Source organism: Haliotis asinina, chromosome 7, assembly GCF_037392515.1.
Source record: "Haliotis asinina isolate JCU_RB_2024 chromosome 7, JCU_Hal_asi_v2, whole genome shotgun sequence".
In the NCBI taxonomy this organism is placed as follows: Eukaryota; Metazoa; Mollusca; class Gastropoda; order Lepetellida; family Haliotidae; genus Haliotis; species Haliotis asinina.
This window is the reverse complement of record NC_090286.1, coordinates 35620946-35765124: the sequence shown is the minus strand read 5'-3', so window position 1 is coordinate 35765124 and position 144179 is coordinate 35620946. Positions and strand designations below refer to the sequence as shown.

General features: G+C 40.0%; 4 protein-coding genes and 1 long non-coding RNA gene across 9 annotated transcripts; 3 read left to right on the top strand and 2 right to left on the bottom strand.

Annotated features, from left to right (window-relative positions):
- Positions 1 to 30483: 30483 nt before the first annotated feature.
- On the top strand, positions 30484 to 37250 carry LOC137291788 (cytochrome c oxidase subunit 6C-like). The gene is made up of 4 exons (XM_067823316.1): positions 30484 to 30567; positions 34580 to 34728; positions 35266 to 35389; positions 37144 to 37250. Exons 2-3 carry the CDS (start codon positions 34580 to 34582, stop codon positions 35363 to 35365), a joined length of 249 nt encoding a protein of 82 aa, XP_067679417.1. The 5' UTR covers positions 30484 to 30567; the 3' UTR covers positions 35366 to 35389; positions 37144 to 37250.
- A 1866-nt stretch (positions 37251 to 39116) lies between these two features.
- LOC137291785 (uncharacterized) lies at positions 39117 to 57064 on the bottom strand. 2 transcript variants are annotated; one of them, XM_067823311.1, is made up of 5 exons: positions 55208 to 57064; positions 48491 to 48675; positions 47507 to 47599; positions 47217 to 47275; positions 39117 to 44371 (listed from the first exon to the last, which is right to left on the bottom strand). In XM_067823311.1, the coding sequence occupies exons 1-4, from the start codon at positions 57040 to 57042 to the stop codon at positions 47253 to 47255; spliced, it is 2136 nt and encodes a 711-aa protein (XP_067679412.1). In that variant the 5' UTR covers positions 57043 to 57064; the 3' UTR covers positions 39117 to 44371; positions 47217 to 47252. The 2 variants fall into 2 exon arrangements, with proteins under 2 accessions (XP_067679412.1, XP_067679411.1); XM_067823310.1 differs by lacking the exon at positions 47217 to 47275.
- LOC137291789 (uncharacterized) lies at positions 56705 to 62602 on the top strand. The gene is made up of 4 exons (XR_010957282.1): positions 56705 to 57353; positions 58012 to 58062; positions 58877 to 59127; positions 62035 to 62602. It is a non-coding gene; the product is annotated as an uncharacterized lncRNA (long non-coding RNA).
- A 4606-nt stretch (positions 62603 to 67208) lies between these two features.
- LOC137291787 (uncharacterized) lies at positions 67209 to 87920 on the bottom strand. Of its 2 annotated transcripts, none has more exons than XM_067823314.1 (3): positions 87264 to 87920; positions 68893 to 68993; positions 67209 to 68110 (listed from the first exon to the last, which is right to left on the bottom strand). In XM_067823314.1, exons 1-3 carry the CDS (start codon positions 87518 to 87520, stop codon positions 67836 to 67838), a joined length of 633 nt encoding a protein of 210 aa, XP_067679415.1. In that variant the 5' UTR covers positions 87521 to 87920; the 3' UTR covers positions 67209 to 67835. The 2 variants fall into 2 exon arrangements, with proteins under 2 accessions (XP_067679415.1, XP_067679416.1); XM_067823315.1 differs by lacking the exon at positions 87264 to 87920 and adding an exon at positions 73649 to 74214.
- A 21140-nt stretch (positions 87921 to 109060) lies between these two features.
- LOC137291156 (cytochrome P450 2B19-like) lies at positions 109061 to 139986 on the top strand. Of its 3 annotated transcripts, none has more exons than XM_067822446.1 (7): positions 109061 to 109285; positions 112106 to 112692; positions 113328 to 113540; positions 113720 to 113834; positions 113999 to 114264; positions 138802 to 138929; positions 139245 to 139986. In XM_067822446.1, exons 2-7 carry the CDS (start codon positions 112147 to 112149, stop codon positions 139453 to 139455), a joined length of 1479 nt encoding a protein of 492 aa, XP_067678547.1. In that variant the 5' UTR covers positions 109061 to 109285; positions 112106 to 112146; the 3' UTR covers positions 139456 to 139986. The 3 variants fall into 3 exon arrangements, with proteins under 3 accessions (XP_067678547.1, XP_067678545.1, XP_067678546.1); XM_067822444.1 differs by lacking the exon at positions 109061 to 109285 and adding an exon at positions 111173 to 111356; XM_067822445.1 differs by lacking the exon at positions 109061 to 109285 and adding an exon at positions 111173 to 111366.
- Positions 139987 to 144179: the final 4193 nt, after the last annotated feature.

Here is a 144179-nt window from a genome sequence, read left to right as displayed (position 1 = left end):
TACAGTGCTATTGCTTATGATTTCAATCTGGGTTTTTTTATTTTGCTCTCGAAGACTTGAGCATCTACAGTGGTGGAAACCGTAGCAAACACGCCACATTCAAGTCATTCAAGTGCATGAGTGAGTTTGCTCCCAGCAGTATTCTGGCAATATTGCGGCGGTCTGTAAATTGTCCGCGTAAGACAATCCAGTGATCAACAGTGATCAACAATGAACATTGGTCCTCGCAGTATTAAGATTCGATGACATGTGTAATCCATTTCAGTGAGCCTGACCACTCGAATCCGTTTGTTGCCTCGTAGATATGTTGCTGAAAATGATTTCACAGTTTCATTTTTGACGAGCCCCCGCTCCTGAATATACTTCTGTAATGTACATACTTTCATTGGGGAAATATCAAACGCGAAACACTGTTTCGATTTGCATACTAATCCCTTGTTTGCAGTGGTTATACGGCTCCAGTTGCTGTCATCGAAGCCCTACAGAGAGCTAACAATACAGTCACTTTGATGTATGAACACACATTGTCATCCACCGTAATGTCACTGTTGTAGTAGAATATCTATATAACTATGCACAACAGTATGTGGAGAGAACTGAAATGTTTGCATTAGATGGGTCTCTTCTGAGTTCAGAAGGGCGGTGGTGTAACCTAGTCGCGAGTGTTTCATGGGCTCAATGTTTGAAGCCCATTCCTGGTGTCCCCCGCAGTGATATTGCAGGGATATCTGCATAGCATTTACACGCTTTGTATAACGCTCAATATAAACAGTCATTCAACTTCAGACAGAAACTCAAAATGTCTCATAATTTCTTTACAGCTCCACTAGTGTCAGGTCCAATTAATATGGAACACATCGTTATGTTCCATTGAGTGTGACAAATTTAAATTTGGGTAATTAAGGATGTACAAATAACCTGATTTCGTCATTATAGGGCTGAAACAATGCCAGGGAAGCATTAATACACTCGCTTGCACACTGTATGAAATAGATATATTCGACAAGACCCGTCAAATAATCAGTTAGGTGATTTTTAAGACATCCGTGTACAGTCCGACGATTTAGGATCAGATAGTGAAGCCGCTGTGATATATATCACTGGATGTTGCGTTCACTGGTTGTGTCGGTGTCAAAGCAAGCCCCGATCCACAAAAGACACACTACTGACACCCCTGATGGACCCGCACCCCATCCCCAACTCCCACTCCTCATAACGTGGTATCTTCAACCATGAAATTCTTCAATGCCCGCCGAGGAACTGCACACACACACCGCTGTGGGTCCCATTCCATTGTGTGCGGACGCTTGGTTAAAATCGTTGAGCAGGACATGGTGACCCTTGTCTCGAACCCAATGTGTCGTCAATGAATTCCAGTGAACTGTTCGTATAATATTAGTTTCCTTTTACGCCTAATGGATTCTGTTTCGACGAATAATCGAGACAGGTTGTTCTCTGACTCTGACATTTTTATATCAGTTGAAATGATGTTAAAAGACATTGGTTAGAGAGATATATGACAATGATCTCTGACATCTTCCCTCTGTTTTCATATTCTGGACTTTAAGGGTATGGTTCAAAAGTATTTCAAACATATTTTTAAAACATATATATTTAATAGCTGTTGGTTTTTTTTTTCTTTTTTCGCACACAGGCAAAGGAAACGATATTTTCAAATAATACGAAGCTTCTATTGTCATCCGATAGTTGCTGGGCATGGCTGACATGAACCTTGAAAAAAAGCGGTACTGCATTTTAACGGATGTGTCACAAATTATTTTCCTCTCCTGTTTGGGAACATTCCTCCAGGACTAATCTGGACGTGTTTTTATTTCAGCGTGTACCAAAAACTGCTCGCAAACATCCTCGCTCAACTTGACGAATTAACGGGTAATAGGTTGCGACCGAATGGCTGGGCGGTGTTTCAGATGTGTTGTATGGTGAGCCATGTGCCTGGACACGTTCTCCAGAATCTTCGACCACAAATTTCTTTCTCTTCTTTTTTCTTTTGTTCATTAATTCCGTGGAGACATACATTTTTCAACATTCTCTTTATTTTGGAGGTAAGTTGGCACTAAACGAAGAGGCTCGTCCTGCAAGATTTGCCCTCTCTTAATTGAACATTTGAATGGTGTGTTAGTTTCTGGTAGACGCTAGTTAGGCCTTTTATCGGAACTAAAAAGCGCGACTTCCACATTGTATTCTTATTTTGGCTGATTTATGTTGTTTTTATCGCCATTTGGTGGATTTGTGGCATCGATCAATATGCGTATTGTTTTGCGGAGTTTTGCCGGTCTCCTGTTTACAATAAGCGGATCCTGCAGATATTGCATAATCCCGCCCAAAACTGGCGGGCGGATACGTTGTTGATTCCACCTTCTGTCATTATGGGGGTGGAGGGGCAGCCATGAAGGTAACCATGTCAGTACGTTAGACCCACGAGTGGTGCTATAAACCCCACACCACCACCCTCTCCTCCAAAACCCTGGATCCGCCTCTGTGGTCACCCTGTGTGGTATTTCTTGATCCCTGTCACATGTCATCACTAAAAACAACTGGGCTAATGTATGATCTGTTGTATAGTTCTACGTCCATATCAGCACTGCACCAAGGCTGAGGGGTGGATGAGCCCAACTGTGTAGTAGTGATTCGTCTGTCCGCCCATCACGATGAAGGCCCGGGTTTGATCCCCGGTGGAGGCTCCTAGGTGTGGGGCATGAGGTGGACACATTTGAGTAGTATCCTTGGACAAGATGCTTAGCTCCACTTTGTCTCAGTTCACCCAACTGTAAAATGGGTATCCGTGAGGATGTGTTGCAATGTGAATGTCAAGTTCATTGCGCCTAACAGACAGCAGAACTGTAGCTGAAAAAGTATCGGACAGTACGATAGTATCCTATGCGCCGTGAGCAGTACCTCAATACGAACGTCATATAAATGAACTATTACTATTACTCCGGCCTCTTCTCCCACATTAAGCTGATAGAAATGAAAACCTGTTCAAAGCGACTCACTCACTCGCTTGATAAAGCCACAATGATGCACGTTTTCAATATATCTATTGCAAACCTATCAGCTATGGATCACGATCACCCTGGAAGATCCAGGGCAGGTCTTCAGCAACCCATGTCATAAAAGGCGACTACGGTTGTCGGAACAGGCGACTAACAAAATCGGGTGGTTTCCAGCTGCGCAGATCGATGATCATACGGTTGATCACGGGATTGCCTGCTCTAGACTCGATTATGTACAGACCGCTGGAATACTGCTGAGTGCGGCGTGAGACTAAACTCACTCACTGGATCACTACCAGTACTTGCCACAGGATCTACCGACATAATTACAGCATTTGAATGACAGCTTGATCAGACATTCAGACACGTAACACCGACGTGGGATATTACCACATGTTGTATTTATCCGGTTGAGCACTATCTACCACGAGAAAATCATGTAAGTGCGGTGTGGACCGAATAATTATAAACTGGTGGTTGATGATACAAGCAAAAGTCAGCGTAATCTGTCAGGAGCTTACTAAGTCATTTTTTCGTGTAAGTTCGGTAGATTCCAAAGCTTTACGTTCACAAAATATTGAGGGCTTGTCCAATCATGTGTAAGCCCGGCGTTGTTTAATACAATGGTAACTACGGCCCTGTGGCGGTGTCTGCTGATAAAGAAAATAGCCTGAACCCCGTTTCGCAAGGCTATCGGTATGTTGACTTTTTCCGGTTTGGGGATACTGGTGACGTATTCCTACCAGGCATGCCCAAAATAAGCGAATGAATTTAGTTTTGCGCCGTACTCAGCAATATCTGTAAATAATGGAGTCTGGACTAGCCAATCCGGTGATTAACAGTGTGATTATCGGTTTACCCAGCTGGGAACCGATGATATGAGTCAAGTAAGTCAACGAAACTGATCACCGACCAACGAACCCGTACGTCGCTTCTTACGACAAGAATAGGTTACTGAAGATCAATTCTAACCCTGATCTTCATGGGCCCATCCTCAAAGGGTCACTCGTTGACAAGCACTAAGCACACACACCGTGTGTACACTAACGACTAATGTATAATCACCTGGCATATGTGGGATCCTAGTCTTATACATCAATTAACCGATGAAAAATACACAAGTGATATGGCAAAAGCGGATCACTGTCGACGGTCACAAACACTTCCAAAACCAGGTCAATTATTTATTCACTTGAAAATAGGCCGGATAAAAAGCACAAAAACAGGAATGTCATCTGGCATTAGCTTGGTCAAGATGCCGGAAACATCTAAATGCCCTTCACTTGACCATCATAAAAGTGTTTGAAAGCTGACCTCGAATGCTGTAACACTCATCAACTAACTTTCGAACATGGGTCACTCTAAGCTTTGTGTGTGACTGCATGTGCACGTGGGTGCGCGCGTGTGTGCGTGCGTGCCTGTATGTACTTGTGTGTGTGACCACCGGCGAGAAATAGCATTCGTTTAGTATAACATCGACCATGGTATGCTCGAGTGTTGGACAATTACTCTTTGTGGACCATGTCAGAGCAGTACGCTGTAATTCAAAGGCGACCTCTTGGATGTCATGTAAATGCGTTTTCCAAACTCTTTAATTCCGTGTATGGTATTACGATAACCTCCTAGCGCTACGCTTCTGGAATGTCTTGAATGTTAACGCGGACTTAATACTTCTTAGCGCTAAGATAGCTTCATACAACGAGGCTCTTGGCGGCCATTGCTTGGAACAAGCCCTTCTCGCTATTTTCGTTTCGAATTTTCCAAGGAGCTGTAGGTGGTAGATAACAAACGGCACTACAATTCACAGTGTTGAGGTATGGGCATGACGTTTATATCTTGTCCGTACCAGGATTCGCTCATTATTTGAATTATGACCCCTGAACTCCATTCCCGTCTCGTAGTTTCAGCCTGATGAAAACATCCAAGCCCACTTTAGAATTTACTCCAGTACTAATATTACATACCATACATACCAAACATATCATACACACCAACACACGTTTCTACTTCATATAATGAGCAGACGCTCATCTTGGAAGATTTTCTGATAAGCCAGAAAAGATCCACTCAGGGAATGATTTCAGAAGAAATTTCAACATTTGTAACAGGTATTCTTGTTTTGGAGACAGTACATTGAGACATATAAACAGGCAAGAAAATAACACCCAAAAGTGGAAGTTTATTACAAGAAAGTCTGACATACAGTGGTCAGACACTCAGACGTTGTTGACACGTGTCATCGTATCCCAGTTGCGTAAGTCGAAGCTCATACTGATGGTCACTGGATTTTCTGGTCCAGGGCTTAAATTTTCGAAGCTCCCTTAGTACTAAGATAGTCGTAAGTTAATATTCATGTATGGCACTTACGACTCTTATCTTAGCTCTAAGAGAGCTTCGAATATCTAGGCCCAGACTCGATTATATACATACATATTTCGCCATATAGCTGAAATATTCCTGCTTGCGACATAAAAGGTACTCGCTCACTAACTCAGGTTAACACCTGCCAGAATTCGGCAATCATAGGGCGTAACTCTCACTAGAAAATGGCAGCGTCTTATGCGAATCGGTCGATGGTATCACTTCACTGTGACAACAGAATCCGACATGATGTTGTTCATGATGTCACCCATTAATTTTCTAGACTCGATCACGTGTGTACAGACCGCAAGTTTATAGCTTTAATACATCGCTTACTGTGCCCTAAAGCACATCCATAGCGACCACCACAATGAACAATATAAGTCTCATGTTAAGCTCTCATTTGTTTGTGCAACTTGAAGTACGTATCGTATGTTCAGAACCGAACAAATCCCATGTGTGCAACACAAGATCGATATAACAAGTAAATCCATGCGGCACATTGGAGGATGCTGTCCTACACAGGAACCTCTGTCACTATACACTACTGTTGCTGCTCTCAAGCAGCATGGCAGAACTTTTCAAGCTGCGGCAGGAACATGTCCTTAAGTCAAGAAACTTCGTGTTCAAAGGAGAGTGGTAAGAATGGAATAGTGCCATGAATGGACATTTCACGCCGCCTTAAGCAAGATTCCAGTGGTAGCAAGACGAGAAATGAATGAGTGAGTTTAGTTTTACGCCGCACTCAGTAATAATCCAGCTATATGGCGGCAGTCTGTAAATAATCGAGCCTGGATCAGAATATCCAGTGGTCAACGTCATGAGCATCGACCTGCGCAATTAGGAAGCGATGACATGTGTCAAATAATGTTAGCGAAGCCTGACCACCCGATCCCGTTAGTCGCCTCTCACGAGAAGCATAGGTTACTGGAGGTCAATTCTAACCCGGATCGAAGAATGACAATAATGAGCTGCACATAGTGCCTATGAACAATAGCCGGGTAGCCGCCGTGACAAACCAACACTTTAACCACTGACTTAACCCAAAGACCCTGGTGCCACGTATATATGTCTTCACTTGGTCAAAAGAAACAAGGTGCGATGGTTAAAGCGTCCGCTCATCAAGCTGAAGATCTGAGTTCAGTTCCCTGCATGGGTACAATGTCTGAAGTCCATTTCGTTGTCCCCCGTAGTGATATAAATATAGATGTGTATGGTAGTCTACTGGATACTTCATACTCATGATTAATCGCCTGCCTCACATTGTGCATTTTTGGGGGATGAAAAGTTGAACTTGTAGGTGTTTTGTGGATAGCATGTAAAAGTTTGTGATGAAACGATCGGAGAAGCACAGCACCACTATAAAAAAAAACAACTTAAAGCGCACAAAAACAGAGACGTAGATGACATAAATATTTTGTTATGGTCTTCGAAGTGACGTCACAGTTAGGGGATTCCCCAAATGTGACAAGTGACAGCAAAAATCACCTCTGTTGTGATCCGAAAATTTTCCCCGGCCTTTACAGGGTAACAAAGTACGAGCTGCTGGCAGTTGAGATTTGGCTGGCACAACCACGACCTGGGTTCGAACCTTTACTTGGGTCTGTGTAATTAATAGTATATTTGCTGATTGCTGGTGACGTATTGTTATTCAAGGCAGTAAGTTTGGAGATTTCGCTTAAATGTTTTGGCAAATGGGAGACAACGAACAACGTCTAATGAAAGGAATCGACTGTTATGAATATTTCTTTGAAGAGCCGGTCTTGCAAAAAAGTATAATTATATATTGGTTTCTTTAATTAGCTGAGCTGAAATTATGGTATGTTTTTTGGGGGAGGGGGATCCGAAGTCAGGTAACAAAAACCTCTATACTCATACCACTCAACAGTCCGTCACACGTTGATTTTAATGAGTTAGTGAGTTTTAGTTGTACGCCGCTTTTAGAAATCTCCCAGCAGTATCACGGAGGGAGACACCACAAATGAGTTTGACACACTGTGCTCACATGAAAATTCGAACCCTTGTCTTCGGCGAAATGAGCGCACACATTAACTACAATCCCACCCCACGGCGTTTTTATTGTACTGGGGTAACGGAGTGTTACCTCTTTTACCCGTTGCCCAGTACAAAAACTGTATGGTATAGTGTAAAACATTTTTCGAGTATTTTGCAAAGTGAAAATCTTCATCGTAGATCTCATGACACCTGCCCATTTGACGTCTGAAGTCACGTGATGAAGTGTCCGGTAACCAGGAGACAATACCCTGTATTTTTGGTTCTGTTGCTTACTCAAATGCCCTGTCCGGAAAAGCAGGTTTCGCTGTTTTTAAAGTATATATAAAATATAAAATGCATTTACACCTAAAATAATCCCCTGTGTCATCTTGAGTTATAAACGCGCTTAAATACCATTATTACAACAATGACATAGGACGTAAAATATCAACGACACGCAACAGAAATATCTATTTATTTGTCCCGTAAAGAAAACAATATTTAATGTAAGGATGGTAATATTTCATAAGTGGCATTTTTAATCTAATACTAATATCTTTATTCTGAACACCATCATAACGCCTTACAGCACGATAATAGCATGGTTTCTGCTTGAGTTCCCTAATTACTTGGTTGCCATTAACCTCCCAATCTCGCCACTAGCCTCCATGCGCGTGACATTGCGCATGATCATAGCGGAAGTTCATCCGTTAATACTTTTGAACGTGGCGCGCATTTCCGGTCGCCACACGTAAAGATAGATCTGAAAAGAAGATAATTAGCTGGCTTGGAATGCATTACTGAAAACGTCGAATTAATCAAAGAAAACACCAGGCGTCATATTTAGCGTGTGTGCTAAATATTGTTTCCGACAGAACCATATTGTACATTAATCTAAACGAGAGCTCTAGTGGCATTGATCATAACGTTCGCTTTTCTACAAAACCTTACACATTCGCGCAAAGTGTTACTGCTAACACCAACCATACCGAGACTGAGTTTAGTTTTACGCCGCTATTACCAACGACAGTTATGATTCATTTGAACTTAAAGCATCGATCTTCAGGGGAATGTGTGACAATAAAGATGGCCAAACCTTGTACAGGGATCACGGTGTCCTCATTCTAGCATCTTTGTCCTCATCTTACATTGGGTTGCACAAAGTCATCTTAGAACTGTCATTGCCCCCGTGCCTTAACGCTGACATTTGACAATCTTGGAGAGAGGAGTGAGTGAGTGAATATGGTTTTACTCCACTCCTAGTAATATTCCAGCATGATCACAGCGGGTTACACCAGAAATGCACTTCATCAGATACCTCTGTGACACACGCTGGGCAAACACGACTAGCAATAATAAATAGGACATGTTGGACGCGTTTAAGCCATTCAACGCCATGAGGAATAGAGCGTTCTAGATCTGACGTTGTAGTGAGCGAGTAAGGTTTCACGTCGCTTCTGAAACACAACAAATGGGATACACAAATTGTACCCATGTGAAGAAACGATGTGATATTGCTTGAATATTGCTGAAAGCTGCGTACTGCCTCACTCATTCACACTCTTGCGTGGTTTCGCTTGGGCTGCAGAAATTGTGTAGCTGACAATGTTTAGTTACCATTTGAAGCGTACTAAAGACATATATCAGCGTTACACAACTGGGTTGGGGGTCTACCGAGCACTGCATACAAGACACGCATAATTAAACTGTAGAATTTATAGAAAATATGAATGATATTTATTATGCTAGACACCAAAATCAACACTAGGGGGTCCCAGAAAGAGAATGTTTATGACAAGCTTGTCATGGAGGTGAAAGAATCTAGATGTCAGGCTCGGTGATACCTGTTAAACCTACAACACGCGAATTCCTGTAACTGGTTCACATAGGAGTTTACAGAGTTGTTACGGACATGAGGAGGATGGTGAACATCGCTCTGGTTGAACGTCGTTTCCGGTGGTCGTGGGCGATACCTTGTACAGTCAGGTGTTATTAGAAACTGGACGAGTGAAGGGTTTTGTTTCCCGTTGAACTCACATTTAGCACTATATCCATGGCTAAAACAGGTGAATGACATCCGCGCAGTTTCGGTATATAGGAGACATATCCAGTAATATCGTTTGCAGAGGTCCGATTATAAATTGGCAAAGGGCGTGAACTGAGTAAATTACAGATTGACAACCCAGCTGATTGTATATGGAACCCGTAAGTAGCTCACGCTGATTTGGGTTGGTTACTATACAAACATGGTTTCATACCTTTTCGAATGGATTTATGGTTGTCAGTTGACAGTAAGAAACTGTTAATCTTTGCAAGAATAACAAAGTTCCTATCTTACATCCACAAATTAGCCAACTATCGCCGACTGTCAACAGCTTTGACAGCCAGGCATGGTCGTACACTTGTTTCGATGAAAAGTCATATTTGGCGGTCGCAAGATTTGAAACCGGAACTGGTTCTTGGCGCGCGCAAAGGGTGTCGGGAATCAGCTTAGTACGAGGAGTAGCGCCTCGCAGGACTTTCAGGCTCTATTTTCTCGGCTTGGCGAACCAGTGACTGAAAGCATGAGCAACTAAATACGAGCTCTTTTGCCAGCTGCCTCTTTCACGATCCTTACGTTAAGTATGGAATGTGGGTTTAGTTTTCAGTTTTTAGCAATATTCCAACAATATTGGTGGGATCAAATGTTATTTGACTTCATGTTCTGCAAAGTCGAGGATCTAGTGTATTAGGTAAACTTAGATAGTTTAGATATTTTTTTTAAATTACAACGTAAACGATAATCACCATTTGATGTGTGCCTTTAGCGGTTACACCCTTACAACTGAACCGGCTGAGTTATATTCTGTAGGCGCAGAGCATGCATATTATGTTCACACTCAGCATAGGGAAGATATCAAAATATATGTGTTGATTTATTATTGGAACTTTAATCCCCAAACACCAGGTGTGTACTTTCTTTTGTACGCCAGTTTTAATCTCCATTTTATTACAGTACATATCGTTGAGGTTTCGTCAGTGGTTTCCTACTGTTGCCCCTATCGCTGACTCTAATATTGAGATATTTGATGGAATGGCGATATAGTTATGACGATGTGTCATTCAAATCGGGTTCAAGAACGCGCTATTATAGTGTGTGGACCAAGGGTAATTACCTTCACTTGATGAAGATAATTCACCGGGAAAAAAAGAGGATGGATTTTTTTAGGCTCGGTAACTTGCTTGACACATGTCAGTGCATCCCATTTGCGTAAATCAATGCTCACTGGATTGTCTGGCCCATATTGGTGACTGGAATATTGGTGAGTGCGTCGTAAAAGTAAACTCACTCACTCACTCTGGGAATATGTTTACTACCTCGGGTCAATGGCAATCATTGCACAGAAGTTTCACGCATACTCTTAATGAGCATTTAGATGATGGCTGACTGAATGTTACTGATTGCTTCTTGTTATTAGAGGGGCGGTGGGGTAGCCTAGTGGTTAAACCGTTGGCTCGTCACGTTGAAGACCAGGGTTCGATTCCCCACATGGGATGAATAAGTGAAACCAGGCCTGGTGTCTTGTCACGCAGTGATATTGCTGGAATACTGCTGAAGGGGGCGTAAAACTGAACTCACTTACTTACTCACTCACTTGCATAAAATGTCATTTACAAAGGAAAGTAAATACAACAACATAACTCAAGTCATTCGATGTTATATCGGCTCACTTTCAGTAACAAATATTGCAATGTTTTTAAACTCAAGGTGCTATATAATGAGAGAATGTACATCACAAAAACTGTAATCATCTTTATAAAATCCAAAATAGTTTTAACATAACATCGCTAAATTACTAAAACTGATAACCGTAAACTATCAACATCAAAGTCGTTGGTCCTCATAAAATCATATACACTTAGTTTACACATAAAGCAAAATCTAATTTTATAGAAATGTTAAACTATAATTTATAAGAGAGTGTCAGTTGCCTTGGCAATGCGGTCCGGTGCTTTCTATCATTCTCCTAATGACTTGAATCAACAGTTTTTCACTAACGTTATTGTGACATCACAGACGTCGTCCACATGTACACTGCTGCAACAAGAGATTCCTGCTTCTGGTCGCATCTCACATTAACCGTAGCCCAATCAATTGTTCAGTATTTCAGATATCTGATATCAAAATTATTACAATCCATTAATGTTATACAGTAGAGTCGTATTGCCTGCCATTGTATGTCTCTTTGTTTTTAAGAAAAACTGAACAGCGTCTGTCGCAACAGCAATAAAACTCTCTGAAAACTTTTCATTTGACCTTTAAAAGTGTGGAGGTGTTTTGGCAAGCACGAGAACTTTCCTCAGTCGCCAGAGAACAGTTTCAGTCTTTATTCTCAACCCCCTGAAGAGTATACAACCCAATCGGCCAATGAGCCGTTACTGCCGTTACGTAACAAAATGCCAACATTTTAATCATACATGTTCTTCCTTATGTACATCATAAATACAGTGAAACCTACCGACAGCGACACCGGTCTAATCCAACACACTGTCAAATCCGGCATGAAATCTTGGTCCCGCTGTTTTACATATGATAATGATTTAAACATTGTCTAATCCGGCAACTGTTGATTCCGTTTTCCGGCCCAAAAAACAATTGGAACCTGTTATTAACACTGTTAAACCGGCATGGATATGAGGAGTCCAAGCAAGAATTTATAATCGAATACATAAATTAATCCTCAAGATAATCAGGAAGTAGTGATTGCGTGGTCACACAAGGCTTAGGACGTTATTTGTTAATTATGGGGGAAAAAGAAAAGAACATATACAGTGTATGTTGTGAATACCGGCATCTGTCTAATCTAACAAGCTGTCAACATCGGCTTAAAATTCAAGTTCGTTCCTTGGCTTGAACATTTATCATCAGCTCTACAATCCGGCACATTGCCTAAAGCGTATTATTTCCTCAGTACCAATAAGTGCTAGATTAGACAGCTGCCAATGTATCTCCTCAAACCGGCACAACTAGGTTGTATAATAGGTAGAATGGAATTTATGCCTGTCTTTAATAGTTCAGTAGCGTACACAGAACGCCGCCTGTCAAGACAGATCGGGAAAGTCCGGTCCTAGTTGAACGCTTGGGGGTAAAACGAAAGACACACTGCATGTCCCTTTCCTTTGCTGCTGCTCTTTCTGATATTCAAGATATTTCAATTTGTACTTTCACAACGAAATAGCCAGGAAAAATACTTTAAATATGTACTATATTTTTGCGTATGGCAGAATAAATATTTTAATCTGAGAAATACGGGAGAACATAACCTGCCACTTTAAATCATCTGTATATATCAACGTAGAAATTAACTACATATGCTCTCAAAGTATTATGCCATCTAGATTCAGAACTTGTACGTGGTACATGTCCTTAAAGACATACATGGTGGCTTCTGGTATTTTGTCCATAACAAAATATATTTTAAAAAACACTCTTCTTGTGAGTATTATGTGAGGGGGCAGTTTACAAAGTAAGCCTGACTAAAGTATTATCACCACACGCTAGGGCTATAGTTATCCTTCCCTCAGTGAGTATCAAATACATCTTCTGAAGACCACGACCCGAATCCCCCAAACTAAATAAGCATTCCAGGTCTCTTTACACAAAATACCTAAAACTGTCGCACGTGGGTTATTTTTGCTTTTAACGACCGTTCGATAAAAATAGAAGCTTGCCAACTCGCTTTCAAGCCATAATGGTGGCTCTGTTTTGTCCAAATGTAATTGTTGGTCGTTCTGTTCTGAGGCAACGGGCCAGTGTTTCTCCACGGCCACTGAGATCCGCAGGCTGTTCCTTCAACTGTGTAACTCTACTCTAATAAGCCACGTCTACAAGATTCGGATTTGCCGATTTGCTGCAAATGAAAGACCTTACTCCGAATTACTAAATGACGTGTGTTGAAGAGGTGGGAATTAAACCTCTTGGACGAACCTCCACTAGCTTTTTGCCTTCCGTCCTTTTGATTAGAACCAAAGCTGGGTACTTTGCCGTGGTCCGATGGTCTGAGTAGCTCGCCCCACTTCGGTAATGACCATGCGGGCAAGTGAAACCCTCCACAGCCATTGTTTAGAAAGGCGACACATAAGTTTACTATTATTGGTCCAGAGAGAGGGCGAGGAGTCACGTGGCCGGAGGCCAGTCTTGGATTGCCTTCATTAGTACAACCCCTCACAACGGCGAACCTCTCCTGCGCTACTCGATGGACCAAACCACGTTTATCGTTGCATCATTTACACGTTGTATGAAGTATGATCGAACTTTGTTATCCCCAAACATTGGTTGAAATCAGTTAAAAATATTAATTTCAGATGTCGTCACTTCCTGTCAAAATGGGGCTATCACATTTTCTCGCGAGAAACGGAAAAAGCATTTATCTCGTTCACTAACTGAAGCGAAAAATGTCCAGCGCCTTTACTGTTCAGGTTTTGATGGGTTCTCGGAATACAGCCAAGACGACTTTTTTTCTGAAACACGATGACAGCTGAGAAACCTAACTCGGTGTCGTGATCAAGAAAGGTTTTCTCTGCCATGAAAAATAAGGTAACCATAGTAACGACTAAGATCGGCTACTACTAATATGCTCCAAGAAGGTATCAAAGATGTGGTCCAGGGCGGCCGTAGAACGAATCGATTAGAACCGGATAAAGCCGTGGGCTACCTTTAACAGTCAGAGCATGTTCGAGAAAGTCAATATCCCGCTCGCCAACGGTCCCATCCTAGGTCTTCAACGCTCCCCGCCGCACTTCGTGGGTTTCCTGCACGGCCCGTCAACGTTGATGGACGAGTCGGCAGGTGGAAGTCCGTCTACAAACTTCGGTGTTGTTGGGGGAAAATAGGGGTTTATTTATTCATCAACTTGCCTCGTTTTTCATTGTATTACTTGACTAGCACAAGTCACTGGGTGTCAGGACTTGGGAATCCAATTACCGCCATGTTCCTCATGAGCTGAGTTTGATAAAGATGTCCAAAATTATTTGGCAATAGTTTTGTGGTCGTGTCGTCGTTTTAGTCTTGATGGCGTTCAGGTCGACCTGGCTTTTGTTGTACAAGAACCTATGAAGAGGCATGGTGATGGCACAGGTTGTTGCAGATTATTCTGCAAAGCCTTATGTTTGTATTTTATACAAATAGTTTACACAGTCCCATTACATTATTCCTTCGGAGTATATATTAACATTCGTTAACTCCTGTATTTTAAAGTCGATATCTGGCACCAAAGATAAATGGAAAAGAAACTGTGTAAGGCGGACATATTTAGGAGAAAATAACATATGTCACTCAAAAGAAGTTAAACAACCCTGATGCTGTAGTGTTACATCAGTTATCTGCTGTGACAGCTTAACTATTGTATATATTGAGACGCAGTGTGATATCGCTGCACACTGTATAACGATTGTTATATTGACTTCTGTCTTTACAGAGCAACGGAGTGACACACAGTTGCTTCGTGAAAGATTCCCGAAATAAATCTGCACCGCATTCTGTATGGTCAGAGCAAGGGCGAGATCTAACGACAGATGCAATACGATTACCTTCTTAGACACCTTCCTCAAAAGTGTTTATAGTTACAATCGTTCAACAATTTACTATCAAGTTGAAAAGCAGTCTTTAGAGAATAGTGTATGTCTGCCATGGGCACCCAAAATCCTCACCCACTCGATGAGTCCTTCTCGAAAAGTACATACAAATTTGCATGATCGCAAATATAGATAAGACAAAGATTAGATCACGAGGCGTGCACTTTGCTTCAGCATATAAAGTGAGATGCAGATTTGCATCGGGAATCTATTCGGAACACACTGCGGGACAGTCCGAAGCTCTGTGAAGCGACACGTCAATGTCAAAATCGTTTACAGGCAGCATCACAGAGACACGGTTACCGCAGCTATCTTCAAACTCAACAGCCGATTGTCATCAACCGATACACGGCATACTCTTTTTTCAGATTTGCATGAATAAGACAGTGACCTGAAATGGAGGCTTGACCCGAAGGAAGTTTTCCGATTTAGATGGGGAACTTAGTCTGGCCTAAAATCCTCTCGGGACGACAAGCACAGTCAAAATTGAAACCTTTTCTGCCATACAATCCCTTCATAAGACAAGAACGGGTAAATAGGAACATATTCCGTCCTGGAATTACCCCCATAAAACAAGCACGGTACAGTTAGCACCAACTCTTAAATGGTCGCCTTAGGTCATTTGAGGTAAAATGGGAAGTTATTTCGCTCTAGAATCCTCGTAAGACAAGTAAGGTAAAATGGGAACTTATTCCGCTCTAGAATCCTCATAAGACAAGTAAGGTAAAATGGGAACTTATTCCGCTCTAGAATCCTCATAAGACAAGTAAGGTAAAATGGGAACTTATTCCGCTCTAGAATACTTTCGATAAGACGAGTGAGATTAAATGATTTAAGACAGAAATGAGTTCCACTGGCGTGCAAGTAGTTTAGCATGTTTAGTTTTAGTCATAATCAACAATATTAAGCTCTATCGAAAACTACTTATATTTTCTTTACTTTGTTGTCGACAGAACTTAGATATTGTTGATCATGCTAAGCTGCTTGTTTAAATATTTTTTACTACGGCTGAAATGTGTGTGTGTGTGTGTGTCTGGTGTCTGTGAATGTCTCTGTTTCTCGTTCTGTCTCTGTGTGTCTATGTTGTGTATCTGTGTCTGTGTGTGCGCCTCTCTCTCTCTCTCTCTCTGTGTGTGTGTGTGTGTGTGTGTGTGTGAGTGTGTGTGTGTGTGTGTTTACGTGAATGTCTGTTCATATATTTTAGCATTTGTGATATGTTTGACATAGGCGTTGTCATGAACAGAAGAACACAGCCGGTGTTTGATGGTGATTAACGATTTATGTCTTCAAACCAAATTATAACGATCTCCCGTATACGTCGATCCCTGACCTTTTAAGATGACGAAATTCCATATTTTCAACCATATTCGAAAATTCACGCTTACCCACTATCCTGGGGCTACTAAATTTTACTGAGGACAAGTAAAACTGAATTGATGGTAATCTTCATTGTGTTGTATCATTAACCGTTCACAACTCGTTCAATAAATATATTGTAACGACATGACGGTTTTAGTTCTCTCACTTAAGAAAAAGTAGCGCCACGATCTCTCTGTGGAAATGTGCCCAGTGCCATTGCTGAACATATTGAATATGTTTCTTGCCGTCAATAAGGACTACGTGGTCGGTGTCGATAATTCACTAACAACAGTGATGATTTTTTCAACAATTCTGTATTTTTGTCTTCTTTCTTATATTGCTGTTGCTTTGTTTCCAAATGTTTAGTCAATAAGAAGGTTTTCCGTTATCTTTAAAGAAGAAAAAAACACTATTCACACAAAACTCTCTGAAAAAGTTCAAAACTAACCACAATCTCATTAACATCAGATCTTACGAGTCAGCGAGCACCTAGATCCGACTTTAGTGAGGATTAAGTCAGTGGAGTTAAAAACGAAATATTCTTTGCCGAAAGAAAAGGAGAAGAGTATATTAAGCAATGAAACAATATGGTGTCTTTACCGTATTGTTGATAAAAATACCATGATATACTAAAAATATCTTCTGTTGAAATGGAACACGGTGATATCTGAACACACAACATCTGTCTTTACAGCGTGTTGAAACACCAGTTCCACTAACCGCCATCAAGCTGTGAGTAATGCACCCTTTTATCCATCTGTAATAACTACTTACTTTGCAATATCATGGTTCAAAATATGTTTTTATCATCTTATTGATGGCATGTAAAATACTCCCAGAAATATGAGAAACTCTTGAGATTTAGAGGAAGTTTCTGTTTTGAGTTAGAAACATGATATCCTACAGCTTCATGGTTTGGATTTCCAGTTTATTGTTTTGTTTATGTGTGAAGATTATGACATTACTCTTACTTGAATCATACTGACTGTTCCTTTTCATTGTTTCGTGTGTTGAATTTAACTGTTCCTTTCCGTTCGGTAGTTTCAGCCTTTGAAACTGACGCAGTTTTGTGTAGCATTTTATGAATTTGGATTGTCTATCATTATCATTGTTGCATGAATAAAATTAAACTGATATTTAGTTAAGATTATTTAAATCTGAATTTCATTGATTATCACATACACAGATCCTCAAAGGGTGATCAATCCAATATTTTGTTTGAAATTTCAGGACGAAAATCATTTGAATACCTGGCGTTAAAGGAGAGAATGTTTTATTTTGAAGATGCATCTAAGAATTGCATTATTGATATTGAATATCTCGTCCGACAAATACTAGGAAACAGTCAAATAACAAGGGGAAACGAGGTGCTTTGGTGTAAATCTGATTGAGACAAAACCAAACATTGACAACAGTGGTCATACTATAGGTCATTGTTTTAGGTTCTACAGGGGTGGTGAGGTAGCCTAGTCGTTAAAGCGTTCGCCTGTCACGCCGATGGCCTGGGTTTCATTCCCCACATAGGTACAATGTATGAAGCCCCCGTTTCTGGAGCCCCTGTCATGATATTGCTAGAATATTGCAAAATCGGTGTAAAACTAAACTCACTGCAGGTTCTATGTGTGTGTCAGGAAGTGAATGGCTCATGAGTGATAACAGTGCTTCCCTCTGGTTACTATGGAGAATAATCAATCAGCTTCATCGTTTGCATCATACATGTTTGAACCTTTTACGGTTGTTTCAACCACTGTCAGTGATGTGACGGAAAAGTATTCCACACCTCATACAGCGAGTTAGTGGGTTTAGTTTTAAGCCGCAATATTCAAGCTATATGTCGGCAGTCTGTAAATAATCGAGTCAGGACCAGACAATCAAGTGATCAACAGCATGGGCATCAATCTGCGCAAATGGGAACCGATGACATGGTTGAACCAAGTCAGCCAACCTTACCACCCGATCCTAGTAGTCACCTCTTACGACAAGCATGGGTCACTGAAGGCCAATATTCTAAGCCGGACCTTCACCTCTTAAAGAGTTGCGTCAAGAACCAAAGAATGTCACACACTTAAATAGGAAGTGTGGAAATAAATAATGCGTCTCTTGTGAGCACTAGCAACATCACAGCTGCGACGGTGATGTGTAAATTATCTCGTCTGGACAAGCAAACCAGTGACTGATATAATAAATAATGCCCAACAAAATTGGGGTACTGTGGAACGGAGTCAGTCAAATTAGCGAACCTGACCGTGTGAGTGCGTTTAGTTTTGTTCCAGCAACATAGTGGCAGGTGACACTAGAAATGGGTTCACACATTGTACTCATGAGGGGAATCGAACCCGGGTCTTCGGAGTGACGAGCGGACGCCCGAACCACTATGCTAACCACACCACTGTACCCCCACCGCTCTTATGAACGGAATCACCTCACACAATAAACGAAGGCATCTGGAGTCTTTCTTAATCCGGAAGGTATGTGATGAAATTGAGAAATGAAAAAGAATATCAACAGATATTCAAACAGAGAACAATATTCAAGGATAATCTTGGATTCGAATCCAGGATCGTGGCATAGAATATACTAGCATGATGTGGTGTGTCAAAGTATCATTTTGGACAGCGAAACTCCAGGGCCATATGCTACAGACGAAGGTGTCATCATGAACACAGAATTTGCTTTCATTGTTCTGTACCATTACTACAGTCTCAGATTAACGCCTCAATAGATGATTCCTTACTGCGCAAGGGGCGGTGGGATATAGCCGTTAAAACGTTTACTCGTCACGCTGAAGACCCTGGTTCGATTCCCCACATGTGAACATGTGTGATGTCCATTTCTGGGGTTACCAGTTGTGATATTACTTGAATGTTGCTAAAAGCGACGTAAAACCATACTCACTCACTCACTTAGTGCATAAGACCAACAGAACACCTTGACATCTTAAGTACAGGCTAGCTATTCTACGTTTTCTATTCGTAGCCCTACGACACTGGCTACGGTCATAGTTAAGAATTCTTAGGGCTACGAACGTTTCGAGAATAAGGGCCCAGGAGTAGCGTTAAAACACAACAAATCTGTTCCTTAGAAACCTTTACAGTAGATGCCAGGTTAGGCACATATGTTTTACGAATCTTATACTTGTTCGATCAATGTCCTAATCTCTTTCTAGTTCAGGTTCAGTTTGAAATGGATGGCGTCTAGACAGACCATTGCACCCACCTTGTTGACGAAGCATATATGACGCTCGAATTGTTATATATCACAGTCTAACGACAATACTTAAATATACTTCGTTTGAAAAGTGTGTGGGAGGGTTTAAAGTTTTTCAGTTGTGTAGGAGGGCTCAACTACGCACCAGGTGTACAATACGATACCTGTAAGTAATGGGAGTCTTGATCGAATGTGACAGTGTACAGTGAGCATCATCTTACCTCATACACATATGTCGTTTTCTGACTGGCTGAGCGCTTTTCTGTTATTTTCATTGTACCCGCGGCCGGCTTACAAGCGAGTAACATGTCTTTGTACCTCGCTGGGAATGCCGAACTCATTTGGTACTTCGTGGTAGTAATTCTTTACCTCGAATAACATTGAATCATGTATGATGTACGGAAGTAAACGATATTTTGTGAATGCAAATGATAGGAAGGGAGGTAACTCTAAACTGTTTTTCTTGTCTGCATTATCTAGCGATCTCTACAAAAGGTTTTGTACCCGTGTTTCCAACTAGTAGAATTAACACTGAGGTGTTCAGTGAGATAGATACGTTGTTCACTGGTCCCTCGGGGCCCATGCTTGTTTATGGCAAGTGAGCTGCAACTTTTCCCAGTGACCTATATTTTAGGAACTGAATCGTGAAACAAAGTGATTGCGCCAGCCCCGCTACCCAATCCCCATTCAGGCTAAAGGGACTTCTCGTAGTCATGATCCTAGGGTCTGAAATTGATAAGAGGGAATTAGTGTAGATCCAGGTTAGAACTGGTCTTCAACAACCTACGTCTAACGGGATCGGACAGTCAGACTCGATGACTTCCGTTGGATGCGTAGATCGATACAGGATCATGATGCTAATCACTGGATTGTCGGGTTCAGACTTGAATATTTACAAGCCGTCGTCATATTGCTGGAGTATTACGGAATGCAAACAAACAAAACAAAATGGTAAGTGGGCGTTGGGTAGCCGAGTGGTAAACACTCGCTTATGTGCATGCGTTTGAGTCCAATCTCAGACATTGAAGAGGACAAGTTCTAACCTTGATCTTCATGGGTACCAAATGCAAAAGGGCATGATTACGTTACAGTGCTACACTGGTTTGTACCGATATTTCCTGTGCTAAATGCATCTGTACTGTATATTCATATTTGGTTGAAGTCGGGTAACGCAGTGTTTAAAGCCATCCCCGAATGAATACTATGTATGAAGTCCATTTGTGGTATCCATTCTGTGATATTGCTAGATATTGCTTAAAGGGGCGTAAAAACATACTCAGTCAGTATTGGCAACTTTAGTCTGTGATGATGCTGGCTTCTCAGTCAATCTCCTCGTTATATCCTGTACTTGGTATGTACGAGTTTATGTCAGTGGTAGGGAACAATGTCGCCATTAATCAGCTGCATCCAATAACCTTTGAAAATATCGCACTCAGTCGATTCCTGTTTGACACATCTTGTAACGTAAATATGTCTACGTGTTAAACTGTATACCATGTACAACTTCATTTACATCATCTTGTAGTCTGATACACGGGCTGTTTGTGCTGGACAGACGTTGACCAGGAGGTCTATTTTAGGGGAGGAGCTGTCGGTTGACCTGACGCTCTGCTGGTTTCAGGAATCTCTGACTTAAAATGTCCTTATGTTTGTCATCGGCGGCAGGTATTGTGTTTGTGCGTTTGTTCATGCATCAGCTATATGTTTGTTAAAAGTTCCAGCCATTTCTTTCAATCCCCTGAGATTTAATTCGCAGCGTGGTATCTGTATGCCCATAATCTGCTCCAGAGCTGTACCGAGCACAAGGATCTTATTGTAACAAGGATAAGATTGCATAAATGAGAAGGACTTGATGGGCATAAGAACATAGAGTTAAGAAAGTTATAAACAGCAAGTGAGTTAAATAAGTCATGGTCGTGCAGCATTACCAACACTGTATGTAGTGTCACCAACACTGCATGTAGTTTCACCAACACTGTATGTATACGTAGTGTCAACACCACTGTATGCGTTGTCACCAACACTGTATGCAGTGTCACCAATATCAACTCTGTATGTGTCACGTATGACAAATCTCCCTCTGGTTGAGAAACCATTAATCCTGTGTATCCAGAACTGCGCCACAAGCCGCCTGCACGCCGCTCTCCCTACAAGCCAAAGTATAATCTATTGCAAGAGTCGTGGCGACTGGTGTCTAGCGGGGGATGTCATAGATTACAGAAAGCCGTCGCAAGCTGAGTCAACAGTGGACGCTCTGTCACAGTGATCTATAGATACGTGGTCACAAGGCAGGTAGACACGCATTACTCTCTATGCGTCTTCTTCACAGCCGTGCTGCCCCCAGCGCTTAAGGGCCAACGCAGTGGTTTCAATTAAGGGAACTGTGTGACTGATAGTATGTTTAGTCTACGTTCGTGTATGTTCGTGTTGGCTGAAAGATATGCCAGTGATTACACTTTGTTGTACTTTATCCTTGCGTGGAAGTGACGACTGTTTGTTCTGCGTAAAGATGAGACATATTACTAGTCGTTTGTTGTTAAACGCTGCATTAAGCAATGAGCCAGCTGTATGGTCAGTGGATGATCAAGTCTGGACCAGACAATCCAGAGATTGACGTCATAAATATCGATCCACGCCAATGGGACACTGTGAAACCAGGTCATCGAGTCTGACCACCCGATCCCGTTAGTCACATCTTAGGAAAAGCATGGGTTGCTAAAGACCAGTTCTAACTCGGGTTTTCATGGACTGGAATACAGGTGAACACCTTCGTTACATTTAAGAAAGCATTTAAGATTAATGAAATGACTAAAGAACTTAAAACCAAACCGTCGCTCCTCACTGCCATTATAAAGCTGGCCATGCATTATCTTTCTTCGTACCCAAACACCTAAATGCCTTTCAGCGAAGATCGTTTGGTGGTAGGCATGATGTATACATCATATGTACATTATGAAGTAAATGTATGTTTTTTTGTTTCCCAACCAGCAGTCATATTCCAGAACTGTGAAGGCAGAACGTGAATGGATAACGAGTTGGTAATATCATTATGATCTGAGCAAGCTGTTAGAATACATTGAAATACATATCGAGATTGCGACCATTCCATCATCTCCCGACATGCATAGGTTTCTATGAACCTGTTCTGAATCCACACGAGGCCAACACACTGAACAAGACTATGAAGTCGTTTATATAGCTCCTGGTATGTTCTTTTGCTTATGTGTCATAATATATCTGAAGAGTTTTTCTGCTCCAAGGCAGTACTTCTATTTACAGCCCAGGTCTAGACTTTGTAATTATTGCCCTGTATGAAACTGAGACGATGTCCCTGCGTAATTAGGCTGGTCATTAACGTTTAGACCGATACACAATAAATATTGAGGTGGAAGACAAATAAAGTGGCATTTGAATCAAACTAGGACTCCGGTGATGCTCGAACCAGATCGAAGTTTAAAGGGCAGGTCGACAGTCTTGGCAAGTGTGACATGGTCATTCAAACAAAAATTTCTTTGTACACTTTCTCAAATTGCACGATGTATACCAGACAATTAACTGTTGCTTTCATTACACGGGGACAGTGTCTTTGTTGCACAAGGCAATCATTGTCTGTGCTAGACCCTTACTGAAAATTGGCACCAGACAGGTTTAAGAGTCATCCTGTAATTGTTTATGGTGGGGGCCTTCCTGCGTCTCCCATACAGGTCGTTTTGGGTGGGTCGTCACATAAGGGCTATATAATGTGTGACAGGACTGCAATCGTGCCTGCTCTCTCTTGCTTGCACCGTCTGTTATATACATTGATTGAATGCTACCACCGCTAATATTTCTCTTTTCCAAGATCACATCAGTCAAAATAACTCTGAAAACGGCTAGAACCTCTGAACTGTTTTCAAATATTTCCAAAAACAATTTCATCGGTTCCAGCCCAGGCGATCAGCCGCTTGGTTGTAAAATTTGGATCCATCTTAAAACGATTTCTTTTCTTCTCAGTTCCCTTCACTGTTAAATCAGAATCAATAGGAAACGCCAAGGAAACATCGGGAGGAAACGGTTGTTTAATGGGACATGGCAGAAGTAAGCTCGTTTTATCAAATGGAGATTAACTCAATATCTTTGAGCCACTCGCCAGAGCCCGATATCGGACCAAGGCAAGACGTCTCAGACGACCATCCCATGCCGGCTTCAAAGCCGCCGCCATCAGTCACGTGACCTTGTCAGACTCAGGGGTCGGGGAGACGCTACCTTCAAACGTGAGACGGCAAGACGTTGAAGACGCGCGTTCGCTTAGCACGCCTGGAACCCGTTAGCAACCAGTCGAATTAGATTCCGGGCAAATTAATTCGAGGATTGAGAAATTAATTGATTCTTTTCGCTCCCAAATCCAAAGTGTTGGAACCACGGTTAAGAAATCTACATTTGGGACGCAGGCAGCAAAGCGGCCCAATGCGATTACCTCTACATCATTTGCATAGTTATTGCGGTGGTAACAGACAGGTCTGAAATAAGAGGTCGCCGTACTTGGACCGAAATCTCCGCTGCATTACAGCCCATATCTTCTGGACGTTGGACTTTGTCTAATTTGTCCCCAACTCACTTATCCCCATGTCATAACCAGGACGGAGACGAACAGTTGCAATTATTATTTTATAAAGCTGCTCCCTCAAGACTATTTAGGTATTGCTTTACCGAACGTTGGCACTACGCCTGCTTTACTAGACAGTGTCCCAGTTTCAATTGTATTAATAAACTGGTTCAATTACCATAACCGACTTTGAATTTATCCTTTGTTATTTCCAAGGACACGTGTAGTATAAAGTGTGTTGTTTGTCATCTTTATGAAATTGGTTAGAACATTACCATTAGAGTGTATTGCTTTGACTAACTTCATTATGGCGCTTGAGAAACATGTTTTGCTATTCATTTGTAGGATATATGATATGATGGCTTAATGCCAGGGATGGCTAAAGTAACTTTGTATCTTCAATAAAAGTATCACTGTTTAATCATATGTTAGACATTTTCATTGACATGCTATGATAGTGACACATGAAGAAACATGTGCAGATATACATGACACATGGAGTGATCTATAGATAGGCCCATGGTGCATGATATAGACATGCATGACACCGGGGTTGATTGATTCTTATATTTAATACCGGTAGCGGTGGGATATACAGATATTACAACGCATTGAGTGGCATGTATAGGCATATACATGACAGGTGTAGGGATATATAGATGTATATATGACATGAAGTAACAAGTACAGGTGCATGGGCCACATGGGGAGATATATAGATAAATATATATGACCCCCGGACTGACATATACGGGTGAACGTTACAAATGTAGAGATACATAGATATAAGTGACACATGGGTTGACATACACAGGTGCGTGTGACACATGTAGTAATATATAGATATATGTGGCACATGGGTTGACATGCAGGTGTACGTGATGCGTGTAGAGATACATAGATATAATTATATGACACATGGGTTGACATACACAGGTGCGTGTGACACATGTAATGATATATAGATATATGTGGCACATGGGTTGACATACAGGTTTATACAGGCGTGTAGAGATATATATATGACACATGGAGTGAAACATGGTGTCCCATAGATATGCTGACACATGGAGTGGCATGTAGACATATAAAACAGGGAGTGATATCTCTTGAAATGTATGACACATGGGTTGATTGCATGACATATGACACATGTAGTGATACACAGAAAACTCGGAAGCTCCGTAAATATCAAAATATTTTCAGCAATCTGACACATGATTCGTGCAGTTATTCTGCATAAGATTTGTAGTTGTTTCCACCAAGTTAGTGGAGAAATTCATCTTCGATGTAACCATAAATACATACATAACATAACATATAATGGGTGCTTTAAGTGAGTTTAAACTTTTGATGGGTTGTGTGCGAAGATATAGATGCCCCTTAAAGTGAGATATAATACAACCTTAGTAGGTGACATGCACATGGAAAAATATACAGATAAACCATACAGACCAACAAACAATGTATTCAAGTTGTTCGGAGACTGGAATTATGTATTTGTAGCCATATATTTCAGTGGTACGTTAGTATATAAAATGAGAATTACCCACGTAGATATAAATAATACTGCCACAGTATCTTATATCTATTTCTCATTTAGTTTCACAAGATTAAGCTAACTGTTTCTTATTTCGCCGAGGAAGTGCACTGCATAGTAAAACCATTAATATGAAGGAAAAACACAAACACTGTATAAAACACACATGAAGATATTAAGGAAAATGTCATGACATTATTGTTTTAAGTGCAGAATTATCGACTGAAACTTTAGAGACAAGAGACATAGTATGTTGCGATGTATATGGAAACATATATACCGTATTCGGGTTTTTTAACACTCGATTCTGGAACAAATTGGGCATACATACTACTCACCAAAAGTTAAAGAGCACAGCAATGTCCTATTACTGTGATATATATTTTCAGTACTACGACGGTCCAATTATAGCACCAGTAGAATTAATAGCAATGTTCCCATAGATTTGGGGCGTTCGTTTGGAAAGAATTTTACCTTCCTTAACCGGGTGGCATATACCCTGAAAACCTGAACATAACAGTAAGCAGAATGGGTGAGTGAGTTGTGTGAGTTAACCTTTGTGGTGTGTTAAGGCAATTACAACATATAAATGAATTTATACAAACGACTTGCTGACTACATTGGTATCTTTAGCATTGATGTGTCTGTTAGGAGAGATTTTGTTTTCATATCGCTTTTTGTTACTGTTGACACCTTAAGTGAGCTACTGCACATGTACAATGACCGACTGTTAAAGGTTGTAGCGGTCATTGTCTTCGCAGCCCTGAACTCCCTCTTCGTGGTGATATTGTCCAGAAGTGGCCTCGGATCCCTTAGGAGTGTTCCAGGTTCTTCCCGTGAAGCTGAAATTGACGTCGCGATCGTCTCATTTGCACATGGGTCCGGTCCGGAGGAATGGACGGCTGATCGGAATCGTAGATGAAAGGTTGTAAGAGCTGCCTTCCATCATCAAAATGTGCCCCACGAACGCTTGGTCGTTTTTCAAAGACAGACCGTGTGAAGGCGGGACCCACACTTCTTACATTTCCCGCCTAACGTAATTAAGGCGTCGCTGCGGTCGGGATAGCTGGTGACAAGCGGTTTGTACGAAACGTTAGTCACTCAAAGAAATCAACCCACATGTTCATCGTCAGGTTCCCACTTGTCAATTAAATAAATTTTTCGGCGGATATCAAAATAAAAAACCCTTGCCTTGGGACAAATCGACTTTCTGTTATTTTCCTTTTGATTAAGAAAAAAACTTTGGGAGATAGGTCATAAAATTAGAGTTATTGAAGCCTCATCGGGCGATATCTCACAACCAGTCCATATTACGTCTCCTGGTTTCTGAAACTTGCATGAATACCTCGATAATAGGGGAAAGTGACAACGCAAAGATCGATTTCAGCTCTGAGTGACGTGATTTAGTGGCTAGCTTTACACATCATTGCTATTCTCCGTCTCATGTGCTCTCGTGAAGTACAGAAACTTGCCATTTTGTTGGGAACATTACATGCGGGTTTGGAATACTTTTTTGAAAATTTCACCCTCAGTTAATTGCCTCATGATACTTTTATACCGACATGAAACCCATATACAGACATCACACCGAGACGAAGAGACTAGTGTCTTTTCCATAATGCTCTAAACTGATGATGTAACTGAAAGATATAAGGACGGTTTTGGTCGAGTTACAGTCTCATCTGCCCTTGTACAGCTCGATTGTAACTCCTATTACTCCTATTTCATCATGTCGTTTAAACAAAAGAGTACCATCTTATTTTGTAATTACGCAATTGCCCTTTACAAGTTTCCGCCACATGACACAAAGCAAGTCGTAGATAACAATACTGGGTGGGATGGTTTGAGGTAAACTGACTCGACTTGCCATTGTCCTCCTGCAAGAACCACCAATGATGGTATTGCTGAACGTTTGCATCATAAGACCAGGAGTCTTTTTATCTCGTTTTATATGCTTTGTGTTTACTTGACATTTTAAAGCATCGTCAGTATAAAAAGGGTCCAGTGTTTCATAATGATAGTTACTCTCGGACTACAATTAAAAAAACTAATCGTAAATGATATTTGATGGACGTTCCATGTGACACGATGGGGGTTCTTTTCGCCGCCACTGGGCGCTTTGTCTGTGAGCTGTGGGCTTGGGGTTATTATTTTGAATATTTGTGACACTTTTGTTTTTACTTTTTGGTCTACAAGGTTGAAAACGCGTCAGTATTTTGGCCCTAATGAGGTTGAACTTTGATAATGGCGTCTCACAGATTCCTCGACTGAAATGGGATAGGGCAGTCCTGTAATCTCGCCAACACAGTTGGGATATACGCTTACACTGTATGATACCGTTGAAGTTATGTTCTGACAGGGGAGATTCTTGGATGAGGATGAATTGATCAGATGAAGAGTGTCCGGATGTTGTTTTACGCCGCAGAATAACATCCCAGATGCATCTGTCACGACGGTCCGACTATGATGGAGTTCGGACCAGACGGTGATGGATATCATGAGCAAAATTCATAACACATTATAACCATCCAGCCCCAATGACCCTTAATGTCTGTGGTGTTCCAGGTACTGGTAGTGGCAAAATGTAGGGCGACGTCGAGGGACGAGCGGTGGATGCACTGGTAGGTAAATACACGTGTGTTGAGGCAGTGCATGAGCTGGTTGAGGCGATGAATGATCTAATAGGTATACACACGAGTGTTTTGGGGCGGTGAATGATCTAATAGGTAAATACACGTGTGGTGAGGCGGGGACAGGGGCTGGTAGGTAAATACTCGTGTGTATTAAGGCGGTGAATGGTTTAATAGGTAAATACACGTGTGTTAAGGCAATGGATGGTTTAATAGGTAAATACACGTGTGTTAAGGCAATGGATGGTTTAATAGGTGAATACACGTGTGTTAAGGCAGTGGATGGTTTAATAGGTAAATACACGTGTGTGTTCAGGTGGTGGAGGAGCTGATAGGTAAGCATACGCGTCTGTTCAGGCCGTGGAGGGGCTGGTGCGTAATTACACGTGCGTGTTGAGGGTAACGTGAGGTGGTTGTCTGGCTAGTAGGTACACGTGTGTGTTGAGGGTGGCGTGAGGCGGGTGGTACTCTGGTTACTAGATACGCGTGTGTGTTGAGGGTGGGGTGGTAGTCTGGTTAGTAGATGCACGTGTGTGTTGAAGGTAACGTGAGGTGGTAGTCTGGCTATTAGGTACACGTTTGCGTTAACGTTGGGAAGAGGCCAGTATATGCTTGAACTGTGAGATGTACATAGATAACATTCTCAAATAGTCATTAATCAGTCTGTAATCGCAGTTCCAGCCGTTATGTTTCACATTTCTCCAAAATGATATGAGGTATCTTTTTGTAATTGACAGAGATTCATTCTATTCGCTGCTATTTTACAACGTATTTTCTTTTTCTGTTTGATTCGATAATTTAAATCACACATTATGCATCAGTCCCCTGTATATAATGAATACACATGCATCTACTTTTACCTGAAATGATCTAGAATATGCCGTCCGGGAGTTATCGTCAAGAATCAAACAATGGAAATAATTAATTGTGAACGAGGCAGGGCTGGGAAACTACCTTCATGTCAAGTTGTCATTCGATTGTTTTCCCAGTTGAGTCCTGCTGATTAAAGTCGAAATCATACAAGTGTTTCAACGTGAAACGAACAGGAAACTTGTTTTCGCCTTGATTTATTGATAAGGGTCGTATTGTGAACCTGAGTTATCTCTATCTGGACGACTGTTTCCACTACTTGTAATCTATTTGTCAAATCAAAATTTCAAGCCTATTTTCTCCTGAAACGTAGTTTTCTATTAACTCAAACAAACAACAGTAACAAGCACGTCGTTGATATAGTTTGGAGATTGGTCAATGCACAAACTGAATGAATTTAATGTGCTATTTATCGAATGTTTGATTATAATATCGATCGCCTTCAATACTTTCAAATATGCTATGTTCCCAATGAAGGACCACAACTGAGGGGAGCGGTGGGTTGTTTGTTTGAACATATTTTATTTAATGTTGAATAAGACTGGGCATACGTTATGTAACTTATTACCATCCGCTCCCATCAGAAATATGGACAATAATGAATGGACGTAATGAATGGACATAATAATACTAAGACATATTATTCATTAATCGAAGCGCTTACTTCGCACAATGTGTTTATGCACATGACTAAAGATATTTTTATTAATATTGTTTGGCAGAGCAAAGTTGCCGTAAAGAATAGTATCAATGTCTACATTTGATAGTTCAAAGTCTTGCTTCAGATCAAAATGGCAGCTGACATATTTTGGACATTTTAAAAAGAAATACTTTGCAACTTCCATCGGAGCACCGCAATTGCAAGCTTTACTCTGATAAATTAACACGAAAGGATCTGCATGCAATGAACTACACGAATGTCTTAACTTTGAGTGTAGTATATTTGTGTTTCTTTCACCATATAGAAAATATCTTGGATATCCCCTTTTTTCCAAATACCTTGTACCTAATCCGGTTACAATTCTTGCTGCTTCGAGTCGCAAGATTTCAGGTTTAACACAAATAATACTGGGACAATTTTCCCAGGCCTCAGCTACATATTCTAAAATAGCCCGAATGTACATTTCATTGGGTTCGAAGTCGCATAGCAGTTAAAGTTGTTTAAATTCTGTATAAACTGGAATTATTGCATGAGAAATACATCCAGGAGAACAATGTTCAGATTCTGTTAAAGAAGCGGAGTAAAATGCTTCACTGGGTGCCACGGTTGTTTCTTGTGGTTTCCACGACGATTGTAACAGAAGTTACGTCCCCTCGAACTGTCACGTGATCAATCGCCATTGCCTCTAACATTTTGTTTGCGAAGGTCAATCACGTTTCTTCGTATAGAGGGTATGAGTTTCATTCACTGCCATACATCCAAGTGTTAGATTGTAATGAATTCATCGTTGGTCGTTGATTTTCTTATATTTTTATCATTATTGTTTCAACAACGTGTTACAATGTGTGAATGAATCTTATTTGACCCCTGAATGCGGTGTGTCGTTTGAAGTGCATGCTTTTGCGGCTGTGCGTAAACGGTAACCATTGACGTTTATACAGTTTGCACGTACCCATTAATGAGACTACTTTCAAACTGCCAAATTTATAAAGATAAACAGTTTGTATCATCAGAACCCATTTGGTAACAGTAGTAAGGCCGAGTGTTTGTATGTGTGGTTTAACGAAATATATACTTCAATAACTAAGCAAGGAGGGGCGAACCATCGCATTTTTAATACAAAAAGAAATAACAGATGCATAACATTCAAACCTAAATACACAATGATCTGATTGGTGTGAAAGCTATTTAGTGCACTGTTTGACCAGATTTGTTGAGATGTTATGAAGACTTGGCTCACCTTGTGAGCTATCAGTGAAGGACATACAAGGGAATCGGCCATTGTGGCTCTCTTGTTTCAAATCTGACTGTAAGAATTACATGGAAGCGAAAATGTCACGTGTATTGTTTAGTTCCTTATTTCAATATTACAGTCATTGTGATTTTTACTGTAAATGAAAGGTGTGCTTTTCAGTGCACACTTGCAGCCTTTCAGCAGTGGGATTATGTAATCAAAGGGTTGGCTACTGACTGACATGATCCATAGAGAACTAGGTGATTAGCAATCAATAAATATCAGAGAAGTAAGAAATGAATCTGTTTAACAACACTTGTGAGAGGTGACATGCTTATGCATGGGTTATTAAGTAAACAAAACAGTATCGTGAACATAATTTAGAAGCAGCTCATGATTAAAAACCTAATCCTATGTTTTTATGTTCACAATTATTTAGGCTCATGATGCCTCAATACTGATTGAAAGGGAGAGTGACATATTGTAAACTGAAAATGCTGGATGTTCATTTGTTAACACTGGTTTCAAAACCATTATGGTGCTTGTAAACAGGCAATGTCACTCAGAGTTTACAGACTAGACAGTAGGAATTGTCAATTTTTTAGGCTTTCTGTCTCTGATGGACTGTTACTAAATTCTGTTCTTATGCACATCACCTAAAATATCTGAAAAGATATGAAAGGATACTGCTCACAATCTCATTAAGACCTGATCCTTATCATTTTTTAAATACTTGTGTTCCTCAAGATTTGATGATGCTTCTACATAAGTTTGCCTCAACTGATCATGCACTAGATTAAGAATGCCATGACAGGGGACATAACACTCTAAAGAATTGTAACATGATTTCCTTTTCCAAACTATCAAGGCATTTATGTCCTGAAAAAACATGCCACATTTGGTTTCCCTGTCCAAAAAGATTTTGAAAAAATCTGTCATCATTGAGGCTACTGTGCACCGAGTCAAGAAACTCTTGACAAGGGCCATAACTCTGTAACAGTTTGTTTCTCTTTTCAAACTCCATCAAGGTATGACCTGAAAATACATTCCAAATAGATTTTCCTATCTATAATATTTTCCTTGAAAAGCTGTCCCAGTCATCTGAGACGGAAGGATCGATGGGGCTCAAACTTTTGGCAAGGGATACCTGAAATAGTAGAAATGTGTTCCTGTGGAAGTGTCATTCTGTAGGGTTTGCTTGTGGGTATCACCAAATAAGAATATGTTGGACAGAAAAATGTTAGATTTTGTCAAATATCTTCTGGAAAAACAAAGGTTTGGTAGTATTTAGCAATGTAATGACGTCAGTAGTTTTCCATATGATAATATGATATAAACTATTTGCATGGTGTTCTGTAACTGATCATTGTGATGGAGGAAGGTGCATGGGACTTAGTTGGTGATCAGTAGATGCTGAATAGTAAATACTACTGCCAACTAGGAATAGTAGGATTATTTGTTCTCCCAGTTTCTGGAGGCATGGGTGAATTAGGTGTTTAGTGAATGAGAATGGTTTTACGTCACTTTTAGCAATATTCCAGCAATATCACAACAGAGGATACCAGAAATGGGCGTCACAAATTAAACCCATGTGTGCAACTGAACACATTAACCACATTGTGAAGCTCATTTCTAGTGTTGCCATCCTTGACATTGCTGGAATATGGTTGATAGCAGCATAGATATCATTTATCATTTGAATCATGGTTGCCTCAACATTACTGGGTTTGTCAACTCTATACCTCACTCCGTCCTGCATTCTGCGGCAATTTTTTAAGAATTCCGCAGCAAATTTAAGCAAAGTTAAGTCGACAGTACACATCACATCTTGAGTGACAAAGTACCCACACCTTTTTCTGTGTTTGAGATTTAAACACTCGCTGACAGTTATTTCTCTCCTCTCAATTGTAAATTTGGTACAGACAAACAACTTTCGGTTTCATGCAGACAATTTTATACCTAAAAGAAATCTGAAATAATTTGAATTTTCAAAATGATAGATTGTGAGAATGTAATTGCAGTGTCAAATTCATCTAATATTTGAAAAATGCTTAAAACTTGCTTTATTAATAAAGTATCTTTATTCATGATTATTTTTAAAATGTTGTCACAATAAATATGTCAGTCTTTTTTTGTGTAACCAACCCTACCTTTAACATTAGCTCTACTGTTTTTTTCGGCTGACAGTCAGTTTTCACTCAGTGTTTAAAGTGAGCAAATTCCGTGGCAGAAACGTGGCAAATTCTGCACAGATTCTGCATACAAATGTGTTTTTCATGGACCACGCTACAGTTTTCTGCATGGCAAGGTAAATTCTGAGATTTTTTCTGCAACCACGGAATCCAGGAGGGACTGATACCTGTGCCTATGGATTTCACCATGGTGGTAAACATCTGCAGATCTGTATCACATCTGACCTTCCTCTTATGTCAAGTTTGCACACATAGATATGATTGCAAAACTGTATAAACAGTCATTAGTTCCTGCTCACTCACCGTTTCCATTCCGGACATGTTAAATGATTGTTATCTGTGTGAGTAGTACAGTTACTTTTCATTTTGAGGTGATTTGAAAACCTTGCATGTTAAAGTCAAACAATCACCATCTGTGCTTTTTATGCCCCTTGTAAGCCTGGTAAGCATGATGAGTTGTTGTCGTGAGACATTTGCTACAGACTCATGATTGGAATTATGTTATCGTTAATATATCTCTCGATGACGTTTGATTTGTCAGAAACCCTTCAGATATGTTTTCTTTATTCTTCACTCTCAACAATATTCCAGCTATATGAAAGCTGCTTGTACATAATCAAGCCTGATCAGGGACCGACAGTAAATCATGCCCATAAGCCCAATGCTGGTAAAATAGTACCTCAGACTTACAAACATGTCATTCTGCATTGGTGAGGCATGTGTGTTGTAGACAATTGCTTTACTTAAACCTGTGAAACTGCTGTGCTTGGAATTAAAAACCTTCAAATGTTTAATGGTAAAAATTTTGAAATTTCATTTTAGGATGACTAGAAGCCTTTTGCAGGACAAACAGAAAATATTTGCTTTGGCTCATTCAGGTTTCATCTGGTTGATTGATAAATTTAATTTCCATCCCAGCTCATGATACGCTATTCACCAAATCAGGGAGACTGACCAACCAATCCTCCTGGTCACCTCTCACACCCATATGCCCGTCCAATCCAGTATTGGTTGATGGCGGCCAATTCTAAGCCAAGATTGCCATTGAGAAAATACAAGAAGATCAGCGTTAGAACTGGTAGCTAACGGGATCAGCTGTTCAGACTCACTGACTTGGTTGACATGTGTTATCATATCCCTATTGTGTAGATTGATATTTATGATGTTAATCACTGGATTATCTGGTCCAGGCTTGTTTATTAACAGACAGCTGTCAGATAAGCTGGAATATTGCATATTGCTCTGTTAATTAATAAACCAACCAGCCACTAAGAAATGTTTTTATAACATGTAAAACCATGACATTGTGTGTTGCAGATGGCTGCAGTGCCTCAACTTCGAAACCTTCTGAGGTCAAAGGTGAAGAGGGACCTGGGCATCGGCATTGCTCTTGCTGTTGTTGCATCTGTCACCTACAAAATTACAGTAAACGATGTCAGAATAAAGACATATGAAGATTTCCACAGGTGAGTTTGGTATTTCATTGCAACAAAGCATCATTTTGTAGTCTTATTTCCTTGAGGCAATAATTTTTTTCTTGTGTGTATACAGATCTGGCATTGTTGTTAAGTGCACATTTAACTAGTTTGTGTAGGAGTGTGTGTGAAATGTGAAACACATGAAGACGTATTTGCCATAAAGGTTGGGGCAGTGTGGACCATTGTGACTTGTGGCTCTTTGATATGACATGCACTGTTAAATGGGCATGGCATTTGGACAAGTAATATAAACAGTATGTGTTTTATGTGTTTTTTGAGTTGAGTCAAACCACATAAATTCAGGAAATTTTCAAGTTAATCGGTGACTTTTAATTTCTATTTCATGTTGAAGTTCATTGCCATTACTGTTCTCTTTAATACCTCTGAGAATTATAATGCATGAATAAACAAAATACTTTTAATTCTGTCATTGTAAGCCCTCTATCAATCCTTTGCAAAACACGAAATGTTTAATGTGATGAACATTTGCAGAAATTTAATGTTTGATGTGATTGAAATTTTCAGGAACTATGATGCCAAGGCCCACTATGGCCGAATGATCAAGGCTGGAGTATTTCAGTCGATACGATCCGATGGAAGCGTGACAGCAGAAGACTGGAAATAGAATCATTATTCAGGATAACTGGACGTACGTTTTCATTTAGGTTGTCAGCATCTCTTCTGTCTCTTAAATGAAAATTTGTTGGAAAGGAAATAGAATACAGATATCGGATGCCATGAAACTGTTATACCAGTCGGGCAATAAAGAACTCGAAGCTTAACACTTCTATCAGATGTCAGAAATAGTAGTCTTGTTGTGGATCATGAATTTGGAAAGAAAGATGGATCACAGCTTTCACTTTTAGTATAAAAAGGTAACATCTCGAGAGTTGTCTCACCCTTGTAGAGGCGGGGTGGTAGCAGTTCGTCACACTGTAGCGCAAATAGGGTTGATAGATAATATGACAAGTCTTCTTATATGCAAGCGAAGTCAAGCAGAGCTTGGCAACATACTTCTCTCACTTCGGATCGAAAAATATTTTTCATGTCAGAATAAAATATTGCCACCATCAAAGGTACACTCCTATTTCCACACTTGGCCATGCTCTCAGATTTTCTACCGCGTGTTTCATAATTACTCACGAGAAGTATGTTTTTTCACCAGTTCAAAGGATTGATGGAACAAGAATAAGCAGACATTAAAAGGAAATACCATATTGCCTAATTTTATCATGAACCTGTTGGAGTTTATTTATCTTACCTGTCGTCACTAATTTTCGTAGCATTTATTCTACATACAAACACTTCTGGCATAGTGGGCAATGAAGCAGGGAGGTAACTGTAAGTATTCCATATGGAATAATACCTGTTGAACTGGAAGGGGGAATGGAGGCAAAGAACAGTCTGATATACCATGAGTTGCTCTTAAAATGTTGAATAAAAAATATTTCATGTGAGTAATTGTTCAACATGGGGCTGGAAATAAGAGAGCACAGCACACTGAAGAAATGGGTGTATACCTTTGATGGTGGCAATATTTTATTTTGACATGAAAAATATTTGTCAATCCGAAGTGAGGGAAGTATGTTGCCAATCTTTGCTCGCTTTGCTCACACATAAGAAGACTTTGTCATATACTCTATGCTGCGGAACCCCATTTGCGCTACAGTTTGCCTGTGGTACAGTGTGTGAAGACCATTTCTGGTGTTCCCTGTTGTGATATTGCTGCAGTATTGCTACAAGCAATGTAAAACAATACCGGTTTATAATTAGTATTATGCAACTAACAGGTTCTGGTAGTGAGACTCGTTGAACAAATTTAACGCTTTGAGGTAGCAAAGTTGCTATTCAAAACCCTATTTTGCTACCTGAAAAACACAGTAGCAACAACTTGCTATCTGGTATTTTTTAGTAAAACCTCTTGTGTTCTTCAATTAGCCCTCATTTTCAGTGGAAAGATCTCCACTTGTGCACTTTCAATGGTAAACCTACCAACACTGGTAGTTTCATTTCTTAGTCACTTACGCATCGTAATACTCAGAGAACCAGTTCAGTCAGTTCAGTGTTCATGTGCAGACGTGCAGCATTACTGCATCATATGTTTGATAATGGACGTCATTTCCTGAAGCGGAAGGGTGATAAACTGTCATCTACTTATGCAACTAAAGGTATTATTTATGCATAACTTGATAAATACCCATATGCAGAGGTACATAACACGCTATGAACTGATTATAGGATGTATTTTATGCAATACGAAAAAATGCTGCTACCAGGTGAGGGACTTTGCTACTATCTTTAAACCAGGTAGAAAGTACTTGATACTTCATAGAGAAGTTTCTCTCAAATGCTGCAGTCTTCTTGTTAAACCAGAAGTAATATGGTTTTTGGTATCTGTTTCAGATATGTAGTGTGAACTATTGGTACAAGTGTGTAAGTCACTCCAAGAAACCAGAGAGCTTGCTGTTGTGTTGTTCAAAAGATAAATTAAACCATATCGACTAGAAAAACGGTGTGTGTGTATTTTGTGTTTCTCACCAAGTGGGGAAAACAAGGATCAAATATATCTGTAGTTTAAATGGTGCCCGAGCTGATCCAGCAATTGATACACTGTCACATTGCACAAGCATATTGTTGGCTAGTTATTAGTAACTATCCATACCAACAGTCTGTTGTGTTTGTCAGGGTGATTGATTTATGAAATGGTAGTGTTTGTTATCTCACATGTTCTATTGAATATTGTGAAATACATGTATCAGAGTGGCAAAGTTGATGTTAATACAGCTGGCTGAAATATTTGATTTCAGTAAGATGTGCCAAGTGGCAGTGCTTCAATATAGGGGAGGTAACTCTAGCACAATCGCTGATAATTTACTGTACTCACTTCCTGAAAGGTGCATGATTCTTACATATTTAAACATCTTGTATGGCACAAACCAACAAACACTAAATATATCGTATTTATTCTTCATTGCTGCAACAAAATGTCAAGAAGATGACATGACTTCAATGTGATGTTTGTTTTCTCTCCAACAACTCAAAAAAAGTACTAGAATTTGTACTTTAAGAAATGTAATCCCATATATACCATGTTACATTGGACCACTTTCTAAATGGCACTGTGTAATCATAGTCTTTGACTGTGGGAGTCACTTATCAGAGGGGTACACAAAGCCTGCAGTCTAGACTACCACTTATTCGACTTTCATTTTTGTGGAAGTCACGGTGGCTGAGCGGGCTAGGTGTCTGACTTTGTGTGCTGGCAAATAGGTGCCCGACTCTAAGGGTGTGGGTTCGAATCCCTGATTTGACTCAACAAAGTTCTAGAATTTGTACTTTAGTAAGAAAGTCTAATCCCAAATATAACATATCTTACATTGGACCACTTTCTAAATGGCATTGTGTAATCACAATGGATTGAATTAACAAAATAAACAAACAAGAACCAACAAAATAACAGGAATTTGAAGCAAGTGCCAAAGTACTAAATTAATATAATAGTTTTAATTTGGAAATTGTTGTGTAGACTTTTCATAATCCGAACAGAATCGTGGCACAAGTGCTTCACTGACTGCAAATGATCTTTTGAAATGTGCTTAACAGGAGATACCTGTAGTAGACACTTATGATGTTATCTGCCTTTCACAAATAGAAGTGTCAGTTTTTTTTATGTGATTACACTAAACATGCTATTACTAGTATTTGAGAGTTTCAGTTCTACCATTACGATGTGGTTGATAAGCCCAAGTGAATCATAATCTCAGGAACAATCTTCAAGCTTTGTGCCAGCAGTGATAATAGATTGTCTTGACCTCTCACTCCTTGAGGCTCTATGTACCTGCCCAGTATTCAGAGGTACAGTGAGCGAACATAGCTTATGTTCAGTCATTGCTTTTTGTCATGTATGCTGGGTGTTCGTGTTTCATAATAAGGGTTTACTTGTCCCAGTGGCGGTGGGGTAGCCTAGTAGGTAAGACGTTTGCTCGAAAACCGGCCTTGATTCCCCACAGGAGTACAGTGTGTATTCAGCCCAACCACAACCAAATCCAAACATCTGCACAGGTCTGCTAAATGTCCATGGTCACATTCTTCTGAAGATCAATGACAAGTCACTGTGTCAACATTACACTTTAGAATCATGGGTGTGGGTATGTTCCCAATAGATTACTTATCTTCATGTGTGCGATGGTAGGATAGCATAGTGGTCAAAGCGTTTGCTCGTCACAGGTTCGATTCCCCTCGTTGTTGCAACATGAGAACCCCATTTTTTGTGCCACCTGCCCTGATATTGCTCAGAATATTGTTAAAAGCACCTTAAAGCCATGGTCACTGTTTCTCACAAGTCAGGATTAAACAGATCACAGAGAAATGTAATGTTTCATCGATCATCAAGTTTAATTTGCTGTAGGTTGTACATGATCATCAAAACAATTTCTCAGTAAAATAGTGATACATATCATCAGTATGAAATGATACGCACGAAAATATATCAAGAAATCAAATATGCTAATCACGTTTGTGTTGACTATACAAAAGAGGCACTTAGTTTTACATGAATATGACGTCAGAATTTGTAATGACACCACTTTGTTACTGTTCTGAAGGATTCTATTTCGTCATGCCTTAATCCCAGATCTTCGCAAGAAACGCCAACAGATAATAAAACACTCAGCACAACTATTGTTGAATTACAGCCTGATATGAATCTTTACAGTAACGAATAAGTTGCAGCTTACAAGTCTAGCGGATCAGAAACCACACTCACATTGCCTCATCAGCTGTATTGGCAACGCCGAAGACCATGTGCCCCACACCGACACATAATGTTGCGTGTGGCCATGCGCCAACGCTGACGTCATCAGCCGGGTAATTGGGTCAAGATGTAACTATTTAGAGGCATTTGTTATAGAGCAGGATCCGGGTTAGAGAAGCTACAGACACTTGGTATGATATTCGGCAATAAAACTGCATTAAGGCAAGTATACGGCATCAGACATTTTGATTCCGAAGATCTTCAGGTCTTTTTATCTGTTTACAATCATATTTCACGTTTAAAACTACAGACGCCTGTTAAGGTCAGCATTTTGAAATTTCGTCTTCATTTCTTGTAATTTCATGAATAAAGTAGAGGACCTATGGCCCTAAATGGTTTTCGTATCCAACAGAATACGCCCTTTTTAAGCCCACAGTCTTGGACAGGATTAGAGAATCTTCGGTATGAAAATGAATGTGTGAATACTTTATGATGGGCACGATTGGCTTTCATATATGAAACAATTTAATACAACGTTGTACAACATTCATTCAAATCAGCTGAACATATCACAGGTAGTAAAATCGTCAGTAAAGTGTTATGATACATTCATAATACATATGATTCATACATTGGTACATGAGCAAATGCAGAACATGATCTTATCCCTTGTCTCTCATTGCAGACCTAGCTACTCTGAGTATTTAGACATATTTTGCGACTTCGGTCACTTTCTATTTCGAAGTTGACGGAATCCGAACTGACGCCCTGCATTATTGTTGGCACTTTTCTGTTAAATAAGAACTCTACTGTTTATGTTAGGTAATCAGAAGAAAATATGAAAAGAAAAACAATCGACCTATCCCCACTTCATTTGTATTATGTCATGAGAGACAAGCCGTTATATTGTGTGTCAATATTATGACTGTAGCTTTGTGAAGTCCACATTAGCGTGATCACCGGGTGTATTATTACATATTTTATTGTTCTTGACCATCGATAAGTGGATTGGCCAAATCAAGCACCCACGTACATGTGTTCTCGATATAAGTTAAAGACAAACATACAAAACTCAGTGACATATTTCTTGGATGCAGCAATGTTTCAGAACACAACAGTACCATTGTATCTCAGTTTACCCATAAGGACGATTGCACATCTTACATAACAAACATGCAACATTATCCAGGCATGTAACATTCAGAACACAAGACCATGAAAACACAAATATGTAGATAATAACATTGTGACTATGGAGGTTTAACACATCTCGCTGTTACCAAATATAACTACTTGTCATGTTCTGTGGGAAAGTATAGAAACAGAAATAGTAGCAGTAGCAACACTTGTAGTAGTAGTAGTAGTAGTAGTAGTAGTAGTAGTAGTAGTAACCATGGAAATAAATCGTTTTGTGCAGAGATCGTCACCGAGTAGAATGTACGTTAACCTTACTGATATAACTGTGGTGTCTGGCCTAAGAAAGTAAGATTCTTTATGGATAACAACTTGTGTAGTACACATGATGCGACGTTACGGTGTGGATCTTTATATCGTTGGTAAGCAAGAGTGAAGTAATGCAGCACAGAACAGACTTGTATACATGAACAGGGATAGGGCAACAGCAGCATGCAGGTTGGTTCAAAGGGATTAACAACAACAGCAATGGATGGTGGTAATGATGTGACAGTAAGAGGAAGCCAGTGGTAACTGAGGCCGTAACAAAGTGTACATAGCTGATGAGATCAATTAGCAATGATGGCTGGAGTGCTCTAATTTGTTATTTTTATCAGTTCATTGCATGTAGTTGGGATCAGATATTCCTGATTTCTGTTGATTGACTGCCAGTGTCTCCGGATTTAAACTGCTTCTGCAATTTTTCTTTGGTGAAGTCCTGGTGGTTTTTGGATAATATCTCTATATTGTCCCAAATTTTGTTGTGATTTGGGATATTTGATAATGTGGTCTGATATTGCTGATTTTCGATCTGATTTTCTTGTAGATGATAAGTGTTCTTTGATTCTGATATTTATGGGCCGGGAGGTTTCACCTACACAGGCCTCGCCACAATCGCAGTTGATTTTGTAGACGACACCTTTGGACAGCTGATATTGTTTCGATGTGTTCCTGCCATTGGCAGGGTTTTCAGTGATGTAGAGCTGGTAAAGTAGGTTTCGTTGCCTGCTTGTCGCTTTAGGCTGATGTGGTGGGAGGTTTTTCCAGTGAAGGGCAAAGAGACACGAATAGGTGCTGGTTCAGGTTTGTTGGTGGCCGCTTATCTTGTTGGGTGGAGTGTGGAGCTGATAATTCTATCAACTAGATTTCACGGGTAGTAGTTGAACATGATGAGACATGGCGGAGGTGCTGTATTCCTGCAGTAGGACTGTTGGAGGAGAGGTTTATAGCCTGTCTGAGATGCGTCGCCGGAGGATTTGGAGAGTTTCGTCTGTGAGGACACTTGTGAAGAGGTCCACAACGTCATAATCTGCTTCCGTTTTATTTTCAGGAGTTTGGTACAGAGGTCAGTGGAGTCAGGCCTTTCTGTCGAAAATTAAACCGTCTCTGTCGAGTTGTACGTAATACTGAACATGTCTTCACAAACTTATCACTCTAGTTTTATTCAACACGAACAACTAACTGTAAGTGAAATTGTCCCTGTGTTGAATAGTGCCGTCACACAAATACCAGAAACTTTCGCCGTCGCGTTGTGTAGCAACACTACCATTAAGCCTTCGCTTGTCGATTCGTGCAGTTACATAAGAAATGAGTTCATTTCAGTTCTGAAAGGTTCCACTGAACGGCTATTGCATCTCAATGAATGTAATTAAACATGATGTCAGACATTCCAATGGCAAGGACTAAAGCTATACACACACGATTACATTAAATATGCATGAATATAGATTTAGAAACAATAAATCATTGACGAGAATTCGAAATACATTTATTATTACTATTAATCAGGGTTAGCTAGCGCGTTTGATCGAGTTTTCAGTGAACATTGTACACACAAAATGGTACATCCAACGCAATGTTATACATCATAGTTTCACAGCAATTGTTTTATTTATGTTCCTGAATAGAAGTTGTTGGATAATATGAACGTGATCTATGTTGTGACAAGTATCTTGAAAATAAGCTGAACTTAATATCTTGTGTACTAAATGCATTGTTGTACTATATTAGTCGTGCTCAAACAGATAATTTGAGGATCATCAACATACTGGATAAGCACATTGCGAAGTAATGGGACGTGCATACGTTTTAAGTGTAAATACTTTGTCAAGTCATGTCATACGAGTAGTTCATGTTTAGAGACCGCACTTTCACTGTTTCATTTAAATACCGGTCAAATTGGTACACAGAATCAATACAGCATTGTTGATAACGTTGACATTCACATCTGGCATGCTGAATCTATAAATAGCATTAGACCTTTACACGTGACCACGGTATACACGATCTGCACATCATCATACGACCTTGACATTTCTAGAGTGAGCTGTTACACGTGTTGTGCTTCCTGTAGTGTTATATATGAACGTTGCTAGGACGTCTTTACTTTTGAGGACGAAATACAACTGCTTTAAAAAGTCCTTGTTTTTCTCGTTACCTTTTAAAAGATTTGTAACATCAAATTCTTGATAGACGTGAAGACGCTCAACAATGTCTTCTACAGGAAAACCTTGTCATCTTGCTTACTGAAGTTAAGATAGCATTTATTAAATGAACCCTTACAATATGTACGTTTTTATGAAAATAAACCTTTCAAGGATACTCCACCTCATGTAATACCACGTTCACTGGTAATCTGTTTCGAGTGGGTAAGCACGGTCTAATGTCGCCTTTATGCAATATCACAGCATGAAGGCGAGAATTTATCGATGTCAACTTCTTTATTTTGATGGACACGACGTTTCGGAGCGTATTCTCTCGTCAGCAGAGTGAAAGAATAGGGAAAAGACAGCTATATGTGTGCATGTGAAACAGCAACAGCGATAACATGAACAGGGAAGCCAGCAAATAATTTGGACTTGGTTGGTAAGTGGGAGACAGAGATGATTAATCCAGACATGAATGATGTGATAACAATGTTGACATCTAACAAGGGGAAAGGAGTAAGAAGGTACTCCGAAACCCTCTCAGTCCCTCAAGAGAAAGATACCTCAATTACATTTAATTACATGCCGTGGTTGTTGTTTCGTGAATAATTGACCTTCCTTTGCATGCATTTGTTACCGTGTCACCGGTGGGAAAAGATACGTTCGCCTCATAACGAACACCTGCTTTCAGACACAGGCACTGCTTTCAGTAGAGATTTGTTATGACTAATGATGAATGGGGTTCGCTTATATTTTAAGCTTTAAGCCTTAGATCCTGTCAGTCATGCTTCATTATGAACATAAAGTTGAACCATTGACACTATCTCTGATTACCATGGTAACGGGTTCCTTACTCCTCAACAATACAAGGAAGGTGGAGACTGAAAATATGTGAGATACATCATGTGACCCTTTCTAATATGTTGTTCAATAAATAGTCTAATCATACCAAAATGGTACAGTAACAAAAACTCTGGGCAAAAGTCGGATACAACAAATATGCCGTTGAAACCGAAAATATTCCACATGTCAGAATGTATTGGTATGACAACTACGAAGACGAACTGATTGCATCAGTAAGGGTCCGATACACTGGACCTGACCGCTGATTGGACAAACACACTGTGCCAGCACGGTGTATTGCATGGTTGACCCATGGTTGACTGTTTGGGCAGCAGATGTTGTAACGGTACTATTTATATACACTTCGTCATTAGGCCACAGAGAGCAAGTCATCATATGGCGGTTGTTCTTGGGATTCCCCCTCTGTGGGCTATAACTGAAATAAAACAAAATCCCTCACCAAAGAGACACAAAAAATGCTAATTGAACTGATCAGTAGGAAAATAGCTACTTCTTCTAAGTTCTTTTTTTTAATAAAAAACATACCTTGGAATTTTCATGAATGTTACTTTTCAAGTGTACATATATGCCATTCCTTTCGACAGTTCCGACATGAAGTATCGCCATATTCATTTTCTAAATGCATATTAACACAAACAGTTATTCAAACATACATAATGAAATAATGATGAACTCAAGGTTCAGTTTTGAGCGAGTGAGTGAATTTGGGTTTACCCTGCACTCACAAATATTCCAGCTATGAGGCGGCGGTCTGTACATAATCGAGCCTGGACCAGACATTCCAGTAATCAACAACATGAGCACCGATCTACTGAACTGAGCTACCATGACATGTGTCAACCAAGTCAGGAAGCCTGACCACCCTGACGTCAGTGGCCTCTTACGACAGGCATGCTTTACTGAAGACATACTGTAACGCGGATCTTCAGGCATGGGTTACTGAAGACTAACTGTAACGCGGATCTTCAGGCATGGTTTACTGAAGACTAACTGTAACGCGGATCTTCAGGCATGGTTTACTGAAGACTAACTGTAACGTGGATCTTCATGGGTCTCCTAATTAAAGTAAATGAGTGATCTGGGAATAATATTCCAGTTGGCACAATATTTGTATTACAGCGTTTCAACATTATGTGAAAGGATGGAACGAAATGATGCATGTCTGAGATGTTCTGCTGTTTGGACTCGTGACGACCCGTCACAGAATTGATCTTCAGCACCATAAGATGCGACTAACGGGATCGGGTTGTTAGGCTCATTGACTTGGTTGACATATGTTGTATTCCAGTTGTGTAGATCGAGGCTCATGCTTTGGACCACTGGATTGTCTGGTTCAGCCTCGATTATTTACAGACCGCTGCCATGTGGCTGGAATATTGCTGAGTGTGGCGTAAAACTAAACTCACTCACTCACTCAACTCTTTGGTGAAACCAACAAAGCTATATTGCTGTCAAATGTAGAAACACGATCGGGACGAAGAGGGATTTGAACCCATCAATTTTGACGACTTGACCCAAACACCCCCGTTAAATCCTAACTATACTCAAATATTGAACATTGGGAAGGTCCTTAACCATTATTTTTGTTGATTATAACACGTGCAGCACATGTGTATGATTTAACACTTTATATAACATTGACAAGATATACAAAGTGTAATATATTACGTGTCCGTTTCACAAACCGTGACCATTTTCATAGTGCTATACCTTGTTATGAAATGTATTCCTAACCAATAAACGTGGACAAAACAATAATACCACTGGTCATTTATGCATGAAAACGAGTGAGTGAGTTTTAGTTTAACGCCGCACTTAGCAATATTCCAGCTATATGGCGGCGGTCTGTAAATAATCGAGTCTGGACCAGACAATCCAGTGATCAACAACATGAGCATCGATCTGCGTAACTGGGAACCAATGACATGTGTCAACCAAGTCAGCGGGTCTGACCACCCGATCCCGTTAGTCGCCTCTTACGACAAGCTGAGTCGCCTGTTATGGCAAGCATGGGTTGCTGAAGGCCTATTCTACCCCGGGACCTTCACGGGTCCGCATGAAAACGACATCAAACATATAATCAAATATGAATACCGGAATTATCAAACATCAAAGGGCAAATTTAACTAGTTGATAATAATTACGTTTAGATCACATCTGGAAACAGAGACTTTTTTTAACCATAATTACAATGAACATGTTGGTTATATTTAGATACACAAAGACAGAAAACACAATGTTGGGATGGGTAAGGGGGTCATGCGTGGGTGTACAATGCCTAGGACAGTACTCACAAGTACTAGGACATGCTGGGTAGGACAGTGACGGACAAGAATGATACAGGGGATTTGAGGGAGGACAGCACAGGGCTTGTGAAGGACAGCACAGGACTAGCAAAGGCTACACAGGCGTTGGCAGCCAGAGATCAACAGTGAGCTGAGGTTCGACAATGATCTGAAGCCAGTATTTTTATAAAAATGTATGAGTGGTGGTGTTACCACTAGAGTAACATCTCTTTCGCGACCACCTGGAATCATCTAGAGTTAACCTCTTGATAGTATTCCCCAACTATACGTCTTACACGGCCACTGAAATATTTTTCAAATAATCGAGGAAACTTATTTCCTGGTTTTGACGGATATGATATATATACAATAAAAACTCGAGATGACTGTGTCATCGAAATATATATAATCAACAGTTCAAGACAGGCAGAGAACCGACAAAGTAAGTAATGATAGCACCGTGGTCACGCAGGTATATCCTCCTAAACGAAGTTCAACAAAGATATGAATATGTGCATACTTCGGGGAAAAAGTGCATAGCAGGTGCGTTGCCTCCAAATGCTGATACACTTCAGTATGCTTTGTTTACTACATGCCTGATACGAGTTGCAACTGCTGTCATACATGTCAGGTATAAATATAAAAGATTCTAGTGAATATTGCTGAACTGAAATACAATGGGTTTATACGCTTTGCGTGCACTGATGGGAACATGCAAATACGGGTAACACTACAGAAATGTATTTATGAACTTGAAATGAATCTACTCATTTCCTAATCAAAAAGTATTCTAGAAATAATATTAAGCAGGATCCACGAACAGAATGACAGAATAAATAATACTTTCAAATCAAACGTGATGTGAACACTAATTCAATTAAATTCTCCATTATACACAAACATCCATCGTCCCCCTAAACATCCCTACTACCACAACCACGACTTCATGCATTTGAGCATATTCATGCAATTTACCATTGCTAGTGTCTAGCGACTCCGTGGCGTATAGCACTAGAAACTGTTGCGTTTTTCGCCTGGAACAACAATGACAAAAGTGACAGACAGAAATAGAAAAAAAGCTTTAAATGTATAACCCTCAGACATAAGGAGTAGACATTTCTTAAACGTATTTGTGCAAATTTAATAATGTTAGATATATGCTGTTGGTATACAAGTCTGTATGATACTTTACTTGTTTCGGAGAACCAAAGATGTTTACAATTAAGTATACGAACTAGATTGATGCCATGATGTTATGTACTCACTGGCTGAGGCAATGTCGGTGTGACTGTATGTCTGGTTGGCTGAGGCAAGGCTGGCTCCTATCTGGATGTTGATTTGTTCGTACGGGTCATCCTCTTGAGATACAAAAGGTAGAACAGGTGTAAGTATATGACGGTTTAGCATCAGATTAACACGTCTAAATATCCAGTACAAAGGGCTTTTCTTGTTGACGGGCATGTGCCGATTTAATTGCACACGCAGCACGTACTAGTGAGTCATTTATTATGTGTGTCAATAAACACACATATAGAGCTTATTGTTTAGTCATGTAAGCGTGTCTGTACGTTGATGTCATTTTGCGTTTCAGCGACATTCATATGATGAGTGATTAACTGTTCTTTTTGCAGCTTGTGAAAACATCTGGAAAAAGATAGGGAACACTTGTCCTCTCATGTGATCCTTATTTTTTTCCGTCAGCTTATGACCAAATTGCTATGAAACGAGTGTCAATACATTCCTAATATTGTATCGTATAGTGTGTAATCCTTCAAGATAGATGCTAATTACACTGATCACCGGTTTGTCTAGTCCAGACTCGATTATTTCCAGACCGCCTCCATATGGCTGGGATATTGTTGTGTGCTGTGTTAAACAACAAACAGCTGCATTCCTTTGGAGCTGGTGGGTCAAGCGTTTCGCTCCGCATGCCCAGGTTCGATTCCCCTTATTGGTACTATGTCTGAAACCGTTTATGACCACCGCCGCAATATTACAGCTGTAAAACCATATCCACTCACTTAGCACTAAAGTCTTGTTGCGGTATATATTTCCATCAGTATATATCGTCAGCAGTTACTAACTAATACGACTTGTTATCACAGGATAATGGTTACTGTCCCTTGCGGCTTTAGATAGACAGTTTCATCTTCCACTTGACCTGTCAGTATCACCTGACGCAGTCAGTGACCTCTGATAAACTGTATTCCTCACATACATGACTGATATCGCATGGTATGATGAGATACCTGCATTACTGCGGGCCCCGGGACTCCGTGGTGGCGCGTCGTAGTCGTTTGTCGGTGGCGAAGGTTCCTGGGAGAGCCGGGCGAGGGTGGCAGGGGCGTGGCTACGTCTCCAGTTTATGGGGTTGAGGGCGCGGCTCAGTCGCTGCAGGGGGTTCTTCTTCCTCTTCTTCACTTTGTCTATGGCACTGTGAACATATGCAGGAATAATCACTCGTTTGTCAGTTTTTGTGTCACCTCGCCTTCCACGTTATTCTTGCAATGTGGAAAAAACTAGGACCAGGAGCAGATAGTCAGGTGGTTGATGTCATGAGTAACAAGCACGCCGTTGGGGTTGTCTGACTTGTCATCAAATCACCAAGCTTGAACATGACATCTTTGAAATCACGTTTTTCTACCAACACTTATATTAAGCATCAGTTCTAACTTTGAAAGCCCAACACAGATAACAAGAAATATAGTTTAGTGTTGATGTACCATTCGAAAATGAAAAATGACTAAACTCTGGCACTAACACAACGAGATGTACTGTCTATATGCCTTAACTTCTACAAACTGTGACTGTATGTTATCCCCACCCTTAATGATATATTTAATGTCATTGGTATGATTAAGCATAGGTAGCACAGACATGTTTTCACCCGGTTTTCACAAACTATGATGACTTATAGGTACAGCATGATATATGTGTACATAAATCCTCTTTACCTTAATACTAAAATGATACATTTCAATCTCATACATATATGATATGAATGATCAGTTCCGCTAATCGACTCAACAGCCTACACTAGGGTAGAAGAACAAGGGAGCACCCCAAAACATTCTTTCAACAAGAACATTTGCGATTACTGGAAAGCAGATATGTCTGACTATATGATATTCCGTGAGCCAGACAGTTATAAATTTGTGATGTGTAATTCAACCTACACTCCCAGTGACTGATTCCCAGAGTCGTGTGACATCAAGAGGCGTGAATGATGTGTTACACGGTCCCTGAACCACATGATTGCCCCTTCTACCCAGCCCTGTCTGTAATATTTGTATGGAGCCAGTCTAGATTTCCTCAGTTTCTGAAGCTCTATTCTCCCGGGGCTCCTTTTCAGTTTAAAAGGAATTGTTTGTTTACAATAATCAAAATAATATTTGTTCAGAGACTAAACGTCTTGTTAGTTTGAAAGGAATGTTTTTCTGACAAAATAACAGTCAAGCCGAGACTAAGCGTCTTATCAATTTAAAAGGAATTGTGTGTTCGTATCAAAATTATACTTATTCAGACACAAAGCGTTAGGCTATGGCTAAAGCACGCCGCACAATATACCAGCCACAACACTTAAGTGAGCAGGAACTCAGTGGACGTGAGCATTATATAATCCCATGTAATCCTTTGTCATGGCTGTAGTTACGGTCAGATAGCAGGATCATGTCGTGGGAAACACACAGAGGTGAGGAGAAGGCTTATATCAGCGGCGTGCAAAGTATTTCAGGTATGACCTCGAGTGGAGGAGAATATACGCGGTGTATGTGTCACTGCTCATATGCTATTATAGCAAAGTGGTATACAAGAATTCATGTACTAACATCTGGAATGTTGCAGTCATCTGTGGAATCTGCTGTGATGTATATGGCATGTGTGGCCATGACACCATTAGGTAAAGCGGTACAAGTGACTCTGTGGTCACTACAGAATTGTCACTTAGATTAGTGGAATTGATAGTAACGAGTTTCGACTTCCAAATAATCTCCGTTTTGTATGTTTCATTTCTCAGCTACACTAAAAATCCCCAATATATCACTGCACCGAGTCATGTGCGGTCATAGAAAAATGTTCAAAAGTTTCAAAACTTGCTTACTCGCTAGGAGAGTTTCACATACAGAAATATCCTTTCAGATCTCAAACCATGCGATCTAACACGAACCCGTGCATTAAAAAGCAAATATATATAGTTCTATTTAATTCTGACCCGTGAAGACCTGGGTTAGAATTGATCTTCAGCAACCCGTGCTTGTCATAAGAGGAGACTAACGGGATTGTGTGGTGAAGCACGCTGACTTGTTTGAAACATATCACCTTATCTACTATCCGTAGATCGATGATCATGATATTGTTCACTGGTCCAGACTTGATTATTTACAGACCGCCGCCATGTAACTGGAATATTGCTGAGTGCAGCGTTAAACAACGACCAACCAACCTAAAATTGTTGTAGGTCTGTAGTAAGTATGGGAATTGTGATGGCCTTAGCTCGCAGATCCCTTTGTGCAAGAGGACCCAAGTTATATTTATGTCCTCTAGTGGATATAACTAGGATAGGATATCAGGATATATTTATGTCCTCTAGTGGATATAACTAGGATAGGATATCAGGATATATTTATGTCCTCTAGTGGATATAACTAGGATAGGATATCAGGATATATTTATGTCCTCTAGTGGATATAACTAGGATAGGATATCAGGATATATTTATGTCCTCTAGTGGATATAACTAGGATAGGATATCAGGATATATTTATGTCCTCTAGTGGATATAACTAGGATAGGATATCAGGATATATTTATGTCCTCTAGTGGTTATAACTAGGATAGGATATAACGTCAGCCATAATATAACAACCAAGTGTACTAACTTCACTTTGTAATTTATTTATTTTATGGGGTTGACATTCAAACCCGCTTTTCTGTTCATCGTGGGTGTTTCGCTCATATATAAACCATCAGCTGAACCCATTTGATCTGTATAAATATACCTTTATCAGTAACAGTGTATTCCATGTCAATCTGGGATTAAAGACCACCAGATTTTGTAGCATGCATCTCGATACTTGGCAATACAGATGCCGCATCAGACCACCCTCGTATTCATATTGTAGAGGCGTGAAATGATTGCTGTCCTTTAAAGCTAGTTTTGTATAGCCAGTGAAGAAAATGCCTCCCTATTTGTTAGTAATCCTAGTATGCGTATGTGGCGTATTTGTATTTGAGCAATAGGCTTATCCACCACTAACGTTTACCTGACGACTGGCGTTCTTATTAGCACATCAATACACCGCGTAACCCGTGGCCATTAACCAGGTGTCACCCATCGAAATTCAACATACAATATGCTTCTAACAACTGAACATAGATTATAAGACAGTATGTCTTCGTGGAATATAAGGAGGTGTCCACGAGATTGTGAAATCCTGACATAACGCATGAGTCTACGACGATATTAACCTCTCTGCTAGATGAACGTTTACTAAGGTCTTATTGGTTTAAATATCAACTGCCATGTGTTTTCTAATTGCAAGCATGATTAAATCTTTGAAGGGCATTTAGAAGTGAACATCCGGTCTCTTTCACATATGTAGAACATGTGAGGTTGTTTCACGGTGTTAAGAATGTTGTCAGGAATCCACCTATAATAGAATACTTTATATCGGAAACAATTTCTGAATCCTGTGATGGGATTCGAACCACGGACCTTCTGAGGTCTAATGTCTGGTCCACATGACCAAAACAGTTAACTCCACCAAGAAGTTGACATGGTAAGAATGTCAAATGTGGAATGTCATCATTGCACTAGCATGGCTAGAATAAGCCATGGATATATCATGTTGAAGCACTTTGCCGTCGTCACAAACACGCAACAGCGTAACATGAACTCCCACTAACAACAGAGTGATGGCATGCTTAAAGGTAGAATGGCGTGTTTCATTTTGAACGATCAATACAGTAAACATAACATGAAAAGCAAAACATTATTATCCTTGTAAATACTTCTTGTAACCACTTTCTCATGGTCATTCATATAATTTACATCTCAGGTTTGACATTTAGGTCAAAGGAATCCACTTGGTTGAATAATCCAAACCAAATCTATCTGGTGGTGACTTTATATATCTTTTATCACCCCTGTAGCAATATCAAAAGTTATACGCGTGAATAGTAGGTTGTATTGTCCTGTCTGTCCTAAAAGCTAAAATAGTTTGATAAACCAACCACTTATCCAGCATGATAGGTGCAAGCTATTAAAATGTCAGATACCGCTATATGTTACCACAGAATATGTAAGGAGGGCATATGAATAGGTCATGTGTGCGTGTAAACTCTGTGTCCACAGGATTAATGTTCTGCCACTGATACTGTATCACCAAAGTAAACGGAACTACCTGCATACATTTATAATACATACCCCTAGTACTACATCACCTGTCCCCGGTAACGGTGATATGGGCTATCAAACTCTATCCCTGACCTTTTCTAGCCTTGGTGACTTTGTGTAGCACGACCGTTGGGCCTTTTGTTACGTCAATGTGTTATGTCCCCTATATATGGCCCTGACAGATTGATGTTCAGTTAGATTATATAGGATAGGCAAGTTAGACGAAAACGTTCAAATATTTCACAGAATATATACGTTAGCTACATATACGTGTATTAACATAATATCATACACATACATCCAAACACTGCAGATATATAATTGTATTCAAACATTGCAGTTCATACATACCTACATTCAAACATTTACTATACATGTAAATCGAAACTGCCCGTTGTATGGCTACACACATACAATCGCACCCAAACATTGAAAAACATCCTGCATATTGCGCTACACACAACCAAACCATTTATAGACACAGCCACATATTGTTCTCCACAGACGAATGAACACGTTGTACAGCATATGTGTATCACTGCACTACACACATACACCTAAACCTGTTCTATACACATACATTGCAAAAACTCTACTACCCACATACACCTACACCTGCATTTAACACATACATTGCAAACATGCTACTACCCACATACACCTAAACCTGTTCTAAACACATACATTGCAAACACTGTATTTAACACATACATCTGTACCTGTTCTATACACACATTTAGCAAACATTGTACTTCACTCATACACCTAAACATGCAAAGGTAATGTAATTATGTCAGTGGGGTGTGTTTTTTTCATAATGGAAAAAATACATGATTTCATCCTCAGCCATCAGTAAACAATGGTCAACCTGGCTCACCACATCTAATGATACCTTGTTAACTCATTTCTTTTATTTAATAATACCTAACTGTAATGCCCTGTGTGTATTCAAGCATGTTAACTCATCTCCTATATCCAATAACACCTAACCTGTAATGCAAGCATGTTAACTCATTTCATGTGTTTAATGCCTAACTTTGATGCACTGTATGTATGCAAGCACGTTAACTCATTTCCTACATCTAACAATACATATGATGCGCCGTATATATGCAAGCATGTTAACTCATTTCATGTATTTAATAATACCTAACTCTGATACACTGTATGCACGCATGTTAACGTTCATTTCCTACACCTAAAAACATGTACATAAAAGTAATGCTCTGCGTGTATGCAAGCATGTTAACTCATTTCATTTATTTAATAATACCTAACTCTGATACACTGTATGCACTCAAGCATGTTAACGTTCATTTCCTACACCTAAATACATGTACCTAAAAGTAATGCTCTGCGTGTATGCAACCATGTTAACTCACTTCCTACATGCAGTCAGTTAAACTTTATATTCAACTATTCACTGTACACATGAAAGCATAATAACCCTTCCTTTTCGACAATTACTTCGCGTTATAGATGGCGTATTGCACCTATCGATCTGAGATGATACATAGTCTATAATATACACCTCTGCATCAATATGATAACAAGCATACATAGTAGCGGACTGAGACAATGGCCACTGTCTACGACAGTATTGATTCTCTACAAGTGATGATTCTGCCAGTCATCAGTCTACTGAGGTCCTGATCCAATGCGCACCTGATGTATCGCACAGTTCAACGACTCCAGTGACTTTTCAACTCCTTTCAAACACATAAGGACGACAATCGATAAGTAACAAAGTTGACACAGTGCACACGCACGAATAACTCGTTATGGGACAGATGTATTGGGATGGAACTGTTTGTTTCGGGTTCATAACATGATGGTATTGTTATGACTGAGTCAGGAATTTACGTGGTTTGTTTATATTGTTTGTTTTCTTTGTTTAACCTGAAGAATCGGTCCAGCATGAGGAAGTAGTGGGCTGTTGTAGTGTTAAGGTTTATCTTATATTGACAAAGATAAAGTGATGAAGTTGATAGACTGGACATTAGAACAAGCGTCAAGTAGAGGCATAGTGTTAAAAAAAACATATTTAGATGGGCGAAACGACCGTTCCATGAAACTGGAATAAGACGGGTACACAGTGCATGTTTAGGACCACCGGTTGTGCCTTTGTTGTCCTACCCTGATCTCAGCCGTCTGTGAATAACTGGACTAGATAATCCAGTGATGGTTACATCACCAACGTCTGTTACGACAAGCATGACAAGCTGCAGACATATTCTAACCCGGCTCTGTATAGGTATATGTGTACTTTGAAAATGAGTATAACAAATCGTTGAACAAGTTAGGAAGAGTAATAGGCAGATGTATGTCATGTCATGTCATGTCATGTCATGTCATGTCATGTACATAGGAAATATGTTATGTGGTAACGATAATATGTCTTACCTTTCTAAGACACATGTACATAGTACTTGTTGTGTGGAGTGCAATGAAAGACATGGTTGCATGAGGTAGACAGAATATAAAATGAGAAACAAACATAAAGGTGAGAATGTAGTACTGGCGTTAGATCAAGAAATGTTAGTGACTGAAAAAGGCATTTATGGAATCTTACCCCGCTGATAAGGACCTTGGAAGCCTCATTGGTGTTTGAGTTGGATTATAGGCGACATCCTCATAGGGGTCTGATTTGTTCCTCATTTCATCTGCCATTTCCTCGGTGATCTTTTCCACACGAATAGAAACAGTATGGCGGGATCTTGGAAACACAAAATAATTATCTGGAAAACTAAGTTTACGGCAAAAGGCAAAGTGCACCAAGTGTCTCTTTGGAATTTCAATGCAACTCTCCAGGATTGGACTTATGGCTTGTGACTGAGAATAATCAATTGGAGATATGACTAGCACCTCATCAGAAACAACAGTCAAAAGGCGAAATCGACTTGGTAAAGGGAGGCTACTCTCACTCTCCTCTTGTAACACAGTTACGGTTCTTGAGGGAATGTCAGCACCTGCAATAATATCTGATAAAAAATGAGGTCGGTGGGAATGCACACTGGTAATCTCCATTGTTTTGATTTCCAGATCTGGCGGCAAGAGCATAGGAATAGAGTATCCATTGTCCCCTATCCTTTGGAATCGGATAACTTCACACTCTTTGAAGGAACTTTTCTTCATCTTAAACTTCTCTGGTTCATTACTGACTAGTCGGAGGATGTCTCCATATCTTAAACAAAACGGTTTAGGAAAATCAGAGAAAATATCCCCCATTACCCGTACCTCCGTGCCAGGCGGACAGTGTAGCAAATCGCGAATGAACCTGAAAGATTTCGGAAACTCGGAAAAAGATGCTCTCACATTTCCATCGATGCTGAAGTATCTGGTCCTAGTCCTTGCAAGGAGACGCTTAGCGTTTTTCACTTTGTGCACTATGACATCCGACACATTCTTTAAATGGTTCGTCAGCTCTGCATGAATTTCAGGATAATTCACAATTGTTGCAACCACTGGGAAATCATCCTCATACGTTGAAACAAAGTCGTCGATTTTCATTGAAACAACTTTCTGCTTCACTGGCACTTCGTAGTCATTCTGGGAAAATGGCCTCACTTCCAAATTGACACTGGTAGGTATTTTCCATCTGGTTTCCAGTTCACCCCAGGGCGATACTTCCAACATTTCCTCCGGCTTCCGTAAGTGTATTACCCCTTTAAAAGTCAATGGCATCTGAACTAAGGGTGAAGGCGGTTGTTCCTTTTCGGTGTTGGGTTCTGCACTCCCTGTAGAATTGACTTTTTTAATAGTTATTGGCTGGAGCTGCACGTTATCTGTGGACAACCGAAGTCGTCTGCTCACCCTGGCCTGATTGACCAGTTCCCGTAAGGTATACACTGACCGGTCCTCGAGGACGCGAAAGTAGCCCTTGCAATCACTGGACAGTCTGATGACATTACCGCTATTGTCCTTGCACTCCAGCCGAACTTTGTCATCTCGAGGGTCCTTGAATGTGCGCAGAAAGCGGAACTTGTCGCCTTGTCTAACTGAAAACCCAGGTAAATAGGGGTCATCGTAATCCTCCGTGGCTTGAAAGTAGGTCGGACAATCCTTAAGTAGGTCGCTCACTGATGTGTACAGAGATTCATGACTATCACAAAGCTGTCCCTTGTTTTTAGGAGGTAAGACAACGAACTTCAAGGAAGAATCAAGGGAACACGTTATTTCCTTCCGGGCACCAGTATCCTCGCTATGGAAAGCTAGAGTAACTTCTTTAGGTAGGTGTGACCTCAGTAACAACACATCTCCGCGCGATAAACGTACATGACTATCTGAGTACCCTCCGCCTACCACCGAGACAGTCGTGGGAAGGTCTGCCACGTTGACAAAGTCCTGAAGACTATGTATGTGTCCACTCTCTACCTGGACACACACATGTGCCCCACGGGCCGCCATTACGCGACACTTGTCATTTGAACTTCAGGCAATCCGTTTTCCATGGCGTAATATTTCCTGTTGCTCCGCTGTTTACCTGGACAAAAATGCGAATGGATTACCTCCCTTGTTTAAACAAGGTTACAACAGGTTGGATCGATAGGGAATGACAGGTTACTGCTGAAGGCGGTTTCAGAAGACGTCTGTGAAGCAAGGTTTTTGAACAAGCAGCAGGAGGCTTAGTTTACTTGCTTGAATGAAGGTTTTCTTGTTACCAGATGTTTAAAACGAGTTGTCAAAATCTCAAATTCAAGATCGAACAGCAATATTCCGTAAGTACTATACATTCTATGTCCTTTTTATGCATATGTATAAAGCTTTTATAATTATATTGCATTGTGCGCATGTGTGCATTTCGGAAGTACGGCTCATACGTTTTATTGGGTTTTCTGCGCACACGATACTCATATCTCTTATTTGATATTGCGACAGTTATACATGGTAAACATTCATGTGAATGATTAAACATTAACAACTATTCACGTGTCAATGATCAGCGAAGCACGTGTATGTCATATGCAAATGTACGTAATGTTACCTATATATATGCTTCTGATATTGTTTTTGACCCGTGAAGGTCCCGGGGTAGAATAGGCCTTCAGCAACCCATGCTTGCCATAAAAGGTGACTAGGCTTGTCGTAAGAAGCGACTAACGGGATCGGATGGTCAGACTAGCTGACTTGGTTGACAGATGTCATCGGTTCCCAGCTGCGCAGATCGATGCTCATGTTGTTGATCACTGGATTGTCTGGTCCAGACTCGATTATTTACAGACCGTCGCCATATAGCTGGAATATTGCTAAGTGCGACGTAAAACTAAACTCACTCACTCACTCTGATATTGTTTAAATTTCCTTAGGAATCATTATAATAAATAGTTATGTTGACATTTGATACTTTTCTCTTTGTTTTTTTTTTTTTTTTTCTAGAATAAATTTGCCTTGATTTGAGAGCTCATGGCCAAGATGATACTACCATTGGTATGTAAACTTATAATTATGAGTCTAGCTGATTTGTTGCCATGGGCAGGTAAAATGATTACATCGGAGAAAAATGTCCGTTGTTGTAGCCATTCGAGGACTTTATAAGCAAACTGCCATGTCTTTACATGGACAATCAAATTAAATATACAGTAGAGTAAGATATGTTCTTCAGTAGCCAATGCTTGCCGTAGGAGGCAACTGACATGGGTCGGGTGATCATGTTCGCTGACTTGGTTGACACAGAGCATCGTATCCCAATCGTGTAACTTGTTTTGATCACTGGATTGTTTTGTCCAGACGCAATAATTTACAGACCGCGCCGTAATATCGCTGAACGAGGCATTAATTTTCAAACTAAAAAATGAAACAAAATAAAGTTATTTATTCTTAAATGTTTATTTAGCACATGCATATAAAACTATGAAGAATAGTACATTCCATGTAATTCTCTGCATTCTCTTACACCTTGTATTTTACCATGATGTGTTTATCTTACACACGGTCATTTCAAAGTAAATGAGCAAAGTGCTCTGTTAGTCCGTGCCAACTATTGTCTCTCTCTCTAGATTTTGCGGTAAACCCTATTGCGAACGTCATGTATTTCAGGGATCAAATGAAAATATACAACTGAGATCATATCGGGAAATTTAAGATATAGTGAACCAAATATGACCTTCACAGTTGTTTAGATGTTTCATTTTTTCTACTCGGTCACCAGTAAGTCCCATGAACCTTTCAGGAAACTAGTGTAGAAAGATCACGAGGCGTGTCATGCACGTTACCGACAATAAATCTTCTCCGTCCATTACAGCACCGCCGTGCCAACCCACCGTTAATCACCATGTTTACAACAGTGACCCATCAACCCTTGTTGTGACCAACATCCATCAGCTTGTGTGTGTTTAATATCCATGCTACGGTTGTGGACAGTCTGCAAGGGCCAAACGTACACTTTGCATAGCCAGCATCAACACAGGTGACTTACTCCAAGTTGTTTAGTGGATCTTATCAGCGGCCGTACAGCAATCAGTCACCCGAGGGCAAGCGTCACTGTGTTAGTTAGTATGTTATCAAGATGTATTATTAATGAATTAATTGATATTACTAAATGAGTAAATGTAGTTTTAGGCAGCGTTTAGCAATATCCACTGACTATTACGCAGGAAACACGAAATCGGCTTCTCAGTGTTCACAACTGTGGAGAATCGAACCCGGGCTTCAGTGTGACGAACAAAGCTTTTAACTATTTGACTACTCTCCAGCCACATCTTGTTTAAACGTAAAGGCGGTAAAGTCGCAGATGCTTAGTGTATTTTTTCTACGGTCTTTTTTACTTGTTTTCTATTTTCTGAACTATGGACAAAGATAGTTAGGGATGTATTCAGATTTTGAAATTTCGGATCATGATCTATTTATTCATCGACACACTAATAAAATATCAGTCATAAAAATATCAGTGTCCCTAACTTATTTTGTCCAGTACATATGAAGAGTATACTGTTAAACCACAAACCCTGAAAATCTTTTAAGTTGTCTTCAGCAATTATTACTTGCGAAATGAATAAACGGAAAGTGGCAAAGTGTCTGTCAAGGGAGCTTACTCTTCTATACTCCTGCTAACATCTTATCTAGGGGATTGCCATTTAAACCGTCAGTCGGGTTTCTGCATATGGTTTGTACACGGTTTGTTGGTAGTCAGTGAATAACTGCATATTGAGCATCACATAGGGTTCGCATCATTTCGGAAAAGAAGGTTGGTCCTGACGTAAGCGTTAAAACTGAATATACATGGCTGAGCGGATATTGTTTATTGTCGCAGTCAACAAAAATCAACCTTCAAAACAGCAGTAAAATATCAGTGTCTGAGCCAATTGCATCAGTTCAACAATGGCACGGGATCAGCCAAATTCACGTAACAAGACAAGACATTTGTTTATTTACTTCAAAGACATGGACTGACCGTCCCTCGTCTGTTTTCTACATAAACATACATTTGTGCCAGACAATGGAAGCAGGGCTTATTGTTTGTACAAACAGTTTAATATACATTTCTTGTTTGTACGGTGATTTGGACACACAAATAAGAAATGGCATTCGTCCTCAATGTTCACCAGATGACATACAAAATTCACATTATCTCAAATTGCTATCGATGTTTTTGTAACGTCCTATTTCCATTTGTAGCTGATGACATGATATTCTAATCATTGTTAGACAGCATCGTAGATTTGTGGAATCAACTTAGGATCTGAAACATATTTAAACATCAGTTCAACTTTCGAACACAATATCATTTTACTGGTCTTCTCTAAGTCACTTCGGGAAACAGTTACCATCACAACCGACCCCATTGAGCCGCCCTTTCGCACACGTAATGTGCGCTACGGACACTGACTCGATCATATGGCGGTTGGTAACATAAACACTGCTGGCGACGGCGTTAAACGTGTTCACCACAGTTGCACGTGATGACGCACGCACGGTAGGATAGCGTGAGAAAATCAACGATTCGAGTCCACTCGATAATATAATCAATACTACATTCCAAGGACACCATTAATAACCATCACGGGGCATAACTGATAGTCAATGGGCCATATGACAAACTGAATGTTGAAGTGATGTCAACACGACTATTTCGAAAGGATTCACATCGATTATGTTGCCAGAAGTGTCAATATCATGCTAGGCTGTACCTTCTTGGAGCCCCATCATTACCCTACAACATGAAGGTGACACGGGGAAGGACGGTGAGGTAGTCTAGTGCTTATATCGTTCGCTCGTCACGCCGGAGACCCGGGTTCGATTCTCCGCATGGGTACAATGTGTAAAGCCCGTTTCTGGAGTCACTCGATGTGATCTTGTTGGAATATTGTTAAAACTAAAGTGACTGACTCCCTGTCAGCGTGATAAAAGTGGAACAAAGCGGCGCTATACTCGAGACATACATACTCGTACACAATATTAACCATGGTCACAGATGTAAACATCCTAAACCATACTTAGTAAGAGGGCACCGTGGAAATGTTATACGTAAATACGTACATATTCTGCACAGAACATGGACTGGCAGCTTGTGGGTGACATTGATGTTTTGTGAAAGTCAGTAACATCAGCTTCTCTGAAATATTTCACGGGGTAGCCTGGTGGTCAAAAGCGTTCACTTTTGACGACGAGGTCCGAATACTTCAAATCGTCCATGTGTGTGTCCTATTGCTCTGTTCCCGCTGTGTCACAAACACAACTCAGTCAATTACCAACACTAGAGCAACTGAATTTGAAACAGGCAATACCGTGGCTTGATAGCATGAGCACCCGTTCCCAGATGAATCCTACTCTCTTTCATCGTAACAAAGCTACACTATCCCTCTGTTTCTCTGCGGTTGTAACAGTAAATTAATTCATAAAATTGACATATTCTTGATGCGCATGTATATACATGCATGCATGCATCCATCCATCCATCCATCCGTATACATACATACATACATACATACATACAAAAATACATACATACAAAAATACATATATACATCTTTGTCACGTTCTGTCGAAGATAAATATCACAATGTGTAATGAGGACTGAAGCTCACAGACACCATATATATTTGAACAACTTGGTGTAGTTTGTTTCCCAGTTTGTTGCTTAACGCTGCACATACCAATTTCCCAGCCAAACGGGGGTGAATACAATAGCGATTGCACCAAACAATCCAGTGATCAACAGTATGAGCATCGATCTATGCGAGAGCTTGATGTAAGTAAACAGGATGTTCGATTATCTGTGACCAGCACTGAAGACAAATACTTCAAACCTGTTTATCCGTCGCTGCCTCATGCCCATCGTAACTGAACTTACATGATAGATGCGAATGTACATATACATGTCTGTAGTTTACTATGGTACATAACAGTATAGATTGTCGTTAAACGATTATAATATTGTTTACTGTTTAATTATCGTTTCAGTTTGGAAAATAGACCTGCAACGACAAGCAGTTTTCAAGGACTTTCAGTCTGGCCCTGGGTATAGTCACTATGACTCGATATGGACACAGAGTTTTCCATGTACATGTTGTATGTATTTGAGTGACACTGACATGCTGACACCTGTCTTTTACATGTCGTGCATAATGCATCGGCATTGTCTTCTCTCCTTTGTTCTAGCTGCACAGAAAGGGACTATCTATAGCACACAATGGAATTCTTCACAAAAGGAATTCTTCTTACTCCTGTAAGATGTATGTATATATGTGCATAATTCCTCCGGATCGCTTGGGAGTTGTTGGTTCCTGGCAGTAACAATATGAAGCACCGGATGATTGTTCATGTATTCGATCAACCATCAATAGGCCCCGGGGATTTAGTAACAGTGTGCGAGCTTGCTTATCCGTAAAATCATCCACTAGCATCAAATGTGAATGTAGAAACTATGTAAAAGATTACGTAAGGTAAAAACATGCCATCATCTATCATGATCTTGATCGATTTATGACCTACTGTTTGCGATAAAGTGCCTAATTTATATTACGTATTATCCAATTGTGTTATACTGTTATCTGTCGACGGGTTTTGCAATGTTATATATATAGATATATATAGATATATAGAGTGAGATATGTATAGATATATATATATATATAGATAGATAGATAGATATAGATATAGATATATATAGAGAGAGATAGATAGATATATATACTAGATAGATAGATAGATAGATATAGATCATATATATAGATATATATATTGTATGCTATATATACTCACACTCACACGTGCATGGTTTAAAAGCGCATCATAGCTTAACACGTCTGAGAGCGTGATATATTAAGAGAATGTTCCAATGAATACTCAATAGCCAATCGGGCCAGTGACTTGGAGATTTACTGGCCCAACTTGATGTTTACTAGCCACGGGATAACGTGCCAGTGACTATATAGCATACTGTCTAGTAAGTGAAAACGGCATTTAAAGTATCAGTTATCAAATGACGTGAGAGGATGCAAACCTGGTGAATATTTTGGTGAATATTTTGGTGAAGTCGTGGAGCGAAGACAAGGTACCACCAGACAAGGAAACATAACAAAGGTGAAGGTAATATCATTAGCCGGTATAATCTTATAAAGTGTCTTTCATGCAGCTCCCTGAATAAATCATTGGATGTAAATGAGAGTCGGGCCTTCCCCTGAAGATTCCACTTTCCACTTTCAGTTTTATGTGGCCAGCTATAAAACACGAAAAACAAGATTCAACGACTCCTTCAGCTGTAAAACATTCAAAACAGGTTTGTACGCATTCACTTCATACATGAATCGTACAAGTGAATACTTATGCAAGGTGTACAAGGCATAACAAAACTCCTTAAAGCTATAAAACTTAATGACATCGTTCACCCTACGATATAAAATATAGAAACAATATTTTATACAGCCAGGCTAGCTATAAAACGTAAGCAAACGGGGTTTTATACAACCACTTAAACGAACTGCACAAGCACGACTATGAGGTAATGCATCTTACAAATAAGACACTTTACACAAAATATCATTACTGTATTCTACAAACTGCAGTGCTAATCTACGGGACTACTGAACATTTTACCGAGTAAACTTCAAATGAAGGTAATTAATGCGCACCTAAAATATATGATGATGGCACATCGCACAGCGAGTTCAATGTTACAGAAAAGTGTGGAGTTATTCCCCTTTAGTCAAAGCGGGAACAAATGTCGGACCTGACATATGGTGGACTTGAGGAAGTATGTATCACCCGTGAACATGTGTGGTTCCGTTCTTACCTAAAACATGTTCCTCATTAAAACGGTGTTGTGCCTTTGGACTGCCACATAATAACATAAGTTGTTCGGCAGTGTTCTGGACTAGAGAGGTGTGAACATGGTGGAGGAAGTGTGTGAGTCTAGTTTTATGCCGCGTTCAGCAATATTCTAGTTACATGGCACGGTCTGTAAATAATCGAGTCTGGACCAGACAGCCCAGTGATCAACAGTATGAACATCGATCTGCGCCTATGGGATTCGATGACATGTGTCAACCAAGTCAGCGAACCTTACCACCCAATCCCGTTAGCCGCCTCTTATGACAAGCATGGGTTACTGAACACCAATTCTAAACCCAATCTTCACGGGTGAACTGCTTGGAACGAACCGGAAAAGAATGCCAGTGATTTTTACTTCTGGACATTTGGGGGAATACATATGGGCCAGACTATCATTCTATATTCGAGGCCGCGAAGCATCGGATGATATAGGAGGGTCCGGGATTTTTGTTAATCAGATGCTCTCAATCCAATTTCCTGTTTTCTGAAGGCAAAATGGCTCCATTTATGTAATCTCCACTTTTGTATTAATTAATATTTTTTCCTGGTTTGTTGGACTAATGTTTTCGTGTTTTTATAAAGCTTTCTTTGTTTAAATTTGTAGCATCAGTGCATAACAGTCTTAAGCAAATAAATGTTATTACACATATCTGTATCGACGCAAATCAGCAGACTAAGCATGAAGATATGATAATTGTATTAACAAATTCCACTGACAGTTCAGAAACTGCACGTGAAATTTACATCAAATGGACTTACATATCTTCAGGCTTGTCCAGTATAACTCAATCACTCATTTTATTCATTGCAACTTAACAAGATAAGTCAGTCAGAGAGATTGCTATAGTCATGGTCAACCATGAAATTAATACATTTACAGTTTTAAGAGAATCTCAGAGGTGTTTTAGGCTTGTTTTTTTTTTATTTATTAATGGTTGTTGTAATCATATGTAATTAGATGTGTCATTCTTTCATCGATCATCTGTCTGATGGGGTACCCGCAATCTTTGCGTCATTAGTTAATGTGTGGATTTCAGCGCCTCAGCAAGGGTATATGACACTCAAAAGAGGGTTATGTCAATACTTTGATGTACAAAAAAATAATCCTTGATACAGTGGTAGGGTGAGTGGGTGCAGGGATCCATGTGTGCAGCTGATGTTCCAAAATGAACATCGACAAACGTTTATGTTTGTTTGAGAAGAATGAATGAAACATTCTGGGTTTATCATCAAATGCAGCTTCACCATCAGCCTGATAAATGAATCAATATTTACTTAGCATTACTCACTGCAATCACGAACACAGTAATCAGTAATGACAGACACTGACCCCTAATGAAGGTGTGAGGTGATGCAACTGCCACTGTCAACATTGTCAACACCCCAATATCGTCACCTCGTGCAGGTACACTCTTCAGTAAACATCCAATTAATGCCGCGAGACTTCAGTCAGCACTACTGTGTTATATTATGAAGCTGCGCCAACTGTGGTGAGGACTCAGATCGCACACCTGTGAGATGGGAATGTTAGCGAGCCTTCATATAACAACCTGTTTTGGGTGTGAATCTGATGAGCTGTATTGAATGTGTGATTAAATCTAAAAATATGTTAAAAATGTTCCACAATAGCAAATCCATTTTTATGCTGTGATTGGTCATATTAATAAAATTTTCCATTACAGAGAGCAAGTGAGCAATGTTCCAGCAAATATCACGACAGGATACACCAGAAACGGACTTCCCCACGTGGGGAATCGGACCCAGGTCTTTGAACGCTTTAACCACAAAGCTACCCCACCGCCCTCGAAAAAAGGAATACACTATCACAAACCCCCCAAGTTCAGTGTCTCGTCCCCCATTAAGGCTGATAACACGGATAACACCTTGATGTGGATGACAGTTTACAGTTTGTTCCAGACAGAGAAAGTAATGGAACAGGATTGTTTGGTGTTATTGACGGGGGAAATGTTTTATCTTTGTTGGCAGGCGTGTCATTTTGCCGTGTAAGATAAACGTTGTCCCGATCTGCGGAATGCGATCTAGACGCCCCATGACACATTGCGGGGTGTTCCGTGGAGGAGTTTCAATATCGTTCAGGGACAATATCATTCATTCCATGAACTGAAAAATGTAACTGCATTTTCGGTTCCTGACCATCTGCTGTATGTTTTGAACTATGGCTATAATCGACTCTTTAAATCAGTACAGTTTCTGCTGAAACCATGGTACCATACCGACTTTGTCAATCACCAATGATTATGACTCCCTGTCATACAGTGATGCTGTCAGATGTAAGCAGGTAGTTGAGGGTATACGGAAGCCGATACACGCAAGGACAAATGAATTGTTCACCAAAGGAAACGTGTCATACAGTGATGCTGTCAGATGTAAGCAGGTAGTTGAGGGTATACGGAAGCCAATACACGCAAGGACAAATGAATTGTTCACCAAAGGAAACGTGTCATACAGTGATGCTGTCAGATGTAAGCAGGTAGTTGAGGGTATACGGAAGCCGATACACGCAAGGACAAATGAATTGTTCACCAAAGGAAACTTGTCATACAGTGATGCTGTCAGATGTAAGCAGGTAGTTGAGGGTATACGGAAGCCGATACACGCAAGGACAAATGAATTGTTCACCAAAGGAAACGTGTCACAGCGTCGACAGCTTCCATTGTAATCTTAATCAAACTACCTTTGGTTTGTATTTTCATGCCCATAGACCTTCAGGGATTTGATTCATACTGTATGCAGACAGTCAGAGATGCACTAGGGCAGTAGAAACCAGAGGTTGATAGTATACAGATGCATCAGGGCCAGAAGGATGTGAGAGGCTATTGTCACAAGTTACAAAAAACGACGCTACATATGGTTCTCCTTGCTCGCCTGTGAACATTGATATCATCCTATCATCCCAACATTTGTCGTCAGTGAAGACTAGCCCGCAGAATATAGTGTCACTTAAATAGGAACTCCATCATGTTCACTGACAACAATACAAACATATAACAACTATTTTAAGCAAACATAATTGTTGCAATGGTTCAGTGGATTTTTCACCTAATAAACGGAAGAGTCTCGACAACGCTTGTACAAAACACAACACAAAAGACTCAATTAAACCTTGGAGTTCATTTAAGAAATTGCGCTGTTTGCTGACATTGTTTGTTGTTTCCACTGGTAAGCTTGGTTTTTTCATTTCACATTTCTCATTTCACAATGGACACCGCTCCCTTATCGTCACTCAGTTAAACTATCCCCAGCAGTTCGGAGCGTCTTTTCATTACGACTGGTAACAATAAATTCATCCGTGAAAATGATATATTCTCGATAAATACATACATACATAGATTACACACACGTTCAATCGAGGATAAATATCACAATATGTAATGAGGACTGATAATTTTGATTTGAAGTTGCATATGATTTATGTACAATTCAACATTCAGTGCTATCCATAATTCCTGTCCACAATTGTCATAACTGAAAAAGATGCATGACCTGAATATTGCCTGATATCACCATTGGACTCTTTAGAAAACATAATGACCTTATGATATTTGCGTATTGTGAATATACTTAAACACATGGGATTTATGGAATGAAATATTTCAAATGTCTATATTTATTATATGCAAATGGGCATTTGTACGACATCTGATGCTATGTTTATGATGATTTCCCGAAACATAAACATATATGAAATATATCCAGGTTCTGTGCAAGGATACACATGTTAACAGTTGTTTGGTAGACATCACCAACAGCAGTCACCCGAAACAGTTCTCTTTCTCACAAAGATGAACACATAATTGTGGTTGAACGGGTCATGTCATCAATGTCCTGAGCAGGAACATGCATGTGGTTTCCGGGTTTACAGCTCACGTTATATTCATATCCTGAGAGTTATATTGTCCTTTGGATTCGATTCACAGTAGAAAAGGCATCCTGCCCTTGGTCCTTTTCACGCTTCTTTCTTTGAAGTATCTGATGATTGGGTTATTCAGGCCTAGCGCGTCCATTTCGGAGTCTTTGAGGCGAGAAAACTTCTTGCCATCAAGGCCTTTCCGATGCATGTGGTTGATGAGCCTGTCTTCAACGCGCATGTACCGGAAGAAGGTGGCCATCTCATCGGCGGTGAAGTTGTGGAGACAACCGTCGTTCGGTATCGTTATGTCTTCCTCTGGGATAGAATCCACAGGAGCTGAAATACATAAATAAATATGCACAACTGTCTTCATTCTTGTTAGACTAAGTTTAATTTCTGTATTTATGCAGAAATTCTGCGCCCTCCTGTAACTTTTACTTATAACTATCTGTCTCATTAAGTATCACAAATAAGTTCATTTCGACACATAATTTCGATCTTACAGTTTGTGGATCATTTGCTACATCATGCAGCAGACCCTTTAGCAGATACAGTTTCTGAAGGGTGAGTGAGTGGGATGGCTTGAACGTAATTTCAGATATGCCATCGTGGGTCATCTTGAACAGACTGTACGTAGTGTAGTGCTCTCAGTGTTTATCACATTGATGAAACTATCAGCACGGGAATATCACTAGTACTTCAGCGTTAGCACTTCACACATTTCTTACATTCCCGGGTTAGCTGAAAAGGTAACGCGTCTGTGCATCACGCTTTAGACCGAGTTCGATTCCCCACTTGGATGCAATGTGTGATGCCCTTCTCTGGTATACCCCGTCGTGATATTGCTTGGATATTACTAAAAGTGGCATAAAACTAAACTCACTCACTGACTCAATATATATATATATATATATATATATATATAGCACATGTTCGCGCTGGGGAGCATCTAATCGCGAATCAAAACTTTTCGACCTTAAGGAATAACGTCAAAGAAGCCGACACGTTACATATAAACTCTTCATTCGAACGTATATTGCAGGTATCTGAAACCCAGCGACCACCGCAATAATTCCTCTAAACATAGCGTTTAACATCGCGTTGCATGGTCAACTTACATGTTACGATGGAAGGCACACTCGGAGCTGGCTTCTTCATCTTGCCGGTTGTGATGGGGTCCTGAGGTGGAATCCGTGGAGCCGACCCGTTCGTGTTGATTCTGAAAGAAGACATAGCTGAGGTTAAGCCTTTCTACGACCGTCTGATGGGTAACAGATATGTAATGTTCTGGCCAATGTGGTCATTCGCATTCTGACCGTATTCCGGTTGCCTTGCTTATGTGACAATATATAACTGAAACTGTCACTTATAGTGTTACAAGATTACAATAAGATCCTGTTGTGCCAAACAAGTTGCTGAATAAATTGTTGGCGAATCATAATTCACTGTTGGTAAGCCAGGGAAACTATGACCCCAGCATCCACTTGCTACATGCCGTCAGACTAGACTTTAAACTGAATTCTGAAACTGGCCACCGGGTACTTGTGTCATCACACCGGGTCTGAACCACTGCTTCTGCTACTAGGCAAACACTGGGCCGGTTCTAATATACACATGACACTTAAACAGAGCTTCAATTTTGCTCACAAAGACAAAACAACATTCACACCATATAAATATCTGACAGCCATTACAACAGTAGTGGCTTCATGTGGCAGCTAACAAAGGTCTTTACAAGTTGGCAGTTAGTTCTTCTTATTTAGTGTTTAGGTTATACCTTATTTTAAAAGGGTTCGTCACAAGCCAAGCATTTTGGAGATGTGTTTTATACCTGAGGCTACGGAGATAATGAATACAATTTATTTCCCTCCACATGGCATCCAGAAAAAAATTGTCAAGCCGAGTGACAAACATGCAGAATGATAAATAGCTGAACCGTTTCAAGAAAACATTAACTTGCCACCACTAGACTGCTTAACCTAGTTTGCTGAAGAAGGAATTTGAAACGTATTTACATATGCGGTGAAACTGGGCCAGGTCATTCTGCTCTTTCATAGACATAATCTATTTTACCTATTGTTAAGGCACGCCCATGCTTTAAAAGAAAACTGGGACATCAGATGATATGCAGGAGAAAAAACAGGTTTATCACGTTTACAATGCATTTTGTTACGCCGCGGCTGTTATGAAACAAATCTTACATATTTGAAATACCTTGGTGTTTTGCGAACTGTATCAACAAGGATCTTCACTGAGAGAGTGTGTCGGCGAGATATTTAATGTAGGCAATAAAAACGGCAAATAAAGATCAAGATGGTTGTGTTGTACAGGGATGACATGAGATTGATGTGTGGGTGTGTTATGGGCGGAGATGGGCGTTGAAAGCTAGCATACCACCTATACCTTTAGAGTCAAGACAGTGAGAGAGCGAAATCAACAACACGTGTTTCTGGACATTTGACAGCATGGTTTTAATTAAAACAAGTTGGATAGCCTCAGTGAAGTTAAATATACCCTGCGTATGCCTCTCAATTCACATGGATCACTTTTGCCCGAACACCTGGTGACATCTCACTACCTAATGGTAATTCATAAGCACATGCTGCCCAAGAATGGACTTTCATAATGGTCTTATTTTTATGGGAGGATTATGGGAGTGTTTTTGTGCTCATACTTACCGCATGTATGAAACGGGGTACCAAAGGGCAGAACAATCACTTGTTTAATGTCACCTACAGCAAACAGCAATGCATAACAAGCCACTTGTCTTGTTGTCTTGTCTGTACCTGCTCCTTGGAGACGTAACAAAGACATTCCCCAACATCCAGCCTGTATGCCACTCCATACCAAGATATCATACAAAGACGCCATACCATCTGCTGAACAGTTAGGGATATTTTCACGTGTTCCAAGTCAGTATGCACTGATATCATGAAGGTTGGGCTTACAGGTATATAGTTGTTCAATGGTCACGAGAGGACCCATGGGCTAATGTACCTTTTCTATGCTGTCTCTATGAACATAAACAAACATAGGTTCATCCACCCATGGGCCCATATGGACCACAGAACAGGTCGTATTTATCTTACCAAACGCCTCAACGTAAATTTTGAACATATTGAAGCACAGATATTGGATCATAATAAGGAGTATCAGAGTTAGGTAACAACCAGAACACTACTATTGACCAAATTCCCAACATTCATTAGCTGTTAAACAATTTGGGAATGTATCGACTTGTTCCAAATCATTATGCATTAATATCAATGAAGTGGCGAATACACCAATATATATTCTTCCTAACCAGATATTCTATCAGTTCTTTGTCAGTCAGTGACACGGCATCTCGTGGCTTTTATAATAGTGTACCAGACAGTCACCCATCTGATAATATTGTAATGATACATCAATAATATGGTGCAATAAACTCACTCCATTAGACATGAGAATGGAGATAAACTACAATGTACTGTAGCATTTAAATCAGTCAGTGAGAACATCTCTATGAATCATATGGTGTCTTGATATCTTAATAATTATACCGCCCATGTCGCGCACTAATACTGGATAAAGGACGACATAGCGTGTGACCTTTTTGAGGAACAGGTACACAAACAAGCCCTAACCAGCATTACCTTCAGCCATGTCTACTACAGCCACCAACTGAAGCGTTATTAAAGGCTGCTCTCCGTTAACAATGATTCCATTCACAGATATTCAATTAGGTTACCTAATCCAATACGTTAGCCGATAAGTAAGAATTAAGCTATGTCAGACGTTCCTTAACATTAACTTACAAATGTGTCACTTTGACATGAAACCTTTCCTACGATCTCCATGTACGAGTATATGTATATAAAAGCCTTTGTGGGCCATTGCAGATCATATTCTAATAATGCGTGTTTTCTTGGAGCATGATGTCTTCAGCATCACTCCCCGTGGTGCGGGTAAATTGTTCTGGTCACGCTGGAAAGTCAGGAACTGCTGTTGTTCACATGTCACCTAGGACAGGCTGACCAGTTGTCGGTACTGACTTAAGGTGTTCATCTACCACTTGTGTCCTACCAATCGCCAACGTGACTAACGTGTCAGTAAAATGAATGGGTTTTCACAACAGAAAGTCAGGTTTACGTAGAGGAGAGTATTTTAGCTGACGTCAGAACGACCTGTGTCCATTAATATTCGCTGGTGCAAATCCCCAGTCTGTCATGCCCTGTTTAAAACATGTACAGTTGTATTGTATTGTATTGTGTTGCGTTAATGTGTATTGTATTGCTTGTGTTGTGTTGTATTGTATTGTATTGTATTGTATTGTATTGTATTGTATTGTATCCCAAACGTTACGACGACCATATCAACCCACACAACGTCGTAGCGCAGTTATCTGGAACAAGAACTACATTTAGCTCATGGGTAAAGTGTTCCTGTCGCAGCTACACCTATTGCAGACTTAGGTTTCAGCGATGGCAGACCCTTGGTGGGTCGCTTGGCTGTTTCAGCAATCACCCTTCATGCTGAACACCCCCTACCGGTGCAATTTGTGAATTCGTGGTATCATTAAATAGTATGATTACGTTATAGTCTCGGCCCTCCCACGTGAAATGATGCAGTATTTCATGCAACGGCCCTTTTCCCATGTGTGTAATCGCAGTAGGGTGTGTACGCGTAAGTATTAGTAATCAGTGAATGGTATTAATATACATCCGGAAAAGCCATTCTACCTTAAAGGAAGATATCACTGCACGTCAACATGTCTCGTAATTCAAGATTTCACCCTTGATACAATAACACTGGTCTCCATATATTTCAGAGCTTGTCAAATAAAAAGAAATTGACAGGATCAGTAATTTGAAACCGTATAGGTAAAAAGCCCTGTTGATACCCAAATGCACTCAAGCATAGACGGATGAAAGGCGTCATTCAAACGCTGCCATAAATACCAACTTCATGAGCTGAATATACATCAATAGACATAGAGCCATACATCAGAACTATTATGTGAGGATTGTGATAAGGGGGGTTCTACATCAGTGCAACGCAGAAAAAATTCTACGGGTCACTAAACACGTATAGAGGACTATTTTTGAAGCCTATTTCGGAACCAGTTTTATTAGTAAGAATACTTCAGATAATACATTCCCTTTGAGAAAGTCTTTTCCCGACAAACCTATTCATACGATATTTATATACTCTTTTCAACGCATGTTCTGGGGTGTGTAAATTTGTCGTCGAATGTTTAATTATGACAGATTTTTATGCCTTTGTGGTTACCCGTCAAATACAGGTTAAGTGTAGATACATGTGACAGGTAACGCCTTAATACCACTTCATGTGTAGAAATAGGAATATGCTTCTTGCTTTACAGGGATGGACCAAGCCAATGAAACAATATACCGATCTGCATACGTAATGGGGCGGTGGGGTAGCCTAGTGGGTTAAGCCTTCCGTTCGTCATGTCGAAGACCCGGGTTCGACTTCTCACATAGGTACAATGTGTGAAGCCCATATCTGGTGTCCCCGTAGTGATATTTCTGGAAAAGTGCTAAAGTGGCATAAACCTATTCTCTCTGACTCACTCTTTGCATAAGTTAGACACAAGCTGATGACGTGTTTAACACCTAGTGCCATTCCTGATTTTCAGTGGTACATGTATAATATTTACATAGACACGTTGTAGGCGTAACCATAATACAGATGAATGCAACAAAATGTCAGCGTGAATACTTGTACCTATACGGTACGTATTTCACAAAGGAAGTACATCAAATACAACTGATGCCCTAGACGAGTATACAGCACCGCAAAGGTTCAGATAAGAGCAACCAGTACATTGATACCCGATATCTTCTAAACGGTAAAAACCTGTCAGCTCACCTCAGGTCGTTCATACTCCTGCTGCTTGCGTGAAAAGGAACATATTTCCTCGGCCGTATCGCCTCAAAGCTACTCTCTGCCCGTCTCATTCCTGTTAATCCATGATGACCAGATACCGTACGATTTGATCCATTAATAAAGACCACTTTTCCTGATTCGGAATGAACAACTCGCAGCAAAGTAATTCCACCGCTCATATTGTCGTCTGCTGGAGAAGTGTAAGCAGACGAGATGAGCAGACGTATGAGTCTGGGCTGTACCGCTTACTGCTGAACCATGGTTGGGTATAATAGGCACGAGGGCGAAAACTCAGCTGACCAGAACTGTTCTTTGTTCACCGAGTAAATAAATCTCGTCCAGGGTCTAGAAAAGCACTCTAGTTGACATCGACGGGTGTCGGTGTCGGGGGATAAACTCTGAGTTATGCAACCTTTTTCGAGCCACTGAACAAAACAAATATACCTCGATATGTAATAAATATCCCAGCCTCTTTTATTACGGACTTGTGAAGTCAAGCCCGAGGATTTTGTCCTGTTCACGTCACACATGAGACAACCACTAGAGACTATTCACTCACGAGGGCTTGTGATGATAGGTATGCATGTATGTGACAGTGTCGCGGTTGGCTGAGCTGGGAGCGTTACACTACAATGCATTGACTTGGATGCTGCTGGGGAAATGGATGGTGCTATTCAGCAGTGGAAGCAATTTACTGATTCATGTAATTTACTACATGAATGAGCAATGACTTCATATGGGAATAGATCAAAATCCACAATTTCTTTAGACTCACTATACCCAGGGACACATAGTTTGGTGACTAATTGTTTAGGCTGGACCATGTATATGCTGTAGACTGTGACGTCTGATAACTTAAAGAGCTACTGACACCAGTTAAAAGTTATCCTAAACCAGAAGTGATGGGCGACCGAAGATGCCCTTGGGAATAACAGGAGTTGTTTCAGGAGACAGTATTACCTTCATGCAAATCTTGTCATCGATACAAATCGGTAAGGATGGAGAATATATCCTTGTAGCGTCCCGATTTCTCTTTAGTATTAAGCACATGTAGTATTTCATGTTATTTTGTGACCTTACAGTCAAAAGTTTACTTGTTTTATATCTGATCACTTGTTGAACAACACTGTGAGTGCTGATCGAGGGTAGACAACATGTTCAGTCTGCAACTCTTTAGCTATTCTGTGGAGCTTTTGTAATATACTTACATGGTTTCCTCATTATAATGATTTTTCTCCAAACATTGTTCTTGTAGTTTCATATAGACCATTGTCTTTCTACTAAATGTAAGTGAGCAGTCGTATATCGTCTTTTCTTCAAATACTTAAAGGCAGGAGGAGGTTAACTGAACAGAGAGACTAAATTGGACATTCGGATGAAGCATATAGATCGATATAACCAGGGAGCCTATATCTTGTAGAGTATCCCTGAAGTAACAGAGACACACATGCTCACATTTGGTACATTGTGACGTTGCAGACATTTCAAGTTTCAACAGATACTTGGAAAACAAGAGACACAATTCCTGTCAAGTCAGCAGAGTAAACGATGTTTTCGGAACAATACACAATCCAGTCCACGGTTGGAATAACACTAGATTGTAGAAGACTTAACGCAGATAATACCGCCCTACATATGCATAAAGTGTGTCCTGTCCAGACCGCAGAAAACAGAGAGAGAGGTGGAGACAAACATATGGACTGCGAGAGACTGAGAGAAAGATAAATAGAGACAGAGAAAGACACTTAGACAGAGAAAGACAGAGAGAGACACATAGAGAAAGAGAATGAAACAGAGAGAGGCAGAAAGATACAAAGAGAGTGACATAGAAAGAGGGGGCAGACAGAGACAGACAGGGAAACACACACACACACACACACACACACACACACACACACACACACACACAGAGAGAGAGAGAGAATGTCAGAGAGGTGGTTGGAAGTGGTACTTTTGTGCATTTTTGTTCACCTGAAAGTGATGATGTCCTTGTGAATATTCATCAAAATTTACAAATACGAAAATGACAGTTTTTAAAAAAATCTACATTATACTAAAAATAACATTTTTTAACACAATAACACATATAAACGAATTCGTGGGTAAAGAATGCCAGTTATTGAAAAAAATAGTTTCATATTTCTGTCCCAGAATCTTGTGCACAAATGTCTTTTCTACAACGACATTCCATAGTAACAAAGTTTAGGTGACAATAGAAGTTCAACTTGAATCAATATATTACGTCATAAAGTATGTTACCGCTGATAACAATCCATTGTTGGTAAGTCTATTGTTTGAGGTAGCCAAGGAGCTGCTCTGTGTGCAGTCTGATCTATTTCAGCGAATTGATCCTGCCTGTTGAGAGTCTAACACACACTGTAGCAATCCATTCTACAATACGATTCAATTGTAAGACTCGTAGTACTAGACTAAAAGCTTCCAGGAATGATAATGGTCAAAGTCGAGATCGGATATGTATGAAAAGTTGCCTGTGGAATATAATGCCGTATCAGGTATTTTAGAACCCATTATAAACAATACCAGGTCAAGTGAAATGAGTTTGTTCAAAAAACATTTTATGTAGACATGTGAAGGGTTTCCCTATTTCAAGATTCCGTCGTGACTGACTGCCTCTGCATGTGTTTATGACAGGGCATAGGACATACTAACATCATTTGTTAGTCATACATAAACAGGTGCACATGTTATAGCAGTAATCGAAAAATGGACTTCACGTGTCAGATGATAGCAACAATATTTGTAATTCATACACACATATTCAAGTGTAAGTCGGAAACATGCAACGAGCTCTGCATTTACCATTAAAGCTAATATTCCTATGACTATGGAATGAGTACTGTTGCCTTTATTCTCTATTCCGTAAGTGACATTTCATTGCCAATGTAGAAACTGATTACACATTGTTGTCATATATCTACCAGTGCGTCTTAAAACTTTCAATTACGTCATTAGCAACACTACATTTTGCAACACAGAGCCATGTTCACATAAAATGACTACTACATACTACATATCGAGGCAGCAATTTATCTAGGAATCACTGAGGAGGCATGTCAAAACGTCACATGGCATGCTCACCCTTTATGTCTCCCTAAACATACTGTATTACTTTGTACATGGCTGATGTAGGTGATTGAAATAATATTTGATGAGCTGATAATGGGGAGGGGAGAGTGTGGAAGGGGATAATGAGTGCACTTCTATAGGGACGTGCACACACTTTCGGTGTGCGGTATAGCATATACACCTCACTCAGAAAAAAACCCTCGATAAACTGACGACCACTGAGATTCCTTAAAGCAGTGTCTCAGGCAGAGTAACAACAAGTATTACCTTGATTTGGGCATAAAATGGCTATCGCAGCGATGAACCAACCTTCAGCTAGACTACTGGTCAGATATGAATGAACATATTAACACGTATATAAAACAAGAATATTACTACTTATGGTAACCTGTTAATGAAGATGCTAAACCCATTACACAATATAGTTACGGTATATAATGTTGAGATTTTCTGTGTCTGTGCACACTTTATGCTTCAGTACACCATTCGTCCTTGTTCCTAATATGTAGAGGACAACGTGGACGTTTATTGCTGCGACCATGTGATGGATGGAAACAGGTTTCCAGTGAACTGCCGTGAATATTAGATTTATGTACGTGACACAGTCGTGACTGATGGAGTATTATAGGCGTGACCCAGATCTAGGTTGTGTAAACACGCTGACTATACACTTCGTCTCTATTCCATGCGAGTAATTGTCCGCAAATTTGGAAATCTGATTTGTTGTGTGGTTTTAAAATGATATTTCGTTGGTAGTGACCTGTTTCTCTAAGGTATATTTAAGGGCACTTGTATCTCATTGTTGATTTTCTTTGTAGGTTTTTGAAATATGGACATGATAAAACTATTAAGACAAAAATTATTAACAGAGCGTTAGACCGACATGAGGTCAAATGATGTGACGCACAAAATAAGAGATAAATTCGAGCCCGGTATATGCATATCGAAAGGCATATGCATCTCACAATCTGTCAAAAAATCAAAATAATATCCTTTAAGCAAACTACACCACAGAAGAAATAGAAGAATAACTACCAATAACCAACACACAATTAACATTTAGTCAAATGGATTAAGCAGGAATATGATTAAGACATAATTTCCCTCTCGAATGAAACAGCAATTTAACAAATTACTATCTCACACATGTACACATCATAGACGTACTGTAAATTAAAACGTTTTGAAGTATGGTGTATTAAGTGAGATACAGTGCGTTTTGAGTTGCACTGATAGCCCACTAACAGACATAACAGTTAAAGCACATCTAGTTCATCTTTGAAAAAATATGTAAGAGTCCTTGTGTTCATTTCATACAATTATACACTTTCTATACGATATATGAACATGACCAAACACAAAGATAGTATAATTTCATTCTCCAGTCAAACAGACAACCATTCTACAGTCCTTACCGTGATAAGTATTTTCGGGCCATCTTGACCTCAGCTTTCCATCCACCATGTAAGGCCCTCTTTATAAATATGCCTTAACCACGCGTCTCGATTAGTATACATGTAAACTCACAGGAGACAGATACAATGATGAAGTAATTCGTGAGGAAAATGTCAGACCGACTGCCCGGGGGTCTCGCCTTATAAGATCCTTAGCATGGGAGGGCATCACATTCCTACGTGGGTCTCTTTAACGATAACCAGATGCTAACAAGGTAGTATGTCAACATAGGTGTGACTCGTGGATTGTAATGTTTTAAATCCAAATATACATGTCAATGACGTTGTTATATCGAGAACTGTCTCAATCCATTTTCATTATGGCGAAGGATCATGGATTTAATTTGTTTCTTTTTCTCTCGTTTTCCACGTTACCATGACAATGTGATTTATTTAAAGGAAATAATCTACTTAATCTTATAAAGGACTCGTTTATGTTCTATTTGTTTTTCGTTTGTATTTCGAACAACTGCTTTAAGCTGCCAGGCTGTCCTGTTTGTAGACTTCATTCAGAAGCTTAACAGTTGCATATTTGCATTTATAATAATAATAACGCCAAACATCCTCGATTCTGGACGGCAACATACCGTGCATAACATGTATTAAAGTATAAAATGGACCTAAACTGACATGATGGCTGAAATCACTGATGATACCGGGTGTTCGTGGACATGGCAAGCATGGCCTGTCCTATCATTGGCATCCGCAACTCGCAGTTTGCACACAGATGTGTGCTGGTTGTCTGAACATAAACACTCTTACCATTCGACATAATCTTACAAACAACCTGGACAGAATCCAAAAGCAACTCGAGACGTCACTGACTGATTTCGCAGGAACAAACTAATAGATCTCATCTGTATTTGTACATGCAGTCACCTTTGTCACTATGTAGAGAAGCACCACACTCGCATACTCTCAGCTGTTTTCAATCGCTAACTGAGAGTGAACTATCTCTGTGACACCTTCCATCTGGTAAGTAGTATCAGTCACTTATATGGACAAGCCAATGATTATGACGCAACCTCCTTGTACTGCCGGCTGTTTAAAGCAGGATTGACATAACACGCCTATGAAATCAAGCCTAGAGGTGGTATAGCCTAGAGGTGGTATAGCCCAGAGGTGGTATAGCCAAGACGTGGTATAGCCTAGAGGTGGTATAGCCAAGAGGTGGTATAGCCAAGAGGTTATGGGTTGGGGTCTTTACCGCAAAAACTGTGCAATCAAATCTCCCACCGCGGAATGTTGCTAAACGTGGTATGAACCTATACTCATTCAAGAACTTATTCTGAATTTGATGCCTTACCTGTCATCCTCATCATCAACGATGTAGGTAAGTGTTATCTCCGTAGTGTCCCCTGTGTATATATGCGGGAATATCGTCCCTACACACCCTCCAGCATCCATTGCCAACTCTCAACTTGTACATTTCAGCATTGCAATACACACGTGTATTGTGTCACAAATAATTCACATAAATAACATACACTGTACATAATAGAAAACGGAAACATTATATCATAAATGATACACATTATTTCACAAATCATACACGTCAATAGGTAAAGGTTAAGAAACCTACCTTTCAGGTGCAAAAGACAGTAGCTACCTGGACCAATTCCCACAACCTTGTGTCTAATCTTAACAGGTTCTCACACGGTGAGTGTACATATATGTAAATTCATGTGTAGGAAAGCCGTTCGTGTTTCATATGAATGGATACAAATCGCCTCCGCAAACAGATAACTGTTATTCTATTGTACCGGTGACTAAGGGGCTTTGTATGAAATAGGTAGCACTTTTCTTTGTCAATAGCAGAGACGAGTGTGTACATTACACATGTGGGAAGTGGGGTCGGTATATCATTAAATACTTGGTATTAGACTTTCATATTTACACGATAATGTATTGGATCGGTAAGAATGACACCCACAACCGATTTCACAGCAGGGGTTTGGGAGGTGTGTCACTCTAACAGTGATGACGCATAGTTTCTCCTATTCCGAGTTAATATATTACACTCACTGAAGATTAAGGAAGGAATTTTCTGTTGATCTACTAATTTGCAGATTTCTATATACATGTACACCATTATTGTACATTCCTAACCTTCCCCCCTATTTTCATGTCCATAGATATGCTTCATGTATGTTATTGGTTTAATGTATTAAACGGGAGACCGAATGAGTCGTCTTGCGAAGTGTGACTCATTCACTCACCAGAGAAAGATGTTACCTGCATTTTGTCTTTTATACACTAGAGACCCGATATTCGAGACGTGGTTTTGACGTTTCAGTCGCTCATGGAAGTCGTTTTAAAGTGACAGATTTTCCAAAATATTCATTAAGTATGTTCACAAGTGAACTTAAATAGAAAATGGCCTTTTGATGCATCGCGTTGATGTTGCTTGTCGCTGTACATGGTTAATAATCATTTTATTTTAATTCGACACGTTACTATCCAAAAACAACTCTAAACATATACATGATTTTTTTGTGTGATTAACACATACTACAGGAATATCAAACTTCGACCCCTGGCTAATGTTTTAACACTTCAGCATCCGATAGTCACGAGAATTATGTCTGTGCATGAAAATTGTATCAATAACAACACATCTCAAACGTGTACTGCCTCAATATATCAAACTTGACACTGGAAATCTAAAGGGTACATGTATTGACATTTGTCAGACTTGTCAGTCCAGTTGAAAGTTCCTAATATCGCCTTACACATTGACGCAAAGCGGTGTTATCAGGTATAGGTATAGCAATGTACACAAGTACTCTGGGCTGGAGGCCTCGGATACTGAATAGAAGTCTTGAATCTTGAAAAACGGTGTTATTAGCATCGACAAGTAGGGTAATGACGCAGGGAATTCATTTATGTATATCGGTCATAAGAGCACGAACAGACTTACAATAAGGGAAATACAGATTCTATAACGCGCTCAGCAATAACTATATAGATGGAGTGATGACACCCGGTGTTACCAACATTACGTACGGGAATTGTAAAAGGTAAATATAACGGTACGGTTGTCCTAGAAGCAATGTCAAGCCAAATTCACAGCCACCGTAAACACTATACGTTCGTCGTTTTATTAAAGACGTTATTGTTGAAAAACAAATATATGCAAATACATCACACAAAGGTATTCTTAATAGTGCATGTACTGGCTGTCACACTTCATTGTAAACTCTTGAGTGGCTGTATATATACACATAGTTGACCTTTCAGCACACACCGATTACCATTTCAACACATACATACAAATAGGCGTATTGGTATTCATAACATATTTAAGCGTGGAGTATTATGAGAGCTACATTGAGAATTGAGATGCAAATGCATTGATAGATCACTAATGGTGTTAACAGCTTTGGCACATTCAGTTGGTCTTTGCAAAACACACACGTTTTTTACAGGTGTACATTATAAGATAAAAATATACTTTCTAACATTATATCTTTTCTCCTCTGGTTATTATTATTAGTTCCAAAACTTTCGAAGTTTAATTTAAACTTACCAGACTTCTAATCGTAGTATTCTTATTACCTTAACCTTCGGCTAAACCTTTCCTACAATCGCGAGCGGCCGAAGGGATGGTGTAAATCCAAATTGAATTAAGTTCCATGCATTAGTTAAAGCACTGTAAGTCTTTATACATATTGTGTCCAATGTGGTGATCTACCTTCAGGTGTTCACTCTCTCACTCTTCTGATCATTAGCGATGTATTATTATTATGAAAATAATGAATGTCAGTAAGCGTTGATATTCGATGTTTGCAGAATATGTACTCGCGCAGTACTTTTCATAACATATACGAATATACTTCTCTGAGGTTCTCTCTGACGCTTCCCAAACTTGGCCTCTCGACTAGTTTTCACACACTGCCGATTGTGTACGCTGTGTACTATGAATGATATAATATCATGAACATGTTGAATGTGCATTGCGACATTCTAAATCACACGATTTTATACAAAACAAAAAATCACATAGGCACGCACGCACGCACGCACGCACGCACACACACACACATACATACATGCATACATACATACATACATAGCATCGTTTGGGGGATATTCGGCCTCAGTCACGCAGAGCCTCAGTAAAACTGACCATCTTGCGTACGTGTCAACTTCGTGGTTTTTACAATAACCCTATACACTTACAACCGAGACGTAGAGCACGATTCCATATTTACTAATACTGACCTTATGTGATCCCTGTGTGGATTTAAAGGTGCTAGTAGACTACCTGAATCAACACGTCATGCGAAATACCGCCAACCAGAACTGTTGTCAAGCATGCATCGCCGAAGAAGCTGGACTGAGGTTACAACCTTGTCTGAACCCTCGCTAACAAAACTATTTAATAATTCATGGTAAAACAATCGATGTTCAACTGGCGCAGCATTACCAGTCTTTACACTGGTGTTCCTATCGCCTCTTCTTACATCAAAGAACGCACTGACTTCAGTAACAAATATTTTGAGGATCTTACAAATTGTAGTGTTTACATTATGTATTACATTATATTCTCCTAGATCTCCCAGTACTCATTATAAACGATAGTATAATTTTGTAATAAAAATGCAATTGCGAGGAGTTTTCTCAATAATCAAGTTCATTTGTTGCTGCACAATTGCACGCCACATATAGTTTGTCCAGTAGTGTTGCTTAAGGAGACGAATTCTAAGTTAAAATCAATATTGCGGCAATTTGTCTGGGGGTGGGGAGATTTAACACAGAGGACATGGGCACTTTAAGTTAACATGTTTAACCTAGCAGGTAGTCCAATGTTGTATCTAAGGAGCGTCTGATATAAGCCGCTGAAGTTTTCAGAATCAGTGCTCCAGCTACCCTTAAGGACGGTGACAATACACCAGGTGCAGGGAGATGACCAACTGCTTGATGAGCTGATACACTGACTGAACATGCTTGCCTTACGCACAAATTAGCCACAAACCATTTCCTTCCTCATTAGAAATCTGGGATAAATGAATGATTCTGAATACAGTATAAAGTTATGTTTATGAATTATTAGCAAATAATGACAACACCGAGTGTTGACGAAAAGCGGTGTCACGATCACCAATTCAAAGCAGTAGATCTATCGAAACCAATAAAAACGTCGCATAGTTTGAATTATGGTATAAACATAAAAACACAAATATGTTTGGTAACATCACATACACATGCATGAAAATGCGTGTTGTCAGTGCCAGAGAATAACCAGTCGCAATTATCCACATGAAAAAGAAATTTCAGAATCTTAGAATTATACTTTTAGCGTTACCAATGGCGTGTAAAGAGTTTAGCATTAACGTCAATATTATGCCATGATATGAATAAGGGTACGAGAAAGTCTTTGGTGTTTGAAATCCGTTGAAATATTACAATGTAATTATACAGTACATACAGTCTTTGTACATAGCTAAAGCAACAGATGATGCACATGTCATATGACATTTATGAGCACGTAGAAACTAGCAACACCATATATATGCATTTCTGCAGTGCCTCGAGGAAACTGTGTCAGATGTTATACAAAGGGTTTAATTATTAACACCACCAGGTACCTGACAAGGTCGCGTGTAGCGCCCCTGTAATGTGGAAGGTTTGTAAAAGGGTTCATAGGTTTCTTAGAGTGTTGTATTCTTCTATATTCCTGTTGTATTCCTTAACAAAACGAAACCTGTCTGAGGTTTAATAGTCTAGCGAGTGGGTGATGGTTTTATGCCGCTTTTAGCGTGTAACAGTCTATGGTTCTGTGGCAATGAAACGGCAAAATATGTTGGTCAAGTACAGACTTATGGGAATAGGTGTGCCTGCGTTTTTTTAAGGTGATGAGGTATGACTGTCTGCCTTTCTGAAAGTAACTGAGCCCGTAAAAACATTAAATGTGCATGCTTGTTTCACTACGAGTAATACCGTGCCTGGAAAAGCGAAATATGAATTTGTGTCACTCTCTCAGTAACAGTGAACCAGAAGCAACGAAAAACGCATACCTCATTTTCTACAAGTAGCATTGTCATAGAAACAATGATGGTCGTTTGTCTGCTTCTCTACAGGTAGCAATGGTATAGAAAACGCGGAACACAAAATCAGCTTACTCTGCGTGTACTGTTTAAAAACATCTCCTTGCAGAATACACAACCCCCTTTGTATTGCATCCCCAGGGTTCATAGGCGCACTCCGAAAAACGCTTGATTCGGTTTCTATAGAAGAGGCACCTGTGACTGAAGTATTCCCTACAGTAGCCAGGTATGTATCAGGTGTCTTTACTGTAAGAGCGTACACATGAGGCTCAATGAATAGGGGGTTTGAGGAGTGATGCCTTATGTCTAGTCAAGTAGGACAATAGTGGAGGCATTTAAAACAGGGCGAAACAGAGCAAGCTTGTCGGTGCGGAAAGAGGTTAGTAATGGCGATATTGTATTAAATTTTATCATATAGAACCAGGATTAAGTGAAGCGTTTTCATACTAAACTGTAAATCGGCGTTCTCTCTTGTTCATAGAAGCAGCGTCTGTTGTGTTTGTGAATCTCCCTCATATATAGATTATACGAGGTGTTCGCGGAAAGGTTATGTTCTATTATGCCCTATCGGCGACGCCGATACAAACACATGCAAAGGCTGCTCAATCACATAAAAGAGAAGAACTCCAAAGCATACATGAAGGGACTAGTGAGTGAATTATTTTTACGCCACGCTCAGCAATATTCCAGCTGTATTGCGGCGATCTGTAGATAATCGAATCTGGAAGAAGCAGTGAGGCCACAAAAAGCATGCGCGTCGATCTTCGCAACTGGGATATCATGGCATGTGTCAGTTAAGTCAGTTAACCTGACCACCCGATCGCGTTAGTCGCGACAAGCATGGTTTACTGAAGATCAGTTCTAACTTTATCTCATGAAATGCAGGTCTTCAAGTAAATAGAATAGAATGAACTTCTATTATCATGAATACCGTTTTACTGCTAAAACATACTTGTGTAATTGCCAGCACCCAGGGTTATCCTGCGATATCGAATGATCTGCTTCCATGAATTATTGATCACCGTGTGCGGCAGGATAAATTCTCACTTTTCTGGAACACCGGGTAGTATCACTTTTTAACTGTCTACGGTTAGCGAAGATTTCATTGGATTATGTCACATTCGCAGATAATATTCGAATTCGTTGTACATCATGGGACCTTGGTTCTAGATCCTTCTATGTGATGCTTGAATGAAACGAGAACGTGTCTGCTTTATTAACATGAATGTTCGCTACAATTTTAAGATTTTAAAGTTTTTATTTTTAAAATTTTCAAAGGCTGACACTTCGCCGGAGCTTTGTCAGTCACGCTTTAAGTGCATTCTTTGCTCGATGTACAGGTAGGCTTGGACGCTTTTGATTCCAAAATAGCCACACAATACATTATATCTTCCAGATCAGAGCCTCCCCACGTGATTTCTTTTGATGAGAAGATCCCGTGTATTTACACACCCTGCGTTACAGGCGTGTCCCAGTAGCTATCAAGTCTTTAGCAGATGCAACCTTAATATTCACAACGAAAACCGCAAACAAACAAAAAATCATGGAAAGTATTTATGGAACCTAAAATATGTAATTGAACATATCATAAAATATATCTTAACAGATGAGAGATTATTAGGCCTGTATATTGATATTGGCATACACGTTAGCCCTCACCTTATAGGTTTATCTTTACATGACCATCTAGTGAATTAGGACTGGTATGTCGTGACAGAATGTATGTGTCACGGGTTGAGCTGTGTGTGGCTCGCAACAAAGTGATCATATCGCGATACTGTCAATATCAAACATAGACTGCGTCAGGGTTCATGTCTTTCTACTATGTTATTATGCGTGAACGATAACGTCGTTGGTGTATTTTACAACACTGAGACGTTTGTATGAGTTTTGTCATATTTCAAAGCCGTTCTACAAAGGTAATATGTTACGTCTTAGTAAGAGATAGCAGTCCCAATGATGAGTTAAAGATCTCTAAACACTGTTACGGAATGTACCTGTTATTTTTAATATTAACGTTGCAAAATTTAACAAAAAATGAAACAAGTATATGTCGTATGAATCAAAGCACGATACTTGGATGGGATGGGGATTGGTATAAACTATATATCTCGGCCGATGAAAATAACAACATTATTGTCTTTTAAATAAGGTTTGCGCGACACTTATTTACTATCATATGAACGTGGAATCACTAAGCATAAATTTAAATATATAAATGATACGTATTTTCAGAAAAGTCATCACAAGTTAATTAGACTGCCCCTGACCATGTCTACATTTACTCAAGGCTATGTAATTCCATACGGTATTGTAGCTGGGTTTTCAGGTTTCCTATCAAAACATGCCACACCAAGAATAAATTCTTGTTTTACCGGCACTTCGTGGCTCTGTCTCTGGCCATGTATTGACAAGTCACTTGCCCCTGTTCCCCTAGGGGCAGGTTCTTTTGTGTCGCCCATTGTGTCGGGGGTCAATAATACCTTTCTTTCACTCTCTTTGTTGATGTCGTGTTGCTTGAAAATGTGCCCAGACATGATATTACTGAATTTAGAATTTAGACACACATTACCTGCATATATATTGTAAACACAAAGACTGAAAAGTTGCGTAGTGACCTTCGTTATGGCAATTGTTCGTTATTCACGTTTCGACTTCAATTTTCAGGACCAAAATTAGTTTCTTATATTCGCAAATTCGTTATATTCATGTTCTTTATAAAAGTAGCTCGCTGTATATATCTAAGCAGTTTTATCTTGTATTTTCTCAGTGTCCCAGTCTTATAACTCTCAACGTTCAAATAACCCAATATTACTACTGAAATGTATATGTACATAAATATGGAGAATAATTTAATAATTGTCACAAGTAAATAAACAGCCCTGGGGTAAGTGTGAATCTGAATTGTGATTATTGTCGTTTATATGAAACTGTACATAAATTGCTAAATCCCGGACCTTTATAACTGTCTCAATAAGGTTGATTTGCAGAACGCCTAGTACGTACCCGCTGTATCTGTCTGTTAGACTCTCCTCAGTCAGCTGGCTGCCACCTCTAAGACTGATTCCCCTCTCGCTGGAAGAAGCACTGGCCCCGCTGCCTACTGATGTCCTGTCCAGGTTCTCGTTCTCGTCTGCTTTAAATCGGTGGTCCCTCCTCCCAGAAGCCCCTTCACTGGACCGTCCACTACTGGTCGAACTGCCTCTGCTGAAGAAATGGCCGTTTTCGTACACTCCGGTGTCGTCTGCTACCCAGTCCGCCATCTTGGAGTCTGGCCTACCGATTTTTGACAGGTCGTTTATCCGTCGTCTGCTAGTATGAACCGAGTCGTCTCTTGAATGAAATCTTCTGTTGGTTTCTATTCATGTACATAATTACGACGTGGTGAACGGTAAGTCATTCATGTCGGTGTTCAGGAAAATCTGTCAGCATTCCCAGTGCCTTAGTGTCCAATATCTTACGTCATCAGCCGCCCCCTCTTTTAATCGGGGTACCCGTCTCTCTTATGTTTCAGTGGGATAAGGGCTCGGCAGTGCTCGGTTAAAGTCTTGTCATAAATCCTCAAGCATTTTTCTATCTATCTATGCAAAGTAACCGGTTAGACGAGTCGCGCGAGACGATTGTGAACAGCCACCCTCCCCCTCTCCATTGAACCCGACAAGCGTGTGTACACAACTGGCGTATGCCCGCCAGTCTTTTCAATCGGTTATAGCTTCTTATTGAATCAGTAGATCAAACGCCATCCTGTAATTTCCTAACTGTTGGACGGGATAGCATCACATCCTATTACCGTGTACCGGCGTACAGTGTCTACATGAGTTATCCCATGAAATACAGTGAGAATGTCGGCTTCTTTATCTTTATCGTGATCAAATATGCTCATCCCACTGTACAAATACCATTTTTCTTCCTACTTCATCTCTATGTACAAATACAATATTTATGCACTGCCCGCGGTTAGTACACGCCAATGGACGTACGAGGATTTAATTATAATCTCTGACTGGAATTTCAGAAGGGAGAGTGTTTTGACCCTGCAATTAAACATGTTTGTATTGGAGAAATCAATGGTTATGTCTGGAGGTGTTCTGGAACCTATTGCGGCAGACGATTTTTAGGTCACTGTTTTACTCCATCACTCCACAGCATCAAGTCCAAATCCAGTCCAATTTAGTAACATGTTCCAGTACATTTGTCATTTACATCAGCATCGGTTAATGTTATCAATACTTTTGCTACGATGCATTTGACGAGCCATATACAACGTCGACTGTCTCAGTAAGCTCGCTGCCAAGTTGTGTCCTCAATACAGGTGACACTTAAAGTCAGTTTTGGCAGACACTTCTGTCAGTGACTAAGCCATGATAGCGAGTGAGTGCACTTGGTGACCCCATGCGCTCTAGCGCAACCACTTTCTGAGTGCGACTAGCGATTTCTTTGGATCAGGTTAACCACATTTTGACCTGTTCACAGTATTTTGACGAACTCGTTACCCCTGCCCAGACTGATTTGCTGATAGTGTGTCGCCTCCAGGGATTTTTTATCCAGTTAAATACATTCACTGATCTCAGTTGATTTTGCCTTGAATCACAAGGTACAGCGTTGATGTACACAATAACAGATCATATTACAAAAAAACCTAACAATTACAAACATCATATCACAAAATAACTAAACACTGTCAACTAAATTTGACAATGTTATCAAATGTTCCTGCAAATTTGACTGACACGCCCATGCCGAGTTGATGGCGTAACGATACGACTGATCTGTCCACTGAATGATGCAGCAGGAGTCACTTCCCTTTAATTTGGCGCGTGTTCGTGAAGGACCACCCACCATCCCGTGATATTGGCGGATTATAAAAACCAAAGTCAATGCCATTGTAGAACTGTTTAATCATCAGCTTTATAGTCTGTTCTCGCATATTCAATGTTTCACAATCACATACATGTAGTACAGTAACCCCTGTAATGGGTTATAGTTGCTATTATTTTCAGATCTAGAGCGTGAAGTGAGTTACAGTCGGCAATACTTCAGCCATATCTTAAATGAAAACAAGTAATAATTTTAAATAACTAAAAGTAAATTGTTCAAAACCTGCCAGTGAAGCACAGTTAAACCATCTAGAATGTCAGAGATATGAATCTAAAACTGTTTACTAACGGAAGACAATACAATACAATAAACAAACAAGTTGTATATTGCCAACAACAGAAAGTACATCGCCATAATATGGTCCGCGGCGACTTTACACCTAACGGAATCTGTGACTGCGGATGGCCAAGACATGGAATTCATTTGCATTGACGTTCTCAGTTTCCTCTAGGACGACTTATGAGAGAATGGATATTTCGTCGGGGGTAACCAGCATCAAGGCCTTAGCAAAGGTTTCAAATTGTTTCAAGGTGCATAAGTGTCTTGAACATATGAAACTTCTAGCAGCCAACATGATGTTCTATTTGACTAGTTCGCGTGTTGTTTTTTCAACTGAGCGAATGTGGTACCTTGGCACATGACAAGAAACTTAAAACACAGACTAAGTAAATAGTTGAAAGAGAAAGGTATTGTCATTAACTCCGAGTAGAATGCCATGTTGCCGGAAACAGAGGCGGATAGCTCTAAATCAAAATGAACCATATCATACTTCCTGTAGCGCATTTATCATGGAAAGTCAACTACTAGAACTACATATAGTCACACATACCATGGACATATCAATGATTTTCCGTTTCTGTCATGTTTTAATTGCTATAGGAGACTCAAAATTGCTATCCATCGCCTGTTGGATGCATCGTTGCTGTCTTTATAACTACCCTGACAGTAATCTCTAAACATTATTCTTAAAATTATAATATATAAATACTACTTATAGTTATTGAACTGCTTTTCATTCCCTAGTAACTATTGATTAATAAACTGCTAATGGAATAGTATATTTGCTTAAGTCTAGTCCATGTCAGGTCTAGTTACTATTTCTCTCAGTTGCTGATAGAGAGGTCACAGGCGCAAGATGGAGACTGTGTCTTGAAGAGTAATATGCGCAACAGAAACGGCAGGTTTGATTGATATTGGAAATGGCGGAATAAAAGCTGATTTCGTATCGTCAGTACCTTAGTAAAGAGGAAGAAGTAGAAATATAAGAAGGGAATATTGTCAAGCAAATGATAACGATAAAACAATGTGAAGTTTATGATACATATCAATTAATGTAATCTTTAAGGGTTCAAGATCGGTCCCAACCAGGAAAAAAACATTTGATAAATTAAGTAAAAATGTGTTCACATATATGATCCATGCTATTACAAAATATGACATTTTATGTCGCATTCTCCTTGCTTAGAGGACACAGATAGCACTGTGAAATAAAATATATGAAGCATTCATAAAATATATATCTATGGCTCCAAACCACGTACTGGCCTCCGCCCATCATATTGACAAAATTGTATTTTTGAGCCTCATGGCCCAAACTTACAGAAAAACTGTCTGTCTGTCTGTCAAGGAATATTGTGTTACGAAGTACTTCGTGGATAATATGTTGATTGTCAGTGATAGATGCACAACTCTTTTAAGCTTGTGACGCTAAATGTTAACTTATCCACTCATTTACTCATATCACTTTTACAACCATTTTGTCACTCTACAGCAACAGTAACGGGGAAGACTGAACTATTCTTGTTGCACTAAGGCTCTACGTTTTAGAGATGGTCCATCAATGTGCACATGTTCTGACTACATTCATTTGATAACGTGTCGAGAAGACGCTGTGACCAACTGAAACGTCATGACTTTATGTCATATGGATTTAAACTGAGAACTGAGGCAAATCCCTAGATTTCGAGGCATCCTGTGTGTTTTCAAGGAAACGTAGAATGAACTCTATTTCCAGAAAATATGTTTCTTGTCATTATGGACATGGTTCGCTTGCTGTCATTTAAGAGTGAATGAGTTTAGTTTTACGCAGAACTCAGCAACAATATAAATGCACATTCTTAGTCTCAATACATTTCCATTTAATGAAATTGCGAATCATGAAATGATGCAGTAGAAAGGAGAAACACATGCACACACGATTAACAAAATGAAATGAAAGGAAATGTGTTTTAGCCCTAACAGACTTACAAATCATCAAAGGCATGTACCGATGAAACAGTCGTGCCAAATGTACTGCATTGATTGACCAAAATGCTGCATTGATTGACCAAAATGTTAACATTACCGTTAAAGTCAGTTTGGGACAATGACCTCCTTTGCATTAACCAAATGATCCTTTTAAGCTGCTGCTGTGGACTGTTCTGCCATTCTCTCTGAAACGTCTGCCCATGGTCAGTGTGTGAGTGAGTGAGTTAATATTTGACGTCACATCGGCAATCTTGCAGCCATATCGTGACGAGAACATTCTTGAAAAGAGGAATTTATATATATAGTAAACAACCTGTCAGCGAAGGACAGTTAAACAACTAGAGTATTACAATAATAAATAAAACTAGCGTGGAAAGTTAAAACTCATATCACTATTCAGACAATACAATAAAAACAGGCTATATACATCGCCAACAACTGAAGGTAGATCACCATACTAGAGGTCATGGGGACTTACATTACTTCTGCTCCCTGCATGGTCCCTGGCTGGATTTACAACATCCCCTCAGCTGCTGGCGATTGTATGCAAGATTGTCCAAAAATTAAAATGACAGAAATACTACAGCTACGAAAAAATTGAAGATTAAATTTGACCTCAAATGGTTTGGGACTTACGTACCCTCTCAGGAGAACAATAATTTTACGGTACTTCAACCCCACTCGAGGATACAGCCACTAACGATCTCAGTTACTAATTCAACTTCCAATCATGAAATGTTTATGTGTTTACAAGTCAGACAACAAATCTAATTCTTTTAAAAATGCAATAATTAAATGAGAACGTACGTTACTAAAAGGTCCATAGTTCATGATTTTAAATAATTGTCCGTTGTGATGGAATATTCAACACAGTCAAGCAAGACATGCTTGACCGTGATTATTTCATCACAAGGGATGCAGAACGGAGGATCCTCGCATTTCAAAAGATATTCATGCGTACACCTGGTGTGGCCAATACGACATCGTCGTATAATGACCTCTTCATATCTGGACTTACAAGCCAAGTAGGTGTAACCGACATATGGTTTTATTGTATGTAATTTATTAATACCTACCAACGTGTCCCACTTCTTCTGCATTAGGTCACGGATGTAAGATCTAATGGTAGCTTTATAATTTGAATATGGAATGAAAAGTGGTGTCACAGATTTGTTGAGTGCCGCCTTGGCGGCAAGATCAGCCATTGTGTTCCCAGAAATGCCAACATGGCTAGGTAACCAACAAAAGACGATGTCGTATTGGCCGGTAGCAAGATTATTACACAGTTCAATAATTTCTATTAAAAGTGGATGTTTGCAAGAAAGATTTTTAATAACCTGAAGGCAAGAAAGAGAGTCGGAATAGATTACATACTGTTTATGTTTGGGGTGTCTTTCAATATAGTTAAGAACTGTTAATATGGCGTTTGCCTCCGCTGTGAAAATAGAGCTGTGATCCGGTAATCTGGAAGAGATTGTTTTGGACCGAATGACTGTGGCACAAGCCACTACACCATCATCCTTGGATCCATCTGTGAATAAGGATTTATATGTGTTGTATTTACTATTTAATTGATTAAATTCTTGTTTATATTGTAAGTCATTAGTCTCTGATTTTCTAAATGTTGTCAGTGTAAGGTCAACTTGAGGTCTCACCAATTGCCAAGGAGGAGAAGAAAGTAAACGTGAAGGAGCTATATTTTCTAGCGGAATACCAGCAGAAAGGAAAGGTTTCACTCTTATGCCAAGAGGTGGAACAAGAGAAGACTGCTTGTTATACAAATCCTCATACAAAGGATTAAAGACACAGTTATACGCAGGGTTTGATTTGTTGGAACACAATTTTGTTACATACTGTAAAATTAATTTTATTCGGCGTTGATTAAGACATGGTTCATCAGCCTCGGCATAGAGGCTGTCGACAGGTGATGTTCGAAAAGAGCCAAGGTAAAGTCTGAGACCTTGATGGTGAACAGAATCTAAAAGTTTTAGGTTGCTTTTACAGGCTCCACCATATATAATGGAGCCATAATCACGTTTTGAACGGATCAATGATCGATAAAGTTGCAAGAGGGTAGCTTGATCTCCTCCCACTTAGAATGTGAAACAACTTTCAACAAGTCAAGTACCTTCAGGCATTTAGTTTTGAGGGATTTGATATGTGGTAGAAACGTTAAATGTGACTCAAACATTAAACCCAAAAACTTTGCCTCCTTTTCAACTTTGATGGGAGTTTCATTGAGAAACAGTTCAGGGTCTTTATGCGGCTTATACTTTCTACAAAAATGTATACAATTAGGCTTGGTTTTAGAAAATTTAAAACCGATTTCAAGACACCATTTTTTTATTTTATTTAAACACAACTGTAGTTGCCGTTCAATAGTATGCATATTTGTTCCTCGACAAGAAATATTAAAATCATCCACAAAAAGAGATCCATCAATTGCTTCATTTAAAACCTTTGACAAACTGTTGGTCTTAACACTAAACAATGTTACTGACGAAATACTGCCTTGTGGGACACCCTGATCCTGATTATAATGGTCAGACAGGGTAGACCCCACTCGGACTTGAAATTGTCTGTCTTCTAAAAACTGTAAACGACCCTTCAAACCCAAATCATGGAGATCTTTCAAAATGCCATACTTCCATGTCGTATCATATGCCTTTTCAAGATCGAAAAAAATCGATACAGCATGTTGTTGATGAAAGACTCTAAGCGTACCAAATGATCGATGGTACTACGATTTTTCCGGAAACATTGAATGTCAGTGATAAGGTTGTTGGTTTCCAGGTACCAAACTAGACGATTATTAACCATACGTTCCATTGTCTTGCAAACACAGCTAGTTAAAGAAATTGGTCTGTAATTAGATGGATCGGTATGATCCCGTCCAGGTTTAGGAATAGGAATGATTATGGCATTGCGCCATGATGGTGGGAAATTACCAGAAGTCCAGTTACTGTCAAAGATATTCAATAGGGCTCAAAGATACTGTAAAAGCAATCTTCAGGCTGTTGCTATAAGGCTTTCTTTACAAATACAGTTCACGCTTTGTTCCCTGTACATTTCACCATCTTCAGCTGTTCAGCCGACTGATCTTCAGGATCTATACGACCAACTTCCCAAACTCTGTATTGTCATGGGTGATCTTAACGGACATAACCCTTTATGGGGAAGTACTGATACTAACAATGAAGGGAAAATACTTGAAGACTTCATATCTAATAACAACGTATGCATATTTAATGATGGATCAGCCACTTATTTACATCGTGGTACAGGAACGTATTCTGCACTTGATTTGTCACTCTCTGATCCCTATATATACAATGAGTTTGAATCGTCAGTCCATGATGACCTTTGTGGAAGTGACCATTTTCCAACAATTCTCACAGCTATAAATCCGACTGAAACCCCACCTGCAACTAGGTGGAATCAGATTCTGAAAGTTGCCGTTTTGTTTGTTTTTGGGGTTTTGTTAATTTTGCTTACCCATAGTGAATTGTAGATTGGTTCATCAAATCTGTTCCCTGCCCACCGTGGAGCGCCAACAAGGGCGACGCCAGATGTAAGCGGTATTCCAGCAAACTGACACCCAAGGTGCATTTTTGAAGTTCTGAACTTTTGCCTAGAGTCTTATCCCCAGAAGGCGGTGGCTCATGGATTAACTGGAGTATATCATTTCTCTAACCCTTGCGTGTCAGTTTGCTGGAGCACCGATGACGCAAGTCAAATCTATCTGTACTTTTCAGGTATGTCTCTTGTAAACTAAAAGCTGATGGTTCAAAATCTTGTGATAATAGTTGAAGATCATATAAATTATTTCTACGGCCTCTGCGCGTCCACTGGATAACATTATGAGAGGAATTCATGGGGGCTCAACAGGAGAGCGTGCACGAGACGAAGTCCCTTTAAGCCGAGATGGTTGAGAAGGGCTTGTCTCCATAGCTAGCGGTTCATAGGTGTTTTGAACCTCTACAGGCACTTTTAATGGTAAAGGCACCTCAATATGTTTAAGGACCCTGGCTTCCTTTCGTCTTTGTTGTTTCTGTTCTTTTTTGACATTGTTTTCTTTTTAGGTTCATGATGATTGTTGTGCTCAGACGTCATATTGTTTCGTGGTAAAGGATTTGTTGTTAGAGTAGTTTGTGATGATGCTGGTGACATAAAAGTATATTCAGCATTGACTTGGTATAAATGACTTGGTCATCCGAGGTCCAGTTTATAGGAGTTTGAGAACCAGAATCAACTTTGAGTGGGGATGAGGAGACTGCAGCAGAATAGGTGAGAGTAGTAGATGAAACAGATAATTCATTATCAACCAGTTTCCTTGCATCAGCAAAGGAAATGTCATTTGTGTGTTTGACTTTCAAAATTTTTGTCTGTCTCACGAAAGAAGGACATGCCTTTGAAGAGCTCTTATGCTCACCCTTACAATTTGCGCACTTGATGTTATTAGTGCAGTCTATGCCATCATGGTTTTTACTACACCGGAAGCATACCTGGGTGTTTTTGCAGGATCTTGCACCATGACCAAATTGTTGGCATTTGAAACAACAGAGTGGATTTGGTGTGTACACATCCACACTAATGTTGAAATATCCTGCTTTAACAGATGGTGGAATCTTTGTAAGGGCAAAAGTGAAAAGGTGGGTGCTTGTTTTTATGGTTTTGTCACCTTCTCTCCTTATAAACCGTTTTACAGACAGTACTCCTTGAGATTTCATTTCTGCCACAATCTCCTCTTCAGACATATCTGAGAGACATATCTGAGAGGCACATTGCACGATCATGTACAATGTCTCTGCATGAATTTAGGGTCTTGTGGATTGATACGACAATCTCAGTGTTGGCAAAATGATGAGCTTTGAGAAAATTTTGAGACTGTTGCCTCCTTGCACATTCAACTAGAAGAGAACTGGACCGGAGACGTGTAACATTTTAACAGTTCCACAAATGCCTTCAATTGATTTTGAAATGACGAAAGGATTAACTTTGAGGGCTGTACCATCACTTCCATCGACAACAAGAAATCGTGGACTTGAATCAATACTATTTATGGATTCCTCATCAGAAGATGTTGCAGCATCACTATCAATGTGCCTTCTTTTAGTTTTTGATCTGGAACCAGTAGGGTAGTTGGGTAGAGATAATGAAAACTATATTCGACACCCGTGCTCCTCACCCACCATGGAGCGTCAACATGGACGGAATTGCAGCGGAGGCCAACTAGAAAACCAAGGCTCCAGCAAGAAGGACGCAGATAGCTATAATAGTCAAACAGAGTGAAAGGTCAGACTGGTCCGGCCCCAGACAATTACCTGATGACAAACAGAGGTCATTAATGCCAGATTGGTCCATGAGCCACCGCCTTCTGGCATAGGACTCTAGGCAAAAGTGCGATATAGTAACAGTTTCGCGGTTTCCATAGTAACCACATAAAATATCAATATGAACACTGAAGTATAAGTATCCATGCTCAGGGCATGGCGTGACCAGCCGATTGATAGAATCGGGCCGATTCTACCACCCGTCTAGGTGAAGTAAGGGCCGAAGTGGTGTATTGAGCAAAAGGAACAATGTTCAAGCTCCCACTGCCCTCAACCACCAGGATCCCGTCCTCCACAAACACGGGACGCAACCCACTGCAAACAGGTTGCCCCATTTGGTCGCCTCTTACGACCAGCAATGGGGTGCTGTGGACACATTCTGCCCCGGGTCCACACAGGAGAAGAGCACTTAGCGGTACCCAGCACCCACCACGAGGAGGTGGCTCTTCATGGGTGCCGGCTCGACATAGTTTTCATCACTTTTTAATGCATCGTAATAATCATCTACTGTTGTTTTTAATAGTTGACTACGTATACTCAATGATGAACTAGTAAACGTATCTTCATCTTAATCGACATCAGGTGGGGCAGTAGCTCCCAAATCATCCATCTCCAAATCGTCGATATTTTTTAAATTATATTATATTAATATAAATATAGAAGACTTTCCGAAGATTAAGAGAACCACTAGGCGTCAAAGTCGTGCGTCAGTCGGTTACTATTACAAATAATCCCAGCAAGATAGACCAGAGCCAATTACTTGTGGTTAGATTCCCAAACTTGGGTGAGAACGACATCATAGTTCCAGGTACGGCACGATTGGCGTTTAATATCACGTTGACTTCAGAAAATGACAAACGTGAGCTCGTGAATAATGTGGGTCGTGCTATAGTCAGGAAGGCCACCATAAAAATTAGCGGTAACGAGGTGCTTTGTATAGACGACAGCGATGTGTATTACCGTTACACGGACCTATGGAAAAGTAAGAGTGAACTCAACAACGTATAGAACATATATTAGTTCCAGATGAACAAAAGGACAACATGCAGCGAGACAGACTGGTAACACTAGTTGTGGGTGGTAAGGGAAAACAATATTTAGGAGATAACATCACTGCTGATAAAATTCAGAAAATGTCAGATGAGGAAATCAATAAATTATACGCTAGGAATGAGGCACAACTCGGAGCTGAGATGACAAAACTGATAGGTTCTATTATTAAGCAGATTTACACAGGTATAGCGTCGCACCTTTTACCAATACCACCAGAACGTCGACTCTGTTTGTGGGAGGACTTAGAGAAGGACCCGTTTATCGATAATGCCTTGAGTTATGTCAGTTGTGCTTTGTATCACAAATACGGTTTGTATCTAGCCCCAATAACAACAGCGATCATCACGGCAGAGTATTGTAAATTTGATAAAAGAAAATATAATCATATTATACAAGATGGATACTGCCCATGAAGAGATAACCAAGGAGGGAACACCGAAGTCGAGTCCGGTGGACAACCCCCAGGATCCAGTGACGCAAGTCACCAAGACGAAGAGCCAGAAAAGAGTTGAAGCAGGTAGAATAAACGCTTTAGCCAGGCATAACAAACATAATTACAAATTGTGGGTGACAGTAGGGGGCGTACTAGCCACTGCTGTTGTTTCATTATATATGTTATTTAAACCCACACAATCCCAACCACAGCCAGTGGGAGTATCCCCCTCTCCTCAAGAGGAGATTGACCCTTATGTTATGTTATAATTAGAATTATATTTCCATTAATATATATTTTGTCTGGGGGAAAACATTCGTTAACGATGCATACCACGCATTAGTGGTTTCTGGATTAGCAGTAGGATATGCTCGGTTGACTAAAAGGATTATACAACAACCGATTAAAGAACTCGACTTCTATCTGCAAGATATTTTTATGCTTACTATGAACACTGGTATGGCGATGACCACCAAGGACGTTTTGGTAAAGCAAGGTATTATACCCGAAATTATTTTAAAGTATTTAATATAATATGGCCACGGTAGCAATGATAGCTGGTGGAGCTCTTGTGAATGTCTTAGCATTTTCCGGGAGTAATTTTTTATTTTCACAATTTGGAGGGTCAAACGCGACTGAGGTAGAAGCGGAACGAAAACGACACAATGTAGCCGTAGACTACTCTAGGCCGCACAGGCTGAATACGCTATGAGACGAATATGCATCTGTTCATTGAGAAAGGGTTACGTGATGGAACCTATCAGTTTCTATGGTATCAAAACATTATGCCAAAGCTAATAATAAGCATGTGACAGGCTACAACCCTAAGAAACCTTCGAACCATCTACTATACCTCGATGCCAACAACCTGTTCGGCTGGGCTATGAGCCAGTATCTACCAACAGGTGGATTCGAATGGTTGACTGACCTGCAGTGGGCTGTCTGCAAGACTGACCAGCAGATGGGGGTCATGAGCATTACACCGAATTCAAACAAGGGTTATATATTCGAAGTGGACTTGCATACATCTCACAACAGTTACCCGCTGGCACCCGAACGGTTGAGGATTAACCAAGATTGGGTGTCCGAGTACCAACATAACCTGATGAATGGACCACTAGCTAATGTAAAAAAACTGGTACCTAATTTAATGGAAAAAAACAAACTATATCATTCACTACCGTAACTTACAGCTGTATTTATCACTTGGCATGAAGCTTACTAAAGTACATAGAATATCGAAGCTTAATCAGAGTCCCTGGATGGAACCCTATATTAAAATGAACACATATCTGAGAAAGATAGCTACTAACGACTTTGAGAAAAACCTGTATGTATAAACTCATGAACAACTCTGTATTCGGAAAAACGATGGAGAATTTAAGAAAACGAGTTAATGTCAAGCTAGTCCAGTCAAGCAAGGAAGACAAGCTAAGGAAACTGATTGCCAGCCCAGCATACAATAGAAGTACTATTTTCGACGATGACTTTGCACCTATACATATGAAAAAGAGCCACATAAAACTTAATCGTCCGGTTTATGTAGGTATGAACATTCTAGACTTGATGTATGACTTTTACTATAACGCGCTAAAGAAGTAGTACAGAGACAGATGTGAAGTGTTGTACACGGGTACGGATTCACTGCTGATGGAGATTCAAACCGAGGGTGTGTATGAGGATATGAATACCAATACACACCTGTATGATATCGTAGTCTGTGAATAAATCTAATTCAACACCGGTGTTCTTCAGTAAAGCATCCCATGAGAGTCCAGGACCTGAATAATACCATGCAGAGTCCAACCCATATTGCTTATAACACGTTTTTCTAAATATCTCAAAAACACCAGCCAACAGAAACAAGTCTGTTTTCAAATATAAATCATGGTAATCACCCAGATTCTTACAACCCAGTTTTTCCCATACCCCTTTAGCGTGTTCATAATCATCTTGTAAAACAAACGCATCAGAAAGCTTACTGTAGAATCAGTCAATTGGAGGTGATTGTGTCTAAACGTAGACCAGTCATCCATACGGGTAGATTCCCTTACGTAACAGCAAAGATCTAGTTTCCTCTTCTGTGTACCGATTAGTTATAGCTTAGTCGTTAGGGTTATTAGCCTTGACCAAACTGTCTAGAGAAGACAATAGAAACTGAACATTATCTATGAATCTTAACCTGTTTAGCGACAATTTATATATCTTTCCATGTTGTTTGGTATACATGATATGTTACCTTTGACTTTTGAAATAGCTTGCATAATCAAGTGTAAATCATGCCCATAAAGACTGTGAAATAACGTTCCATAGAAGAGTTGATAGTATCAGGTTGTGTTGTAACTTCTTGATTACCTCTAAAGTAAACACTGGTGTATTCAGTTGTTTCATTTGCCTGTTGTGTCTCTAATGCCATCTTTAATGTGAGTTGAAACTTAATGCCTCTTAAATCTTTCATTTCTTGGTTTACGTAGTCAAATACCAATTGTTTTATATCTTCAACGTCTATGTTTCTCTGAACTTCCATCTTCCAACCTCTCAAATATTTACCTATATGTGTCCCCATGCCAGAATAACCTTGAATTCCACGTTCACGTGCTTGCTTTTTCAACTCACATACTGTATACATGTTACACAGTGTTATACTATATGTGAAACATTTCTCTAAATTTATGATTGTTTACCTTATAAACCGTAGGAACACCGTTGCTAAACTATTGTTTTCCTTGGATACCTCGTTCATGTAAGAATGCCGTTGCTGAGCTATTGTTTACCTTAGAAACCGCGTTCGTGTAGGAACTCTGGAGCTAGGAGTGGTCCAGTAGAGAGCTGTGCATTGTTTGTTCGTATCCCGCCAGATGTATAAACAATATATGTTCATATTTAAATATTTATATTTTAATTAGTGTAACATGACAACCTACTTAAAAGATTTTATTACCGCGTGTCAAAAAGTAATAATCGTAGCCACACCAGCGATGTTAGGGATTGAATTAGCAGCTATGTTGCTAGAACTAGATGAACTAGCAACATACAACGAAAGGAAAGAAGGGATTCATCATAAAAAAGTTCATCCATAAGCGAGGATGAAAAAAAATATATAAAACTAGGGATACAACAAGCCCAACAAACATTCATTACGAAGAGCAATGAAATAATAGAAGATACATGATAAACTGTTTTGCTGAAGTAAATATTTTAAATTGAAAACTAGTCCTGTAACATAGAAATTCACATTTAGACTTTTATGTTTGAATTAGTATACCATGACAACACACGTAGACGATTTTGTTACCGCTTGTGAAAAAGCAATTGAAAATAATAATTTACTTAATTTGTTAAAGAATCAAAATATTCAGGGGTGGTTGATGTTAGTTCTTTGTGTATAAGTAGTATTGGTACTTCACTTGGTGTTAAATTACAAACTGCTATTGTAGAAAAGTGTGACGATAAACATAAAGATACTTTAGATGAATTACTAAATGATGAAACAGAAGAGAAGGTCACTGAAATGAATATTTAAATTGATCTTTTATAAACTAGTCCTGAACCCCTAACAGTCTTCCTCTCATTAGGAAGACTGTTGGGTACCTTCCTCTCATTAGGAAGACTGTTGGGTACCTTTTTACAGGGGAGGTGAAAAGTGGTCGTGTTATGGGGTTTTGAAATTTAAGATGAGTGAGGGAAGGATTGTTTTTTATATGATGGGTTATATAGTTTGGTCCAGAACCACCATTGTTTATCCTGACTAAAACAAGGTATAGATGTATAATGATTAAACATTAAATGGTAAACACCTGTCAACGAAGGATAGTTAAAGAAACAGATTATCACGGATAGGAGTTTAACTTAAGACGACGATACAATATAAAAACGGTTATAGATTACCAGCTACTGAAGATAGATCCCCATACGATGGACCATGGGGACATACAGTACCTTTGCTACCTGCATGGACCCTAGCTGGATTTACATTGTACACCATCCCTTCAGCCACTGGTGACAAAAGACAAATCTAGTCATAGCCACCTCCTCGTGGTGGGTGCTGGGTAACGCCAAGTGCTCTTCTCCCGTGTGGACCCGGGGCAGAATGTGTCCACAGCACCCCATTGCTGGTCGTAAAAGGCGACCGAATTGGGCAACCTGTTTGCAGTGGGTTGCGTCCCGTGTCGGTGGAGGACGGGATCCTGGTGGTTGAGGGCAGTCGGGCTTTTAACTGCGTTCCATTTGCCCAACACACCACTTCGGCCCTTACTTCACCTAGACGGGTGGTTGAACTGGCCCAGTTCAACCAATCGGCTGGTCATGCCAAGCCCTTTGCATAGATTTTATATGGTTGCACAACCTTTTTACTTGGACTTTTTGAAAATATGGTCTTGGTACCCTTACTCATAGAAAAAGTTCACTTCGTGGTACGTTTTTCATAAACTTTGTCTAGAGTCTTATGCTCAGAAGGTATGGGCCCATGGGCCAATCTGGTGGAATGATTATACTTTTAATTTTTCTGCTGGAGCATATCATCCGGGTATCCTTGGTGCTGCAAGCTGGAGATCCGCTTGTTTATAGCATTGTCCTCGTGATACTCCGTGGTGGGTGGGGAGCTCGGATGATGAAACAATTATAAACTCACTATGGTTTACCAGACTCCCTCGAAAAAGACCAAACGTCAACTCGATAATAACAATGAAGAGAATGAATCCACTTCTTTTTCCAAAGAATGTAAAATATGGCAAAAGCAAATGGAAATAAACAAAGTGAAATTCACTCAAAATGTTAGCTTTGCAGATGCTAAAAAGATTGTGGAATCAACACTACCTAATACGACTTATGCATCAGTCATCAGATTACCCTCTGACACCATGATTAAAAAAGTATCCACTTCATCAAGTGTGACTTAAACAGACCTGACTTGGGTTAAAACTGATAATCCAAAACTTTTCACGCCTCAACAAACTACTCAGACTTCAGAAACAAATGTGAACGCACGTGTGCCATCTACAGTTCAGGGTGAAGAACAGAGATTGTCACAATCTACAGAACATACTCATACTCGAAGTCTAAAAGTACTGTCAAGACGAGAACAGGTAATGGGAAAAAGACTGATAGACCACCCAAGGGTTCAGAGAATCGTATACAATTATTCAATAAATTTGGGTCACTCGAAGACATGGATGTATCAGAAAACATCCACCACAGGGCACATAGCTTGTCGCCCTCTAGGAATGTGAGGGGTAGATCCCCAATCAACCCACCAAAAAGATAATGTCTTCCAAACATATAGCACCATGGAACTGTAGAGGATTGAAGACTAATTATAATGAGTTACATCTGTTAGTCCAAGATCTGGCACCATCATCATTTTGTCTGCAGGAAACTCATCTGAAACAGACAGATACAGTTGATTTACGTCAGTACGATGCATATCATTATTTCTCACCTTCGGGTGATAGGGTCACTGGTGGGTCCTCAATCCTTGTCAAGCAGAATGTTATCCACAGCCAGGTACCACTTACAACTAATCTTCAAGCCGTTGCAGTGAGACTTACACTTCATGTTGTACTTACATTATGCTCACTGTATGTTCCGCCTTCTTCAACACTTCACCTAACTGATCTCCAAGCTCTCTATGATCAACTTCTGTTACCATGCATTATAAGGGGTTATCTTAATGGTCACAATCCACTCTGGGGTGGTACAAATTCTAACACTAAAGGCAAAATGCTAGAGGATTTTATCTCAAATAATGACCTGTGCATTTTTAACGATGATTCAAGCACTTATCTGCATCATGCAACCGGCACCTACTCTTCTCTGGATTTGTCTCTTGCAGACTCTAATTTACTGTGGAAGTGATCACTTTCCAACAATATTATCTGAATCTTCTCCGACTGATCTTCATCCTATACAAGATGGATTTGTCCAAGGCGGACTGGTCATTATTTCAAACTCAGTGCACATCTAAACTAAAACCCGAATATTTCAGTGATATTGCTGGTCCTATTCAGGTATTTTCTGACGTTTTAAATGTAATTGATGAGTGCATAAAACAGGCCCTCTACAACTCCACATGTACGAAAGCCATGGTTTACGATAGACTGTAAAAATGCTAGAAAAGCAAGGAAAAAGGCAGAGAAATATTTCCGCCATCACCCAACTGTCCACAACTTAAACAGATTTAAAATACTGAATGCAAAGTAAGCGACAATCTTGGAGGAACTATATCTCCAAAATTAATTCACACACACCAGTGTCCAAAGTATGGAACATGGTTCAAAGAATTAAAGGCAAAGGTTCAAAATCTGCTGTTCACCATCCCAAAGATGGTGATGATTTACTTACTGACAAATGTCAAATTGCAAATAAAATTGGCGAAACTCTTGCCAAAAAATCGTCATCGGCAAATTACGTCCCTGAGTTTCAGAGATATCAGAAACAACAGGAGAAGTCAAAACTTAATTTTAATTCAGATAACGGTGAGGACTATAATGAAGTGTTTTCATTACATGAGCTATATACTGCTCTTGAGCAAGCTCATGACACAGCAGCGGGTGATGACAACATTCATTATCAGCTGCTGAAACACTTGCCTGAACCATGTCTTGTCACAATTTTAGATATATTTGATAAAATATGGACATCTGGAAACTTTCCTCCTTCATGGCGTAATGCCATTGTAATCCCTATATCCAAACCTGGTAAGGATCATACTGATCCTTCCAATTACAGACCGATATCTTTAACCAGCTGTGTCTGTAAAACCATGGAGCGAATGGTAAATAATAGAATAATATAGATTAATTTGGCATCTATAAACCAATGACCTCATTACAAATGTACAATGTGGTTTTCGGAAGAATAGAAGTACCATTGATCATTTGGTACGTTTAGATTCCTTTGTCAAAAATGCTATAGTAAATAAACAACCTGCTGTATCGATATTCTTTGATCTTGAGAAAGCGTATGATACAACCTGGAAACATGGCATTTTAAAGGATTTACAAGATTTGGGGTTGAGAGGTCGTTTACCTCTTTTTATATCACAGTTTTTAAGTGGCAGACAGTTTCAAGTCCGAGTGGGTTCAACCCTGTCTGACCATTATAATCAGGATCAGGGTGTTCCACAAGGCAGTATTTTGTCTGTCACTTTATTTAGTATTAAGATCAACAGTTTATCCAAGGTTTTAAGCGATTCCATTGACGGATCACTTTTTGTGGATGATTTTAGTATTTCGGGTCGTGGTAAAAGTATGCATACTATTGAACGGCAACTACAGTTACGTTTAAATAAAATAAATAAATGGTGTCTTGAAAACGGCTTTAAATTTTCTAAATCTAAAACACATTGTATACATTTTTGTAGAAAATATAAGCCGCATAAGGACCATGAACTATCTTTAAATGGACCTCCCATCTAAGTTGTCAAGGGGGCCAAGTTCTTGGATTCAATTTTCGATTCTCATTTAACCTTCTTACCACACATTAAATCCCTTAAAGCCAAATGCTAGAAGGCACTAGATTTGTTAAGGGTTGTTTCAAATTCAAAATGGGGTGGGGATCAAGCTACTCTCCTTCACTTATACAGATCATTGGTACGATCTAAACTTGATTATGGCGCCATTGTATATAGTGGAGCCTGCAAAAGCAACCTTAACGTTTTGATTCTGTACACCACCAAGGTCTAAGACTTTGTCTTGGGTCTTTCCGAACTTCACCTATTGACAGTCTTTATGTTGAGCCCGATGAACCATCTCTTACACAGCGTCGTATATAATTATCCTTACAATACATTACTAAATTACACTCTCATGAATCTAATCCTGCATATAGCTGTGTGTTCAATCCCCTTTATGAGAATTTGTACGAGAAGAAGTCTTCTCTTGTTCCACCTCTCGGGCACATAATTAAACCCTTTCTTTCTTTGGCCGGCATTGAGCTGGAACACATAGCTCCTTCCCGTCTTCTTTCTTCTTCTCCTTGGCAGTTGGTTAGACCACAAGTCGACCTAACATTATCTTCATTTAAAAAATCAGAAACTAATTAATTACAATATAAACAAGAATATAATCAATTAAAAACTAAATATATCAATTACAAACCCTTATTTACAGATGGTTCCAAGGACGGTGGCGCAGTGGCTTGTGCCACTGTCATTGGATCCAGAACAATATCTTCTAGACTACCAGATAACAGTTCTATTTTTACAGCTAAAGCAAACGCCAGACTAACGGCTCTTAAATGTATTGAAAGACACCCTAAACGTAAACAATATATAATCTATTTAGACTCTCTTTCTTGTCTTCAAACGATAAAAAATATTTCTTGCAAACATCCACTTTTAATAGATATTATTGAATTGTATAATGATCTTGCCACTGGCCAATACGACATCGTCTTCTGTTGGTTACCCAGCCATGTAGGAATCTCTGGGAACACATTGGCTGACCTTGCAGCTAAAGCAGCACTCAACAACTCTGTGACACCACTTCTTATTCCTTACAGCGATTACAAAGCCACCATTAGATCTTATATCCGCGATCTGATGCAAAAGAAGTGGGACACCCAAGTGGGTATCAATAAATTATATGAGATAAAACCTTACATTGGTTAATACCCACTTGGGTCCAGATTTGAAGAGGTCGTCCTACGGCGATGTCGTATTGGTAAAAGAAGGTATACACATGCATACCTGTTGAAAGGTGAAGATCCTCCGTTTTGCATCCCTTGTGATGAGAGAACCACGGTCAAGCATATACTGCTTGAGTGTGTTGAATTCTCCATTATAAGGGATAAATATTTCAATGTACAAACACTTTCGGATCTTTTTAACACCGTAATTACTCATTTAATTATTGTATTTTTGAAAGAAATTGATTTCCTTGTTGAATTGTAATTGATATGTTGTGTAGATAGTTGAATTTTAATGATTGGTAGTATAGATTAGGAACATTGATTATTAGTGGCTTTACCCTCAAAGGGGGTTGAAGTACTGTAAAATTATTGTCCTCCCGAGAGGGTAGTCCTAAAATTTTCAAAGTAAATTTATACTTGCCAGGATTTTTAAGTGTAGTATTTGTGTTATTTAAATTTTGGCTAAAATTTCTTCCAATCGCCAGCGGCTGAAGGGATGGTGTAAATCCATCTAGGGTCCCTGCAGGTAGCAAAGGTACTGTACGTCTCATGTTGTGAGTGTGGTGATCATGGTCTCTAGTGTGGTGATTTACCTTCTGTTGTTGGCGATCTATAGCCTGTTTTCATACTGTATTGTTCATATAATGATATCAGTTTTAACTCACTAGTTTTTATGCTAATTGTAATATTCTAGGTGTTTTACTGTCCTTCGTTGACAGGTTTTGTAATGTACATATGGTCATTTTCATTGCTGAATGTTCTCGTCACGATATCGCTGAAATATTGAAGATGTGACGTTAAATGTTGACTCACTCACTCACTTTAAATGTGTTGGACGTACGTGCCCTCTCCAGAGGACAATAAATTTTACAATTATTCAACCCCCTTTGAGGGTACAATTTAGGTTAATGATATACACTACCAATCATTAAAATACATATATCTTCAGAACATATTAATGAAAATTCACCAGTTAAATCAGTTTCTTTGAAAAATAATAATTAAATGAAAATTAGCAGTGGTAAAAGGATCCTTAACTCTCTCGTCCCAAGGGATACAAAACGCAGGATCTTCACCTTTTAACAAGTAGTTGTTAGCATAACGCGTATGGGCAATGCGACATCGTCGTATGATGTACTCCTCAAATCAGAACTGACAACCCAAGTAGGTGTAACCAATATAGGGTTTATTGTATGTAATTTATTAATACCTAAATGGGTATCCCACTTCTTCTGCATCAAATTACGGATATAAGAGCTGATGGCAGTTTCATAATCGGAGTATGGAATACGAAGTGGTGTCCTAGATTTGTTGAGTGCTGCCTAGCAGCCATATCGGCCACTGTGTTCCCAGAAATGACAAGGGGTGGTTGGGTAACCGACAAAGGACGATGTCGCATTGGCCAGTAGCAAAATCATTATATATATAATTCAATGATTTCTAATAAAAGTGAATGTTTACAAGGAAGATTTTAATAGCCTGAAGGCACTAGAGAGTGTTTAAAAATATCATGTGCCATGCGTATTTAGGGTGTTTTTAATATATTAAATATTATAATTAATCTTAACATGGTTTATTTTCTTTTGACTTCAGTACAATGCCATATCGTCAGTTTGTTTTACTGTGTGCACCAAGAACAGTTAGTGATTTACTCCAGACAAGTTTAGGTGTTAACATACTACCCAATATCTATATGAAGATGAAAATTTATGATGCACTCCATAAAATTTAGATTTTAAAGAATAGAGAACAATAGTAAACTGGTTAACAAGTACTGAATAAATTAGTCAAAATTCAAATGCAAAATCACGGATGATGTGTTAAATTATGTGTGCATGCACTGAAGTAAAGCATAATAAAGTATAATCTGATACTTGCCTCAGCTGTATATACTACAGTTCTCATGGCAGGTTTTATAGGTAAAAATCAACCTTAATTCAACAGTTCACAAATATTGGAATGTTCATCTGTCTAAAAAGTTCTTCCTGTATGTATGCTAATGTATTAACATAGTGATCATACCCTGTAATTTTGTATATTCAGTTTAGGAATATATAGTACCAAATTCATTGTTTTGAGCTGTATATGAGTGAGTACTTTTGTATATTGATCATTTGATTCACCATGTAACAGACAATGCACAATTGTTCACACAATATCCGTACTTTTGACATTAAAGAGGACAAGTGATGTATACATTAACGCTCACATTGCAGTAGCCTCCCTTGATTGATGTTTGAGGATTTGGCGCTGAAAACAACACGAGATAAGTGTTTGTCTATGCTATTCCGTAAACACCATCTGAAATCGCAATAGGATTCAGTTTTCAGGGAGTCTTATTCAAAGTGTGGATGATCAAGAAACGTGCTAAGTAATCAACAGTTGTGGAGGCTCGTTGCTCATCGTCGTTATCAAGATGACGTTTTGTTTCCTCCCAGGGAGTTTCGTATTCCATGGTGAGTATGTATTCTTTCATCATCCGAACTCCCCACCCACCACGGAGTATCGTAGAGACAATGCTGATAACAAGAGGACTTTTAAGTGCCAGTACAAAGGATACTCGGATGATATACTCAAGTAGAGAGAGAAAGAGAGAGAGAGAAAGAGAGAGAGAGAGAGAGAGAGAGAGAGAGGTAAAATATTCAAACGTGCTTTGAAATATATCTTTGTAAAAAGCGTTCTATCTATGCCGACGTTCATTGCCCTGTAGTCGAAATGTCATCGCAACCTGTCACGATAGCAAACTATCGCTGCAAACAACGTAATCTAGTCACTTGCTGACGGTGCATTTCGATGAACAAGCAAAAACGTGTTCTATCCAAGGCTTATGGTGCATTTCGGTGAACAAGCATTTGACCTTGCACATGTTACGTCTCATGACTGAGAGAGAGTTTAAAGTCACATCTGCAGTTTTATTGCCATATCATGACTATAAATCAGGTTATACATTTATGAAGGTAAATTATAAAACCTGCCCCCGAAGGACAGTAGAAACAACTGGATTATCACATACAAGTATATAAATGCAAAACTAATAATTCAACCTTAACATGCTATGGCAACATAAAAACAGGCTATAGACTGACAACAACGTAGATCATCATACTAGGGATCATGGGAACTCACAGTACTTGCTACCTGTATGAACCCATAGCTGGAATTACACCATCCCATCAGCTGCTAGTAATTTACATAAATCTAACCATATATCAAAAGGACAGATACACTACAATCACTTTTGACATGTTATAAAGCTTTAAGATAACGGAGTGTATTTAAAAAAAATAGACAAAGGCCGGAATGGTGTTGATGTATATCAACCAAGACCTCTCACAAGCCAAGAGGCTGCATGTACAAGCTCATGTTTGAGTCATCCCGCCCCACTGACATTAAGTTCAAAGAGCACAAAACTTCAATATAGAAATCAAATCTAATAATACGTCACACTCCATTGACTGGCAAGCACAACCATCATAAAATCGAACATCCATGATTGACAACGATGTAAAAACTTCAGAAGCTATCAACATCAAGAGATTAGCACCACAGATGATCAGAGACCAAGGGGTTTACCTACTCAATTCATGGGTATTAATTAGACTCAAGGCTTCACCAATCACCTCTTAATCTACTATAACAGCTTCATCCCAACCTTTAGTATCCTAGCTCACTAACAGTCACCCTATCGTATACCAATCAGACTCATTGGCTTCTATCGATTATCCACTGTAACAACACTATACCGGCTTCTGTATATTTGTACTCTCTTTTATCTGCTGTTTTAATTGTATATACATGCTTAAAATCATCACTCTGGCTTCATGTACATTACTAGAATATATAACCTGTTTAACTGTTAGTCACCATCCACCTGACGAAGGGACAAGGAATAGACAAGAAACGTTGTGTCAATAACAAATCAATTTGCCTTATGTTCCTGTGTTTTCTTGGTGTGAACACTCTAATCATATCTGTTTCAAAGTATTTCTTTTTTGTTTGGTTTGGTTGTTTAACCATAACATTCAAACACGAACTATTTCAAAGTTTGGATGTTTAAACAACGTTTTTCACTGATTTTAAGAATTTTAAGAATATTTCTTAATAATTAATATCAATAAATAATTCAAAATGGGATTGATGCTGTTCTTTGCATATTGTTTTCGCTGTCACAGTCTTATCAGAACATAATCAAAAACTAGTTATGATGAAAAACCGTGATTGATTTATGATTGTTAGGCTAGAATTTGTCAACAACTTGTAAATATCATAAGGACATATTAAAGATGAAAAGGTACTTTAAATCGACACCGATAACTAGGCTACAATACTTTGCCCAAATTGGGACACGGCCTTCATTACCCAACCAGCGCTGGCGTGAATAAACGGGGTGCACTGTGCAGACTTGATAAAAGATATCGAGCCACAATCTGCACATCAGCCCTCACAGTTGTAGGGGCCAAACATCATAGCACAAACAGGTTGAACAAACATCGTTCTTGATTGTTGTCCGGACACAGAAAAGTACAGGTAACTATTGGTATGTACTGTGTATGTATGTGTATCACTCCCTTCAGTCTAATCATTATACCTATTGTTTACCTCATGGAATAATCGCTGATTGCCTGTCGTTATACTGTTTTTTATATTTTAAGCATGTTTGCTACCTATCGTCTGAAACAAGCGGTTCAGCAACACTGTTACTCTTTTACTGATACTGTGTAAAACATGTTTTCATGCTTAACATGTGTGGGCAGTTGCATTTTATGTGCATTGTAGTTTTACAACTGTTGTGTCTCCAGCCAGCTCTATAAGAAGGTCATGCGCATTTATATATAGGAATTCGTTCATTGCTAGTTGTCATTTTTTCTCAAAGACATATGCCCGTCAAGAATATCAGAGTTGGGACGGGTCCAAAGTTTCTACTTGGATACCTCAGCCCCTCTTACCTTACCCTCTCTTACCATACCCTTCCATGATACCCGTTATGTTAGTTCCTGACACCACATTTGTAACATTCTTCAGCTCTGGGGCTAAAAGGTTTTGCAATAGCCTAACGCTGTCTTATACTGAAAACAGGTGAATGTAAATTATGCCTAAATCTTAAAGACAACACAACCATTAACTCATGAAAGATAAATATACATTATTAGTCTATTAGTCACATTATTATAACGTGTCCGGGTATTAAGACGGGTAACCGGGTCCAACTCATAACCCATCCCTCCCGTTTATACGTGTTACTTGTTCCAGCTCTTTATTTCCTCTTTCTGTTTTAGACAGACAACATTCTGTGTCCATTCTCTGACGCTGAAACAAGATGTTGACAGAGGTTATACTGGGGGCAGCTGTGGTGCTGTTTATCGCCTACGTATATCTGCAGAAACGGAAGTATAGCAAGATGCCTCCAGGTCCAAAACCACTGCCAGTACTGGGCAATTTCCTAGAAATTACAAACGCTACATTTCTTGACGATATCACTCGGCTGGGTGCGAAATATGACGGCATATTCACCGTCCATTTGCTGATGGAGCCTGTCCTTATTCTGGACCAATTCGACACCATAAGGGACCTCCTACTTTCTCCTGCATATGCTGACATCTTCAGTGGAAGGGTTAACTCATACTTCAGCAAGCATTTGCTGCCGAATGACCTGATTTTCCAGACGGCCAGTGACCGACAGCAATACCTGAGAAAACTTACCTTTCGAGGAATAAAACAATATGGAACTGCACTGAAAAATGTTGAGCATCTGGCTCAAGCAGAAATACAACAAATGATCAACAGGTGCAGAAAACGAAATGGCGTCTCTTTTGACCCGTGGGATGACCTGAATCAATATGTCAGCAACGTGATCTTGGTTTTGGTAAGTTGTTCCCTTCTTCTGAAGAATTTTCAGTAATTGATACGAAACCATGGGGACTTCCAGTACCTTTGTTACCTTCATGGACCCCAGGTAGGTTTAGAGTATCCCTTCAACTGTTAGCAATGTAGATTAATCTAACCATACATTAAAAGGCAGATAATCTTCAATCGCGTCCCTATTCCGTGTAGCCATGTATTGTGGCTGATAACAAACGACAAATGCTTCAAGGTGTTGTGTCCCGTGTTGGCAGTTATATGAATGGAAACACTACAGATACCATAAGTTCCTGAATTATTTCAATTGAACAATCACCTGGACCGTAGACTTATCATATGCTTATAACGGGTGTCAAAGGTTGGGCAGGATACACTCACGTTTTCGTGAACACCTCGTATCATCACTATTTAATGGTGATTCATAAACACATGGTCCGTCAACGTATCGCATGGTGACAATCACTCGATTGTCTGGTCCATTTATTGACAAACAACACCGTGCAACTGCAATGCTACTAAAACAAATATATCCTCACGATATAATCACAATTCTACAGGCGACACCGTGGAGGATTTTATCGCTTCCGATGACCTTGGATTTAACCTGTGTAAATTCACAGCTAGTATATTTCTTTTCAGATTTGTGGACGAAGATTTCAGCCTGGCCATAAGACACTGGAGATTTGTCAGAAAATCGGAGAGGCCTTTGATGTCCTATTTCGCCACAAGAACCAGTTTCTCATTGAAAATGTCCCGTTTAGCACGACGTTGATACCGCAACTGAGAAAAGCTTGTCAGTCTATGAAGGACGGTTACCACTATTTTACCGAAACTATTGACAAAATATCACAGGTAATATACACAGTCTGTTACTAGGAAATATTGAATTAATGTTTTGAAAAACACGTCTGACTGACGCCGTAGGACAAATGTGTGTACGTTACACAAATGTCACGAATATTGTAGCATTATGAAGAAAACATGAAATCCTAATTGCAATTTGGAGTAATAGATTAAATATAATTTTTAAGGAAGCCAAGGGTGCGACGCCCAACTGTCTCTACACGTTGCTTTTACAAGAACATGAGGAGGGACTGATATCAACGGAAGATGTAAAAGGGGTTTTGATGGATGCGGTGCTGGCAGGTAATACCGTAAAAAATAATACAATGTTATATGGCGACTTTCTGATGTCACACCTCATACAGAAATAGTTTCGTATGTTTCCTGTCATGGAAAATATATAAACATTAATCACATCAAGGGTGTTGGGTCCTAAACTCAATTACTATTTTCTGTTATGTGGACAGGTATTTTCACAACAAAACCCACCATGTACACTGCCTTAGCTGCAATGGTAAATTTCCCTGGGGTCCAGAAGAAGATCCAGGAGGAGATCCAGAGGGTGGTCGGGAAGGACCGACTTCCAGGTTTGGATGACAGGGACAAAATGCCCTACACAAGGGCTGCTGAATTAGAATTATATCGCTACTACACTCCTGCCGGATTGCCTGGACCAAGGAACACTACCCAAGACTGCAGCTATAAAGGTTACAGCATACCCAAGGGCACAAGGGTACGTGTTTGAAGGGCAATATATCCGCAAAATACTCTTAAAAACAAGGTAGGAACTACTTAATATTTGTACGACATCATTGGGGAGTCGAAAGTATGATTGCACATCGATGTATACTCTTTTATAAACGGTGTTTTTTAAAAATGTCTTGCTGATATGTCAGTTTCAAGGAACCGTTCTTTCGTGATATGAACGTAAACCTGACATTGAAAAACTTTGGAATATGCAATGTAACCTGTCAGTGTGTTGCTCTACATTTCGGTGATGTTGTTCTGATATCGTTTTATACTCAGTCTGTATGCCGCGTCTGTTATTCTATTTTGAATATTTACATAGCGGACATATCCGCCACTATTATGAATCTCAGCTCCCCGGTGGCACAAGCAGCACGGAGTTATTGCGGCTTTGCAATACTTACGAGATATCCATTCAGAGCTGGGTGAACTGAGAGACACGGTCATAGTACTTTGTCAAAGATTACGCTATGTTGCTGTACCTGCAACTAGGTGTTTGCACGTATTCACGTTTCCACCATCTGGTCATATACCAACGTCTGTTCTTTTAAGTGCACATGGTTGTGTGCTGTACACTAAGGGTTGTAACAACACTGAAAGAGTTTGCTCTCAAAGCTGACTCCAAGATTTGTACACCAGGTTACAGGTGAGTTCGATCCCGGCACCTCATGCGCGCTGCAGCTGGATTAGCGCCTTCGCCAACTCGCACACCACGCTCTCGTACAGCTATATGCGATTTCTATGTTGCATGTTGGCACGAACGCGAGCAAGTAACATTTCATAGTGAACATACATTTGGCGAACGCCAAATTGGAGATGAGTTTCACAGGGTTACTAATATCAGCATCATTCATAATCAACAACATGGATGGAATCTGCGTGCCCAACATAGATGTGTTACCCCACGACTGACAGACGAGCCCATTACTGCAAAACCAATCGTCATGTGTTTAAATGAACTGACGTTATCTTCGGATTTCATGGACAGACTGACACCTGCTGTGTTAAGGGAATGGGCATTTTCAGGCCGTTAATGTCATTTTGGGAGAGGCTCAATACTAGAAGGATGGGATCTGATGTTATTTGTTATTCACGCACGCTTCACTTACCAGAACTACGGTTACGACATCCTTGAGGCACAAGGGTGCTATTGATACGCCAACTTCGACGTTGTTTTTCACGATGGCAATGTAGGAACATAGGACATAGCCCCCTTCACATGGCCAACTCTGTGTTGACACACGTTTTCTTGCCGTCTGTTGGGCTAGTTACTGTTACATTTCAGTCTTTTAGAATGGGGTGTATTAATATCAAAGCAAGTTTATGATATGGTTGCCTTAAAATACTGGCTAATTTTAGCATTTTCTAATCGCATGTGGTAAAGTGATGAACCACTGACTTCTCGACCCACGTGAGAAGCCAGTGTTCACAAGCCTTGACTTGGTGAACGCTTCTTCAGGATTCGACATGGATGGTGATATTGACGGGCAGGGAGATAATGATATATTAAGCACATTCGAGGTAATATCTACCAATACATAATGTGCTGACAATTGTGTCAGACTGGTGTCGAAACGGCGTAAACATCATGAAGTGTGGCAGAATGATTTGCTATTAGACGTGCTCTGGGTTAACGTCTGTGTGTGGAGTAGTGTCCCAAAGAGTATGAAACAAAGCGAGTGAGTCATTTAAAAAGTTGACTTTGACGTGAGCATCGAGGAAATATTTGAACATCATTGTGGTCAAAAGGTGCTTCAGTGTTTATTCGAAGTAAGGAAAAGGAAATAACCATTTTTTACACTATGATCCATTTGTATCAAACATTTCATTTCTAAACAACAAAGTAACGAGGTGAGGGTCGCGTATGAATACCGAGATACGGCACTGTAGACGTAAACTGCTGTCTTATTGCACCCAAGTAAAGAGCGTGATATTTTGAACAGCTTTTCATGCGACCGAAATTCAATCTTAATCAACTTATGTAACTGTAAGAATTGTAGAAGTGGGAAAGTGACTCGTCGTCAGAAGAGTCACATTTTGTGGCGGTCTCAGTCTCATTCACTGCCACAGAATTGCCAATATTGATATGGAATGTTCTGTCGTTTCTCTGCTGTCTGCTACTGTTGTGGTGAGAAACATGAGGGCAATGGCTGTACTGAGGAAATGAAGTGCTCAAACTGCGGTTGTAACCATATTGCCTCTTCTCTGTCCAGTGTGGCAACATGAATCAGAGATTCTAAAGATGAAACACAAAGAAAACATCTCCATTTATGAAAATAAGAGGATGGTTGCAAGTTTAACTGAAACCTCTTCAACCATCTCCTACTCTTCTGTCGTCCCCCGTCGATCTGTCACTACTGTAATTATCTCGTGCCTCTCCGATCTGACATGGATGACATCTTCTCAGCCAGATCCAACCAATTTATCTCCAGAGCCAACAATCAAAACCTCTCACTCACAAACAACAGAAGCAGCGTCAATGCCTGAAACCGAAACTGTGCGTCCAAGAGGGAAGGGAAAGAAACTACGACAGCCTGAGCAACTGCCAAACCCCGTCGAGGTGCATAACCCCTTTGAACTTATGAATATGGAGAGGTCATCTCAACCTGACACAAAGGGGAATGGGAATACTTCAAACGCTTCCACACGGCCACGTGACATGACACCAGTGGAAGCACCTTGAATCCACAAAACATGATTCGGAATTGCAGAGGACTTAAGAAACCCCCTCCCGCACCGGGATAAAATGCTACAGGGGGCACCTCTATACTGGTCGGGCAGGATATCTTCCATTAAACACCAACCTACAAACTGTTGCTATCCGCATCACTCTGAAAATAAGGTTTACACTGGTACCACTCTGTCTTCCCTCATCCTCAACTGTCTGCCTTTCAGAACTTCAAAACTTGTACGATCAGCTCCCGAAGCCCTGCATAAGCATGGGCGACATGAACGGTCATAAGATTAAAGGTAAAAGATCCAAATCTGGTGTTCGCCATCTCAAAGATGGTGGTTTTCTTTTCACAAATAAATTTGAAATTGCCATCAAACTTGCTGAAACTTTGTCAGACCAATCCTCCTCATCAAATTATAACCCTCGGTTCCAGAAATACCAAACCCAACAAGAAAAGAAATCAGTCAATTTTAACTCTGATAATGATGAGGATTACAAAGAAACGTTTTCTCACCATAAAATACGTACTGCTCTGGGGCAGGCTCACGACAGGTCTGTTATATAACCAGGTGTGATGTCAAAATCCAGTGAAAGGTTATACATGTCCTGTGAAACATAAGAAATTTAAAGAGGAAAGAGAGGACATAAGTACTTGTTTGTAGACACAACCGAACTGAAATTTAGAAAGAAAAAGTCAATAGAAATAAAATATAGAGTTTAAAACCAAGAAAATGGGTGAGCTTGTTCACCTCTCTACCAAACTCAGCAGTTTTGCGTTATCACTAACGAAAAAACACATATATTTTCATCATTCAATGAGAAAAGCACTTCTCGAAATGGTTTGGTGAATATGTACCGGCCATAACTGCCTCGTTCCCTCGGAATAGAGACATAAAAAGCGGGATAAAGTATAGTATTCGGAGAGAATATGTAACTTAATTTAGGTTCAAAGATAAGTATTAACCCCGTGCGGGGTCCTATCGACAACAATACCCGGCAAGGTGGGCGGATATGAGCACTGAATGTCAGCTAAAGATAGCAAGCACGTATACTATGAGCATAAACGTTGCAATAGAATTCACAAAACAATGAAACAGATACAGAGTTTCACTGATACATCATTCATTAGCTCATAACAGTACATTTAATATTCACAAATAACCGGTACGCATTGGATCAATCAATGGTTAACAAAAGTCACCCTCTGCAAGAAAGTTGTAACTCACTTGAAAAGCCGTAGCGACTACAACATAGAGAGTACGTAAACATTCAGCACTGTGAGCGGCCGTGCGCACTTGTATGTTAGCTAAAAGTAGCAAAGCGCATGTATCTTGTGTAAAACATTACCACAGTTACCACAGAAATTTGAATTAATTATCATAATTACATGGATAAATAGCTTCTCATAACTGTAATTTTTTTCCTCACAAACGCCTGATAAGAGTTGGGACAATCCAGTCCTAAAAGTTATCTCCAGTCAAACTCTGAAAGATGTCCCTTGTGTATACACTACGATTCACACAAATGGGTTGACCTCAGTTTCCCAGTTACAACACTCATCAGCTTCTCATATTTTCTGCAGCTACAATTAATCTCAATATCATAGCACCTTACCCGCTTCTGTCTTTGCCACCTTGGTGTTCAAAAAGGAATACAACGAGCTACGTTCTAAGTATAACACCCATAGAACAATCTTCATAGACGGATCCAAGGATGATGGCCAGGTCGCCAGTGTTACATTGGATACAAGACTGTATTTAGTTTGACTGTGTGGACTTTCCGACTGCAAGGAATCCCCATTATGTCGCGAGATATCTGAAAGATGTGTTTTTTCGTGTGAGTGGGCATATTATCGTAAATTACCTCAGGGAAGTTGGCCTGTATCATGACTTGTGGTTTGTAAAGAGAATAACAAAGTGCATGCTCTTTGTTTGGTGCTGTGGCATTTTCTGTTTGTAAATGGTAGTGATAAGATAATATGTATTTTTGAAAGAAACGTTGTTGGACCATGGACATAGAACGGTAACAAATGCAAAATTGACCTCGTCACTCTATGGCTGTAACAATGCCGATGTGAATCAACTGAACTCAGAGTCATATTTGCTCTTATGCAGTGTTTTTTTTGTTGTTTTTTTTTGTTGTTGTTTTTTTTTTTTTTTTTTTTTTTGCTTTTGTTTTTTTTCATTGAAAAACTCCTCTATTTCAGTGTCAGACACATCTCGAAATCTTTCATTAAGTCATTAAGGATATCATTTAGTTCTTGTGTGGGTTGATGCATGTCACTGTGTTTCAAAATGAGCTGATGTTACAATCTCAGGTAACTTCCTTGTCGTTGTCATCTGCGAATGTGGTAAATTATAAAATCATAATTAATGTTTCCGCAAGAAGTTTGTAGTTTATTTGAAATCACATATAAATAAACATGTGTGAAAATTCGTTCTTTTGTCACATTTTGTGGTTTAATTGGTTCGTTCCCTTACTAGCGAGACAGAACATCCGTAGTAATGTTGTGCAACATATGATTTCTATGTACTCGGTTATGTCTCACACAACGATTGGATGAAGACTTTTATTAAAAAAACGTGGGGATTATCTGGGCAAACAGAAATCTTGATGGAGCGTTAGAATCTAATTGTGAGTGATATCTTGTCGATCCTTAGCTCATCTGGCCTCAGTAGGGTTCTAGGACATAATAGTTCCTCAGTGCTCATGTGGTAAGAACCGACTCGATTAGACTGAGGATCGGTTGTATACAACACTATCATCTTTCTATTCTCTAAGGATTTAAGGTATTGTATCTAAATTACGACTCACGTGTACTTTGTTAAAGGTCACATGCAACGTAAAACACAACTTTGCAGATTCTGATACCTTTAGGTATGCACTTACCGAAACAAATCATGAAAAGTGCCAATTCAGTCTATAAAGTTGAAGAAAACGCGATGAAAAAACCCCCGCGAAATCGGATTTCAAACGATTTACTAAAATTCCCCCCAGCGCTGGGGGGAAAACTGGTTTCAGCAGCTGTGCTGCGCTGTGCCCATAACGCACGCGCAGTGAATAGGTTGGCGGAGCTGGAAACAGTATGCATGCTCGGAGTATGAGGTCGTGAGTAGTAGTCTAATCTTGGTTGTGTATACAAACAAGTAAATAATCTACTCGTTACATAAACAAGCTTGTTGATTGTAGTAAGCAGCCTCTGTCACAGAGAAAGCTCAATGTCTGGTTTATTGACACCTGTATGTCTGCCTGCATGTCTGCTTCAATCATTGACCACGTGCAATTTGAACTTAACACCTATCAGGCAATACGCCATAAACAAAATAAATTGATGTATGACTCATGTACCCGAGTCCAGTCTCTGCCACATTATGTAATTAGGCAGGTGTGATACTGTGTACACATGATAAGGTTTTATGTCTGTGGGTTGCAAACAAACTACATCCATTTTTTCGGATGGCTGGATTTGACGGAAACTGGTGCAAACTCTTTCAAGTCCTGCTTTGTACTTGGACAAATGACACTTTCCAGGCACGCAGTATTTCACCATCTCTGCTGAAATGATTTTTGATTTTTGAACTCAAATTCAGAGAACGTGTATGTACAAAACCCAACATCTCTATATACATTCTCTAGGGTTAACAACTTATTCTAGTGTAAATGATTTTGTTTGACAACGGTATATGAATCCATACTGAAACGATGCATCAAGTACAATAAAAGAAGTTGTTATCTTTAAAGAATCTTACTTTCTTGTGACTTGCCATACTTATAAAAGGTCCATCAAATAGATCATCTTTCTGTACACACAATGAGCCATCAGCGTATCAGCAAATGAACCAGCCAATCGTAAGTCATCGTTACCCTTGAGTGCACAGCCACCCGCTATGACTGGGTTCGGTCTATCGAGGGCTTCGTTTCGAGGGAAGTAAGCCCAAGTACAAAATATTGCAATTTTGAATCGCGATTGTACGCTTATACTTTTGTTTATTTGTTTTTTAGCAAGCATCAATGTATATTAAATGTCATGAATAAGTGATAATTGTGTTTTAATTATGTTTGATTTTTTGGTTGCATGTGACCTTTAAGCAATGACATTGTTATCTTAAGCACATGCAAGATAAAATTTACGTATACATAATGTGCTTAGAAATATGTCAGACTGGTATCAAAAAGGCGTAAACACCATAACGTGCGTCAGAATGATTTGCTTTCAGCATCTGATGTAGTGTGTGAAATCCTACATGCTGCCTTGAAAATTGATTTTTCTGCTTTACTTCATATGAGTACTTAAATATCTATATAAAAAAGACATATGGAATAATAAAAGTGAGTGAGTTAATATTTATCGTCACATCGGCAATATTGCTGCCATATCAATAATTGCACTGAATATAAAGAAATTTATAAACTAAAACCCTGTTGATGAAGAGCAGTAAATTGCTAGTATATCACAGATATCCATTTAAATCTAGAAATTAAATCTAAAACAATATAACTGTAGAGGAAAATACAATATAGAAATGGGCTATAGATTGCCAACAGCTGAAGGCAGATCACCATACTAGGGACGATTAATAAAAGTAAACTTATTTACTTTTTACAGAACGTTTAAAGACATATTACTTTTTACAGACGGTGCCACAAATGGGCGATACTCGCCAAACAAGTACCATGGTGACTTGCTCTTTTTATTGGATAATTAGATTTGGAGCACGCCTAAACAATTTAGTAATTTCATGACATTTGGATATTTTGTATCCAACCTCCTTTAGTCAGGATTGTGCTGTGAACCGAGTTCCATTATACAGGAGTCTCCTACAATGCCTTCAAGTTTCGTACTGCTTCAGCCCTCTGGATCGATCCCTCTCATTATGAGTAGGTGAGTTAATATTTAACATCATATCGCCAATATCTCAGCCATATCATGACGAAAACAATCCATATAATAAGAATGAAAAAGTTTGAATAGTAAAACGTTCCGACGATGCGCAGTAAACGTATCACAGATATGAACATAAAACAAGCATGAAAACTAAAACATTGTATTCAAAGAAGACAATACAAAATGAAACAGGGGCCATAGATCGCCAACAACTGAAGGTTGATCACCATGCTAGGATCTATGGGAACGTATAGTGCGTTAGTAGTGTACACAATGGTGACGTGGACTCACAACCTACGAGGGTTGGCTGAAAAGTTCTCAGCCTGAGTGTTTTTTCCCCAACAGGTAGAGACAGGTGTTTGCCACCAATGAGGACATTTAGTGAATCATAGACACAAGAACTACAAACGTACTAATAGTTTTATCTCAACTACAGCTCTTCTGGTAAACCTACCCTCTGAAATCATCAGAAATGGACAAAACTGAATACAGGGCAGTCATCAACTCCTTGCAAAAGAAAGGGATGTCCCCAACACAGATACATGCTGACATGGTCTCCACTTTAGGGTATGATGCTCCTTCATTTTCCACAGTAAAGAAGTGGGCTGCAGAATTTAAGCATGGCAGACAAAGCCTTGATGATGACCCACGCTCAGGAAGGCCTTCAACAGCAAGCACTCCAGAACACATCACGCGAGTGCTCGATATGTTGATGGATGATCGACGATTGACTACTCGACATATTGCTAGTGTAGTGGGCATCTCTAATGAGAGGGTTGAGCATATTATCACCAACGAATTAGGAATGACTAACGTTTCTGCAAGATGGGTGCCAAAGCTCTTGACAGCAGAACAGAAGCAGAAGCAGATCCCGATGATTTTGTGGCACGATTTGTAACCATGGATGAGACCTGGATACATCACTTTCCACCAGAAACAAAACTACAGTCAAAACAGTGGAAGCATCCTGATTCACCAGCTCCGAAGAAAGCCAAGTCTGTTCCTTCAGCTGGAAAGGTGATGTCATCAGTCTTTGGGGATTCCAGGGGTATTCTGCTCATTGATTATCTTGAAAGAGGTCAAACTATCAACGGCAGATACTATGCTGATCTACTGAACCAGTTGCGAGAAGCAATCAAAGCCAAACGACGAGGGATGATCGCTAAAGGTGTCCTCTTCCACCAAGACAACGCGCCTGTTCACAAATCGGTGGTGGCCATGTCAACAATCCGCGATTGTGGCTTTGAACTCATTGACCATCCTCCTTATTCACCTGATTTGGCTCCTTCTGACTTCCACCTGTTCCCCAAAATGAAAAAGGAACTCGCCGGTCGCCATTTTGCAAGTAATGATGACGTCATTTCCGCTGTGACTGATTTTTTTAGGGTAGCTGAAGAAGATTTCTTCCTGACCGGGATTCGGGCCTTGCAGCATCGCTGGCAAAAGTGTGTGAACTTGGAAGGGGACTATGTAGAAAAATAAATTACAAACGTGGAGTTTGTAACTTTTTTTCACAGTGAGGCTTAGAACTTTTCAGCCAACCCTCGTAATTTAGCAGCTAATTCCGAATACATGGTAACAACAGGATTTACAAGTATTGTGGTAGGGGAAAAGGGAAAAAAACAGGTTTTATGGTTAATGTTGACTTGGTTAACGTTGTGTGTTTTCATGGACCATATTGTATTGGTGGCTAAATTTCTGTTTCTGGAATGGATTAAATCCTACGAGTAATGGTGTGAGAATAGGCATATGGCTAAGGTGCGATTGAATCTCTCGACAATGGCTTGGCTGCATTGGGCTCCTGCCATGCCTCATCTCACCTGGACTTTGTGATGGCCAGCAGCCGGCTATTAGCATTTTTGTTGCTTCATTTGATTTCACTAGTTTCACATTCATACGTTTTCACAGAGCTGCTCATGAGCTTTACAGTCTTTTGAAAACCACTGGTGGCCAGCTTTCATAAATCCGAGTTCATTCTTATGTAGGGCTCCATCCAAGGACTTCGATCAAATTCAAGGGCCCTGTGAATTTTCGCGAGTTTCATTCTCAGCAATAGATACAGCTGCGAGAGTTAATAATGTATTTTCTTCAGAATGAGTTTTTGTCACGCTGGTCCCTAATAAAGTTTGCAGATTTACAGACATCCAGTCTTGGTTCACCGTTAATCGTTTTGAAGCGAGAGGATAGATGTTATGCGATTTGTGTATTTCTGCAGGATATTCACATCAGCAAATTCGCCCAAATTCTTGCAGGCCAGTTTATCCCACACGATGGTAATCAATCATCTATGGTGATGGCCAAGTTCCTCAAGTTGCTATACAAGCAGTCGATGGGAGGTAATCGTGCCCCATCCAACCTGCACCAGCCACCCATGTATTTGTAGGGGCTGACGCCTTCCTCAGTAGCAGAGGTACAATCTCAGCATCGATGTTTCAAGTGGTGATGTTGAAGTCATCCAGGTCGTTGGCATTGACCAGACTGTCTAGAGATGACAGCAGGAACTGAATGCTGGCTTGAATTTCAGACTGTCTAACGTGGAGGTGATGTATTTTTTTCATGTTGTTGGGAATGTTGTTAGGCTACCTAACTTTGCTATGCCCTGTGGGAATCATAACCACAGGGATTGTGAAACACAACAAGGATTTTTTGATCAACTTTTTCCTGTTGATTTTCTCTTCGAGTTGCAAACACATGAGAAATGAGGACCACGTTGGGACCTCAGTTCACCAAGGGAGCATCCGTTTTCCCATCACATCAAATGACCACATATCCAAACACGGTGGCTTCCTGTTCTTGCATTTTGTGCGTGAAACATTATCCGGGCAGGGAGCAAAGGTGTCAGCGTTTTTGGTGAGGGCTTTGACGTCGTCGTAGATGATGTAAGGCACTGACAATTGATTTTGGGGAGGTTGAAGAATTTGTAAGATGTCATTTTTGTAAGACATGTTGGACAGCCATCTGTCCCATCCTGCGAGAATCATCGGTCGCTTGCGTGAAGCAATGTGGGAAACCGTTCATAAAAGTGATTTCTTCTGCCGTGTCAACAACAGTCTGCTAAAATAATTATCCATGGATTTTGATACTTGTCGCCATGCTAGATCCTGAATAAGATGATCGTCTTGCATCTGATAGTTGGAGGTGGGTTCGTCTATGCCATCCCAGTTTAACCTGTTCGCTACGGGGAAAGTTCTGACTGAATTAGAGTTAACCGTAAGCAAGCAGATCTGATTGATACCCTCATACAACCAACGCAATTGTTTCTGATGCTTACCATGATTTTTCTTGTGGTATGTTGGCAAGTCCAGGTACGATCCATCCATGCTTGAAACGTTCATACTTGGCTATGTCCAGATAGACGGATTCAGTCATGTCCATGACCCACCCAGAAGGGACTCTCGTAGTTTTTTGCCATAAGGTGTCAATGGACTCAGATTGAGTCTCTAGAAAGGCATGGCGTGCTCGGTGGTGCCGTCCATCTGCAGTTTGTCCAGAGACATTATCACTTTGATTTGAAATTTGAGGCAAACTCTGAGTTTAATGTCCTCGACATCCACGTTTTTGGCGATGCTCATCCACCAGCCTCTCAAATACTTGTCTAACATGTGCTTTGTCTGCACGAACTATAAATTGACAACTTTGTGTTCTTGGCTTTCCTCATGCAGGAATAACCTCTCAGCCCACATTCATTTGCTTGTAGTTTGAGTTGTTTTACTATGGGAGTTTTGACGTGGAACACGTCAAGTAATCTCAACACCTGACGTTTCATCAAGCTGGAGCAACTGATCTCATCATACAATCTTTGTCAGTTCTGGAACGATAATCATTGTTGCAAAAACAATGTGTGAAAACGTGTTTCTAAATAAATAGAAAAATAAATAATTGTATTCAAAGTCAAGTCTCTAATAGATTGTATCTAGCTATAAGCAGATGCAAAATGAAATCTCGTTATAACCACATGCAAAGTCATACCTCTAATTGTTTGAATTTAGGAATTTTCTTAGTACAGTTATGGGCAAGTAACACTGTCAGCCTTATGAAGAGCAGATAAAATCTCTTTTTGATTTTTTTTATTCGAAGAAGTCGTTCATGTAGATATTCTCTTTTCGTTAAGTAGATGAGATTACCTCATTCTTTCATGGTGACATCAACCTTCTTGAAATTACTCACAAGTTTTTCAATGATGAAATCTTTTTTTTTTGTTTGTGTGGGTTTTTTTGGGTTTTTTTGTTTGTTTTGTTTTGTTAGTTGTTTTTTTCTGCATACTCGGTTTGCGTGGCCTGTAGATTTTCCATGGCCATATCAAAAGGTTTTCGTTCACCTTCTACATTCGCTGTTTGTATTTTCGAACACACTTGATGATAAAACTCCAAAAAGAAGATGCTGACGAGTATTCGACATCGTATTAAAGAAAGATTGTGCAACTTACTAGAGGAAAGATCAGCTCAAATTGACATGGCTTCCACCAACTGAGAAGCCGTTTGATCCAAAATCAGTCGCAGATGCGAAAAGATACAGTGAGTCCTTAATGAAAACACCACACCAACATGGTTCAAACTCTGTTCCGAGGGCAAGGCATTGGGCTTCATTGTATCGACCTTGCTAGTCTCGCTGACGGGAGGAGACAGTGCTCTGCCAACACCAACACCATGAGGCACTGGCGTCAGAGACTGGATAAAGAACGATTTGAAATAGCTCAGCAAAGCCTTGGTGAAACTGGCCGGCAAATCTGCGGAAGAGCTTCTTAGAACGTGGACAGCTGGGCCTGCTGTCAAATACAGCAACGTGGCTCGGCCAAAACCTGTGGACTATCATCATGGCCGTGGCAAAGGAATTTTTAAACAAACGAGCCACAAGCTCCTCCCCATGACCCGGACGACCACCAGTGTCGTTTTGTGATCAATGTGAGACTGATTGTTTGTCTACACGTACATAGAATTAGGCAGCTGTTTTTGTCGGTTTACCTACAGTGTCGGGGAAGGTGCCACAATGCCTATTTCATGCTGCTGCAGCGTGATTCGAATCACGTTGTTATTGTTATCATCACAGTGTGACTGACATCCCGGAAAATCTTCTGACAAATTCCATGCTGGTCAAACCACCATCGCATGACGTCATTGAAATCGTGAAAGGGATCGAACCCCAGTGGACCCAAGAACAACAATACCATGTTTGCTCGGTACGGGTGAAGGTGAATGCCTACACCAGCCAGCAGTGGAAAATTTTTCCTTAGCGGCAACACACATCTCAGGGGTTTGAAGTGCACATCAGAGAAATTATCTGAAAGCCAATTGGAAACTATTCTGTATACATACATACGATGAATCATCATCCCAATGTCACACCCGCTGATTTCGGGGACAGAGAGATTCGCTCTGTCCAGCGAGGAAAACACGTTGTGCATCCTGCACTTAAAAGACAATGTCACAGGCAAACTTCAAATAGCCTGAGTAGTTGATCAACATGAGTGAGTGAGTGAGTTAATATTTACTGTCACATCGGCAATATTTCAGCCATATCGTGACGAGAGTTATTCATTTCAAATAATGAAAATATCCAATTATTAAATGATAACTTACTTCATTAAAAAGATCCTTAATTGTTTTGACTTTGAAATATTTAGCCATTGTGATGGCAAAATCAGTACAGTCAAGCAAGACATGCTTGACCGTGATTCTCTCATCACAAGGGATACAAAATTGAAGATCTTCACCTTTTAGCAAATACTCATGAGTGTATCTTGTATGACCAATGCGACATCGTCGCATAATGACCTCTTCAAATCTGGACTGACAACCCAAGTAAGTATAACCAATATAAGGTTTTATTTCATGTAATTTATTTATACCTCCCAGGGTATCCCACTTCTCCTGCATCAGATCACGGATCTTATTGTAGCTTTATAATCTGAGCATGGAATAAGAAGTGGTGTCACACGCATTTGTTGAGTGCTGCCTTGGCCGCACGATCGCCCATTGTGTTACCAGGGATTCCAACATGGCAGGGTTACCAACAGAAGACGATGTCGCATTGGCCAGTAACGAGATCATTATACAATTCAATAATGTCTAATAAAAGTGGATGCTCGCAAGAAAGATTCTTAATAGCCTGAAGGCACGAAAGAGAGTCTGAAACGATTATTTATTGTTTATATTTGGGGTGTCTATCAATATATTTAAGGGCCGTCAGTATGAATGTTGTCATCACCAGCGGCAGTGCCATGAGCTTGCTCGAGAGCAGTATGTAGCTCATGTAATGAAAATACTTCATTATAATCTTCACCGTTAATTGAGTCAAAATTAATTCTTTGTTTTTCTTGTCGATTTTTAAATTTCTGAAATTCAGGTATATAATGTGATGATGAAGAATTTCTGGAAATTGACCTCCCTGAGCGACTACTTGATTTGCTCAAGTTGCTGGTCGACTCAACTTGAGATGTACTCGCAAGGACAGGTGCAGACCTCAGAATCTATTCCAATCAGAAGGGGAATATTTCAGGGGGACTCCTTCAGTCCTTTGCTTTTTTGTCTGTCTCTAAATCCGCTGAGCTTTCTGCTCAATAGGGAGGAGGGTTACCATCCCGGGCCTCCTCAGCACAGATCCCCGACACCTCTTACTCACCTCCTCTACAAGGATGACATCGAGCTCTTTGCCAAAGGAGAGACCAGTTTGAAAGAACAGGTTCTCCTTGTCGAGTCCTTCTCTAATGATATTGGCATGACTTTTGGACTCGACAAATGTAATACCCTTCATTTGAAACAAGGTAAAGCAAGGCAAGGTAACCAATGATGGATCGGTCAGGTTACAAGGTGAAGGAGTTATTGAGCATCTTGTGGAAGATCAGGCCTACACCTGTCTTGGAATGCAAGTTCGAGACAAGCTCCAGAATGCCCAGATTCAAGATAAACTTCGGGCCGAGTATAAATCTCGTTTAAAGAAAATCTTGAGCTCCGAGCTAAATGCTCGAAACAAGGTCAAAGCCACCAATACTTTTGCTGTGCCAGTCCTCTCCTATTCCTTTGGAGTAGTTGATTGGACAAAACAAGACATCCAGGGTCTTGACCGCCTGACTAGAATGATCATGTCTGATAACAGAGCACACCACCCTCGTTCCTCTCTTAATCGTTTATATATGCCAATCAATTCAGGAGGTCGGGGTTTGATTAATGTGGAAGCTCTTCATGGCAGAATTTTATTGTGTACTTTTGCACATATGTATTTGTCATATGATCCTCTGGTGATGCACGTCAAGATTCATGATGAAAGCAAGGAATTCCACAGCTATTTTAAGCGTGCCAAGATTGTTGGACACAATCTGAAATTTGAAGTTGATTTTGTTGATGGCGATGTGCTGCTGGACGGTACAATGATGGGAGTAAACCAGGTGAAGTCTTTCACCAAATCTGCCCAGAGTCAGTCCTTTGTGGGGAAGCTGTCTGAGAAGCCATTGCATCGTGTGTACATGCAGTGCGTGGAACAGAACAGCAATCCAACCGACTCCTTCGCCTGGATGAAGTCGGCTGGTCTCAAACGTGAAACTGAGGGCTTCCTTTTTGCTGCTCAGGACCAGTCACTTCCCACTCGCAATCGTCAGAGTGTGATTCTTAAAGAAAATATTAATATGAAATGTCGTCTTTGTAATGTATTTACAGAGACTGTCCAACACCTTGTCAGTGGATGCCCTTCCTTGGCACAAACAGCATATCTTAAAGGACATGATGGCATGGCTCGCTGCTTTTACTATCGTCTCTGCCATGCCTGTGGCTTTGACTCCGAGGTCCATCCAAGGTACGACCCTGAACATGTCCAGGGCGTCCTGGAAAATGATGCTTTTAAGCTTCTCTGGAATAGGCCAATATACAGCCTGAGACGAATTCCAGCCAACAAACCTGATCTTGTTCTTTTGATAAAGCCAATGAAATTATTTATATCATTGAATTTTCTGTCCCTTTTGACAGCAATGTGATTGGCCAGATTCAGGAAAAGCATGATAAATATGCGGACCTCGCCTTTGATATGTCTCACTTGCATCCCAAGTACACTGTCGTCAGGCTCCCCATTGTTCTCGGTGCCCTTGGTTTGGTACCTCCTGGAGAGTGCCCGGGTTCTCCACCGGGAGCACAGCCCTTCTGACAATCTGGGTAATGCAGAAGACTGCAGTGTTGGGGAGCCTTCATATTCTCCGGAAAGTTCTTGGTGGGTTCGACTAGGCAGTGCTTCCTGGGAGAAGTCCCATTCGCTGTATGGGCTTCGTGTAGAGGGGGCGAGGGCCCTGAGCTGATGATGAGCTTGACCAGCCTGACTGTGCCAGGATCACCCAAACCCTCCCTGCTGCATTTCTATCTTAATCTGTAAATAATAATATTAATATAAGAAGCTGTCTGAGAAGCCATTGCATCGTGTGTACATGCAGTGCGTGGAACAGAACAGCAATCCAACCGACTCCTTCGCCTGGATGAAGTCGGCTGGTCTCAAACGTGAAACTGAGGGCTTCCTTTTTGCTGCTCAGGACCAGTCACTTCCCACTCGCAATCGTCAGAGTGTGATTCTTAAAGAAAATATTAATATGAAATGTCGTCTTTGTAATGTATTTACAGAGACTGTCCAACACCTTGTCAGTGGATGCCCTTCCTTGGCACAAACAGCATATCTTAAAAGACATGATGGCATGGCTCGCTGCTTTTACTATCGTCTCCGCCATGCCTGTGGCTTTGACTCCGAGGTCCATCCATGGTACGACCCTGAACATGTCCAGGGCGTCCTGGAAAATGACAGCTACAAGCTTCTCTGGAATAGGCCAATATACAGCCTGAGACGAATTCCAGCCAACAAACCTGATCTTGTTCTTTTGATAAAGTCAATGAAATTATTTATATCATAGAATTTTCTGTCACTTTTGACAACAATGTGATTGGCCAGATTCAGGAAAAGCATGATAAATATGCGGACCTCGCCTTTGATATGTCTCACTTGCATCCCAAGTACACTGTCGTCAGGCTCCCCATTGTTCTCGGTGCTCTTGGGTTCTCCACCGGAGCACAGCCCTTCTGACAATCTGGGTAATGCAGAAGGCTGCAGTGTTGGGGAGCCTTCATATTCTCCGGAAAGTTCTTGGTGGGTTCGACTAGGCAGTGTTTCCTGGGAGAAGTCCCATTCGCTGTATGGGCTTCGTGTAGAGGGGGCGAGGGCCCTGAGCTGATGATGAGCTCGACCAGCCTGACTGTGCCAGGATCACCCGAACCCTCTCTGCTGCATTTCAATTTTTAATCTGTAAAACATAATAATAATAAGGGTATTTATAAAGCGCTAGTTCCACATCACTGAGGGGCTTGCTCAAAGTGCGTATGACATGTATGCATATGCACAGGGCGGACAACAGTGGAGACAATTAGTGGCAGCGTTGGAAGAGATGCATTTTAGTCCAGATTTAAACACAGATAGCATAGGTGCACTCTTGAGGTTAAATGGGAGAAAGTTCCGTAATGAGGCAGCTGCACGTGAGAAGGATCGAGCCCCAAAAGATTTCAATTTATATACTGGTACAGTCAAGAGCAGTTGGTCAGCTGATCGGAGATTAAATTTTCTAGAGGGCTTGTAGAGGGCAAACATGTCCTGAAGATAGACAGGGGCAGTGTTTTGAACAGACTTGTAGACTAAAGAAAGGATCTTAAAGTCAATCCTTTCACGGATCCTGAGCCAGTGCAGTGACTTTAGAGCTGGGGAGATGTGAGAATGGAGCTTAGTCCTGGTTATGATACGGGCAGCCCTGTTCTGTATCCTCTGCAGTCTGTTCAGCTGACCTCTTGATATTCCCACGAGTAAGCTGTTACAGTAATCCAGATAAGAAAGTATGAGCGATCTAGCCGGAGTGGCTGTGGTTTCAGCTGTAAGAAGATGATGGATTGGATCCTATATTTCTCAAATGAAAGAGACATACTTTGCAGAGATGGTCCACTTGCGTATCCGTAGTAAGAGAAGAGTCAATAAAAACACCAAGATTTTTACATGAGGCGAGAAAGGTATGAGAGACTGTCCACTTTGCAGGTGGGTTAGCCGGGATTTTTGCTGTCTAGAAGGTGGAGCGATGATGATGGCCTCTTTTCGTCATTTGATTTAAGCATGTTGGTTGACATCCAGGATTTGACATTGTTGAGACAACTTTCCATGTTATGCAAAGATTCCATCTGACTTGCTAAGGTGGGTCTGAAACTGTCTACCAGCTGCGAGTCATCGGCATAGAAATGATGAGCCTTTCTCTGATATCCAGTGTCCCAAAGGTGAAGTCTCTGAGAAATACGTACTAAAGTTGTTTGCCAGTGTTGTATCAGTACCATGTGGCATACTGGCATCCACCTTCTTGCCGATCAACTTGTTAATAGTGGAAAACAAGAGCTTAGGATTATCACTGTTAGTGTTAAAATCTTGAATAATGTAATCTGATCTAGCCTTTCTGATACATCTGTTTACTTCAGTCCGTGCAGAGTTGTACATCTGGCGGTGGACTTCAAGTCGTGACTTACGCCGCAGCTCGCCTCTTTCTCTTTGCGTTTCTGACCTCTGAACAGTACCAAGGTGCTAGCTTGATTTTGATTGGTGCATGCTTATTCAGTAGGTCAAGCAATGTTTTATCAAACAATGCTGCCAGTTCATTAACATCATCAGGAGGAGAACGAAGGAGTATTGATGGACTTCAGATTCCGGATCTGAGCTTCCTTCTTGACGACGGGAGGCCTGCTAAAGTTAAGATGACACGAGATCATAAAATGGTCCGACATCTGTCGATCATCGACTGAGACTCCAAGAATAGTGTTATCATCTCTAGACACTATCCAGTCAAGAACGTGGCCAGATTTGTGTTGGGGCTCAGCAACATGTTGCTTTAAGGCATGAGAGTCAAGAACTGCACACAGGTTTTTTGTCAGTTTATTTTCTTTTTTGTCAAACTGGACATTGAAGTCTCCCAGAATCAGGTAGGTTCCAGTCTTGCCATCTAAATAATTACACAGTGATGAAAAGTCTGTATGAAGATCTGAGTTTTTCAGATTATTTCCTTTTGAGGGTAGGGGTCTATATAGACAGACAGTCTTCAATGTCTTTTTCCTGAAGCTGATAACAGCCACCATGTACTCAAAAGTAACGAATCTATCAGTCAGTTTAGAGTCTTATATATCATAGCTATACCTCCGCCTCTACCACTCTGTCAGACTGAATCTGTTTTTTCTTTGTATCCACTTTGGTAGATTTGGACAATTTGATTTGTTTTGAGTCTGTCTGTGTAGAAGATGTTCCTTTTTTGTGATGGATCTGTGACCGGTTTGGAACTTACGGTATTTTGTAATTGATCTGAAAGGGATTTGGGATGGTCGGAATGTACCCAGGAAAGATCTGTCAGACAGGGTATAGACACCGTGACCTTTTCAGCTACTGAAGCATATGATGGACTTTCCGAAACAGGTGCAAGAAGTCTGGCTTGTGTTCTGGCAACAGAGTAACTGAGTCGTTTTTCACTTTTTAATCTCTGCACAGTGGCCTTATATTTCCACTGAGTACAGTCTTTAGAAGATACCATATGGTCACCTTTGCAATTTAAACACTTGATGGTGTTGGTACATGTTTTTCCGTCATGGTCAGGTTCTCCACATATAAAGCAAGCTAGCTTATTCCTACAAGACGTTTGCCCATGGCCGAACTTCTGACTGTTAAAACAACGAGAAGGGCGTGGGATAAAGAGATCATAGTCATGGAGAAACATCCAACCTTAATAGAAGGTGGCAGAACTGGGGTGTCAAAAGTCAAAAGATATGTATTGGACGTTAATACACGGTCATCTTTACGGTATGTGAATCTTTTTGCCTCGATGACACCTTGACTTCTGAGCTGAGAGACAATGTCTTTAACAGATATGTCAGCGAGACTTCAGTCTCTGCCACAGATAAATCCTTTGGAAAAGTTAAGTGTCTTGTGTGTTGAACATGTAATTGGAATGTCAGCTAGTTTGGTTGACGTCATGAGATTAATGGCTTGTGACTTCCTGACACATTCAACCAGAAGACCCCCAGACCGTAATTTGGAAACATTTTTCGACTCACCAGCTTTACCTTGTAGGCCCTTTTCTAACAGAAATGGGGAATAAGAAGCAAGGGTTCGTTCACCCCTTGCTTCCAAAACAAGAAAGCGTGACCAAGTATCCCTTTCAGAATCTAACAATTTCGTCACAATGTCATCTTTATCAGAGTCAAGCTCAGAATCATGAATAGTATAATGGTTCATCAAATCTGTTCCCTGCCCACCATGGAGCGTCTACAGGGGCGATGTCATGCGTAAGCGGAGTTCCAGCAAACTGACACCAAAGGGTTACAGAAATGATATAGTCCAGTTAATCCAAAGGATCAACCAGGTTGGCCCATGAGCCACCGCCTTCTAGGCATAAGCTCTAGGCAAGAACATAAAACAGATTCATGAACGTTCTGAGTATTCAGAATGAAGGTACCGTGTCAAGATATAACAAAAGTACATACCACAGGGTTCGGCGTGACCAGCCGATTGATAGAATCGGGCCCTTTCTACCACCCGTCTAGGTGAAGCTATGGCCAAAGTGGCGTTTTGGGCACAAGAAAGCTATTCATTGCTCCCATGCCCTCAGCCACCAGGATCCCCTCCTCCACCGAAACAGGGGCGCAACCCACCGCAAACAGGTTGCCCAATTTAGTCGCCTCTTATGACAAGCAATGGGGTGCTGTGGGCACATTCTGCCCCGGGTCCACACGGGAGAAGAGCACTTAGCGTTACCCAGCACCCACCACGAGGAGGTGGCTCTTCATGGGTGCCTGATCAACATGAGTCTCACCTCACCCCACAATGGGCAGTTTCAAACGATGTGGCTTCATATTTACGGTTTGCAGACGCTCATAGTATGTCAGAACGATATCCTTTGAATTGGTTATCTATACGCGGGTTCAACAGATACAATTGCCAACGTTGTTATATCATCATGAGACCAACACCCATAGTAAACCTTGGATTTGCGTTACAAAAAGGTTTGATTCATGTCCCCTTGTTTACTTGTACGATGATCTAAACCTTATCAGCCTCATATAGATCGATCGAAGATTGTCAGAATATCAATTAAATATCACTTTTGAAGAACATATATACATATATGATGGGATTGTATCTCGCCCTGGACGGTTTGGATTTTTTTTGTTCGAGACAAATAAGCAAGATCAAACACCAACTAGATTCTTCAACCGTGACTCACTTAAAAGTGAGTATTTCCCAAACAATTCAACAGATTTTCGTGAAAATCACGTTCCTCTAAAGTAGTATACACGTTGATGAAACGTGATTAGCTGCCTCCCAAAGCTTCAGTTATTTTGTATCCCGTCGTATGATGCCCTCCTCAAACCTGGACTGCCAAACCAAGTAAATGTAACCGATAGTTGTCTTTATTTCATGTAACTGATACCAGCTTGGCTGTTCCACTTCTTTTGTATTAGATCACGGATGTAAGTTCTCATGTTAGCTTTGTAATCAGAAAATTAGGAAGTGGTGTCACAGATTTGTTGAGTGCTGCCTTAGCAGCAAGATCGGCCGTGGTGTTCCCAGAAAAGTCAATGTGGCTGTGTAACCGAATAAAAGATGATGTCCTATTGGCCAGTAGCACGACCATTACACAATTCAGTAATTTCTAAAGATAGGTATTTGGAAGAAAGATGTTTAATCGTATGAGGACACGGGAGACAGTCCAAAATTATATATATTCTTTATATTTAGGGTGTTTTTATATATGTCAAGGCTGTGTATATAGTGTTTGCCTCACTATAGCTGTTATCCAGTATTCTGCGCCACCATCTCTAGATTCATCTGTAAATAAGGATTTTTTTTAATTCTTGTTTCTACTGTACTTTCTTGGTTTCCGACTTTTTTAAACTTTGTCAGTGTTAGGTCACCTTATGGCCTAACCAGTAGCCAAGGTGAAGAAAGAAGACGGAAAGAAGATATATTTTCAAGATCAATACCAGCAACAGAAATGAATGACTTCATTCTTATACCAAGAGGGCGAACATGTGAAGACCTTTTATCATACATTTCCTCGTAACTAGGATTAAACAGCAGGATTGGATTCATAAGAATAGAACTTTGAGACATACTGTAAAGAAAATTTTATACTGCAAAGTATTAAAGACGGCTCATCGTCCTCGACAAAGACTGTCGGTAGGAGATGTTCTGAATGATCCAAGACAGAGTCATGGACCCTGGTGATGGACAGAGACAAGACGTTTAAGATTCTCCCAACCATATACGACAGAAGCTCATCGGCCTCGACAAAGACTGTCGGTAGGAGATGTTCTGAATGATCCAAGACAGAGTCTTGGACCCTGGTGATGGACAGAGACAAGACGTTTAAGATTCTCCCAACCATATACGACAGAAGCTCATCGGCCTCGACAAAGACTGTCGGTAGGAGATGTTCTGAATGATCCAAGACAGAGTCATGGACCCTGGTGATGGACAGAGACAAGACGTTTAAGATTCTCCCAACCATATACGACAGAAGCTCATCGGCCTCGACAAAGACTGTCGGTAGGAGATGTTCTGAATGATCCAAGACAGAGTCTTGGACCCTGGTGATGGACAGAGACAAGACGTTTAAGATTCTCCCAACCATATACGACAGAAGCTCATCGGCCTCGACAAAGACTGTCGGTAGGAGATGTTCTGAATGATCCAAGACAGAGTCATGGACCCTGGTGATGGACAGAGACAAGACGTTTAAGATTCTCCCAACCATATACGACAGAGCCATAATCAAGTTGAGCGATGAGTCATCTGTACCAATGAAGGAGGGTAGTTTGGTCCCCTTCCGACTTTCGACTGGAAACGACTTTCAACAAGTCGAGTGCCTTCTGACATTTGGCTTTTGGATATTTGATATGTGGGAGAAAGGCTAAATGTGAATCAAAGATGAGACCTTCTTCACAGTTTGGATGGTTCTGCGATTTAATTATGATTCAGGGTCTTAATGGGGCTTGTATTTCCTAAAAAGTAATTGGTTTCGGATTTAGAAAATGTAAACCCACTTTCCAGACACCATCTATGAATTTTGTTGTGGCGTTTGTAACTATATCAGTAGTTTACATGTTTACCAAGACACGAAACATTAAAATCATCCACGGAAAGGGATCCATAGATACAATGACTTAAAACGTTTGACAGACTATTTATTTACTATTAAATAGCGTGACAAACAAGATAAGGCCTTGTAGGAAACCCTCATCCTGACTGGAATGACCAGACAGAGGTGAACCCTCACGGACTTGAAAATGCCTGTTGGTTTCCAATTAATATCATATGCTTTCTCAAGATCAGTATCTCAAAGACAAGGCTGATCGTAAGTGGATTTCCAACTTGCAGAAGCAAGGATACCCGAATGATTTACTCAAGCAGAAAAAATTACATTAGGTAAAATACTAACTTTACTACTAAATACAACTTTAACGTTGTACAATCAAAATGCAAACATACAAAATACTTTTTTTTTCTATATAAATTCATCAATTTGTACAGCAAAATTTACATGTTCGGGGATTAGCATGACTAGCCGATTGAGAGAATCGGACCAATTTTACCACTCGTTTAGGTGAAATAAGGGACAAAGAATGTTATTCCTGGAATCAAAGCCCTTAACCCCCGGACACTCATTCTCCACCAACACAGGAGCGCAAACCAGGGCAAAAAGTTTGGCCAATTCGACCTAATGCCAGCAATGGGGTTCTTTGGTCCAAATGTATGCCCGGTCCACACAAGGAGGTGGCTCTTCACGGGGGCCCCGAATTATGATTCAGGATCATACATCAGTGTGTGCTTCAGCACGTATTGCAGAACGTACAGCACAGAGATGTTTTCACAGATTCCTTCCCATGTATTGGTAGTTTGTTATGAGTTAAAGAGTACAGAAATGATACTTTTGCGAAATCTGAAACTCAAAACCACTTTCGATTAATAGATATATCTCATGTGATATTGAATGGGCTCTATTGTTTACATCTTCTGTCGGTGTATCGTCTCCGCCCACTTTCAGTTTTTGTTTTTTGTTTTGGATAACATTAAGATAAAATAAACCCAGTTGATATTGGACGTTTCATTAGAACATGCCGTGTCGAATCTGTGAATATCAGTGTAGGACAGAGGCAAATTCATGCGACATAAATGAGTTTAGCTTTTAGTGGGAAAGAGCATGAAGGACAGTAGGTGAGTCATCTGACGAAATATATCTTACGTTCAACGACTAAGGAAAATCTCAATCTGACTTCTCAGTTATACTGTAAAACTATTTATCTCAGTAAAGAGTATATCAATAGTTGTAACTATATACTGAATAGCTCTGACTTTACAGACACGTTTCGTGTATTTTTTGTATTTTTCATCAAAACGTTATCCTAGTACGGAAGCATATTAGGACCACGGTGAAAATTTTTTTGGGTGTCACTATCTCTTACGTAGGGCTTAGTATTTCCTACGTAGGACTTAGTACGTCGTACGTAGGAGATGTTAAGTACTATCACCTACGTAGGACTTACTATCACCTACGTAGGACTTAGGAGATAGTAAGGCCTACGTAATTGATAATAAGTCCTACGTAGGATATAGTAAATCCTACGTAGGTGATAACAAGTCCTACGTGGGAGATAGTAAGTCCTAGGTAGGAGATGTTAAGTACTAAGTCTTATGTAGGAGATGCTAAGTCCTACGTACGACATACTAAGTCCTATATAGGAAATAATAAGCCCTACGTAGGAGATAGTATGTCCTACGTAAGAGATAGTGACACCCAAAAATATTTTCACCGTGGTCCTAATAAGCTTCCGTACCGCCGTAATCCTAGGTCTTTGTAGTACACTCACTTCTTTGATATTCGGACATAATGTATTGTTAATAGTAATGATGAGAATGTTTCTTTTATGAAGGCTATTTACAATGTATGGCGGGTACACCACGACGAGTCATTTTGGGAGAATCCCTCGACGTTTGACCCAAACAGATTCTTGGATGAAAATGGCGAACTTCTGCCATCGGAGGATGAAAAGCGTCAGAGGTAAAATCTGCATAAATCAACCAGCATATTGCCCATTTTAGTATGTTCAGCTGGGGGGAAATGAAAGCTCATACTCAAACAGGTCCCATAGGTTGAATGTATACCTTAATCCTAAATATCCTTTCATAGCTATTGAATAATACTCTGACTGATGCATATATCACTTGTAGTTCATGCATGATATGAACGTTCATTATGATGTTACGTCTGCACACAAGACCACGTCACAATAAATCACAGGTACAATCAAATCATTACATTTTGTTGGCGGTGTTAAAATACACATAATTAAACGTGTTTCGTTTTACTCTGCAGACTGATGACGTTTGGCGTTGGAAAGCGTTCTTGTATTGGTGAGAAGTTGGCCCGAGTCAGGATATTTCTTGGACTCACGTCCATCCTGCAAAACTTCAACCTGACTCGTGATCCGTCGGAACCTTTCCCTCAAACCGACCCCAGTACATACGAGTCTACTTTTATCTTAACACCACCTCCGTACAAGCTGCAGTTAAAACCTAGACATTGAGAGCCACAGCGTCCCTGTTTTCGAAACACAAAAGACAAGCAATGTTTTGCTTGCGTAACCTGTGTGTGTGAATTAAGAGAGGGGAGGAGATGATATTTTTCCCCACATAAGAAATTATCTAAATTGCCTGTCTAATGTTAAGGGTATATTGCCAAATGTGTCACAGACGTAATTCATGTACGTCCATGTAAGTATAACATGTGATTTTATTCCGGAACATAACTATTCACAAGAGGGCTGTCAGGATTTGTGAGCTGTATTTATAGCAAAATGATTATATGATTATCAAACAACCAAAGCTTCTGCTCATTACAATTACAATGCTCGTTGCACAACGTCATTAGTTCTGCCAGTGCCACAGATATTAGCTTATGTTCAGTCATAAAGTATATAATCACGACACGGCATACATGTAGAATGCACTCAAGAACCTTTTATGGATATACTGGAAAATTCAATCATTAGCTCTACATAAAGCTATTGTGTATGATAACTTATATCACGAATAAAGGTTTTGTATTCGCTTGCCAATTTCGTGCATTTTACTCCATGAATGCCATTGTAGTAAGTGAGTGAGTTAGTACTTAACGTTACATCGGCAATATTGCAGCCATATCGTGACGAGAGCATTCTTGGAAAAAGGAATTTATGCATATGGTTAAAACCTGTCAACGAAGGACAGTAAAACAGCTAGAATATCTCAATTTCAATTAAAACTAGCATGTTAAAACTAATCGCACTATTTAGACAATACAATATAAAAACAGACTATAGATCGCCAACAACAGAAGGCAAATACCTTTGCTACCTACATGGACTCTAGTTGGATTTACACCATCCCTTCAGCTGCTGGCGATTGCACGAAAGGTTCGCCGAAATTAAAATAACATGGATACTACGATTAAAATTCTGGTAGATTTAAATTTACTTGAATGCTTTTCGACTTATGTACTCTCTCAGGAGGAGAATAACTTTATAATACTTCAACCGCCTTTGAGGGTACAGCCACCAACAATCATTAAAATACATCTATTTACACAACATGATGTTCAAAATTCCACCAAAAAATCAATTTCTTTTAAAAAAACAATAATTAAGTGAGAATTAACGCTAGTAAAAAGATCCTTCATTGTCTTAACTGTGAAATACTTATCCCTTGAGATGGAGAATTCAACACAGTCAAGCAGAATATGCTTGACCGTGACTCTCATCACAAGGGATACAAAACGGAGGATCCTCACCTTTTAACAGGTGCACATGAGTATATCTAGTGTGGCCAACACGACATCGTCGTAAAATAACTTCTTCAAATCTGGACTGACAGAACAAGTAGGTGTAACCAATATACGCTTTTATTTCATGTAATTTATTGATACCTACTTGGGTGTCCCACTTCTTTTGCATCAGATCACGGATGTCGGTTCTAATGCTAGCTTTATAATCAGAGTATGGAATAAGAAGTGGTGTCACAGAGTTTATTGAGTGCTGCCTTGGCAGCAAGATCGGCCATCATGTTACCGGAAATGCCTACGTGGCTGGGTAACCAACAAAGGACGATGTCGTATTAGATAGTGGCAAGATTATTATACAATTCAATAATTTCAATCTAAAGTGGATGTTTACAAGAGATATTTTTAATAGCCTGAAGGTAAGAGAGTCGGAATAGATTATATATTGTTTACGTTTAGGTGTCTTTGAATATATTTAAGAGCTGTTAATATGACGTTAGCTTCAGCTGTAAAAATAGAAGTGCTATCTGGTAATCTAGAAGATATTGTTCTGGATCCAATGACAGTGGCACCTTTGACCCATTTGTAAATAAGGATTTATAACTGCTATATTTATGTTTCAATTGATTATATTTTTCTTTATACTGTAATTCTGATTTTTTAAATGCCGTTAATGCCAAGAGGTGGAACAAGAGAAGATTTCTTATTGTATAAATCATCATACAGAGGATTGAAAACCCAGTTATATGCAGGGTTTGACTCATTTGAATATAGTTTTGTTACATACTGTAAAGTTAATTTTATACGTCGCTGCTCAAGTGATGGTTCATCAGCCTCGACATACAGGCTCTCAACAGGTGAATTTCTAAAGGAGTCAAGACAAAGTCTTTGACCTTGATGATGGACTGAATCTAATAGTTTAGACGATGGAGCCATAATCAAGTTTAGAACGCACGAGTGATCGATAAAGGTGGAGAAGGGTAGCTTGATCCCCTCCCCATATAGAATTTGAAACGACTTTCAAAAAGTCAAGTGCTTTCAGGCATTTAGTTTTAAGTGACTTAACATGCGGTAAAAATGTTAAGTGTGAATCAAAGATTAAACCCAAGAACTTAGCTTCCTTCACAACTTTAATTGGTGTGGCATCTAGAGATAGTTCAGGATCTTTATGTGGTTTATATTTACGACAAAAATTTATGCAGATAGTTTTCGATTTAGAAAATTTGAAGCCGTTTTCAAGACACCGTGTATTAATCTTATTTAAACACAACTGCAGGTGCCACTCAATGGTATGCATATTTTTACCACGACAAGAAATATTAAAATCATCCACAAATAACGATCCATCAATTGAATCTTTTAAAACTTTAGATAAACTTTGGATAATCTTTATACTAAAAAGTGTGACAGACAAAATACTGCCTTGTGGAACACCCTGATCCTGATTGTAATGATCAGACAGGGTAGAACCCACTCGGACTTTGTCTGTTATTTAAGAATTTGGCTATGAATTCAGGCAAACGACCTCGCAATCCGAAAGCATGTAAATCTCTCAGAATGCCATGTTTCCAGGTTGTGTCATATACCTTCTCAAGATAAAAAAAATAGACACAGCGTGTTGTTTATGAATTAGTGCGTTTTTCACAAATGATTCCAGTCGCACTAGGTGATCGACAGTACTTCTGAACGGAAAACACACGGTATATCTGTTATGAGGTTATTTGTTTCCATGTTCCATACCTTGGACATGGGTGTCCGAGAATTTATTTTGGATACATAATTTTGCCAAGATTGGCGTTTGTTTTGTTTAAATGTACGCCGTGCTTTAGCATTTCAAATTTTAAATTTATTTAAATTATGCACCATAGGATGGCGACGGAAATAATGTTCTGCTTTTTTACTTGCCTTCCTAGCTTGTTTCCAGTCATCGCTGGACCATGGTTTTCGTATGTGTGGAACTGCAGAGGAATGTGGTATATAGCACAGGGGCTTGTATCGCTTTGAAACGGCGTTCGAAAGACATATAGATGTATTGACCCTACCCTAGTACTATATAAAAGGAAAGGGATGTAACGAGGAAACCACCCCCTCCTCGATCAAAGTTACATGTTACCGCGTAAAATATTTTTAAGGCCCATCGAGGCCTACGGATCGAAAGCCAGGTGATTTCCCTACAAAATGAGCTATAAATGGTCACAATCGGATCATTCTTTCAAAAGTTATACGCTACGAATCATCGAAAACAGCTACCTCCGCAATTTCACGCCAAAATCATGGATCACCCAATACGGCGAAAACGCACCTTTTAAATTCGTTTATTAATTCCAGCCACGTTGGCAGCACCAGCGCTGGGCTGGATTCGATCGGCCGCGGTATTCCGAGGGTCGGAAAACTTATTACAGCATCTACATGTCATTTTTTCGACAGTAAGCAAGCATTTTCACCAAAATAGCCGGCAATCCTACTCACATGTCGGCCATAAGCGACCTTGACATTCAAGTGAACTGAGCAGATCCGCACAAACAGACTCGGGCCATCCGATTGGCCATTTCCACTGTATATTTTGTTTCCAACCACTGTGGTGAGAAGACACACACAACAGAAGATTGTGACAGTGATTTTTTGCACCAATTGCTCAGGTGACCATTCTTCATTTTCTAAACAGTGTCCAATTTGGAAAGAGCAAATGGAGGTCAACAAAATAAAATTTACACAAAATATCTCTTTTTCTGAGGCCAAAAAAACCGATAAAGAGATCTGATCTTCCACAAAGTTATGCTACAGTAGCAAAAACATCATCGGGGTCTAGCTCTAAAACAACATCAACCACAGGCTGTCAAACTACCTAGACTTGGGTAAATTGCGATTCTCCACAGCTTTTGTACCCTGCTATATCATCACAGACTAAGGAATCACTTCCTAGTACCTCAAAGTCGTCTTCTGATAACAAATCATCATCTCAGTCACACTCAAAGTCTCAATCGACAGCTGATAGTCAACAAACAACAAAGTGGCAGAGCTCCTGAAGGGTCACAGAACAAAATTCAATTGTTCAATAAATACGGGTCTCTTGAAGACATGGACGTTTCTCAAAGCGTCCATTCTAGGGTACATAGCTTGTCGCCCTCCAAAAGAGTGCGGGGTAGATCCCCAATAAATCCCCCCGAAAGATACTTTATTCTAATAATATTGTACAGTGGAACTGCAGAGGATTGAGGACTAATTTACATGAATTACAGCTATTAGACCAAGATTTTACACCTTCAGCAATATGTCTCCAAGAGACATATTTAAAACAACACTGTCAGCGTTATGTCTCCAAGAGACATTTGACCTTCGTCAATTTAATGCATATCATTGTTTTGTACCTCCGGGTGACAGGGCCAATGGCGGATCATCCATTCTAGTCAGACTAAACGTTATTCAAAGCCCTGTTTCACTTACTACTAATATGCAGGCTGTTGCAGTGAGAATTACTTTACATGTAGCGTTTAC

What these genes read in the sequence shown, in the direction of transcription:
- LOC137291785 (XM_067823310.1), bottom strand. Translation starts at nt 57,042, where the DNA reads ATGGCGGCCCGTGGGGCACATGTGTGTGTCCAGGTAGAGAGTGGACAC. An exon ending in CCAAGGTCCTTATCAGCGGG is followed by an intron (nt 48,676 to 55,207) that starts GTAAGATTCCAT and finishes ATATGTTCACAG; the next exon opens with TGCCATAGACAAAGTGAAGA. An exon ending in CACCGACATTGCCTCAGCCA is followed by an intron (nt 44,372 to 47,506) that starts GTGAGTACATAA and finishes GTTTTATTTCAG; the next exon opens with TTATAGCCCACAGAGGGGGA.
- LOC137291156 (XM_067822446.1), top strand. Translation starts at nt 112,147, where the DNA reads ATGTTGACAGAGGTTATACTGGGGGCAGCTGTGGTGCTGTTTATCGCC. An exon ending in GATGGATGCGGTGCTGGCAG is followed by an intron (nt 113,835 to 113,998) that starts GTAATACCGTAA and finishes TTATGTGGACAG; the next exon opens with GTATTTTCACAACAAAACCC. An exon ending in GCATACCCAAGGGCACAAGG is followed by an intron (nt 114,265 to 138,801) that starts GTACGTGTTTGA and finishes TCTTTTATGAAG; the next exon opens with GCTATTTACAATGTATGGCG.
- LOC137291787 (XM_067823314.1), bottom strand. Translation starts at nt 87,520, where the DNA reads ATGGCGGACTGGGTAGCAGACGACACCGGAGTGTACGAAAACGGCCAT. An exon ending in CTAACAGACAGATACAGCGG is followed by an intron (nt 68,994 to 87,263) that starts GTACGTACTAGG and finishes GTCTTCTTTCAG; the next exon opens with AATCAACACGAACGGGTCGG. An exon ending in TGTGCCTTCCATCGTAACAT is followed by an intron (nt 68,111 to 68,892) that starts GTAAGTTGACCA and finishes TATGTATTTCAG; the next exon opens with CTCCTGTGGATTCTATCCCA.
- LOC137291788 (XM_067823316.1), top strand. Translation starts at nt 34,580, where the DNA reads ATGGCTGCAGTGCCTCAACTTCGAAACCTTCTGAGGTCAAAGGTGAAG. An exon ending in ACATATGAAGATTTCCACAG is followed by an intron (nt 34,729 to 35,265) that starts GTGAGTTTGGTA and finishes TGAAATTTTCAG; the next exon opens with GAACTATGATGCCAAGGCCC.